The sequence below is a fragment of the Canis lupus genome, chromosome 5 (assembly GCF_003254725.2).
Source record: "Canis lupus dingo isolate Sandy chromosome 5, ASM325472v2, whole genome shotgun sequence".
NCBI classification, from domain to species: Eukaryota; Metazoa; Chordata; class Mammalia; order Carnivora; family Canidae; genus Canis; species Canis lupus.
The window spans coordinates 10,530,558-10,653,985 of record NC_064247.1 but is presented as its reverse complement, the minus strand read 5'-3'; the positions used below and the strand labels follow the sequence as shown (position 1 = coordinate 10,653,985).

Below are 123,428 nucleotides of genomic sequence, written 5' to 3'. Positions count from 1 at the left end.
ACAGCTTAAAGCTTATTTTAATACATTATGATCATTTCAGAAAAAAACAAGTTTTAAGTTTTCTGAGTTTCTAGTTCTCTGAGGCTTCAAAGCAGATAAGTTTCTCTTTGTTTATTTTTAAAATAGATTTTATTTATTTATTCATGAGAGACAGAGAGGGAGAGAGAGAGAGGCAGAGACATAGGCAAGAGGGAGAAATAGGCTCCCTGCGGAGAAACTGATGTGGGACTTGATTCCAGGACTCAGGGATCATGCCTTGAACCCAAAGCAAACACTCAACCACTGAGCCACCCAGGTGTCCCTCTAAATTTCTCTTTAAATAAATAAAATAAACAACGAAGAGAGTGTCCCAGGAGACCCTAACTTTATAACTACTATTAGTTACTTTCAATCTAATATTCTGTGATTGCAATAATAATAATTAACCTTTTCTTATGCCATAGTCCCAGGTGCCATTGTAAACCAAATCTCTGAAGGGGAACACAAAAATCTCATTAAATTTCAGAGTTCATCCCATTGTAATCACCTTAATATAGGCAGGGTAGTGTTATTATCTGAAGAGTGTAAATAAAGGCGGTTATATGTAAAATCAAGTCACAGTATACCTGATAAATGAACAGGGGTGACCTGGGTAAATAAAATTCTCACCAAGGGTGAGAGTTTAGAGAGATGTTTCAGGGAATGCAAAAATGAATTCTTCTTACAATCAGGATGGATCCACAGAAGAAATGGAAATTCACTGAATAGATAGGAAGTCACATTCCCACAACTAGAAAAAGAAAAAAACCCAGCTGAGATTTGGGAAGTCCAGGCCACTTTTGGCAGAGATCCAAAATAGAAGTCAGAGGACCTGCTCTAGATTCAGGTGTGTGACTGATGCATTCACCACCAACCCCCCCCCCCCCCATTCTATCCCTCTTGACAAGAATGTGCTTCAGAATCCATAGGACTTGAAACTCTGAGGAATATCCTCAGGTTGACATACACTGGACGTGTCACATGAAAGATGACAAGATAATATAACACTAAGACTCATTCCTAGTGTAAATAGAGACTTAGCTTTTCCTGTGGAAATACAAAAAGAATGGAGAAAAATCCACAGAGGTAATGAAGAAGGACAATTTCTCATTCAGAGGAAGAAGGATAGAGCACTGAAGCCAAAACTGAACAACCATTTGGTGTGGTTTTGATTAGCTACTCATGGGGAACGGTCTCAGGTGAAAACTGAGATTTTCACACAATTCAAGGCTGAAGCATCACAGAATTGAAAGAATAACAGAGGGAATGCAGCAGGAAAAACAGCCAGCATTCCAGTTTCCTCGCATACTCGAATAGAGAAAATACCAACTGTGCCACAATCAGTATAATGTGAGTATACTTTATTATGCAATTATCCATATTTATATGTTAAACAGTCCGAGTCTCCCTAAATTTGTTTACATGTATAGTTTATGAATTAAAGTGTAATTATGGCTGTCCCTGAAATGACAGTGATGGCAGCTGTCAAGTATGATAGCTTTACTGTAAGTATGTAAATGAAAGTCCTTAATGTACTTTGGTTGCAATTAAATTTTGTCACGTTTTACTGACAGCGGCAAAGATCCCAAATTATCTCTTATCCCCACCCCCACCACATCTTAGTCCTTTTTTGTTCCTCCTTCCCCATCTCAATGCTCTTAACAAACATGTACTGAACACTAAGTATACATACATCATGGTATATAGAGGCCCGAGCTGACGACCTCAATCTGCCACTGTCGTTATCTGCATTTTACAAAGCAGATGGTTAAGACAGGATGCTTAGGAGTCTCATTAAAGATCCAAAGCTATAAGTGGCCAAAGGAGAAAAAAAACATAGGTTCTCTGATTCCAAATCTGCTATGATTTTTCCATTAGTCCACATTTTTCTGACTAAATCTGGAATCTTGAAATGTGCCATTTATTGCTACTTTTCAAGGATCCACAAATGGTAACGAAGAATAATCTTCCCGCAAAATGAAAGCCTTAACTTGGCAAGGTTACAGTTAAATCCTTAGACACAGATTGTCATAATCCAGAACCTTTCCCCCTGGACAGGGTGGGCTCTAGAGAGGTCATCTGGAGAAGACCAACACAAAGCCAGCTTGTTCTCCAGGATCATGAAGTTAAGAGATTCTCCAAAGACAACAATGTTGCATCTCTAGTTCTTCTCAGAGTTTATTTGACCCAAATACAGCAGAATAGAAAGCTTTCGATGCCATTTTTCCCATTCATATGTGACCCAATGACAACCATGGCAAACGGTAACTGTATTTGTCTTCAACTATCTTGGAATCTTGCTGAAAAATGGCACAGTGCTTCTGCAGATCCCATCTTGTCTAACTTTTACAACACCGGGAAGGAATCAAGCTCCTATCAGGACAATCAGAAACTGAATACCCAAGAAGAAAAATGGAGGACTTTAGGGAAGTTGGGAAACAATTGGCTAGACAAATGGAAGCAACACTGGAATAGATGGCAGGCAGCTGCATGAGAATCCACATTCGTCTGCCTTAACACCTGCTAGTCTCTAGTATGGTCAGTAAGGAAGGTGGGAGAGGGGAAAATGAAAGGGAATTTCAAAGCATTTCCACTTGTCCACATATCATGCTATTCTATTTTTATGTTAGAGGTCCTTTGATAACTTTTAAAAAGTTATTTTATTTGTTTGACAGAGAGAGAGAGAGAGAGAGAGAGAGAGCATAAGCAGATGGAGCAGCAGGCAGAGGGAGAGAGAGAAGCAGGCTCCCTGTGGAGCAGGAAGCCCAATGCCGGGCTCAATCCCAGGAGCCTGGGATTATGACCTGAGGTAAAGGCAGCTGCTTAACCAACTGAGCCACCCAGGGGCCCCGAGGTCCTTTGGTAACTTAAAAGCAATTTATTTTTGAAATAAATAAAGATGAATAAAAAAAGAGCAACTATAAGGATCAGAAAAAGTCACAGGAAACTTTTCAAATGGAGGTCCATTCAGAAAAAAAAATGTCTTTAAGGTAAAAAATGGCTTCTGGGAGTTACTTTTCCCTACAGAGATCGTGAGGAAAGTGATCTCTTTACAAAATGAACTTGGTGGGCTCCAAACCTACAGGGATCCTAGCTCAGGTTCACAAATTGGTCATTTGAACTTAAATTAAAGGATTAGTCACAAAATAAAACACCAAAAGAAAGAGCTTCAACTGAATTTTACAGACATACAGATGTTCACCAAAGTTGAGTAGTATTCCAAGAGCAGCATTTCAACTACTATTAAGAACCTGATGTTCAAATTGCTGAAAAGAACATAAGACATAAGAGACCTATTTAAGAGAACATGTAGGAATTCCCAGTTGGGGAATGGGAGGGGAAAGATTTGTTATTCCTTTGGACGCTGACATACACACAACATTGCAAAGGACAATGATCATTTTCTCAAAAGACGTTTTCAAATATATGAAATAGATTATGAAAATTATGAACCATACATCATGCACCTACTTGCTCTGTGACAGAGTAAACATCAAAAACTCTTTACCAGTATAAGCAATAAGAAAAACCTATGCAGCCTCATGAGAGATCAATTATTATTACATCCAAACAATGTGGGTACAACCAGATATCACATTGAGACTCAACACAATCCCAATAACAAATGCAGGTCAAATGCAGGTCAGGTTCCCTTTCATTGGACCCTCTTGGCCAGTCTCAGGTTTCTGCTCTTTTTTTTTTTAAGTTTATTCATTTTTTATTTAAATTTAATTAATTAACATATAATGTATTATTAGTTTCAGAGTAGAAGTCAGTGATTCATCAGTCTTATATAATATCCCGTGCTATTTCAGCAAGAATGCTCCTTAATGCCCATCACCCAGTTACTCCATCTCCCAACCTGCTCCCATCCAGCAACCCTCAGTTTGTTTTATATATTTAAAAATCTCATGTGGTTTGTCTTCCTCTCTGATTTTGTCTTGTTTTATTTTTCCTCTCTTCCCCTATGATCTTCTATTTTGTTTCTTAAATTCCACATATGGTGAGACCATATGCTATTTGTCTTTACCTGACTGACCTACTTCACTTAGCATGATACCCTCTAGTTCCATCCATGTTATTGTAAATGGCAAGATTTAATATTTTTTGATGATGAGTAGTATTCCATTGTGTATATATATATATACATATACATATACATATATGTACATATATACATACATACCTTGTGTTTTTTTTAAAGATTTTATTTATCTATTCATGAGAGATACCAGAGAGAGAGAGGCAGAGACATAGGCAGAGGGAGAAGTAAGCTCCATTCAGGGAGCCCGATGTGGGACTCTATCCTGGGACTCCAGGATCACGCCCTGGGCCGAAGACAGGTGCTAAACTGCTGAGCCACCCAGGGATCCCTTATACCACGTGTTCTTATCCATTAATCTGTCAATGGACATCTGGGCTCTTTCCATATTTGGCTATCATGGACATTGCTGGTATAAAAATTGAGGTGCAGGTGCCCCTTTAGATCACTACATTTGTATCTTTGAGGCAAATACCCATTATGCAATTGTTGGGTCATAGAGTACTCTATTTTCAACTTTTTGAGGAATCTCCATACTGTTTACATTCCCACCAAGAGGGTTCCCCTTTCTTCGTATCCTTGCCAACATCTGTTGTTTCCTGATTTGTTAATTTCAACTATTCTGACTGGTGTGAGGTGGTATCTCATTGTAGTTCTGATTTGTATTGCCCTGATGCCGAGTGGTGTTGAGCATTTTTTCACTTGTCTGTTGGCCATTTGGAGAAATGTCTGTTCATGTCTTCTGTTCACTGGATTGTTTGTTCTTTGGGTGTTGAATTTGATAAGTTCTTTATATATTTTGGATATTAGCCCTTTATCTAATAAGACATTTGCAAATATCTCCTCCCATTATGTTGGTTGTCTTTTGGTTCTGTGGATTGTTCCCTTTGTTGTGCAAAAGCTTTTTATCTTAATGAAATCCCAGTAGTTCATTTTTGCCTTTGTTTCCCTTGCCTTTGAAGACGTGTCTATCATGATATTGAATGGCCAAGGTCACAGATATTGCTGCCTGTGTTCTCCTCTAGGATTTTGATGGATTTCTGTCTCACATTTAGGTCTCTCACTGATTTTTTTAGTCTATTTTTGTATATGGTGTAAGGAAATGGTCCAGTTTCATTCTTCTGCATGTGGCTGTCCAATTTCCCTAACATCATCTGTTGAAGAGACTGTCTTTTTTCCATTGATGTTCTTTCCTGCTTTGTCAAACAATAGTTGACCATAGAGTTGAGGGTCTATTCTTGGGTTCTCTATTCTGTTCCATTGGTCTATGTGTCTGTTTCTGTGGCAGTACCACATTGTCTTGATGATTACAACTTTGTAATAGAGCTTGAAATCTGGAATTGTCATGCCACCAGCTTTGGTTTTCTTTTTCAACATTCCTTTGGCTATTTGGGGTCTTTTCTGGTTCCATATAAGTTTTAGGATTATTTGTTTCAGCTTTGTGAAAAAGTTGACAGCATTTTGATATAATTGTATTGAACGTATGAATTGCTCTGGGTAGCATGCACATATTAACAAGATTTGTTCTTCCAATCCATGAATGTGGAATGTTTTCCCATTTCTTTGTGTCTTCTTCAACTTCTTTCATGAGTGTTCTATAGTTTTCTGAGTACAGATCCTTTACCCTTTTGGTTAGGTTTATTCCTAGGTATCTTAAGGGTTTTGTAAACCCATTTGATCCCATTTGTAAATGGAATCAATTCCTTAATTTCTCTTTCTCTTGTCTCATTGTTAGTGTATAGAAATGCGATTGATATTTGTGCATTGATTTTGTATCCTGCCACTTTGCTGAATTCCTAAATGAGTTCTAGCAATTTTGGGGTGGAGTCTTTTGGGTTTTCCACATAAAGTATCATATCATTTGCAAAGAGTAAGAATTTGACTTCTTTTCTGATTCAGATGTCTTTTATTTTTTTTGTTGTCTGATTGCTGAGGCTAGGACTTCTAGTACTATGTTGAACAGCAGTGGTGAGAGTGGGCATCCCTGTAATATTCCTGACCTTAAGGGAAAAGCTCTCAGTTTTTCCCCATTAAGAATGATATTGACTGTGGGCTTTCCATATATGGTTTTTATGAAATGTTTTGTAAAGATTGTATTTATTTATTCATAAGAGACACAGAGAGAGGCAGAGACATAGGCAGAGGGAGAAGCAGGCTCCCTGTGGGGAGCCTGATGCAAGACTCAATCTCAGGACCCTAGGATCACAACCTGAGCCAAAGGCAGATGCTCAACCACTGAGCTACCCAGGCACCCTGGTTTTACACTGTAAAGTGTTTTAATCAAGAAAGGATGCTGTATATTGTCAAATGCTTTCTCTGTGTCTATTGAGAGGATCATATGGTTCTTGTCCTTCCTTTTATTAATGAAGTGTTTCACATTGATTGTTTTGCGGATGTTGAACCACCCTTGCAGCCCAGGAATTAATTCCACTTGGTCATGGTGAATCATTTTTTTAATGGACCGTTGGATCCTCTTGCTTAGTATTTTGGTGAGAATTTTTTACATCCATGTTCATCAGGGATATTGGTCTGTAATTCTCCCTTTTGTTGGGGTCGAGGTCTTGTTTGGGATCAAGGTAATGTTGACCCCATAAAAAGAGTTTGTAAGTTTTCCTTCCATTTCTATTTTTTTTGAAATAGCTTCAGAAGAATAGGTATTAGTTCTTTAAATGTTTGGTAGAATTCCCCTGGGAAGCCATCTAGCCCTGGGCTTTTATTTGTTGGGAGATTTTTTGTTTACTGCTTCAATTTCCTTGCAGGTTTTCTATTTCTCCCTGTTTCAGTTTTGGTAGTTTACATGTCTCTAAAAATGCATCCATTTCTTCCAGATTGCCTATTTGTAACATATAGTTGCTCATAATATGTTCTTATAATTGTTTGTATTCCTTTGGTGTTGTGACCTTTCCCCTTTCATTCATGATTTAATTTATTTGGCTCCTTTCTCTTTTCTTGGTAATATGTCTGGCCAGGGGCTTATCAATATTATTCTTTCAAAGAACCATCTTCTAGTTTTGTTGATATGTTCTACTATTCTTTCGGTTTTTATTTCATTGATTTCTGCTCTAATCTTGATTATTTCTCTTCTCCTGCTATGTTTAGGGTTTATTTGCTGTTCTGTCTCCAGATCTTTTAGGTGTGTGAGGTTATGTATTTGAGACCTTTCTTGTTTTTTGAGAAAGGCTTACATTGCTATATATTTCTCTCTTAGGACCACCTTTGCTGCATCCCAAAGGTTTTGAATGATTGTGTTTTCATTTTCATTTGTGCCCATGAATTTTTCAAATTCTTTTTTAGCTTCCCAGTTGACCCATTCATTCTTTCATAGGTTGCTCTTTAGCTTCTATGCATTTGAGTTCTTTCCAAATTTCCTCTTTTTTGATTGAGTTTCAGCAAAGCATTATGGTCTAAAAATATGCAGGCAATGATCCCAATCATTTGGTACTAGTTAAGACCTGATTTGTGACCCAGTATGTGATCTATTCTGGAGAATATTCCACATGCCCTTGAGAAGAATGTGTATTCTGTTGCTTTAGGATGGAATGTTCTGAATATATCTGTGAAGTCCATGTGGTCCAGTGTGTCACTCAAAGCCCTTGTTTCCTTGTCGATCTTCTACTTAGATTATCTGTCCATTGTAGTGAGTGAGGTATTAAAGTCCCCCACTATTATTGTATTATTATTGATGTGCTTCTTTAATTTTCTTATTAGTTGGTTTATATAATTGACTGCTCCCATGTTAGAGACATAAATATTTACAATTTTTAGGTCTTCTTATTAGATAAACCCTTTAATTATGATACAGCGTCCTTCCTCATCTCTTATTACAGTCTGGTTTAAAACCTAATCTGTCTGATAGAAGGATTGCCGTGTCTGCTTTCTTTTGATGTCTATTAGCATGATAAATGGTTTTCCACCCCCTCAGTTTAAATCTGGAGGTGTCTTTGGGTCTAAAATGAGTCTCTTGCAGACAGCATATTGATGAGTCTTGCTTTTTTACGCCAATCTGATATCCTGTGTCTTTTGATTTCTGCATTTAGTACACTTATATTCAGAGTAACTATTTTAAGATATTTATTTATTTATTTATTTATTTATTTATTTATTTATTTGAAAGACAGAGACAGAGATAGTGAGAGAAAACACAATCAGGGAGGAGGGGAAGAAGCAGGCTCCCCACTGAGCAGGGGGCCCAATGCAGGGCTCAATACCAGAACCCTAGGATCATGATCTGAGTCAAAGACATAGATGATCTGAGTCAAAGATCACATGTTTACCTGACTGAGTCACCCAGGCACCCCTTGGAGTAACTATTGAAAGATGTGAATTTAATGCTATTATATAACCTGTAAAGTCACTGTTTCTGTATATTTTCTCTGCTCCTTTCTGGTCTATGTTACTTTTGGGCTTTCTCGTCACTTAAAGGCTCCCTTTTAATATTTCTTGTAGGCCTGGATTAGTAATCACAAATTGTTTTAGTTTCTGCTTGTTCTGGAAGCTTTTTATCCCTCCTAATTTGAATGACATCTATTGGATAAAGTATTCTTGGCTGTACATATATATTTTTCATTTAGCACCCAAGGTTTCTGCTCTTTTATGTGGATGATATCTGAAGGGTTGAAATAACTCGGGGAAAAGGAACTCAACTTTTGTTAACATTCCCTTGCACCATTTTGCAAACCAACTGGCTGGATTCTCAGTTAAGTATTCTCTTTTCTCAGGCACAGAACTTAGCTGGGAAAATAGTAGATTGAGAAGAAAGAAAGAAGAGAAGAAGCACTGGCTCAAAGACAAAAACCATTGCAAAGAGCAGAGTTCAGTGGGACCGTGGAGGTAATTTCATTCAATCAAAAATTTTAAAAATGAGAATATTGAGGTTAGAAGAAGTCATGTAATCTATCCAAGGTCCTATGTATAGGAGAGAGAGTAGCAGCATGAAGTCACTCTTGACTCTTCATCCAAAGCTTTTACTACCTCATCTTTAGCACTGACATCGGAGAGTTGAAAACTTACTGAACCTAATTTTCATCTCTATAATTTTTTTTTCAGAGACGTGCTGCCCAGTAGCTATTGCGTGTGATGGATGTGCAAAATCAGTCCAGAGTGACTGAATTTACGCTGACTGCCTTCCCTGTTATCCGGAAGCTTCAGATCTCCCTCTTTGTGGTCCTCCTGTTTACCTACATGCTAACTCTAACAGGAAATACTGTCATCATTTCCTTAATATGGGCTGATAATCGCCTCCAAACCCCAATGTACTTCTTTCTCAGTAATTTGTCATTTTTGGACATTCTATACACTACCTCAGTTACCCCAAAGCTGTTAGCTTGTCTCCTAGAGGACAAGAAAACCATATCTTTTGCTGGCTGCATCACCCAAACATACTTCTTTTTTTTCCTGGGGACAGTGGAGTTTATCCTCCTGGCAGTGATGTCCTTTGACCGCTACGTGGCCATCTGTAACCCTCTGCGCTACACCGTTATCATGAACAGCAGGGTCTGTCTCCTGCTGGTTCTGGGCTGCTGGGTGGGAGCCTTCCTCTCAGTGCTGTGCCCAACTATCGTGGTCTCCAGACTGCCTTACTGTTATAGGGAAATTGGTCATTTCTTCTGTGACATTGCCCCTTTACTGCAGGTGGCCTGCATAGACACTCATTTCATTGAGATGATAAACTTCCTCTTGTCCTCCTTTGTCCTCCTGACCTCACTGGTATTCACCATCGTGTCCTACACCTACATCATCTCTACCATCCTGCACATCCCCTCAGCCCAAGGACGTCAGAAGGCCTTTTCCACTTGTGCTTCTCACATCACGGTTGTGTCCATTGCCTATGGGAGCAACATCTTCATGTATGTGAGGCCCAGCCAGAGCCATTCACTGGAGTTTGACAAGGTGACAGCTGTCCTCACGACAATGGTGACCCCTCTTCTGAACCCTTTCATTTATAGTCTAAGGAATAAAAAGGTAAAGGAAGTTTTGAGAGAAGCAATCCTTAAAATTATGTCCTTATGGCACAAGAGAACTTGAACCTTATTGCACAGGAGAACTTGAAAGTTTGTTTGCTAATAATGACTATTTTTAACCCTCAGACTCCATGTGGAGACCAGCACGCTTGATGACCATAAAGTCAAAAATTTGTGGGAAGATATAAAAAGGCTTCATGCCACATTAGATACAAAGTATTGTAGTCAAGGCTCAGAGGAGGCAATTCAATTATAGAGATAATAATACATTTTAAACCCTATTTTTGGATTATCTCACACACGGAATATCATAAATTAATGAAAATTACTTAACTGAAGTCAGAAAACCTGAAATTTAAGCCTGGGCCTATTGTTTTTTTTATCACATGACACGTGGCCTACCTGAATATTAGTTTTCTCATTGATAAAGTGGGAAATGCAGTTGGCACTTTTCCTTTATAAACTTAGCCAAGATGGTCTAAGAAATACAAACACAGATAACTAAAAGTGTGGTTTTCTAACCAGTTCATCTCAGATGTTTGAGATGATTGCCTTCATTCCCAATAGCTAAATACTGCAGATAATTAGAGGAACCAGGAAGAAGAATATCCCAAATTTGTACAGTATACTTAGATATGTACATGTGTATATCTCACTTCATCATCTTAGCAACCTTGAGAAGCTGATATTATTATCTCCATTTTACAGATGAGAAAACTGAGGTTCCCAGAGGTTAACCATCTTGCCCCAAACTACACTCTAGAAGGTGGCACAAGTTTAGAGAATGCAGACTCCAGTCTCCTTTAGCACCTCACTGTACCAGGAAACATGAAATGGGAATAAACTTGAGAGAGGAAGAGTTAACCCCTGAAGTTATGCACTTTTTCTGAAGCTAGAGCATTTCCTGCCTGTCCTAACACTTTGGCAGAACTGCAGATCAGGGCAGACCAGGTTATAGTCACAATAGACTTGAGAGGCAATTCGTTTGAAAGGAAAATCAATTATCTTGAGGCCATAACTGACCAAGCGTCTAGACTAATCAACTGTGGCAGCCAGCCAATGGGACAATCGTAGGCAGAAAAAATAAGCATTCTAGAATTCCTTTGGTTAGGAGAAAAATCAATCAAGCTAGCTTAAGTAAAATGGGTGTTTATGACAATAATAATCAAGAGCACCACACAGAATCCCAGAAGATAAGGAACAGGAAGACCAGCTAAGGGATGAGAATCAGAAATTGGAAAATCTTGAGGAACCAAGACAAGTTCCCTCTTCCCTTGCTCTCTCTGGGGTCATATGATGTCTGTGTTACTATTTTTCTCCATATATCTTGCAGTAAGCTAAATAATGGCCCCTCCTCAAATATCGAGGTCCTAATCCTTAAAACCTGTGAATGTAAATAAAAAATAAGGTACATATGGCAAAGGGACTTTGCAGATGTGATTAAATTAAAGATCTTGAGAAAGAGAGATTACCCTGGATTATCTAGATGGGTCCTAATTATAATCACATGTGTCATGTGAGAGACAACAGAGGGAGATTTGACCACACAAGAGACAGTAATGTGATAATGGAAGCAGAGAGAGATTTGAAATTGCTATGCTGACGATCTGAAGATAGGGAATGGGGCCATGAGCCAAGGAATGCACTTCTAGAAGCTGGAAAGAGCAAGGAAATGGGTCCTTTCTTATGTAGAGCCTGTGGCACAGCCCACTGACACCTGTTTAGGCACCGTGGAACTATTTTGGATTTCTGGTTTCCAGACTGTGATAGAGTATCTTAGTGTCATTTTAAGACCCCAAATTTATGGTAATTTATTACAGCAGCTGCAGCAAACCATACATATCTTATTTCTGTTTCCCTCTCTGCCAACTATTTTATTCCACTTCTTTGTGCACCCAGGAGATAATGATGTTTCAATCATTTGTAAATACATGCATATAGTCATAGATATATATTCATATATACTAGCATGTATGTGTGTGTATTTATAGAGAATTTATTTAGATATATATCTAATATAAGTAAATATATATATATATATATGGAGAGAGAGAGAGAGAATTTATTTAGATTATATATTTAAAATGATCTGAATTCAAAATCCAAATTCCTGGAAGAAGAATCCGATTGATCCAATTAGAATGAGATGTCTTCTCCTAATTCACTCATTGGTAGGAGGTAAGGTTGGCAAGGAGTTAAATTGCCCTCTATTCAGCCACTGGGCAGGTGCTGTGGAGAAAGCACAGTACTGAGAGAAGAAGAGAAGATAAAAAAAAAAGTCCTACCAAGGTGGTCATTAACCTTCTATTTGTGGATGAAGCAGAGACCGTAACAATTGGTATGGGCTCTATCTTAGGACAGCAGGTAGAGAAAGTGCTGCCCTTAAGAATGGATTCAGAATAGCATAAAAGAAAATAGTCCATCAGAAGATATTGTAGTGATCAAATGTTTAAAGATTGAAAGAAAGTAGGACAATATCACCAGCAATGAAGCAGTCATCTAATGATCTGCTCTCTACTCATTATAAGACACTAAATAAGATTTGGGAAGTAACTATATTGGTTTCCTAATGCTGTCATAGTAAATTTGGCAGCTTAAAACAACACAAATGTATCATCTGACCATTATGTAGGTCACAAGTCTCGCCAGGCCAAATTCAGCATGCTGCGTTCCTTTCTAGGTGCTCTAGGGGAAAATCCACTTCCTACTCATTTGAGTTGTTAACAGAATCCCCTTCCCTGAAGGTCCTGTTTTCTTGCTGGCTATCAACCACGGGCCATTTCCAGTTTTTAGAAGGTGCTTTAGTTCTTGGCTCATGCTCCCCTTCTTCCATTATCAAAGCCGACAATAGGGGGGCAAGTATCTCACAAGTTTCAAATTTCTCCTCCTTCCATCTCCTCTCTGACTTGGCTGACAAAGTTCTCCACTTTTAAGGACTCATTTGATTGGATTGGGGCAACCCTAATACCCAGGATTGTATAATCCACTCAAGGTCCTTTTCCTGAATTACGTTTGCAATGTCCCTTCTGCCAAATAACGTAACATATTCACAGATTCTGGGGATTAGGGCATGGATTGCTCTGCTTCTCTCTCTCTCTCTCTCTCTCTCTCTCTTTTTTAAAGATTTCATTTATTTACTCATGAGAGAGAGAGAGAGAGAGAGAGAGAGAGGCAGAGACATAGGCAGAGGGAGAAGCAGGCTCCATGCAGGGTCCCGGGTCTCCAGGATCACACCCTGGACTGAAGGCAGCGCTAAACCGCTGAGCCACCTCGGCTGCCCTGCTCTGCTTCTTAGCATTATGTTGCCAGTGGTAAGGATCCACAAAAGACAAAATAAAGAACTGAACATGGTATGATTTATTAAAGCCAATACTCAATCTTAAACTCTTTCTAGCTGTCATCACTTAGAATCAGAAGAATTTATAAATCTCAGAATATGAAGAGGTTAGTGAAAAGCAGTGAAATATCTGGGAAATACATATTTTATATCAGCTATGATTGTTTTTATTTATGTTATTGTTAGGTAAAGATGAATATAATTGTCCCTTTGTGCTCTTTTACTGTTTTTTCATGAGTTTCTCTGTTACTCCAAAGCTCCAATCTTGTATGATTACTACAGAAAAGAAAATCCTAAATGAATAAGAGAAATTTTTTTCAAAGATTTTATTTATTTATTCATGAGAGACACAGAGAGAAGGAGGCAGAGACATAGGCAGAGGGAGAAGCAGGCTCCATGCAGGGAGCCTGATGTGGGACTCCATTCCAGGATCCCAGGATCATGACCTGAGCTCAACCACTGAGCAACCCAGGTACCCTGAATAAGATAATTTAGACATAATTTTGGTATCCAACTATACCTGGCCCCAGGTTGGGCCAGACTTGACACTGAAAATTTAAAAAGACTTCATAAACTCTGAAAAACAACATAAATATACTGGTTTACTTTGATGTTGATTATTATTCTTATGACCAACATTGTTATAATACAGAGTAATAATATCAGTTTCTACATTGATTCTAATTAGTTGAGTTACTTGTCCCAAATGTGGTGATAGCTGGGAAATCTCTTACTTTTCAACTATAACTGGGTGTTTTAACTACTCTCTTTCAATATGGGAAGAAGAGTGTTTTAACTATTCTTTTTCAGTATGGGAATATGGGAAGAAGAGGAGGAACAGACCAAAGTAGCCTATAGAAATTTCAAAGCACATCCACTTGCTAGATGAACTATATCCCTCCAACTATGGACAAAGAGCATGACAACCAGAGAGCCACTGTTTTATGTAATGAATTAGTTGATCCTTCCTCTTGGCAGCCAATTCTCACATATTCCTTCCTCCTGACTCAGTTGTAAGAAAGTGTTCAATAGCAACAACTATGAACAGATGTCTCAATTACATCACAAATTCTCAAAAGCTGCAGTGAAATATACCAAAGGATTTATTATCAGTGGTCAAGAGTTTAGCTAAGCTACTCCATGGCACCCATTTGGCCAAGCAGCCTGCTGTGACTGTAAACTGACACTAGTTCCTCCCACAAGCACATGCCCTAGATAGTGTCCTGCCGAGTCACAAACAAATGTTACCTTTCTGACATGACCTCCCCAGCTTTTGTGCTCAACCATCTTCCCCATCCACGAGCATCTTCCCCTTCTGGGTCCCTTAAATAAGGTTCCAGTGTGATTTACCAAAATTTTCTCTTTTGGTTGCAATTAACCAATCTGGTCTTGGCCTAGGAACCCCAACGCACTCCACCCATGGATTCTTTTTTTTTTTTTTTTTTTTTTTTTTTTATGATAGGCACACAGTGAGAGAGAGAGAGAGGCAGAGACACAGGCAGAGGGAGAAGCAGGCTCCATGCACGGGGAGCCTGACGTGGGATTCGAGCCTGGGTCTCCAGGATCGCGCCCTGGGCCAAAGGCAGGCGCCAAACCGCTGCGCCACCCAGGGATCCCCACCCATGGATTCTAATGAAAATATGTGCCCCAGGACCTGCTTCTCTCTGTCTCTCCAAGGGTGCTCCCCATCCCAAGGCATGCCAGGACCTGTGAATAATAAACTCTGTTGTAATTCCTCTTGTGGTCTGCTGAACAACAGCTCACTATCTGGCACCCTCTGCTCCACTTAAGAAATGTTAACTTGATAAATTAATAACAAGGTGGTACAACTACATATGACTACTTACTTCATTTTTGAAATGTACTAAAAAGTAGTTGTGTCTGTATGTGTGGTCCATTTCAGAGGCATGTAGTTCTTCTGTGAACTTTAAAATCTTATTAAAACAATTTTTTTTTCATTATCTAGGACTACTGGCCCACCCCAAGTATATTGTTTAAAGCTAAGGATTCATTCATTAATATGCTTTCTTACCTTCAGCATTTTTCAGAAAATAAGGCAACCTCCCCCTTAAAAAAGGTGATAATGTTGAAAATGATAATGTATAAATTCTTTCTAGCTATAAAATTTTTAGTAATATATTTTCACTCTTAACCTATTTTAATTTTTTTTAAAATAAAGATTTAGAGAGAGAAATCGTTAGAGAGAGCATGAGCAGGGAGAGGGGGAAGAGAGGAGAGAGGGGGAGGATCTGAGGGAGAGGGAGAAGCAGGCTTCTGGCTGAGCAGGGACCCGCACCTGGGGCTTGATCCTAGGACCTTGGCATTATAACTTGAGCAGAAGGCAGATGCTTAGGTGACAGAGCCACCTAGGCATCCCAGGTTTTTAGTGTTCTGAGTAGAGATCTTGAAAAGAATTGACCATCATATAACTGCACAGTCAATGTAAAAGAGAAGAACTTGAAATAACATGTCAAATAGAGAAGTATATACAATCAGTAAATTAAGTATCAAGTTATTATAATACTTTAGTACTTAAATAGTCTCTTCCGTGTGCAGAAATACATGTATATATCCTCCTGATGTAGAACTGAATTCAGAGTTATCCTTTAGGAGAGGATGCAAAAAATGCAGTGTGTCATTTTACTGATTTAGGCAAACATGTCTCCTTCTGTTTAGGCAGCAGACACAAGAGTGATAATGAAAAAAAAAAAACAGTACTTGGGGTGCCTGGGTATCTCAGTCTATTGAACGTCTGATTCTTGATTTTGGCTCAGATCATAATTTCAGGGTCCTGAGATGGAGCCCTGCATGGATCTCCATGCTCAGCAGGAGGTGTACCTGAGAGTCTCTCTCTCTCACTCTTTCTGCACCTCCCCATGCTCATGTCTCTCTCTATCTCTCTCTTTCACTTAAAAACGAAACAAAAGCATAAACCGGTACTTATATTTACAAAACCATTTCATTCATAATATCCAAAAACTTAAAATGACCCAAAAGTCTGTTCACAGGATGCTGGATAAGCAGATATAATATGTTTTTACAATGGGATATTATTCAACATTAAAATGGAAGGAATCACTGATACAATAACCTGGATGAATTTTGAAAAATGTTAAGAAATAACTCCAATGCAAAAGAACTATGTGATTACATTTTGTGAAGTCCACAAACAGGCAAATCTAGAAATCAGAAAATCTCGGGATGCCTGGGTGGCTCAGTGGTTGAGTGCTAGCCTTCTGCTCAGGGCGTTATCTGGGGTCCTGGGATTGAGTCCTGCATCGGGTTCCTGTGGGAAGCCTGCTTCTCTCTCTGCCTGTGTCTGCCCCTCTCTTTCTCTGTCTCTCACGAATAAATAAATAAAATCTCAAAAAAAAAGAAAAAAGATTAAAAAAATAAAATCACTGCAAGAAACAGGAGGAAGGACATGGGGGATCTTTCTGGAATAATTAAAACATTCTATATCTTGTTTGAAATGGTAGTTTACGGTCCTATACTATCATCAAAACTTTTAAATTAACTTTAAAATTATGGTGCCTTTTTATATAAATTAAGCCTCAGTAAATAATTTTCTTATATCACCCACATAAGGAAAACGCAAGCTCAGACAAATTTACAAGCAAATTTACCAAATATCAGAGACTAGATCATTTCAATCTTATAACTCACCAAGAGAATTTTTTAAATGTACAATTCCGTGTTATTAATTTTAAAGGCTACTTTAATTTAGATTCCAATACCAGATTTTATAAGAAAGGAAAAGCACAGCCTAATCTCGCTGGTGAAGCTAGATGAGAAAAATCCTTACAAAAATCCTGGCAAACAAAATATATAAAAGAGGTGGGTGTTTCCCAGGAAGGCAAAAATGGTTTGACATTAAAATATCAAGAATGGTAATTTACCACATTAACACAAACTATTTTTTCATCTTAATAGAAGCAGAAGACAGCTGAATGGTTAATCAACAGTGGTACATCCAGACGATGAAATATTAGTTAAAGCTAAAAAGAAATGAGCTATCATCCCATAAAAAATCATGGAGGAAAATTTAAATGCATAGTATCAAACAAAAGAATTAATTTGAAAAAACTACTTCTCTGTGATTCCAACCCTATGAAATTCTATGGAGTCTGTCTGTAAATAGATCAGTGGTGATGTGACTAGAGGGGAATGAATAGGCGAGGCACCAACCATTTTTAGGGCAGTGAAATGCTCTGTATAATACTGTGATGATGGATACATGTTATTGTACATTTGTCCACACCACCGAATGTACAACACCAAGAGTGAGCCCTAAAGTAAACTGTGGGCTTTGTGTCATGTGACAGCGTGGCTTCGTCAGTGATAACGAATGTACCAGTTTGGTGAGGGATGTTGGTCATGGAGGAGGCCGTGCACGTAGAGGGGCAATGGGCATATGGGAAATCTTTGTATCTTCCTCTCAGCATTGCTCTAAGAAAATAAAATCCTTGAAATAAATAATGGAACTAATATTAAGAAAAAAGTATCTTTCTTTTTAAAAAAAATTATTTAAATTCAATGAATTAATATATAAGGTATTATTGGTTTCAGAGGTCGAAGTCAGTGATTCATCAGGCTTATATAATACCCAGTGCTCATTATTACATCATATGCCCTTCTTAATGTCCATCACCCAGTTACCTCATCCCCCCCACCTGCCTCCCCTCCAACGATCCCTATGTTTGTTTCCTATGATAAAGAGTTTCTTATGGTTTGTCTCTGAGAAAAAGTATCTTCCAAAGAAAAAGAAGTGCTTAAAATATCCTTCTTGTATTAACAGTGAACAGTGTTAATATAGCACAATAGTGTAAAAAGGTTGTTCAATCCAAATTATGATATCTCTGTACAGGAGATATAGGAGGAAGAAAAATGATCAAAGAACTTAACACTCAACTTTCATTTCATAACAGGAATTTAATAGACAATGTGTAAATTTGGTAAACTAAGAAAGAATGTAAGCATTTATTTAAAATATGAAGGTAATATTAGAAGACAAAACAGTGTTTAAAGTAATTCCTTATAAGAAAAAGAGTGAGGACGTAGAGAAGGGAAGGAAGGAGTGACTTCTCTTTTTCTATATAAAAAGGGAACCCTCATACACTGTTGGTGGGAATGTGAACTGGTGCAGCCACTCTGGAAAACTGTGTGGAGGTTCCTCAAACAGTTAGAAATAGACCTGCCCTACGACCCAGCAATTGCACTGTTGGGGATTTACCCCAAAGATACAAATGCAATGAAACGCGGGGACACCTGCACCGCGATGTTTATAGCAGCAATGGCCACGATAGCCAAACTGTGGAAGGAGCCTCGGTGTCCAACGAAGGATGAATGGATAAAGAAGATGTGGTTTATGTATACAATGGAATATTACTCAGCTATTAGAAATGACAAATACCCACCATTTGCTTCAACATGGATGGAACTGGAGGGTATTATGCTGAGTGAAGTAAGCCAGTCGGAGAAGGACAAACATTATATGTTCTCATTCATTTGGGGAATATAAATAATAGTGAAAGGGAATATAAGGGAAGGGGGAAGAAATGTGTGGGAAATATCAGAAAGGGAGACAGAACGTAAAGACTGCTAACTCTGGGAAACGAACTAGGGGTGGTAGAAGGGGAGGAGGGCGGGGGGTGGGAGTGAATGGGTGACGGGCCCTGGGGGTTATTCTGTATGTTAGTAAATTGAACACCAATAAAAAATAAATTAAAAAAAAACTTTTAAAATTCATTCACTTTTAATTATATAATCTGTTTAGTTTAAAAAATGAAAATCAGGGCACCTGGGTGGCTCAGTCAGGTAAGCCAACTCTTGATCAGCTCAGGTCAAAATTTCAGCATGGTGAGATCAGCCCTGGGTGAGGCTCCACACCCAGCATGCAGTCTGCTTGGGATTCTCTCTCTCCTTTTCTCTGTCCCTTTGCCTCTCCCACTTGTGCGTGTGCTCTCTCTCAAATAAATACATAAATCTTAAAAGAAAAAAAGAAAAAGAAAATCCATGTTAAAATGATGGAAGGAAAATGAGACTATTGGAAAGAACAGCTTAACTCCCAACCAGGAAAGCATGGAAGTAAAGATGCCAATGTGCTCAGAAATTCTCAGCTCCCAGTGAGGCAGCACCAGGTACTCAGAGAACCAAGAACAGTTCATCTCAGGGTAGAATGGAAAAGCCATTCAAGTGTCTGAGTTGTTGGCCCTTATCACACTTGCGGTAAGCAGCAGGGACATCTGACTTTTGGCAAAGACAGTGAATGTGAAGACTGATGTGAAGAGTTAAAGCAGTAGCTTTCAAGTACCTAATGATCTGAGGGAGAACAGGAATCCTTGTTGCCAGACAGGAGCTAGGGACTTACCCAGCATGTTCCTCAACCGTGGAAATTACTTTTGTAGCAATATCCATATCATGTACATGTGGACAAGAAGAACACCAGTCCACAGTGACCCACCTGAAAAGACCTCAGGTTGAGTGCCAATTCTCCTGAAGGGTAGAGCACAGAGGAGAGAAAAAGAGAAATTACATCAGTATGATAACGATGATTATCTCTGTAAGAGAATTTTAATTGATTGTACTTTTCCCTTCGTAGTTTCAGACTTATCTTCACATGTTTTTGAGCATGTACTATGTAAAGTGTTCAAAAGTTTCAAAGGGGTCACTGTTGTTTCAAATGAGTCATAGTCCATCTGGCCTTAGGGCGAGATGCAACCTCAGTTGAACTTGGTTTTTGCTTATAACTTGAGAAACAGTTGAGGGCTGTTCCTGAAATGTTATACTTTATGAAAATATTGTTCAACTAGTAGCTCAATGAGTCCTTCCCAAACAATTTCAATATATTGAATCTATCTGCCTATTTCATGAAAAAAAGAAGGAAAATTCTATTCAAGGATAATGATGTATTTAAGCTAGAGTCATAGAAAATCAAGTGTTCATAGCAGGAAGGTATCATAGAAAAAGTGTAACAGAATGTCTGACACAAAAGAGGGATCCAGTACATAATGAATGAGTTAAAAATAAATTAGTATATGTATATATAAGAAAATAAACTATCTTAAGATTATTACCCTAGAAATTGTAATGTAACCAATAATATTTAAGGTGGGCAGCATATTCACAGACAAAACAGCATGCCTGAAGTTGCAAAATTCCTCACAGGTCATATTTCCTGATGGTTCTGAATGTGTTAGAGCAGAACTATGTACAATTACTTCATTAGACTTTACTCCTCTGGATTCTGTCTCATTTTTGTTCTCTGTCTTCTTCCCTTGGTAATTATTCCCACATTTGCTGTTCTCTGGCTTGCCTGAGTCCACAAAGATTAGACTGGAAGAGGCTGAGGAGTTCAAGAATTCACAATGTAGTGTTTGGGTTCCTGTAGTTTCAGAGTTAGAATATGAGATTCAAGCAAGGTAATTAAAATGAGAGCATCAGAAATAAAATCAAATAAATCCTATTGGGAAAATCTTATTGCTGGAAGAAAATGCACAAATACAAATTTATATTTTTTCATGAAAGTACAAGTTCTCAGACTCCCTTAAATATTTATGAGCTGTCTATAAAGTCAGGGTTAAGTAGCTTAATTCTAGACAGAAGTATATTTCTCCATTTATCTTTGGAGATAAAGGCCTATCACAAGTTCAGTTATTAGTCCAACAGCAGTCTATCATAGACAAGTGTTTCGGGAGCAAAGCTACCACATTTTAGGGAACATACAAAGCGTTGCTACTTCTTCCTTCAAGCACTGATCCTCAGGGACTTGATGAGCTTTAATCTCAGCCACAGCTAATAAAAATGCTTAGTGCTTACCATGTGCATGTGTAAGGCAACTTGCTAAAGTTGTTCATGCTTTATCCTATTTCACTATTGGATAACCCTATAGTGATACTATCATCTCCACTTTACAGATGAGCTAACTGAGGAGCTGAAGATTAAATAACTGCCCCAAAGTCACTCAGCTAGTGAGTGGAGTCAAACCATGGGCCTAACTTCAAAAGCCATGCTCCTACTTCCTACACCATCCTGTTCCCTTCTGTGGTAAAAACTGCAGTAAAAGTATTTGTGGTGAGTACCTCCCACAGATACAGATCTAAAATCAAAGAAAACCAATAAGAGGACTTGTGAGAGCATCTTTCTCAAATATTTCATTTTACAAATGAGAAAAATGAGAGTAGGATTTTCAAGATCGAGGTGGTAAGAGAACAGAACCAGAACCTGTCTTATGTTTGCCAATTTAATATTATTTCTTTATGGCATTGAGCTTCCTATTCAGTTCACATTTACTAAACACTAATGAAGAGAGTTCTAGAAATATAATATAGATATAGATAGATAATAAATCTCCTATAATCGAGTAGAGTTAGGAGAAGGAAAATTCAGGAAAACACCAAAGAAAATTTGTATTCAAGTCAAATGTATCTGTTATAAAATCTCACTCTTGGCTTGCCAGTAAATGAAGAGGTTTGCTCTATACCACAGACCACCCCTCCCACATTTTATCCCTTTTATATGGGGCTCCTTAAAAGCAAATTATCTTATTTTTCTAAAGGGTTAAGAATAAGGGATTTGTTTTAGATTTTGGTGGCTGGGGTGTTGAAAGTGGTGAACACAGAGAATAGATGTTTACATGGCAACTATTTAAAGGCAATCATGAGATGCCATCCTATCTAATTTACCACTGTTTCCATTTATTATTTCTTATATATTTTCTCACCAGAACTCCTAACCTACTCCCCAACTTACAGCATTTCTGGGCATCCCAAACACAACACAACACAACAACACAACACAACACAACACAACACAACACAACAGACCACCACAGCACAAACACAACACAACACACACATGCTGGAAAAGAAATGTGGCACTTCACAGTCTTCACCCCATTGGTGAGGGATGGAGTTCTGCCTTAGGGATGTGAGGATGGCTGAACACAAGATTCCTGATATGGGACAGATAGGACTGTCATTTAGTGTGTTAGTCACATATGCCTACAGCCAAGGAAGGAGGATGCCACATGCCATGCGGGACCACATGGGGGATACACTCAGAGGCAGAATGAACAACTGCTTAGTTGGCAGCCAGCCAAAACCCTTTCGGGGTTTTTGTTTGTTTGGTTTCGTTTTGGTTTTGTTTTGTTATTGTTTTTAAATTTTTATTTAAATTCCAGTTGGTTGGGGATCCCTGGGTGGCTCCTGGGTTTAGCAGTTTAGTGGTTTAGCGCCTGCCTTCAGCCCAGGGCATGATCCCAGGGTCCTGGGATTGAGTCCCACATCAGGCTCCCTGCATGGAACTTGCCTCTGTCTCTCTGCCTATGTCTCTGCCTCTCTCTGTGCGTGTCTCTCATGAATAAATAAAATCTTAAAAATAAATAAATAAATTCCAGTTAGTTAACATACATGTACTATTAGTGTCAGGTGAACAATATAGTGATTGACACTTCCATATAACACCCGGTGCTCATCATGACAACTGCACTCCTTGATCCCCATTACCTATGTCACCCCTCTTCCCCACATCCCCGCCCAACCCTCAGTTTGTTCTCTTTAGTTAAGAATCTATTTCTTGGTTTGCCTTTCTCTCTCTCTTTTTTTCCCCTTTGCTCATTTGTTTTGTTTCTTCAATTCCAATACAATATGGAGTTTATCTCTCTCTGACTGACTGATTTCACTTAGCGTAATACTCTCTAAGTGCATCCATGTTTTTACAAATGGCAAGATTTCATTCTCTTTTATGGCTGAGTAATATTTCAGTGTGTGTGTGTGTGTGTGTGTGTGTGTGTGTGTGTGTAAACACATTCATCAGTCTTCTTTACCCACTCATCAGTCAATTGAGGACTGTGTATAATGCAGCTGGTCTGGCTGAGACGGGAACCAAGTAAATGGGGACTTTCCTGATGTGGGGGAGTATATCTGGCAAAAGTAGAAGAACTTAGTTAGGCCTTTGAGGCCCTTGAGGCTTGAAGATATCAAGACTACACATAAAATAGTAGGCATTTTAATATATCTTCCCTGAAATATATTGCCCACAGGCTCTTGTTTTTATGCCAGCTTCCATTTTGGAGGTGTTCATTCCACTGCAAGGAACTATATATTCCTTTTCACTTTCTCTTCTCTTTCTCCTTCCCTTTCTCTCTTCTCTTTGTAGAAATATGTATATTTGTAGAAGATATATATTATGAATATATATTTAAAAACATGTAATATCTATACATACACATTTTTACAAATATCCATATATCAGGCAGAAAGGCTGATAAGAAAAAATGAGGTCATCCATAGGCTGGAGATCCAGGTGAGGCCATGGAGTACATGTTGAAGAAATAAAACTATAGGATTGGGAGATTGTGGTCCACCATTGATACCTTGGTTTGGGGTTTCAGAGTTTGAGTAATTCTATATAACGGCAACATCAAGGTTATAATGGAGCTGATGATTGAACAGGAATGCAAGAGATACTCACTGGAAGTAAGATTAAGAAATTCAAATTTTAGTATATTTTATGAGCTGTTCACATGGATATTAAGGTTTCTTTTTTTGTCTTAAAGATTTTATTTATTCATGAGAGACACAGAGAGAGAGGCAGAGACATAGGTAGAAGGAGAAGCAGGCTCCCTGTGGGGAGCCCGATGTAGGACTTGATCCCAGGACCCCAGGATTACTCCCTGAGCCAAAGGCAGATGCTCAACCCTTGAGCCGCCCAGGCACCTCCTGGATATTAAGGTTTCCTACAATGATAGTAATCTGTAGGATGAAGTGGAAGACCACAAACCTCTAAAAACGTCTTTACTCAATATGTCACCAGTGGTTTTCATGTTTTGAAATTCAATTAAAAAAAAAATTCCTCCCTCATTGTCTTATCTGAATGCTCCATGACAGTTCTTTCTTGAAACTTCCTTGAAACTCAGGTAATAAAAGACAGAAACAAATAAATCTTACAAGATTGTGTAATATAAGCCTTGGAGAAGTTTTATCAAAAACCAGAGGAATGGTGATTTGAAAGTGGAAATTGGGAGCAAAAGAACACTGTCAACAATAGCAACAATAATACTGAGCCTGTTCCTACAGCCCTGTACCACTAGCCCCCTGGTATATGGAAGGGAAGCCACTTGCTTACAGGAACCCCAGGGCTATTAGTACCCTCAAGTGAAAGTCAGATTTATGGTAAGATAAAAAGGTACCATGTGGGGCTCTTGGGTGGCTCAGTGGTTGAGTGTCTGCCTTCAGCTCAGGGAGTGATCCTGGAGTCCCAGGATTGAGTCTTACATTGGGATCCCCACAGGGAGCCTGCTTCTCCTTCTGTCTGTGTGTCTGTCTCTCTCTCTGTGTCTCTCATGAATAAATAAATAAAATCTTAAAAAAAATACAATCTTTAGAAGAACAAGTTTTGGTAACTTGCACTGGGACCTTATTTAAGGGACCCAGAAGGGGAAGATTCTCGTGGATGAGGAAGATGGTTGAGCACAAAAGCTGTTGGGGAGGTCATGTCAGAAAGTTACATTTGTTTGTGACTCTGCAGGACACGATCTAGGGCACTTGTGGGAGGGCCTAGTGTCAGTTTATAGTCACCAGGCTGCTTGGCCAAATGGCTACCATGGAGTAGCTTAGCTAAACTTTTGACCACTGATACTAAATCCTTTGGTATACTTCACTGCAGCTTTTGAGAATTTGTGATGTAATTGAGATGTCTGTTCAGTTGTTGCTACTGAACATTTTCTTACAACTGAGTCAGGAGGAAGGAATATGTGAGAATTGGCTGGCAAGAGGAAGGATCAATGAATTCATTACATAAAACAGTGGCTCTCTGGTTGTCATGCCCTTTGTCCATAGTTGGAGGGAGATAGTTCATCTAGCAAGTGGATGTGCTTTAAAATTTCTATAGGTTATTTTGGTCCATTCCTTTCTTCTTCCCATATTGAAAAAGAGTATTTAAAACACCCAGTTATAGTTGAGTATGGCAAAAGTAAGAGATTTCCCAGCTACCACCACATTTGGGACAAGTATCTAATAAGAATCAATGTAGAAACATTATTATATTATAATAGAATATATTATAATAATGTATTATTATACATTATATAACAGTGTTGATCATAAGAATAATAATCAACATAAAAGTAAAAAGGTATATTTATGTTATTTTTCAGAGTTTATGAAGTTATTATACATTTTCAGTGTCAAGTCTGGCCCAATCTGGGGCCAGATATAGTTGGATACCAAAATTATGTTTAAATTCTCTTACTGGCTCAGGATTTTCGTTTCTGTAGTAGTGATAGCAGATTGGAGCTTTTGAGTAACATGGGAAGTCATGAAAAGCAATAAAACAACACAAAGGGGCAACTATATTAATCTTTATCTAACAATGACCTAAATAAAAACAAACATTGGATATGTTACTGTTCTTCCTTGTTTTGTTATTATTATTATTATTATTATTAGTAGTAGTAGTAGTAGTAATAATAGAGTATTTTTTGTGGTATTTAGTTTTCTAGAATGAAGCCAATCATGTTGCATCATCATAATACCTAGAAGAAGCATTAACTTATAATTATCTGTGGCTGGATTTCTTAGACCATTTAGATTAAGCCTATAATAAGAAAAAGAGAAAGGAAAAGTGTAAAATATTTCCTACTTTGCCAATGAGAAAACAAAAGTTCAGATAGTGTAAATGTCATATGATAAAAAACTAGTATATCCAGGCATAAAATGCATGTTCTGTGTCTTTACTTAAGTATTTTAAATTAATTCATGATATTCTGTGTGTGATATGGTCCATTCATAGATTTAAAATGTATTATTTTCTCTATGCTTGAATTGCTTCCTCTGGATCTTGACTAAAATACTTTATATCTGATGCGGCATGAAGCCTTTTTATATCTTCCCACAAATTTTTTTTTTTTTTCTTCTTCCCACAAATTTTATGGTCTTCAAGCATGCTGTTATTCACATGGAGTCCAGGGTTAAAAATAGCCTTTTTAGGAAAAAAACTTTCAAGTTCTCTTGTGCCATAAGGACATAATTTTGAAGATTGCTTCTCTCAAAACTTCCTTTACCTTTTCATTCCTTAGACTATAAATGAAGGGGTTCAGAAGAGGGGTCACCATTATGGTCATGACAGCTGTCACTTTGTCAAACTCCAGTGAATGGCTCTGGCTGGGCCTCACATACATGAAGATGTTGCTCCCATAGGCAATGGACACAACCGTGATGTGAGAAGCACAGGTGGAAAAGGCCTTCTGACGTCCTTGGGCTGAGGGGATGCGCAGGATGGTAGAGATGATGTAGGTGTAGGACACGATGGTGAATACCAGTGAGGTCAGGAGGACAAAGGAGGACAAGAGGAAGTTTATCATCTCAATGAAATGAGTGTCTATGCAGGCCACCTGCAGTAAAGGGGCAATGTCACAGAAGAAATGACCAATTTCCCTATAACAGTAAGGCAGTCTGGAGACCACGATAATTGGGCACAGCACAGAAAAGAAAGCCCCTATCCAGCAGCCCAGAACCAGCAGGAGACAGACCCTGCTGTTCATGATAACGGTGTAGCGCAGAGGGTTACAGATGGCCACGTAGCGGTCAAAAGACATCACTGCCAGGAGGATAAACTCCACTGTCCCCAGGAAAAAAAAGAAGTATACTTGGGTCATGCAGCCAGCAAAAGATATGGTCTTCTTGTCCTCTAGGAGACAAGCTAACAGCTTTGGGGTAACTGAGGTAGTGTATAGAATGTCCAAAAATGACAAATTACTGAGAAAGAAGTACATTGGGGTTTGGAGGCGATTATCAGCCCATATTAAGGAAATGATGACAGTATTTCCTGTTAGAGTTAGCATGTAGGTAAACAGGAGGACCACAAAGAGGGAGATCTGAAGCTTCCGGATAACAGGGAAGGCAGTCAGCGTAAATTCAGTCACTCTGGTCTGATTTTGCACATCCATCACACGCAATAGCTACTGGGCAGCACGTCTCTGAAAAAAAAATTATAGAGATGAAAATTAGGTTCAGTAAGTTTTCAACTCTCCGATGTCAGTGCTAAAGATGAGGTAGTAAAAGCTTTGGATGAAGAGTCAAGAGTGACTTCATGCTGCTACTCACTCTCCTATACATAGGACCTTGGAGAGATTACGTGACTTCCTCTAACCTCAGTATTCTCATTTTTAAAATTTTTGATTGAATGAAATTACCTCCACGGTCCCACTAAACTCTGCTCTTTGCAATGGTTTTTGTCTTTGAGCCAGTGCTTCTTCTCTTCTTTCTTTCTTCTCAATCTACTATTTTCCCAGCTAAGTTCTGTGCCTGAGAAGAGAGAATACTTAACTGAGAATCCAGCCAGTTGGTTTGCAAAATGGTGCAAGGGAATGTTAACAAAAGTTGAGTTCCTTTCCCCCCAAGTTATTTTGACCCTTCAGGTATTGTCCACATAAAAGAATAGAAACCAAGAAAGTCCAAAGAAAGGGAATCTGACCTGCATTTGTCTCCCCTCACTTTTATTATTGGGATTGTGTGAGTCTCAATGTGATATATGGCTGTACCCACATTGTTCGGATGTACTAATAATCAGTCTCTCATGAGGCTGGATAGGTTGTTCTTATTGCTTATACTGGTAAAAAGTTTTTGATGTCTACTCTGTTATGGAGCAAGTAGGTGTATGATGTTGGATCATAATTTACATAACCTATTTCATACATTTGAAAAACATCTTTTTGGAAAATAATCTTTGTTCCTTGCAATGTTGTGTGTATGGCAACATCCAGAAGAATAACAAATCTTTTCCCTCCCATTCCCTGATTGGGAATTCCTACAGATTCTCTTAAATAGGGCACTTTGCCTTATATTCTTTCAGCAATTTGGACATTTATTGTAAATGGTAGTCCAAGAAAGTGGATGCAGATGGATGGTGTTTGAAATGCTTCTCATGGAATACTGCTCAACTTTGGTGAATATCTACTACATGCCTGATTAATTCAATTGAAGTTCTGTCCTTTGGTATTTTATTTTGTGACTAATCTTTTAGTTTTATGTTAAAATGACTAATTTATGAACAAGAGCTAGGATCCCTACAGGCTTGGAGCCCGCGAGTTTCCTCTTGAAAGTAGGTCATTTACCTAATACTCTCTGAGAAAAGTAATTCATAGCAGCCTTTTTTGCCCTAAAGACTTTAAAAAAAAACTTCTCTGAATGGATTTCCATTTGAAAAGTTTGCTGTGACTTTTACGGTTCCCGTAGTTGCTCATTTTTTTTTTATTCATGATTCATTAATTCCAAAGATAAACTGCTTTTAAGTTATCGAAGGACCTCAAAAGGGTGATCTATTAAAATAGGGCCTTGGTACCAGTAGGTATGCTTCCATCATAAATATGATGATATTCACCCCTCCTCCCACTATCCTATACCCAGGTAATAAACCTCAAGACTAATTACTATAGCATAAAAAGGCATGACCATGTCTGGGTGGATACGTGTTAATGTTACTGAGATCTAACATAAAAATAGAATAGAGCATGATATGTGGACAAGTGGAAATGCTTTGAAATTCCCTTTCATTTTCCCCTCTCCCACCTTCCTTACTGACCATACTAGAGACTAGCAGGTGTTAAAGAGGACGAATGTGGATTCTCATGCAGCTGCCTGCCATCTATTCCAGTGTTGCTTCCATTTGTCTAGCCAATTGTTTCCCAACTTCCCTAAAGTCCTCCATTTTTCTTCTTGGGTATTTAGTTTCTGATTGTCCTGATAGGAGCTTGATTCCTTCCCGGTGTTGTAAAAGTTAGACAAGATGGGATCTGCAGAAGCACTGTGCCATTTTTCAGCAAGATTCCAAGATAGTTGAAGACAAATACAGTTACCGTTTGCCATGGTTGTCATTGGGTCACATATGAATGGGAAAAATGGCATCGAAAGCTTTCTATTCTGCTGTATTTGGGTCAAATAAACTCTGAGAAGAACTAGAGATGCAACATTGTTGTCTTTGGAGAGTCTCTTAACTTCATGATCCTGGAGAGCAAGCTGGCTTTGTGTTGGTCTTCTCCAGATGACCTCTCTAGAGCCCATCCTGTCCAGGGGGAAAGGTTCTGGATTATGACAATCTGTGTCTAAGAATTTAACTGTAACCTTGTCAAGTTAAGGCTTTCATTTTGCGGGAAGATTATTCTTCGTTACCATTTGTGGATCCTTGAAAAGTGGCATTAATGAGACTCCTAAACATCCTGTCCTAACCATCTGCTTTGTAAAATGCAGATAACGGCAGTGGCAGATTGAGGTCCTCAGCTCGGGCCTCTATATACCGTGATGTATGTATACTTAGTGTTTGGTACATGTTTGTTAAGAGCATTGAGATGGGGAAGGAGGAACAAAAAAGGACTAAGATGTGGTGGGGGTGGGGATAAGAGATAATTTGGGATCTTTGCCGCTGTCAGTAAAACGTGACAAAATTTAATTGCAACCAAAGTACATTAAGGACTTTCATTTACATACTTACAGTAAAGCTATCATACTTGACAGCTGCCATCACTGTCATTTCAGGGACATTAATTACACTTTAATTCATAAACTATACATGTAAACAAATTTAGGGAGACTCGGGCTGTTTAACATATAAATATGGATAATTGCATAATAAAGTATACTCACATCATACTGATTGTGGCACAGTTGGTATTTTCTCTATTCGAGTATGCGAGGAAACTGGAATGCTGGCTGTTTTTCCTGCTGCATTCCCTCTGTTATTCTTTCAATTCTGTGATGCTTCAGCCTTGAATTGTGTGTAAATCTCAGTCCTCATCTGAGACGGTTCCCCATGAGTAGCTAATCAAAACCACACCAAATGGTTATTCAGTTTTGGCTTCAGTGCTCCATCCTTCTTCCTCTGAATGAGAAATTGTCCTTCTTCATTACCTCTGTGGATTTTTCTCCATTCTTTTTGTATTTCCACAGGAAAAGCGAAGTCTCTATTTACACTAGGAATGAGTCCTAGTGTTATATTACCTTGTCATCTTTCATGTGACCGTGTATGTCAACCTGAGGATATTCCTCAGAGTTTCAAGTCCTATGGATTCTGGAGCACATTCTTGTTAAGAGGGACAGAATGGGGGGGGGGGGGGTTTGGTGGTGAATGCAGCAGTCACACACCTGTATCTAGCTAGAGCAGGTCCTCTGACTTCTATTTTGGATCTCTGCCAAAAGTGGCCCGGACTTCCCAAATCTCAGCTGGGTTTTTTTCTTTTTTTTAGTTGTGGGAATGTGACTTCTTATCTATTCAGTAAATTTCCATTTCTTCTGTGGATCCATCCTGATTGTCAGAAGATTTCATTTTTGCATTCCTTGAAACATCTGTCTAAACTCTCACCCTTGGTGAGAATTTTATTTACCTGGGTCACCCCTGTTCATTTATCAGGTATACTGTGACTTGATTTTACATATAACCGCCTTTATTTACTCTCTTCAGATAATAACATTACCCTGCCTATATTAAAATGATTACAATGGGATAAACTGAAATTTAATGAGATTTTGTGTTCTTCTTCAGAGATTTGGTTTACAATGGCACCTGGGACTATGGCATAAGAAAAGGTTAATTATTATTATTGCAATCACAGAACATTAGATTGGAAGTAACTAATCACATTATAAAAGTTAGGGTCTCCTGGGACATTCTCTTGGTTGTTTATTTTATTTATTTAAAGAGAAACTTAGAGAGCTGCTTTGAAGCCTCAGGGAACTAGAAACTTGGAAAACTTAAAACATGTTTTTTTCTGAAATAATCATTATGTATTAAAGTAAGCTTTAAGGTGATTTCCAGAGATTATTTACATAGATTTATATGTCTATGTACCTATTTTAAATCCATCTCTTTGATGTACGATGTATGGATAATATACAATTTAATTGTACAGTCGGTTGAGTTTCGACACATGGATCTGTTCACGAAGCCCCCAGCATCACTGTGATGGTTTATAATATTTCCATCATCTTAGAAACTGTCCTGTGCCCTTTTGAAGCAAATGCTCTCCTCTCCTTATCTCAGTCTCTGATAACCACTGAGGTGTTTTCCATCAGGGCAATTTGAATTTTGTAGAATTTTATATAAATGCTGTCTTACTGCATGTAGTATTTTGTGTTTTTTTTTTTTCACTTACTCAGATGCTTTGAAATTAATCCAAGTGTTTCAGGTATCAGTTATTTTTTCCTTTGTATCACTGAGGATTATCTATTATGCAGATTGTGCAGATCACAGTTTGTTTATTCATCAGATGATAGACACTTGAGTTGTTTTCAGTATTTGGCTCTTATGAATACAGTTCCTATGAACAGTTGAGTTCATGTTTTTATGTGAATATTTGTTTTCTTTTCTCTTGGATACATTCCTAGGAGTAGAATTACTATGTTTTATGGTAAGTATACGTTTAACTGTATAAGAAACAGTCATGGTATTTTCCAAATTTATTTTCATTTTTTTTCATCTTATTGTTTTTTGATTTTTTTATGGTTCCCTTACATCTTTCTTCCTCCCTTGTTGTCTTAATTTGTGAATTGATGATTTTCCACAGCAGTATGCTTTGATTCCCTTGTCTTTGTCTTTTGGATATCTACTGTTGGTTTTTGCTTTGCAGTTACCATGAATGAATTGCCCATAAAATCTTTTGTAGTTAGATCAGTCCATTTCATGCTGATAACAACTTAACTTTTATCACATACAAAAACTATCCTTCTATTCCCTGCTCATTCTCCCCACCTACATTTTATGGTTTTGATGTTGTAATGTACAATTGACCCTTGAACAACATGGGAGTTAGGGGCACTGGCCTCTTGCACAGTTAAAAGTTCATGCAAAACTTTTGACTCTCTCAAAACAGAAGTCTTCCCAATAGAGAGTTAATTACCACATATTTTCTTATGTATTATATACTGTAATGTCACAATAAACTAGAGGAAACCAAATGTTATTAAGAAAATCATAAGGGAGAGAAAATATGTTTACAGTACTGTATTTATGGAAAACTGTGTGTAAATGGACCTGTGTAGTTCAAACTTGGGTTGTTTGAGGGTTAACTTTATACTCCTTTTTATTGTATATCCATTAATAAGTTATTGTAGCTATAGGTTTTTTAAAAAAGTTTTTTTTGAAGATTTTATTTATTCATGATAGACACAGAGAGAGAGAGAGAGAGAGAGAGATAGAGAGGCAGAGACAGGCAGAGGGAGAGGCAGGCTCCATGTAGGGAGCCTGATTTGGGACTCCATCCTGGGACTCCAGAATCACGCTCTGGGCCGAACACAGGCGCTTAACCACTGAGCCACCCAGAGATCCCCTTAAAAAAGATTTTATTTATTTATTTGAGAGAGAGAGAGAAAGAGAGAGTGACTGCACAAGTGAGGGTAGAGGCAGAGGGAGGGAATCTCAAGCAGACACTGCACCAATGTGGAGTGAGGCTAGATTGCAAGATGCAAAAATCACAACCTGAGCTAAAACCATGAGTCAGAGGCTTGACCAACTGAGCCACCTGGGTGCCTCACTAAAGTTAGTTTTAATATTTTTTTTCTTTAACTTTTATACTCAAGTTCCAGTGATTAACTGGCCACCATATTTTAGTAACATTGCTTCCGTTTTCCTCCTGAACATGTCAAACTCATTCCCTTCTAAGATCTTTGGCTTTAGGTGTTACCTCATTTTGGAGGTCCTGAATTCTTTTTTCCAGATTTTTCCATGGCTAACTTGTCATTAAAGTTAAATGTTAGTATCTCAGAGGTGTTTTCTCTAACCGTTCAATCTGAAGCATCAGTCACTTTCAATCTGTTCACTCTGGTTCAATTCTCTGTGTAGCATTAATCACCACTTGATATTTTCTAATTTATTTGTGTAAGTCATCTAATTACTAGAATGCAAGCTTATTGAGAATGGACTGTTTCTTGTGTTCCCTGCTGAACCCCCAGTGCCTGGGAGCGTGCCTGGCACATTTAATGCTAAATGAATGTTTATTGATAGGATGATTGAATACATGTTCATTAAATGTAGCTAATTGATGTTCAGAACTAATGATACTGCAACACATTCAAGGAAATATCCACCTTCATGTAGTTCACAGGTGGATGATGAGAAGACTCAAGGACTATTGTGGGATTGATAGAGGGAGGAAAGTTTTATGGGATTGTTGGACAAGAATGGCAATGCAGAGGAGGTAACAACTCTTGAAGGACAAGGAATATATTTTTAGACAGACTAGTGGTAGTAGTGCTGGAGGGAAATATTTATGTCCAAATAAATAGAATTTTATAAAATTCTTTTATAAAAATTTTTATAAAGGACTGAAGGGCATGGAGCATCTGGGGACTTCAAGTTATTTGGTAAGTTAGGCACTTGGGAGGAGGAGCAATTGGTGAGGCTGACACAGGTGAGGGACAGATATGATGGTCTCATATGACATATTGGTTTTTTAAAAGATTTTATTTTTTTATGAGAGAGAGAGAGAGAGACAGAGAGAGAGAATGCACACAAGTAGGGAGAGCAGCAGAGGGAGATGGAGAGGGAGAAGCAGGCTCCCTGCTGAGCAGGGATCCTGAGGCAGGGCTTGATCTTAGGACCCTGGGCTCATGACCTGAGCTAAAGGTAGTGGTTTAACCCACTGAACCACCCACGCACCCTGCATATGGACATATTGTGAGAGGTCATTCAGAATCATTGAGAGAATGCTATTTGATCATCTTTGTATCTTAGAATGTTACTCTGGCAAACATATGGAGGGTTAATCTGATGGAGATAAGGCTAGAGATAGGGACATTGGTTAACCTGCCTTCCCAATAATCCCCTGATGCATAATAAGGCCTTGATTTTTGAAATGTAAGAATGATGAAGAGGAGAAATAGATATGAAGGCTAGGAAGCAGAATAAAGGGCTGACCAGTCCTTATGGGCACTGAGGAAGGAGTCTCTAATTTATTCCACTTTCTGACATGGATGGCCAGATAGCTTTTGGTGGCTTTTAAAATTATTCAGAAATTCTTGGTTAAACACACAATATGTCATATAGCTTCAAATTCTCTCTTGATGTGCTTCTTTTCACACAGAACCAAAATACATCAGATTGGGCTTTATAAATAATCACAAATAACAAATTCTTTCAAAAGTTTATGTCAATCACTACTGTCATTTGAGGAGAGGTGGTACTCTGAATCATGATCTTTCAAGAGGAGTTAGATTATGAGTTTTTAAAATGAATTTCACTTCTTCCCCCCTAAAGCTATGATTTATTTACATTGGGCATGGGACCTAGAGTCCCAGATTAATTACTGTATTCTTTAGTCACTATGATCATTTAGGAATGTTACCACTAACTTGCTACCGGTGGAAGAAGTTTGAAAATAGTAAATGTTGCAATCAACTCACTTTGGCTCAATACATTTCCATCTAGATTAATCTTCAAACTTTCACTAAAGGAAAAATAAATTCCATAGGACATTTAACTATACTAATAAAACAAAAGAAACAACTGGATTTTTAAAAAGGACAAATTTTAGGTATTTATTCCTATGCCTAAAATGGATATCTAATTTAAGAATATGAATTATGAGAGTTTAAAATGGATTGAATAAAGTAATTTCATATTTATACACCAAGAAGGGGGATCACTTCTTAGATACCTGTGCATCAGTATGGAAATAAATTTAACCTCTTCAAAAAAGTGCCCATCCAAATGTTATTAAATTAACATTTTTGCATCCTGAGCACAGAAAATCTAGGAAATGTAGAAAAGTAGAGTGTGTATTTCCTAATGGCAAAAATGGGTGGAGAGGAGTGGGAGGTGCAGGCTTCCAGTTAGAGAATAAATGAGGTAAGAGAATGAAAGGTGGAGCATAGGGAATATGGTCACTGGTAAAGTAATAGTGTTGTATGGTGACAGATGGTAGCTACACTTGTGGTGAACAGAGCATAACCTATAGATTTCTTAAATCACTATGTTGTACACCTGAAACTAATGTAACATTGTGTGTCAACTGTACTTCAATTAAAACAAAAGTCACCTAAAATATCAGATTAACCAGCATTGACCATTTGGAACATTTCCTTTTAGCCTTTAAGAGATTCTAAACTGTTAAATAACTATGAATAAATTAAGAATTTTTGAAAATCCCTTTTCTAGCTATTTACATATTTACCCTTACAGGCTTTCCTTGTAAGCGTTTCACCTCTTATGTGAACATCATTTCCCCTCCTCTCGACTTCCATTGTGTAAGCTGAATAGAATGTAAGTTTTCTTAAAGCAAATACAACCATCCCGGACATTTAAATACTTGACTCAAATCAAGTTACTGCTACTTGAATCCAATCTTTACGAGGATGTCACACTCATGTGCATAAATAGCAAAAACCTATTAACATATAAATAATTTCAACTTAGCTGTTTAGTGTATAGGATTTAAGCTCTTATTTAAAGAACTTCTCCAAGAGATTTGGGGGTGGTTGTCTGACAGCCTGCTCTCTCATAAACTAATGATAGTGATGGAAAGTGGAAAGAAATCATAAAAAGAAAAAGACATTCCAAAAGTGGTAATTGATCTTATAATTGGCAATTTAGGTAAAATTTTGTCTTTCCTTTTTTTTTAATGTTTCAAATTTATTTTTATTTTTTAAATTAATTAATTAATTAATTGATTAATTAATTTAATAATAAATTTATTTTTTATTGGTATTCAATTTGCCAACATACAGAATAACACCCAGTGCTCATCCCGTCAAGTGCTCCCCTCAGTGCCCGTCACCCATTCACCCCCAACCCCCCCTCCTCCCCTTCCACCACCCCTAGTTCTGTTTCCCAGAGTTAGGCGTCTTTATATTCTGTCTCCCTTTCTGATATTTCCTACCCATTTCTTCTCCCTTCCCTTCTATTCCCTTTCACTATTATTTATATTCCCCAAACGAATGAGAACATATAATGTTTGTCCTTCTCCGACTGACTTACTTCACTCAGCATAATACCCTCCAGTTCCATCCACGTTGAAGCAAATGGTGGGTATTTGTCATTTCTAATGGCTGAGGAATATTCCATTGTATACATAAACCACATCTTTATTCATTCATCTTTCGATGGACACCGAGGCTCCTTCCACAGTTTGGCTATTGTGGACATTGCTGCTAGAAACATCGGGGTGCAGGTGTCCCGGCATTTCATTGCATCTGTATCTTTGGGGTAAATCCCCAACAGTGCAATTGCTGGGTCATAGGGCAGGTCTTTTTTTAACTCTTTGAGGAACCTCCACACAGTATTCCAGAGTGGCTGCACCAGTTCACATTCCCACCAACAGTGTAAGAGGGTTCCCTTTTCTCCACATCCTCTCCAACATTTGTGGTTTCCTGCCTTGTTAATTTTCCCCATTCTCACTGGTGTGAGGTGGTATCTCATTGTGGTTTTGATTTGTATTTCCCTGATGGCAAGTGATGCAGAGCATTTTCTCATGTGCGTGTTCGCCATGTCTATGTCTTCCTCTGTGAGATTTCTGTTCATGTCTTTTGCCCATTTAATGATTGGATTGTTTGTTTCTTTGGTGTTGAGTTTAATAAGTTCTTTATTGTGAAAATGTCAATGTTACCCAGGGCAATTTACACGTTTAATGCAATCCCTATCAAAATACCATGGACTTTCTTCAGAGAGTTAGAACAAATTATTTTAAGATTTGTGTGGAATCAGAAAAGACCCCGAATAGCCAGGGGAATTTTAAAAAAGAAAACCATATCTGGGGGCATCACAATGCCAGATTTCAGGTTGTACTACAAAGCTGTGGTCATCAAGACAGTGTGGTACTGGCACAAAAACAGACACATAGATCAGTGGAACAGAATAGAGAACCCAGAAGTGGACCCTGAACTTTATGGTCAACTAATATTCAATAAAGGAGGAAAGACTATCCACTGGAAGAAAGACAGTCTCTTCAATAAATGGTGCTGGGAAAATTGGACATCCACATGCAGAAGAATGAAACTAGACCACTCTCTTTCACCATACACAAAGATAAATTCAAAATGGATGAAAGATCTAAGTGTGAGACAAGATTCCATCATAATCCTAGAGGAGAACACAGGCAACACCCTTTTTGAACTCGGCCACAGTAATTTCTTGCAAGATACATCCACGAAGGCAAAAGAAACAAAAGCAAAAATGAACTATTGGGACTTGATCAAGATAAGAAGCTTTTGCACAGCAAAGGATGCAGTCAACAAAACTAAAAGACAACCTACAGAATAGGAGAAGATATTTGCAAATGACGTATCAGATAAAGGGCTAGTTTCCAAGATCTATGTTTCAAATTTTTATTTAAATCCTAGTTAACATACAGTGTAATATTAGTTTCAGGAGTGGAATGTAATGATTCATCACTTATATACAGCACCCCGTGCTCATCACAAGTGCCCTTCTTAATCCTCATCACCCATTTAATTCCCCCCACCATGCCCACCTTCCCTCCTGAGACCCTGTTTGTTCTCTATAGTTAAGAGTCTGTCTTATGGTTTGCCTCCTTCTCTCTTTTTTTCCTTTTCCCTATGTTCATCTGTTTTGTTTCTGAAATTCCACATATGAGTGATATCACGTTTTTCTCTGACTGACTTAATTTCGCTCAGCATAATACACTAACTCCATCCATGTCTTTGCAAATGACAAGATTTCATTCTTTTTTATAGCTGAATACTATTCAATTTCATCTATACCTCCTCTTCTTTATCCAGTCATCTGTTGATGGGCACCTGGGCTCTTTCCATAGTTTGGCTATTGTGGACATTGCTACTATAAACATCAGGGTTCATGTGCCCTTTCAAATCTGTATTTTTGTATCTTTTGGGTAAACCCCTAGTTGTGCAATTGCTGGGTCATAGTGTAGTTTTATTTTTAACTTTTTAAGGAACTGCTATGCTGTTTTCCAGAGCAGCTGTACCAGTTTGCATTCCCACCAGCAGTGTTACAAGGGTTCCCCTTTCTTGGCATCCTCACCAACATCTCTTGTTTCCTGTGTTGTTATTTTTGATCACTCAACCGATTTCTGTACATTGATTTTGTATCCTGCAGCTTCATTGAATTTGTGTACCAGTTCTAGCAATTTTTTGGTCAGGGTCTTTTGGGTTTTATACATCGAGTAGCATGTTGTCTGCAAGTAGTGAAGGTCTGACTTCTTCCTTATTAATTTGGATGTCTTTTATTCTTTTTGTTGTCTGATTGCTGAGGCTAGGACTTCCAGTACTATGTTAAATAACAGTGGGGAGAGTGGACATCCCTGCTTTGTTCCTGACTATAGAGGAAAAGGTCTCAGTTTTTCCCCATTGAGGATGATATTTGCTGGGGGCCTTTCATATATGACCTTTATGATGTTGAGGTATACTCCCTTTATTCCTACTTTGTTGAGGGTTTTTTTTTTTTTTATCAAGAATGGATACTATACTTTGTCAAATGTTTCTTTTTTCTGCGTCTATAGAGAGGACCATATGGTTCTTATCCTTTCTTTTGTTAATATGGTGTATGGATCACACTGATTAATTTGCAAATATTGAACTACTCCTACAACCAAGGAATGAGTCCCACTTGATGGTGGCGAATGACTCTTTTAATGTACTGTTGGATTCAATTGGCTAGTATCCTGTTGAGAATTTTTGCATCCATGTTCATCAAGGATATTCGCCTGTAATTCTTTTTTTAGTGGGGTCTTTGTCTGGTTTTGGAGTCAAGGTAATGCTGGCTTTGTAGAATGAGTTTGAAGTTTTCCTTACATTTCTATTTTTTTGGAACAGTTTAAGAAGAATAAGTATCAACTCTTCTTTAAATGTTGGTAGAATTCCTCTGGGAAGCCATCTCGCCCTGGGCTTTTGTTTGTTGGGGGATTTTTGATTTACTGATTCAATTTCTTTGGTGTTTGTTCAGATTTTCTATTTCTTCCTGTTTCAGTTTTGGTAGTTTACATGTTTCTAGGAATTTATCTATTTTTTCCAGATTGTCCAATTTGTTGGCATATAATTTTTCATAATATTCTCTTATAATTATATTTCTGTAGTGTTGGTTGTAATCTCTCCTCTTTTATTCATGATTTTATTTATTTGGGTCCTTTCTCTTTTCTTTTTGTTAAGTCTGGCTAGGGGTTTTTCAATTTTATTAATCCTTTCAAAGAACAAGTTCCTAGTTTCATTGATCTGTTTCTACTGTCTTCTGTTTGTTTGTTTCTATAACATTTGTTTCTGCTCTAATCTTTATTTCCCTTCTGATGGCTTCAAGTTTTATTTGCTGTGCTTTTCTAGCTCATTTAGGTGTAAGGTTAGGTTGCATATTTGAGATTTTTCTTGCTTTTAAAGTGGGCCTGTATTGCTATATACTTCCCTCTTATAGCTACTTTTCCCACATACCAAAGGTTTTCGACTGTCTTGTTTTCATTTTCATTTGGTTCCATGTATCTTTAAATTTCTTCTTTAATTTCCTGGTTAACCTATTCATTCTTTAGTGGACTGTGTTTTAACCTCCATGTATCTGTGGTCTTTCCAAATTTTTTCTTGTGGTTGACCTCAAGTTTCTTAGCATTGTGGTTGGAAAATATACATGATGTAATCTCAATCTTTTTATATTTGTTAAGGCCTGATTCGTGACCCAGTATGTGATCTACTCTGGAGAATGTCCCATGTGCAATCGAGAAGAATGTATATTCTGCTGCTTTAGTATGAAATGTACTGAATATATCAGTTAAGTCTAGTGTGTCATTCAAAGCCATTGTCTCCTTGTTGGTTTTCTGCTTAGATGATCTGTCCATTGATGTAAGTGGGGTATTAAAAATCTGCTACTGTTATTGTATTATTATCAATGAATTCCTTTATGTTTGTTATTATATATTTGGTGACTCCCAAGTTGGAGGCATAAATGTTTATAATAATTAGATCTTCTTGTTGGATAGACACTTTATTATGATATAGTGCCCTTCTTCATCTCTTGTTACAGTCTTTGGTTTAAGATCTAGTATTTCTGAGATAAGTATGGCTACTCTGGCTTTCTTTTGACATCCATTAGCATGATAGATGATTTTCCATCCCCTCACTTTCAACCTCAGGTGTCTTTAGGTCTCTTGAGGTGACATATAGATGGGTCTTGTTTTTTATGCATTCTGATACCATTTGTCTTTCAACTGGAGCATTTAGTCCATTTACATTCAGAGTGATGACTGATAGATGTGAATTTAGTGCCATTGTCTTACCTGTAAAGTTGTTATTTCTGGAGATTTTCTCTGATCCCTTCTAGTCTTTGTTGCTTTTGATCTTTCTTTCCCACTTAAGAGTCTCTTTTAATATTTCTTGCAGGGCTGGTTGAGTGGTCACAAACTCCTTTAGTTTTTGTTTGTCTGGGAAACTTTATCTCTCCATCTCTTCTGAATGGTAGTGTTACTGGATAACATATTCTTGGCTGCATATTTTTCCCACTCAACACATTGAATATATCATTCCAGTCCTTTCTGGCCTGGCAAGTAGAGTGGATAGATCTGCTGCTTACTCTATTTGTCTTTCCTTATAAGTTAGGGATTTCTTTTCCCTTGCTGCTTTTAGGATTGTTTCCTTAGCTCTGTATTTTGCAAATTTTACTATAATATACCTTGGTGTTGGCTTGCTTTTGTTGATTTTGATGGGAGCTTTCTGTGTCTCCTGGATTTGGATGTCTATTTCCTTTGCCGGTTTAGGGAAGTTTTCAGCTATAATTTCTCAAATCAACCTTCTGCCTCTTTTCCCCTCTCTTTTTCTTCTTGGACTCCTACGATACAAATGTTATTACAGTTTATGGGGTGGCTGAGTTCCCTAAGTCTACATTCTTGGTCCAATATTTTTCTCTCCTTCTTTTTAGCTTAACTATTTTCCAAAATTTTATCTTCTATCTCACTGATTCATTCCTCTACTTCTTCCATCCTGTGGTCATTACCTCCAGGTTGTTTTGCATCTCAGTTATAGCATTTTTTCATTTTGGCCTGACTAGATTTTAGGGCTTTTATCTCTGTAGTAAGGGACACCCTGGTGTCTTCCATGCTTTCCTCAAGCCCAATTAGTATCCTTATGATTGTTGTTTTAAATTCTGATCCAGAATTCTGACAGTGTCAGAATTTAAAACATATTACTTATATCAGTTTTGATTAGATCTCTGGCCATGACCCTCTCTTTCTTTTGGGATGAATTCCTCCATCTTGGCATTTTGTCTAGGTCTCTGTCTTCCGTGTGAGGTCTGATCCTATTTTCACTAGAGCTGAAGCTTTTCAACAGTCTATGGTGAGTAGGTTTGGTGTGTGCATAGGTGGGGTGGGAGGATGTTGTGCTGGTCCTCTGGTGTAGGGACCCACTGCCACTCTGACTCTCAAGCACACTTGCGCTAGTACAGAACACCTGCACAATACAGTCAGTGGGGGCTTGGCATAAGTGGCTCAAGTCTCCATTGTGGACACTATGTTGCTCACTGAAGGTAGTCCATGATGATAGGTGGAGGGAGAAAAATGATGTCAGCCTCTCTGTCCTCCCCAGAGAGGGACATCCACACCTATGCTGTCCTGGAAGCTCTCACAGAAGAGAGAACAATCTTCCCTCTTATATCCCAAATGCCCCACAGATTGTCACATTCGCCCTGTCTGTGTCTAGGCTATCTGCCCATCTGGCAGCTCAGTGCACCTGTATTTTACCTTAGGCATCCAGGCTAAGCTTCAAAAGTCCAAATTTTAGGGACCCGGCATGGCACAGACCGATGCTGGTCCTCTTAGAAAGGGTCTTGCAGATTTGTCCCATAAAGGCAGTTACATCAATGTGTAGAAGCTTGGATTTTAGAGTAAAGTGCAGCAAAAAGCTGGTGTCCAGGTTAGCTGCCCTCAGCAGGTGTCTCTGCTTCTATGTAATTAACAGGGCAGTTCAATAGCACCCTCTGGCTCTTTTGTCCCCCGAGAGATAATGTCACCTCTCCCAAATGAACTGCAAGAAGAGGAATTGTCTCTTCCAGTGGGACCCAGGGAATCCTAAGACAACACTGCCCTCCTTCTCCACAGGAGCACTGCTACACCTGCCAGGCTCCACACTGGCCATGGTGAGGACTTCTCCCCTCTGTAGCACTCCCCCCAAAGTACATCTCTGTCCCTCCTACCTTCTACCATGCTGTCTCTTCTCTCCCTCTAGTTGTACAGTTTGTTCTCTGTATCCTCAGATCAATTTCTTGAGTGTTCAGAATGATTTGATATTGTTCTAGCTGTGTTCGAGGGATGAAGCAAGATCCGCTTCTTACTCTGCCATCTTAACTCCTCTTGTAACAATATTTTCAACTATTACAAAATTGTATGAGAAAATCTAGTAAAAGAGAGCAATTTTAGTAAATTGGATTCATAAATTAATCCAAGCAGATTTCTTTGGATGTAGGGTCTGAAACTGTGAGCAAAAGACAGTAGGATTTTAAAAGTGGGCAGTTCCAAAGGAAAAAAATCAAATTCAAAATAGGATTTGAGGAAGATATAATCAAAGGAAGGCTCTTCTGATTGCGAAGTGTTACATGAACAGATCTACCTGCAATTCTTTATGGGGTCATTCCTTATGCATCCTGGCTGGGTTACAAGTGTTCCCATAACTGATGCCCTCATAGGCCTCTGGCACTAAACTCATAGACAAATATTAGTTGTGCTCACTTACATTTAGATGTTTTGCATGAACAATATCTGAATGGAGTTCTTTAACCCAGGGATTTAGTAACATAGGTATTATTGATAACTGAGAGAACAAGACCAAGAACCCACACTATGGAGAGAGTGGATTGTTTCACTAAGACAGTACCTAGTATAGGATTTAGTCTTTCTTTGGGAACTTTTGGGGAGGGTCTATGGCAGTAGGGGGTTATACTGGATTGAGTGCTCTCAGAAGGGTGGGGACAGTGTCAGATAAAGCTGAAATTAGTAAAGAGGTAACAGCCATTCAATTTGGCAAAGTAGGGGAATGTTTGGTGTTTTGTGTTGAATGGCGACCTTGTGTGAAAGGAATGCTGTGTGAAACTGTTTATGTCCAGTGGGAGGAAAACATGACTTATGTACAAGCATCACATCAGTTTGTAATAATACCAAGAAATATCTGTGAACATAAGATCAGTTCTGGATGTCAGGGACTCCCTTCTTTGGACTGAATCCTACTTCATTTCTTCGGATCGTAGTTAGTTGTTGAACACCTCATTCCCCTTTGAGGTAAGTCAGGCTTTCTTATCCTTTAAGGCAGCAAGATCTGAATTTCCATGATTACTTTCCTCTGTAGTCTTGCTTCCTAACAGCCCTTTCTCCCCTATCCCTTCCTGGCTACACTGAGCATACTGCCCAGTTGCCCATTCTCACTGAAAGACTCATCAGAATATTAAAGTTTGAAGAACAGCGCTATGCACATTGCTATGAAAAATGATGATAACATTAAAAGAGAATTCTATCTTTTAGACATATTCCTTGTAAGAAGACCATATTATGCTGATAAATTCAGCACATTTCTACTTATCAACACAATGAATCTGAGGTCAGATTCACATTAATCAAAAATAGAACAGTAATTAATTTACAGAGACACTACTTTATGGCTAGACAACTTTTGCTTTGACCAGAGTATTTTTTCCAAAAAGCAAGCTATATGGGAAAGAAAAAATAGATATAAAGGTGCTTGGTGAATCTAGAGTCAGAACAAGGAAAATTAGTAACCCAAATAAAATATGTAATGGACTCAGGAAAAGATAAAGATAACCTGAGGCTGCCAATTCCACAACAGGCACATACCTGACTTGTGTGCAGGATAGACCTTCTTCCTAGAAGTAGAATTTGATTGATCTTTTAATTTGTTAGTATGTTAAACTCCCCCCGCACCACCACCATATTGACTGGTAGAATTAAAACTCTTGCCTCTTAATCTAGTCAAAATCATCAAAGGAGGAGCATCTCAGGGCTGGTAAAAACATCTCACTTTGTACTTATGCATTCTTTATGTGTGATGACAATATTACTTTTATAAAATGACCTCTTTTATAGCCACAAGGGCCATTGAAATTTGTGCCTAAACAAATACTGGATATTAGCTCTCATGACTCAATCCTATGTTACTATGTGCAAAATATTTCCAGGACTGAGGGGACATGGGATTCTTTTATTCTTTTCTGGTTTTTCATGCTTCACTATTGATGATGTGTTTGGTTTTCCATGCTTCATCTCGCCAATGGATTCTGAGAGCTCAGTCCACTATGGTGTCACTCTTCATACAGCTCCAGGTATCATGTAGAGAAGGCATAGCTCAGATTCCCTGAAATTGCTTACTGTCAAGTGCCCTTGGAATATGGTAGAACTATCCTGCTAATTGACTCTCTCAAGATTTCCTTTACTTTTTCATTCCTTAAGCTGTAAATGAAGGGGTTCAGAAGAGGGGTTACCATTGTGGTAAGGACAGCTGTCACCTTGTCAAACTCCAGTGAATGACTCTGGCTGGGCCTCATGTACATGAAAATGTTGCTCCCATAGGCAATGGACACAACCGTGATGTGAGAAGCACAGGTGGAAAAGGCCTTCTGACGTCCTTGAGCTGAGGGGATGCGCAGGATGGTAGAGATGATGTAGGTGTAGGACACGATGGTAAATACCAGTGAGGTCAGGAGGACAAAGGAAGACAAGAGGAAGTTTATCATCTCAATGAAATGAGTGTCTATGCAGGCCACCTGCAGTAAAGGGGCAATGTCACAGAAGAAATGACTAATTTCTTTAGTGCAGTAAGGCAGTCTGGAGACCACAATAGTTGGGCACAGCACTGAGAGGAAGGCTCCCACCCAGCAGCCCAGAACCAGCAGGAGACAAACCCTGCTGTTCATAATGATGGTGTAGCGCAGAGGGTTACAGATGGCCACGTAGCGGTCAAAGGACATCACTGCCAGGAGGATAAACTCCACTGTCCCCAGAAAGAAGTAGAAATAAATTTGAGTGATGCACCCAGCAAAGGATATCGTTTTCTTCTTTTCTAAGAGACAAGCTAGCAACTTTGGGGCAATAGTGGTTGTGAACAAAATGTCCAAAAATGACAGATTACTAAGGAAGAAATACATTGGTGTTTGGAGACGATTATCAGTCCATATTAAGGAAATGATGACAATGTTTCCTGTTATGGTAAGTATATAAACCATCAGGAGAATGACAAACAGCAAGATTTGAAGCTCTTGAATGACAGGAAAGGAGACCAACGTAAATTCAGTCAAAGTACTCTGGTTTCTCATAGCCATGTCTACTGGAGGGGTGAAGAAAAATAGAATAGTATAAGATGTCTTTCAAATTTTGCTAGAGAGAACATTCAAGAGGGCGAGGATCTAGTCCTGTCTCTGACTGTATTATATAGCTTCAGGCAAATCAAATTATCTTGCTTGGCCTCTGTTCCCATCCTTATAGTTGATGGGTTGGAAAAATATTTCTGTGGTTCCTTTAAACTTCAACTTTTTGATTTCTATTACATGAATATATTTCTTCTCTTTATTTCCTTCCTTTAATCCAAATCCAAATCCAGGTTAGCTGATAACCTCATATCAGACTTTGATGAGGAAAGACAAGTCATCAGACAAAAATTCAATTTTTCCTCCTGTATTGAGGCTGACCAGACTATTAGGATCTGAAGGATTCTCTTAAACTGCAATAAGAATTGGATGGGACACAGTCCCTGAGAGGTGTCTGGATCCATTTTCTAAATAACAAAGAACAAACAGGAGCTGAACTTAGAGTAGAGGGGACTGAAGCCAGGCAGTCAGGTGTCAAAGCTTCAGGGGCTGGTGTAGGAGCATAAAGACCTGGTAGCCAAGATTAGGGTGGCTAGGACTTACACCAGCCATGACAGAGAATAAGTGAGGGAAACAGAGAGAACCAAAGGAGCAGGGAACCAAAGCAGAAGATTTGACTTGTACCAACAAGCATCAGTGAGAAGCAGGGTGACCCTGTGATCATACTGTTATGGAGACCTTGCTATGAAACTTCCAGTGCTGGAACATCAGTGAAGCTAGAAAGCAAATTCTGAGACCATCTCTCAACCACATCTTGGAGAGAAGTGTCCCTCGGTGAGGAATGCCAAGCAATGGGAAGAGAAGCAAATCCCTTCCAGAAGAAAAATTCCCCAAATTAGGCCCCCGAGAACTCCCAGACATTAAGAAGAAGCAAAGAACTTTTGGACAAAGATTTCCAAACAGGCTGACAATTGCACTACCATAAATTGAGAGTATAAAAAAGAAATAAAGAATAAGATATTTTGCACAAGGACAACAGAGTTTGGAACCATCAGATATATTATATAGTACATTTATATATGGAATATTTCAAGAAATAAAGGTTGTAATTTTAAAAGTGAGAATGCCACAAAAAATATCAGTGCTTTTTAAAACTACCAAGTTTACTTCTAAAAAGACCCAATGGGGGCAGCCGGGGTGGCTCAGTGGTTTAGAGCCGCCTTGAGCCCAGGGCGTGATCCTGGAGACCCAGGATCGAGTCCCGCATCGGGCTCTCTGCATGGAGCCTGCTTCTCCTTCTGCCTGTGTCTCTGCCTCTCTGTGTGTGTGTCTCTCATGAATAAATAAATAAAATCTTTAAAAAAATAAATAAATAAAAAGACCCAATGGAATGTACAGAATTTTAAAAAAAGAAAAAGAGTATGGTTGAAGTAATAACTCAATTGTTTCAAGTAAGGTGAGATGGGATGAACAATGGATTAGATATAATTTAAAATACCATGTTGGGAGTGCCTGGGTGGTGTAGTCAGTGAAATGTCCAATTCTTGGTTCAGGTCATGACCTCAGGGTTCTAGGATTGAACCCTGTGTTGGACTCCATGCTCAGCATAGAATCTGCCTGGGATTCTCTCTCCCCTCTCCCTCTGCCCCTCCCACCCCACACTTTCTCTCTGTCTCTCAAATAAATAAATAAATAAATAAATAAATCTTTTAAAAAAGATTTTTTTTTCAGGTGTACCATATGGTACTAAAGTAATATTGTGTGCCAACTACACTCAAAAACAAAACAAAAATACCCTCCTGGTAATTTATCTCATCTGATCCGGAAAAACAAAACCCCAAAAACCCAACTAGATTAGCAAATAGGAAGATGTATCAAAGGAATTTCTCTTTAATGAAAGAAAGAGAGGTATACTTGCAAAATATGAGTGTTCGAAGGAATGGAATTTTGCTTAAAATATAAAACAAAACAAAATGGTGGAATGGGAACATTTATGTGTATAGTCTGTTGTGTCCTGCAGGAGGGAGCACAGAAAGCGAAGGTGGACAGCATTTACAGAGAAACAGAGTCAGAGCACCAAAGAGAGGATGTGGAGAACAAGAAAGGGCAGGTCACTTACGTGGGAAAACAGAGTGACTGTCGGCTTCTCTACAGCAACTGTGAAACTAAAAATTAGTTAAATAATATCTTAAAGTGTGGCAGAAAATAAACTGCCAACTCACAATGAGAAATCCAGTAAGGCTATCTTCTGTTGTAAAATAAGTATATTTCAGGTAAAAACTTCAGAAATCTGCTACCAAGGGATGAATTACAAAGTAACTTCTAAATATAATTCAAGCATAAGGAAAATAATGGAGATGATTTAAGGTATAAAGAGGAATGAGAAATAAATAAAATGGTAAACACATATAGAAGTCTAAATAGAAATTCTCCATGAAAAGTAATAATAGTGTTGAATTTGTGGAGTTAAGCTAGAATTGGTATAAGGATGATAACAGGATAAAAGTGTGGAGAGGACAATTGGAGCTAAGGCCTTCATTTGAGAGGGGATGAATCATTGTTTTCTTTTAGGTTTTAAGTTAAATAAGCCTCTTAAATTTTCTAGAGTACTCACTGAAAGAATGAAAATACAGTAGATAATTTCCAAATCCGTAGAAAGGAAAAAATGGCATAAGGAAGTCAAAACTCCACTACAACAAAGATGCAGATAAATACCAATGGTTAAAGCAATCCATTAATTAAAAAATTGGGACAAAGGAAAAGATAAAGTAAGTTGTAGAAACCAGTTCCAATTTATTAATTATCACAATAAAGGAAAACTGAACTAAATTCTTTAAAGACAGACATTGTAATATTATATTAAAAAAACAATTCATAAAAAAAAATTCATGTTGTATTCTATTTATAAGAGACATACATAAAAGATAAATAGAAAAATTGAAAATGAAAGGATTTTTAGAAAAGATTTGTTAGGGTCACCTGAGTGGCTCAGTCAGTTGAGCGCCTGACTCTTGGTTTAGGTTCAGGTGGTGATCTCAAGGTCCTGGGATCAAGCCCCAAAGCAACTTTGTGCTCAGCAAGGCGTCTGCTTGAGATTCTTTCCCTTGGTCCCTCCCTACCCTGTAAAATAAATAAATAAATCCTAAAAAAAAAGATTTGTCAAACATACACTAATCCCAAAGAAAGTTAATGTGTCCATGCAAGTGTCCCTTCCTTTTTGAAAGTTCCCATTTTGCCACTTCATTTTCAAGGCCAACATACTATTGGTATCTGTTTTTGCTATCTTATAGAAATCCAGAAACCCCATGAGAATCTTTGTGTGTGTTTTGTACTTGTAGAGCCATTGAAGAGGCAGCACCCATGCGGAGCAGAAAGTGGCGTCACCAAGCTTTTTCCCAGGGAGCTACACTCAGCATCTCAGCATTGAACTCTGCTTTGAACTGTCTGCCAGTATCTGTTCTTTACCTCCATTTATTTTGTGCATCTATTAGCAAGAGATGTCCTAAAGGTATGGAGAAGAGAAGTTATTTTTGGCATCCAGGAATGCTTAAAGAATTTTCCATATATATTAATGGTAATTTTTTTTTCACTTTATCCCATCTTGGTTTACCAAAGTTTTCATAGCAATGCTATACTTTTAGATAGTGGGGAACTTATATTAATAACTGGCAAAATAGGGCAGCCTGGGTGGCCCCGTGGTTTAGCTCAGCCTTTGGCCCAGGGCATGATCCTGGAGACCCAGGATTGGGTCCCCATCAGGCTCCCTGCATGGAGCCTGCTTCTTTCTCTACCTCTCTCTCTCTCTCTCTCTCTCTCTGTCTCTCATGAATAAATAAATAAATAAAATCTTAAAAAAAAAACAATAACTGGCAAAATAGGCAGTAAGGCAAAATTAGGGATTGACAGGGCCACTCTTTGATTTTAAAAGTTTCAATTCATCATGAACTTATTACAGTTCTAAATATATCTTTACCTAATAAAGAACTTCAACACCTATAAGGAAAAGAAAAATCATAGAATCATAGGAGCAAAGTATCATTGTAGGGGAAGATTTCAACAAATACACTGATTAATATTTTAAATCCTAAAATATTTGTGTGTATGGAACAAGATCAACAAGTCACTGTTTGTATGAACAATTCATTAAATATGCAAATAATTTGATATGATTTCTCTTGCTAGTTACTAAGGCACAGCTCTTACAAAGTTTATCCAAGGTTTCTGTGCATGTGTCCATATTCCTTGTCGCCAAATAAACTTGTTCCCTGCTAAGTGGACCACAGATGAAAGAGGTAACCGAACTTAAGCTGCGTAAAATCTGCAAATAATTAAATATTTTCTCTCTTACCAATCTCTTTTAAAATCCAGGTCTTAGTCTCCTTACTAAGATTTATATCTCCCTTCATTTCCATTGGTCAACTCCTATAAATACAAATTACTCTGGAATCCTTTCATAAGCCCTAACTCTGAAATTGTGGATGAGTCTTTAAAAAAAACCAAATAATTTCTCACTTCAAGTTTTATGAGTAAGTGGAGCCATATAGTATAGTGGTAAGTATGTTTGCAGTTGGAAAGCTGTAGTAGGAGTTCCACTGCTGTGATTCCTAGATGTGACTTTAATTTTCTCACTGGAAATACCATAAATATCTTCTGCTTAGGATGATAGTAAGGATTGGAATGACACAAGATTCTTATCAGCAAACAACTAACAGTACCTGACACAGTACCTGTTGGCTAAGAAAGCAAACAACATAAACAGGAGTAGGAGCAGTGGATGGAAGGGAAGGAGGCACCTATAAGGATAAAACAAGAAAAAAATACTGTCAATTCCATCTCCATGAATAATAAAAATGTAAAAATATTAATATTCAGTGGAGATGTGGTAACACAGATCTCTATGGAACCTGGACTTCCATCCACAACAAAATCTGTGTGAGGATCCTAAAACGATTTGACCTTGTAAACCACACTGCTTTCTGCATGTGCGTGGTTTAGCATATGCTGTTCTCATAGCAATAAAATGGAAGCTATTGGGACGCCTGGGTGGCTCAGTGGTTGAGTGTCTGCCTTTGACCCAGGGCGTGATCCTGGAGTCCTGGGATCGAGTCCCACATCAGGCTCCCAGAGGGAGCCTGCTTCTCCCTCTGCCTGTGTTTCTGCCTCTCTGTGTCTCTCATGAATAAATAGATAAAATCTAAAAAAAAAAAAAAAAAAAAAAAAAAAAAGGAAGCTATTCTTATACCCTGCAGACAACTCAAAACTGATACTATAAGCATGTATTTTTGTATTTAAATATAAAAAGAAATATAATTTTTCACAATTGTATTTGTTTGATTCCTTGAATGATGAAATGGTGTATTTTTTTCCCCTTCTGATTTGGATTTCTTGGAAGACTCATTACTGGTTGTCCAGGAGTCATTGTACAAACTTACTGCTTCTTCTTTTTTTTTTTTTTTTAAAGTGCTCTTTAACAGCAATTTTTTAAAAAATTTATTTATGATAGTCACACAGAGAGAGAGAGAGGCAGAGACATAGGCAGAGGGAGAAGCAGGCTCCATGCACCAGGAGCCCGACTTGGGATTCAATCCCGGGTCTCCAGGATTGCGCCCTGGGCCAAAGGCAAGCGCCAAACCGCTGCGCCACCCAGGGATCCCTTACTGCTTCTTCTTCAGCAGAAGTCAAACCATCTATGTTTAGAATCTTTCAGTTGTGGGAAATTCACTACTAATTCTTTTATCTTATTCCATATTTGGTTATTTCTGACCCTTTGAAAGTTCCTTATTTGCTCAAGGTATTACCTTTTTTTCCCCTAGTAGTTATTTCTACCAATTGTCCCAGTACTGGCCTGAAGCTTTTTCAAGTCACAATTCTCATCTTCTCAAAAGGTCTTGATGTCTACATTTAGGCTTCAAGTCATAGTTGTGATATGAGCTAGCATACTTTGAGTTTTTGGTATTATGTGCCAGACATTCTGTTAACATATTAAAAATTTAGATGGCTAAAAAATAAAAAAAAATAAAAAAAATTTAGATGGCATCAGAAGAGAATGTGTATCATCCATATCTTATATGCAATATTTTCTTGCCAATTTTTAGATTTGCAGCTTTGTTTCCATACAACCTTTTTGTTTTGAGCTGTTTCTGATAGGCAAATATTAAATCATCCTTATGATTGATTCTGAGTTTGTCATATTCTCCTGTCAGTTGTTTTAATTTATTCGAGGCTCTGCTATTCCTATGAATAAATTCAATGACCTTCTGAAGTAGGAAGTAGGTATTGTTGTGATCTACATTTTGCACACACAAAAACCCCCTGAAATTTGTAGAGGTTGAATCACTTACCCAAAGTCCCATAGATAGTGTGTGGCAGAGCCAGATTCAAGTACATTTCTGTTTGACTCCAAAGACTACATTCTTTAGAGATAAGCATTATATAGATTCCTATCTCCACTTTTGTAGAGAAGAGAGACAAGGTCATAGAAGCTCCAGTTATGGTCCAAATGAGTGACAAGATACACAAAGCTAAATCGACTCAGTTTTCTAGTTTAGCCAGAACAGAAATGTTACTGTCACCTTGTTTTCCAAGTCTGGAAATGCTGGTTTTGCTAATTTGAGTAATTGAATAGCCAGAGCATTTTAGATTCAGAATAATCTCAGGATTGGAAGGGATATTTAGGATCATGTAGTTCTATCGAGGTCTAAAAATCAGTAACCTTCCCAATATTTCTCTACCCTGAGAGACTTATTATAGATGGCCTGTTGTATCTGTACAGCTTTGTCACAATATCCATCAAGCTGATTACCACTTGTTTTCTGTATTTATTCTGAAAACTCTGAATCCTTTATAGATAAATGGAACTTTGAATCTCTACCTTTTTTTTTCCTGTATGTGGGATGTGATGTGTCCTTTCCTCTATGAAAATAGGCCATGAATAAACAGTAATATTTGAAGCTCTTGCTCGCTCTCAAGGTTTTAATTGAGAATAGCTCTTGGGAATATGAGGTGAGAGAGGTTAATTACTATTTTGTAATCAAAGAATTTTAGCCCTGAAAAAACAATCACAAAGTTTAGTTAGAGATGCCAAATAGACACATTCAGGACTCCAGGGGAATTATCACAGGTGTTTTGTTTTATTCAGTTAATAAAAGCTTGGTGGCCTGCCTTAGAACTTTAGGGAAATTGAAACCTAGGAAACTTTTGATGTTCCCCAATAATTGACAAAATGATGTCAGTTTTCCTTTCCCAGGGATGCTGGCAATAATAATCCTGTCACTGCTCTGAAAATGATAAACTTTCCTTTTTTTCCCCTCTGTTAAAATGAAGAAAAATTCTCCTATTTTTGCCAAAACCTACAAAAGGTGAATTTCTCTTCATTTATTATATTAGACTATACTTGGTCCTCCTATTGGCCTAAAAATCCTTAGGTTGGTGAATTGGAGTGATGATTAAGTGCCAATAAGTGAATACAGACATTTTCTAAATTGACTGAATGTAATCTCCAAAAGATACGGGGTTGAGACCCTTCCAAAAGAGAAGATATGTAATGGAGAAGTGTCCAACTGGCATTACTCTCTGACAGTGTCCTTTCATGTGTGTTCTTTGCATTGTGGCTTTTGTCTATTGTGTTTCATTCTATATCACAATATCACTTAGTTTCTGGGACCCATTGGTTCATCCAATCAAAGCCTTGAAACTTTGACATTTCTATTAAAAGTCAGAAACTGTTGGATTAGGTTAAAAAAAATCAAACTATATCTGGATACTGGAGACAAATCTAAATCAGAAGCAGAAATAGCTGAAAAAAATAAAAGGATAGAAAAAAGATATATATGGCAAATATTAACCAACTTTGGTTGATTACATTATCATTCCCAATTCTTATGCACTTTTCTTTTTTTCAAAATTTTTTTTTTACTGAAATATAGTTTACACACAAGGTTACATTAGTTTCAGGTATACAACATAGTGATTCAACAAATCTATATGTTGTGCTATACTTACTGCAAGTGTAGCTACCATCTGTCACCATACAATGCTATTAAGTTAACCACAATGCAATAAAATAAAACTGAGATTTCAGTTTTATTGCGTTGTGGTTAACGACTTGTCTGCTACTTGAATTTATTGACTTTTCGTCCTTAAAATTATATCTTTTTTAAAGATTATATTTATTTATTTGAAAGAGAGCGAGATTGTGAGTTCAGGAGCTGGAGGTGGGTGCAGAGGGAAAGGGAGAAGCAGACTTCCTGCTGAGCAGGGAGCCTGACACAGGGCTGGATCCCAGGACCCTGGGATCATGACCTGAGCTGAAGGCAGACACTTAACCAACTGAGCCATTCAAGTGCCCCTAAATCTATTTTATACATCGTGGATGGAAACAAAGAGGGATTCTCTGGAGAGTACAAATGTTAATAAATATATATTAATTACATTTTAGATATTACAAATTTATGCTATGTATATACTAATATATAAAATTATGTATATAATTTTATCCTACCTCAAATGACTTTTATTTTTATTTTTTATTTTTTTTTTTAAATTTTTTATTATTTATTTATGATAGTCATACAGAGAGAGAGAGAGAGAGGCAGAGACACAGGCAGAGGGAGAAGCAGGCTCCATGCACCGGGAGCCTGACGTGGGACTCGATCTCGGGTCTCCAGGATCCCGCCCTGGGCCAAAGGCAGGCGCCAAACCGCTGCGCCACCCAGGGATCCCCTCAAATGACTTTTAAAGAGTCAGGGTATAAACATGTATACATGCATATGATGATTATAAAAACATAAATAAATCTTACTAAAGAACATATTCATTATAAAGATACTTTTCTTTTTAAGAGTTTCATGAGTGCATTTTTTACTTCCTTATTCCTCAGACTGTATATCAAGGGATTCAACATGGGAATCACAGTGGTATAAAATACCGAGGACACTTTCTCCTGGATGAGTGACCTGCTGGAAGCAGGTTTGAGATACATGGACATGAGAGTCCCATAAAATATTAGAACAGCTGTCAAGTGGGAGCTGCAGGTGCTGAAGGCTTTGGACCTGCCCTGCATAGAGTGGATGTGGAGGATTTTGGAGAGGATGAAACCATAAGAAATGATGATCGTCAGGCTGGTGGCTACCATGTTAAATCCGCCAATGACAAAAATCAAAAGCTCATCAATATAAGTGCTTGAACAAGAGAGTTGAATAAGTGGAATGATGTCACAGAAATAATGTTTAATGATGTTTGGGCCACAGAAAGTCAGCCTTAATATACAACCTCCATGGATCATAGCATCAATCAAGCCTACTGAGAAGCCAGCAGCTACCAGCAGAGAACAAGCCCGAGGAGACATGATGACATGGTACAGCAGGGGGCTGCAGATGGCGACATAGCGATCATAGGCCATGGCAGCTAACATGTAGCACTCAGAAATGACAAAAATGCAAAAAAAAAAAAGCTGAGTCATGCAACCAGAATAGGAGATGGCTTTATCGTTGCATAAAAAGTCTGCCAACATTCTGGGGGTAATAACAGAAGAATAGCATACATCTAAAAAAGACAAACTACTGAGGAAATGGTACATGGGGGTGTGAAGTTGAGAACTCAACCCAATTATTGAGATCATTCCGAGATTTCCCGCCACTGTAACTGCATAAATCCCTGAGAAGAGGCAGAAAAGAGGCAGCTGAAGCTCAGGTTGGTCGGTTAGTCCTGAAAGAAGAAACCCAGTCACTGCAGATTGATTTCTTAGGCCCATTCTCTTCTGAGAAATCTGTAGAGATAAGAGGAAAAGAGCCAAATCAGGCAGTCAGAATCCTAGCCTGTCTCCGATTCCCTGTAGCCCAGGTACTTCTGGCATGAAAATGTGCAACTAAGGTTATCTTATCACCTTGGCACCACGCTTGTGCCTCCATTGATGTGCAGGGATTTTGAACCCCACACCCCCCAAGGCAGAACTTTGATAACATAGTAAGTAAGCATCTATTTAACTGTAGGTTTTAGGAACTAGAAATGAACTTTAGCAGGCTCTCCGGCGTGTCAAATTCTTTTAGCCAAGTATGAAATGCTTAACTCTAGAGCCAGAAAGAAGCCTAAAGACACAGGAGAGGCTTTCTAAAGCAAATCAGCCAAAGTTAAATAGGTTTCTTAACTAAAAAAAAAATAATAATAATTAAAAAAAAATAAATTAATTAATTTTCTTAACTGCAAGATATTTAGGAATCTTCAAGAGAGCTAGGTAACACAATATTTTCCAAATTCATTTGATTGTAGAGTCTCCCACCTGCTTTTTAACGAAACATATTTTAGCACTAGTGTGCCTTGGAACCTTTTAAGAAACTGTGTTTTCATTTGCATGTTCGTTCTATTTTTAATCTAATCACAAGCGATTTCTAGGTAGGAAGTTTATTCTTCATACACTTCGGTAAAGTTGAATAACGGTAGAACAGCAAACCTCCTAAAATAACTTTTGCCTTCCAACTCTTGGGTGATCCTGTGGGCTAAGCCTACCCCTCTCACCAAGGCCTCTGAGCATGATTGAATGCTCTATAGTCAGCACTGCTGTTTTTGGCAATGCAAACAACCCGGATATTTGTGCTTCCACTGGAGGCTCCCATGTACTGTGTCCTATCTTTCACTCACACTTCTCTCACGAGGGGACAAAGATGGCACACGACCTGGAGTTACCTGCTTGGGGGCCAACCCAGCCCTTATCTCTGAAAAACTTTAAATTTTTCTTTCAGTGTTGGGCTGTCATAGAGGACTGTCTAGACTCATGTTCACCCAGAGTTTATACAGAGCCCTGCTCAGACACCCGGTTTAGCATTTTCTCAACCTGCCCAGCCTAGGACCTATCTTTCTGCCTGGCTCTTCAAGGAGCCGTTCATGTCCTCCTACTTTCAATCTATTACTGTCACATTAGGACGAAGCACACTTCCTTTGGCCACTTGCATTCTCAAGGATGCAGGTGCCTCCTCCCGATTTCCCAAATCAGTTGAAAACAAAGAAGCTTCATAACACTGAACGGCTGTTCTCCGAAGAATTCTAGAAATGCATGACTTTTGCATTTGCTCTTCTTCTCCCATCCCGAGGGGTAACATAGGGGAACCACGTGCAAAAGAGAGATTGTCCAATTGCACTTAGTCTGATGCTGAATTATTCCAGGATCTTCCTTTCCCTTTATCCCTTACCAATCAGCATACACAAGAATAGTCTGGTCACAGAGACCACAGAGAGAGACAGATACCAAAGGATATTCAAGAAGATACATATACTCAGTTTTGGCCTTAAATCTCTTCTCATGTGTATCTTCAGACTGTCCTGAACAACACAAGCACACTGAGCAGTCTGGCTACGTTTCTAATTGTCCCACATTTCCTCTAATTCCTACTGGAATCAAATTCACATGTCTTCTGTCCTGCCTCTATTCCTTATTCCGTTCCAGGGCCCTGAACCCTTCTGCCTTCTACTGCAGTTAGTTATGATTTTCTCTCCTGTATTTCCTGCTTTTCACACATTTCAGTGCTTTAGGTCCTTGCTACTCATTGTGCAGTCCACAGACCCAGCACCAGCATTATTTGGAAATTTGTAAGATCTGCAAATTTATGTACCATCTCAAAACCTAACCCATACCAATTAAGTCAGGATCTACATTTTGGCAAGATTCCCATAGGATCTGTGTGTATATTAAAGTGTGAGAAGCACTGTTTTAGATTATTGTCTCCTGGAGCTGAAATCATCATTCTTCATTCTTGTTATCTTCCTCTGAACCTCTTTGTTTGCTTCTTCTCTGCACCAGAAAGTGTTCTGGGAAAGATGGGAAGCCCATCTTTGGAAACAGCTTCTCAAGAATAACTTTCTTGGATGGAAGATAAAACTGTATTTTGCATTTCAGTATTTTGCCACCTATGTAGACTCAGAGACTTCAGACAGTGAAAGCTGCAGGTCTGATAGCTTATTTCAACAAATTGTATTATGCCTTTGTGTTGGCAGGAAAGAAATGTTATAAAGTCATACCTTAATCCACGTAGACATGAACAATGCTAACAGAGTGTACATGTTAGCATTGTTAACAATGTGAGCTCGCAATGCTAACATTGCCAAAAAAAAAAAATGTATTTACTTTATCTAATCGTCTACCAAATAGTAAGTTTCAGCTTTTAGGAGTTAAAACTTTTTAGGTTGTATATGGCCACTTTCCAAAATGATCTACTATACTGACTCAGACCTGATTCAGATCTCAAATACTTTCAGGAACTCAAAAGTAATTTAATAGCTTACAACGTGTTTTTAAACATTTGAATGCCCCACACAGTGCTATTAAAACTATCACAATCAAAAGTATTTTACAGCTTGGGCAGCAATGCCAGGTCAGCATTGCCCAATAGGAATACATGCAGTCATATGGGTAATTGGAAATTTCAGAAGTCCCCTTTTTAAAAAAAAAGTGAAAACGAAGAGTTGGAAGTCAGTTTTACTACTTCAGTTTATTTAACTTGATATATGTAAAATTTTCTCATTTCAACATGTAATGATATAAAAATTCCTTCTTTAAGGATCTATGTATTATGTTATAAAAATTCTAATGAACTATTTTATCTTATTTTTTGGTACAGACCTTTGAAGTTCTTAATGTGTTTTATACTTACAGCACTTCTAAAATCACACTAGCCACATTTGAAATGCTCAGTAGCCACATGTGGCTAGAGGCTACAGTATTGGGCATCACAGATCCAGAATTTTTTTTCTAAGTCTGACTTGTCAAATTTCCGTGACCCCTTTTTAACTAAGGAAATCATTAGCTCAGAGCTGGCAAAAAGAGCACTGAGCTATGAGTCATAAGATTTAGTTCAACCACTGCCCTGAGACTTACGGTGTAATATTTGACTCATAAATTCTCTTACGGGTTCATATTTTAATCTGTAAAAAATAAGTAATACTTTTAAAATTGTGCAAATTAAATAAGACATAAGGGTAAATACATTCTGTGCACTGTTAGGAGTATATATTTATAAAACTCATATTTTAGATGCTGGTGATTTCACAGATTAATTCACAGATTAGAAACAAGTCTTCTTAGATGAGGTAGGTGAGGAGGCAATGCACAGCTGAATACAAGATGAATGCCCATGTCTTCTGCCCTTTGTTCCTGGGCTCAGTGGCATGCAAACATCAGAACCTCTAGAGCTCCTGAAGATAATCAGCAGTCAATGTTAGAACATGTTTTAGTACCTATGCAATATGAACATTATAACTGTGAAACTCACTTTCCTCCTCTGAAGCCTTGTGCTGAGTGCCTCTTCTTTTTCCTATCCTTTTACATTAGGGATAGAGATGGGATAATTATACCTTTTTCTCCTTAAGTGTGTAAACAGCCACAGCAAACAAAGAGCAAGTTTAAATGAATTTGTGACTTCTAATCTCAGTTCAAGTATTATATGTCTGGAAAGATAAAGTAATCCTCTTGGGTTTCTTACCTCCTGAGGTTTAGCATATTTGTCTATTTGTAAGAACTGTCTCTGCACTGGCCTATCATCCTCTTTTCACATAAGTAAACTTAGCCATTTGATGTGGTCTAGAGTAATGCAATTAGTATGGCCCAACATTAGGAATTATTTAGAATATAATGCTAAAGAAATGGAATAGATTTTTTAAAAAGGTTATTATTTTCTCACAGAAATTCTTTTAATAGAAATATATACAGAAGTAGACTTTTAGTTTATATATATATATATATATATATATATATATATATATAAAAATATATGTGTGTGTGTGTGTCATATATAAAAGATTTATTTATCTGAGAAAGAGTGCTTATAAGTGGGGGAAGGGGTGCAGAGAGAGACTCTTTCAAGCCGAGCCCAATGTGTGGCTCTATTTCATGACCCATGAGATCACGACCCAAGTCAAAACCAAGAGTTGGATGCTTAACCAGCTGAACCACTCAGGTGCCCCTGGAACTGTATTTTAGGCATAACACTTCAAGTGTTGTAAAGATACCTGTTAACAGCCCATGAATCATGCATATTGTGAATGTTTAGTAAAATAAATCTCAGATAATCCTATTATGATGTGCTGTGTGTGGAGAGAGAGAGAGAAAGAGAGAGAGAGAGAGAGAGAGAGAGAGAGAGAGAGAGAGACTGCCTCACCATGAAAGTAGTTTATTTTTGGAAAAAAACTATTTGTTGAGCACCTGGCTGGTTGATGCAACTCTTGATCTTAGAGTTGTAAGTTTGAGCCCCATGTTGAGTGTAGAGATTACTTAAAAATAAAATCTTAAAAAAAAAGCTATTTGTAACTTGTTATACAAATATGTGGAGATGCCTGATTGCAAAATGCGCATGAATAAACATAACCCAAAGGCAAAGAGAAATGTTCAGATTATCTGCTATTCTTCTTTGTAATGTGGATAAGTCAAAGCTGACTCAGGAAAAGCAGTGTCTTTATAGTTAAAGCAGGAGTCCCTTCCAATGTGGAATGTGATCATCTAGGTGATTAACTGTGTGTTCTACTTTTTCACTGTTGAATCAAAGCTGAGCTGAGGCCTTATATATAACCAACCGTTATTTGACTTAGAGTAATCATTCCTGATTCATCAACATCTTTCTCTGATGAGCCCAGCAAATCATTGATCCTCATTTCCATACACGTAATTATATTATTTATTTTCCATCATTGGCATGTGGAATCAACTGGAATGATGCTACTGGGTACAGGTTACCCTAGGAGAGCATTGTCTTTAATTCTTAGGCAAAGGATACAGGATTTGGGGTATTGGGATCAAGTAAAATAACTAATGTGATAACCAATTTAGATGCTCCTTTGGAGATAAAATTGTAGATTTAGCTGACTGTGTACCCAATTACTCTCCCTTGCCTCCTCTGGGGAAGTTTCTATAATGAAATAAAACATGGAGATCAAGAAGCCACACAGAAATGTAAGTGTAAAGACAGAGAATGATTTGGATGCATTTCTATTATTCCTTTTCTCACTCTCCTATGGTTAAACACTAATATTCAGGGCGTTGTCACAACCCAGAGAAATGAGAAAATTATAAAGTCAGATGAGCTAGAATAAAGCCAGGACACTAGAGGTTGTTTTGTTACTTTTTGGTTTTGTTGTATGATTTTTTGTTTTGCTTTTTAAACCCTTCTAAGCTAGAGTTCTTTTTAAAATGATTTTAAAAAGCATTTTATTTTATTTTTTTTAGAGGGAGAGTGCATGAGGTGGGTAGCAGAGGGGGAGAGAGGAGCAGAGGGAGAATGAGAAAGAGAATCCCAAGCAGGCTCCATGCCCAGTCAAAGCCCTATGTGGGGCTTCAACTCACAACCCTGAGGATATAACCTGAGGCAAAATCAGGAGTTGGTAGCTTAACTGACTAAGCCACTCAGGTGCCTTAAAGCTAGAGCCTTCTGAGGCATTTAGTTAGGGCACTTAGGTTCGGGCAGAACCACAGGACCCACTCACAGCCTTATACACTCTTGCTATCATTATCATTAGCACTAGAAATACCCTAATTGGGAGAGTTCCTGCCCCACCACTACCCAACAGTGGGAGCAGCCTCCACCAGGCATTGCTATTCCAGCTCTAACAGAGTTAAGGTCAGGGGGTGAAGACGTATTTTAACACTTTGCACGTTGTACTTTGCCAGGTGTTGATCCAAGAAATGCTAATGGTGCAGCAAGGTCTCACAGAGAGCTGTACTAAAATTAGATTTTTGGGTTTTGCTCCCTCCGATATCATAAAAGGAGATGGCCCAGAGTCAAATTTCACCGACAGCTCCATACTTCAGATTTTATACCTCTCTGAGGGTGGATAGAGCTTATTTTACTGGGTCAAACTCATCAAATAAAGTTTGTGCTTTTTCTCCATTTGAATTCTTCAAGAATTCTTGGTCTTGATATAAATACAAACTTGAAGATGGCCCCCATTATATCATCTTATGCGTCCAGATGTGTCTGCACTGCCCATTGCCCACAGACATTTGATGCAAGTACACACACACACACACACACACACGAAGTGAAGAAAAGGTGAATGGACTTGATATTTGTTGATTACCTATCCAGACATTTGGTAAACATTATCCCATTTGCTAGCAGTAAGTAGTCAATGAACTCCATATTATCCTTGAGACTACAAAGCTCAGCATGATTGTGAAATTTGCTCAAGGCCACACAGCTGGTAAGTGGCAGATCCACAAAGAAGCAAATCCACAAAGCCTTATCCCAGAGCCCATGTCTAGAAGGTGGCTGCTTATATTTGGATTTAGATAAAGAGAACTTTTAGTGTCTCCTAGAGGATTTAGCCACATCATTGTACTCGAAAAGCAAACCGGAAAAAATAAGAAAGAAAAGCAAACCGATGTGGAGCAAAGATTTCCCTCAGTAATAAAGCTGGCACACGTGGCTAGAAAAATATCTGCTAATCTTTTTTCTCAATGACCTCTTTAAAAAATACACCAGACTCATTATCTGCATAAATATTCAGGCAATTCATGAAAAAGAAGCCCCAGAAGTAAAGCCCCTCTCATTTTAGGATTCCTGGACAGGTAGGTTTCTTGTACTCCATCTCAAAGACTGATCTTTGTGGAAAGGGGCCAGAAGGATAAGGAACACATCTGAAGACCGGGTACCGCAACATTCCCAGGCAGTCAGTGCTATGACTACAAGAAATTCTTAAATGTTAGTCTGTTGAAGAATCTTTCTGGAACTTGGCAAAATGGGTCCGCTCCCCAACCCCTACACTTCTGATTCCATAGATCTGGGGTTGAAAAAAATAATCTTTGATTTCAATAAGCATTCCAGAGGGGCACAGAATCAAGAGATCCTGGGCTTTTTCTCCATTTGAAAATGTCAAAACGTCATCACCCACTTCTGTACTTCAGAGGATCCTGTCCTGGAAGCCCAGGCCCAACCCAAACTCAGGAGGACATCCCAGTGAAGAAGAGAATAGGGCAGCTGAGCAACAGGAAAAAAATCATCTGAGTGGAAGTTTAGACACAGACCATAAACACGTGCTGTGTAGATAATATCTGCTCATAAACACCACAATCACTACCATCAGGGCCAACAGGTAGAAGGGGAAATCCCACTTTTATACATGTGCTCCAGGGTTTCATATGGATTCTCTATGTCTTTCCCTTTAGGAAGATGTCAGGAATTGCTGTTTCAGCACAGGGAATAGCATACAGTGTTGCCTTGAATACATGTTCCTAGGACAGGCATCAGACAAGCCAGGTCCTCAGGATATGAGGCCCGTTAGCATATGGTCTCTCAATTCCAAACTGCAGTATTTCTGGTGGAGTTCGGGGAAGTAGCCACCTTTCCCTTTAAAGTGAAGGAAAACTCTTTATCCAGCTGAGAGTCCCAGAACAGTATAAAGAATTGCCCATTAATTCTTGGTCCTGGGAGACTGAGGCTCACAATGCTCTTGTTCTCGAAATTCTTGTTTGGATCATGGAGATGCCTAATCAAGCTAATAAGTGACATAGACACTGATTTAGATACATAGTTATTCCATTTTCCCTTATAGTCTCTGGGGTTCATTTTGTTTAGGAAAAGTTTTAATTGCCCCAGATGGGACTATGTTCAATTATTTACAAGTGAATACTGTAATCATGAATGCTACAATATTATACTTTCTACTTTCTAGGATACCTTCATGTGAGAGAACATTTGTGCACAGGTACACAGTCCCCAAAGGATGCCAATTTTTTAAATTATAACTGGACGTTACATTATTATCTGTCTTATGAGTGACATGATTCATGATTTGTGCCATATGTTTCTTTTGTGGACGCTTCTAATTTGATGGCTAATATGCATGGAGTGGATATTCAGAGAAAGAGAAAACTCACGTGGGCTCATTTTGAAGATATTTTAAGATCCATTCCTGTTATTGACTAGCTGCTATGTGGCCTTTGTGCAAGTTATCTAAGTAAGAGTTCTTATTGATAAGACAGACATAATTCTAATATGTTCTATCTGAATTTTAACTTTTTTTGAAGGTCGAATAATATACACAAAATTGTTTTATAAAATATAAAGAGATTATACTAATATATCTATTGAGTATTTTGGGAGGAATAATGAGGGCAAGGAATAAGGAGGGCACCACTGTGCCAAAGGCAATCAGGTGCATGATCCCTTAACTCCTCTGATTCCACCCATTTTTCAAGATGGGTGCCAGTATAATCCATGAAAACAAACTATGACAGGAGAATGTTATCACATACTTTTGTATATCAACACAATGGACTACTGTGCATTCATTTAAATTATCATTTTACAGAGTTTCTAAGTGCTCATGCTATTAGCTGCATATAGTACATTTTGTTTGCAACCATTTAGAACCATGTTGAACATGTGTCACTTAACCAGAAACTAGAAGGTAACAAGCATAAGGAAATTAGTTGCTGTAGTAAGATAATAACATTTACGGATTTTTTTTCCCTACATATTCTTTCACATGTTGCTCTCTTTTCTTTTTTGATTTCAATTTTTCCTTTCTTTTTAGTAATAATTCAAAATACTTTGTTTCTCACAATTTAGATGTCTTTGCCTTTCAAAAAATATTTATTTATTTGAGAGAGGAGGGAGGGGTCGAGGGAGAGAGAGAGAGACAGGATCCTAAAGCAGATTGCCCATTGAGAGCAGAGCTTCACACCAGGCTGGATCTCAAGGACCCTAAGATTGTGACCTGAGCAGAAATCAAGAGTTGGCCTCTCACCTGACTGAGCCACTTAGATGCCCCTCTTTGCATTTTTTTTTTAAACAAACTTCTTTTCTAAAGTTTCTAAGTTATCAGAGACTAAAAAGTTTTGCTTTACCAAGATCTATGTTTTTAACTTGCTCTTGCAGTTAGAGAAGTAGAAGGGAATCGCACTTGATTGTCATACACATCCGTGGTTAGAGAGGATTCTTTCCCCATTGGGTCCTCTGATACATTTCATCTGCAGCAACAGTCTGCCAAAGAAAGACCAGTTTCTCATCCCTCAAGAGAACCAAATGATGGCAAAAAAATCACAGTGGAGGGGTTGAGATGGAGGAGAGAAGACAGTGGATGAACTGTGGAAGACAGAATTTGTATTAACAACTGAGGGGAGAAAACATCTAATAGGTAAAACGTAAAAATGCACTGGTGATTATATAAATAGAAATCATGTATCTGGGGGTAGAGATGAAGAACATAAACAGCTAAGTCCTCCTTTTCCAATACGTTTCTAATACCATAGGTCAGATCTTGGAGGTACTGCTTCCTTACTCACATGTCCCCCTCCCAGGACACTTCAGGGTGGAGAAAGGTGGAAGCTAGGATATGTCTAATCAATGTCAGGGCATCATGAATTTCAGTGGAAATTCATCTCCCTGACAAATCTTGAATACTGTGTGACAGGTACTATTCCAAACACTGAGGATTCTATTAGTGACAAAAAAAAATATGTCTTATAGGAACTTATGGTCTAGGAAAAATACACATATATACAAAATATTTTAACATTATGTGACAAATAATTCCAAAAGTATTCACAGGGTGGAGCAGAAGTATAGAAAGGAGACATTAATTGTTATGTATAATATGTATTCAAAGGCTTATTTCTATTAAAAAAATGAGACCCGAATGTGAATGATTGAATGAATGATAAGATTCCCTTCCAATACCAACACCACAAAGATATTGTCCAGTCTAGTGAGAAAGAAGGTACTTACCTACTCTTTGGTCAGATTTCAGCCATGCAAATCCTAATTACTGAATGAAGACACAGATCTTCTCATTTCCTTTCTCTACAGTTTTCATATCCCACACAGAGATTTACTATCCCAAACATGAAGGTTACTGCTTGAGACATGGAGCAAGAACAAATAAAATCATCTCATTTAAACTTAAAGTTCAAAAGAAGAAAGTTAATTTCCCACTAAAAAAAAATGGCCAGTTACTGAGGGTCGCTGGAAGAGATGGAGGTGGGGGGATGGGGTAACTGGGTGATAGACATTAAAGAGGGCACATGATGGAATGGCCACTGGGTGTTATATAAGACTGATGAATCACTGACCTCTACCTCTGAAACCAATAATACATTATATTTAGTTAATTGAATTTAACATAAAATAGGGACGCTTGGGTGGCTCAGTGGTTGAGTGTCTGCCTTTGGCTCAGGTCCTAGTCCCAGGGTCCTAGGATTGAGTGTCACTTTGGGCTCCCTGCGAGGAGCCTGCTTCTCCCTCTGCCTGTGTCTCTGCCTTTTTTTCTGTGTCTCTCATGAATAAATAAATAAAATCTTAAAAAATAATAATATAAAAGATTAAATTAAAGAAAAAATGGTCAGGATACAGTGACCTTTCAAATAAATAAATAAATAAATAAATAAATAAATGGCCCATTAGGGGCAGAATGGGAAGTAGAGTGCAGGTCTTTTTTTCCTGCTTTATAGCATCCTTTGCTATAAGGATGTGCTTTGATTCACACAGACTATTCAAGAGGTTCCTCTTTCATTCTTCTCCATAATTTACATATTACAAAGAACTAATTCCATAGTGATGTAACAGAAAACTTGGTAGAATTTCTTTTAAAAAATATTTTAGGGATCCCTGGGTGGCGCAGCAGTTTAGCGCCTGCCTTTAGCCCAGGGCCCGATCCTGGAGACCCGGGATCGAATCCCACATCGGGCTCCCAGTGCATGGAGCCTGCCTCTCCCTCTGCCTGTGTCTCTGCCTCTCTCTCTCTCTCTCTCTGTGACTATCATAAATAAATAAAAATTTAAAATATATATATTTTATTTATTTATTCATAAGAGACAGACAGAGAGAGGCAAAGACACAGGCAGAGGGAGAAGCAGGCTCCATGCAGGGAGCCTGATTCAGGACTCGATCCCAGGACCCCGGGGTCATGCCCTGAGGTGAAGGCAGATGCTCAACCACTGAGCCCCCCAGGCGTCCCCCTGGTAGAATTTCTAAAGTTTTCTCTCTGAAGAGAACAAAGGGAAGATATGCATGGAAATGTTTTACATTTTTCATTATTATTCATAGATGTATCTTAGAGGCTATTATATTCTCAAAGGCCCTATAACTGCTTGAGCATTCAGAAACTGCTTAAGTAATACAGGTAGTGACAAATCACCTTTGTTCCATAATTCTTCACTTTGAGAATGTTTCACACACTACATTGCTCAACATTTCTGTACTTTCTTCAATTTCTTGATGACAAATAAGTTTGACCATTTATATATATATATAAATATATATATTTAGTGACCGTTTGGATAGTCTCTTTGTGACGTGTCTGTTTCATATGTTTAACACATTTTCCTACTGGAAAACTTTTCTTTCTCATATTTATTTATAGCAGTTCCTTATGTACGCTGGATATTAGTCCCATGTCAGGGATGTGTATTTTCAAATGTCTTCTTTTATCCAGCAATAGGCTTTCTCTTTGATATGAATATAACTAAGGCTCTCTAGTGGAATGAGAGTATAAATGCTTCTGGAGGTCATGAAGGGAACTTCTTTAGTATAATAGCCCACAAATGCGGGAACAGAATTCTGCTGTGGTTTCTTGTCAGAAGGAAATAACAAAATAGCAGTCTAACAAAAAGTGAAATTACAAGGGTGGTGAGAAAAAGCCATATCACTCAAGTTTGAGTACTTAGATCCCTCTGAGCAGAAACTGAAAGAGGTATAGACAGGTCAAAAAGGAAAGACCACCACAAATGAGGCAAAATTCTGAGTCCAGGTCTCTGATTGTCACACGAAGTGGGGATTATAAATTCAATTTTGCAAATCTTTGCCTTCAGTCATCTCCTCACCAATTCTGAGAAGCCTGGTTTGAGGTCTAGAGTAGGTTACATAGGGTCCAATGGACCTGGGGTCTTTCTTTTTTTTTTTTTTTTTTTTTTGACCTGGGGTCTTTCAATGGATACACTTTTATATGTGTGCTTCAAGTTTGGTAATACTTGCCTTTAATAACATTTTTTTTTGCAGCTTATTGTAACTTATTATAGCAATGGTAAAGCATATTGCCTTGTGATACTGGAATTTCTACATCAGTAGTCAATCCTCTTGGAGGAACATGAATGACAGTGGTTAGAGCTCCCCATTGGAAGGGAAGAAGCTCCTTTCTGCATAGGCAATCCTGAGAAGAGGTCTGATGGAGGAAAAGTGATATGAAAATGTGAGAAACATAGCCAACAGTTAACCCTTCTTTTGTCACATCCCTGTCTAGGGATATGCACACCCATGTTTCAATGGTCATCCCCAGGCTGGTAACCCCTAATCTGTCTTCAAGTTCCAGAACTAAATTCTATCTATTTTATGTGCCATAGATTCCTTAAACTGAACCCAAACCAGTTTTTACTTACTAGCTTCTTCCTCACCAGACTTGTGCTTCCACACACATTTTACACCTTACTTAACGGCATCATTGACTACTGTTGTCCCTAGCTGGGCACATGATTTCTTCTTTGATTTGTATCTCACAAATCCATCACATCTCACAAGTTTCTCTAATCTGGCTACATCTTTATATCTTTGTGTCATTACCTATTAAAGTTTAAAAGAGATATAAACATTTCAGCCCAGAATCTGACTCATAAGGATCTATTACATTGATATAAAAGCATCAATATGTAAGAATACAATAATATAAATTATCATGGATGCCAGTAACCCTCTTGGTCTTTCTGCTACACTGGTCCCCAAAGGTCAAAGGTCAACCCATAGTTGATTCCATGGCAGTTGGCAGCCCTAAAAGCAAGCTGGCCCTGATATAGGAGTGGGCAGGGATAGGAGCTTATTCCCATGCTCACCAGAAGTGATGGAACTGAGGCTTGCAGTTTCGAGAGAAAGGAATTGTCCTGGACACAGAACGGAGATACCAGCCCAGGGACAGCCTGCATTGCATGGCAAACTGATGACTCCAGAAATCTGCTCCAGATCCAGAGCTCCTGTGGTGGTTGGCTAATGTTTCTTTTGTTGCAACTACATCTCAGTTCAAATTCTGCTCAAATCTACTTCCCACAAACACTGGCAGGTGTGACTGCTAGGTATACTCCCCAATAAACTGTCTACACACAATTCTTTGCCTTAAGAGTTGCTGTCCCAGGGAGACTAAATTAATGCTATGGTAATTGCTTACATATCATTTGTCATGCCAAGAACTCTTCTTAAGTGCTTTACATCTCTAAACTCCTATAATCTACAAACTTCTTATGTAGTAGGACAAATTATTATCTGTAAGATCACAAAGCTGTTTGGTGGTAGAGCTAGGATTTAGAGCTAGGATCGTGAGTCCATTTTCTTTTCTTTTTTTGAGAGAAAGAATGTGAGTGGAGGGGCAGAGGGAAAGGGAGAGAGAGAATTTCAAGTAGACTCACCTCTGAGCATGGAGACTGATAAGAAGCTTGATCTCACAACCCTGAGATCATGATGTGAGTTGAAATCAAGAGTTTGCTGCTCATCCAACTAAGCCACTCAGGTGACCCTTGAGTCCATTTTCTTAACTACAAAGTGCCCCTTGTAAAATTAAGTATATTGAGCATTGTTTTTAAGAAAATTTAAATAAATTTAAAAATATACCAAGATATGTACAGAGGTCTAGAAGAAAGATGGCATAGCATGTTTGAGGCAATGAAAGAAAGCCAGTTTGTAGACTGCAATAAGGTCAAATAGGCAAAGAGAGGCCATTAGGTATAACTTATATCTTAGTTCAGTAAAAAGCTTTTTTTAGGGAGGATTTTAATATAAGTCTTTTGACTCTGAGCTTACTGCATACCATGGTTTTCTACACAAGAAATCAGTAAATGTTTTCTCTGTCACGTTACAGATTAAATAGTCAAGAAATAATAGTCTGTGCCTTATAAATGATATTAGACTGCAATGCTTCAGTGTTCCAAGCCACTTCTTGTGGCTTTGAGGCACTGGTCTATTTCCCAGAGGCCCACCTAACTAGACTTCTTTAGGCTCTCCAAATGAGGACACAAGTTTCTCCAAAACATCCTAAGTTTTGAGTGGTCATTCCCTTTTGTGTTGCTAGCTGGCTGATTACTCCTTCAATGATCTTGAATTCCTTCTGCTCTTCACTGATCCCTGGCTCTAAAATTGGGCCTCTTCAGTCAGGCATGTTTAACTTCTTTCAAGGCCTCTAGTTATCACCATATCTGGCAGCTCTGTCTAATATGTGATATTATATCTTGCTCTATAAAGGACAACTCACTCAGGACCTGTAGTCCCCTTGGTCTTTCCACTGTACTAGTCACCAGGGTCAAGGGTCAAGCCAATAGATGATTCCATGGCAGTTGGCTACCTGACAGCAGCCTGGCCCAGATACAGGAGTAGTGGGGAGTGGGATTTATCTTCTCTGTTTTATAGGCTACATCAGCTCCACCACTTCCAGTGCCTCAGCAATTACTAAGAGTTTAGACTTTGTTCTTCCCTTGTGAAGAAGTAATCAAATAAGAGAAGAGAGATGTGAGATATTGGTGGTGGTCTCAGCTTGAAATCCCCACTCGCAATGGCAAAAGTATCACTCAGAGGTATCCAGGCCACCAACATGTTCTTCTCCTCATGGGCCTTAATCTTCTTGACGCTAGGAATCCTCAGAGAAGAATGGGTTGAACTGACATTGGAAACAAAGAAAAATACAATAAGCCACAGTCCTTGGATATGTTGCACTACTCTTTGGCCAGAAGGTCAGAACCATCCTAGAAAGAGATGGGTGGAATGGGAGGGTTCATCTTTCCTTGACTTCCATTGGTCACATCAGCTTACTCATTGTTCTCTGGGGCAAATTCCTCAGGGTGCACTGTGCCCAGTTCCATAATCAACAGTTAAGACCAACTCCAAAATCTCACCATTTCGCATATTTTTGGGAAAAGTTTAGAAGTTCACAGACTTAATTGCTGGACATTTGAGAAGTGTTGGCAGTAGCAGCAGGGTGGGTCAGCACATCTAGGACATGAAGGCATAAAATAAAGGTAACTGGCGACAAGGAAACTATCTTGTATTGCCACTAGAGGAGGACAGGATGAATTATATTTAACAAGAAATCTGTTCTGACAAAAGAATAGAAGGAAAAGAAGCTTATAGAGACAGCAAGATAGAGAGCAGTTTCCTCTGGTTCTCTCATTCAGTTTAAGGATCCCTGCCTTTTAATTCTTTCCCCTTGTCCCTCTTTTTTATTTAATCAAATCTTTTTACCCCATTCCAATTTTTACCTAGAAATTTGTGGTCCTCAGGTGGAAAAGAGCCTAGAAGAAATGTCTGTCCTTCTCTCAACACAGCTTCTGCTTTCCAACAGATGGCCTGGAAGTGGTCAGGATCATGATGATTTTGTGTCTCAGCCTTTCCTTTGTCCATAACTTGTTCCTGGGTTTGGAATTTACCTATTTCATTCCTCAAACTAAATATGTCTTCTTCATCACTGTCTTCCTCAGTTTCTTCACAGGTAACTTCCTGGTTCCCCTAACACAGGCTTGGGGACAGACTTGGTTTATGGGTCCAGACTGTAGTCTTCCTAGCTCTTTGACTCAGATATGCAGCTTCTGAATTGGATCTACCACTGAATGGGATTGGTTTTTGGACAAGGTGCAGGTGTACAGGGTGGAAGCTTGGAAGTCAGGCATATTTGGGGTTGAGACTTGAATAGAAGAGCCAAAGTTTCTCAGAAGGGACTTTTTTTCCCCTCCTTTTATGAAAGGTATCCTTTTGCTCTGTGCACTCATACTGTATCAGCTAAAGCTAAAGCAAGGTCAATCCGTGTACTACTCTACTTACAAGATCACCTGGATCATTTTCACTGCCTACTTAAGTGTTTCCTTCTTTATGGCCTCTGGTGAGTATATTCAGGGCCTCCGGTGGGTAATAAGAACCAGTCCATACCTGATAGAGAGGAGAGTCAAAAAGGATGGGCAAGGGGCATGGGGAAAAGGTGCCAACCTTGTGTTTTAAATGGCTAAAGTTCAAGTGGACTCACTCTTTGGGGACAGTCCCTCCAAGGGTAGAGGTGGAGATTAGAGCTGTGTGGAATGTTCAATAAGTTTGCTCCTAGGGCAGCTCTAATTTCTGCTGTTTCTACTGTCTTTCACACTTTTCTCCCTTCAGGGCAGAGATAATCATCAAAGTCAGGATGAAGGAGAGTGGCTGATATGGAATGTTTACTGATGTGGAGAGGGACAGGGTACCTTGGGTGTCCAGTGTGGTGCCAAGGCACTTTGAGGTCAGAGACAAGCAATTTTTGATGTTAAATGGCCATGTGCCAACACTGGAGACCTTTCTTTTCTTCAAAAGTCTTTAAAATGTCATTTGGAAAACACATACAAATTCAGAAGCATGTCTCCTTTCAACATGAGTCCTCGGTGCTGTTGACATGTACAGCATTTAAGCTCTTCTGCATACACTTCCCATCTCTTCTACTAACCACCCCGCTCACCCCGCCCCATGACTTGGGGCAGTTCAAAGGCGACCCACTGGGCTTTGGGTTGGAGTCTTTCCGCTGACACAGAGGGAAATGTTTCTGTAACTTTCCATTGTTTCTTCATCACTCTCACTGGCTTCTCTTTTTCCCCAGGAATTCTCTCTCTCCTAGAGTGTAAAAAGTCCACCAGTGCTTGTGCCTGCGGGACCCTCATCCATACACCTGAAAGAGAAAGTGAGGACATAGAGGAATCTGAGAGTTCTGTAAAAATTGTTTCCTTACCAGAAAATGCAGCAGCGCCTCGTAGTATTGTTCATACAAGGGAAGGTTCTCCAAACAGACCACAACTCCAAACTCGTCGTGTAACCTGGGCTCTATGATTTGACAATTGATCTTTCAGCATATGCTTATCTTAATGGAAACAGCTTTGCATGTTATGTGCTGTGTGTCTCTCTACAACTGTATTGTCTTTGTTTGGCATTATTTAATGACTATGCCTGGGTCAGGGTGTATAAGAAAATCCAGAAGGTGGCTTTTAAAAAAAAAAAAAAAACAGTTTCTTCTATTTGTTCACACGATTTAATAACATTTGTTATTCATATAATAATAAATATTATCCTATAACTAATACTTGCCGTATTATTAACTCTATACATCACAAAGATCTAAATAATGTAAAATATCTTTTGTACTTTATTTTATTGTGAAACATTTCAAACATTCAGAAAGAGTACAAAAAATATGACAAACACCTGCACATACATCACTCAACTTTACAAAATTTTAACATTATGCCCTATTTGCTTTAGATGTTTTCAAGTTAAATTTATAGATAAAAGTGATATTCAACTGAAAAAGTTCCCTAATCCCATTTCCCTCCCTTGCGCTTATTCACAAAATGATTTTAATGATGCATTGTTGATCATTTTATACTCATGTTATTTTTACCACTGTACACATCTTTAAAAATTATATAGATTAGCTTTCCAAGCGTGCAGAGATTATTAAAAGTCAGACCGTACAGATCATTTTTTGCAACTTGCTTTGTCTTCACTCAACTGTATGTAAAGGTTTTGTGATTCATTAAGTTTTTTTTTTTTTTTTTTTTTTTTGTGATTCATTAAGTTTTGTTTTACTTCATTAAAACTACCGTTAAGCTTTCTATTGTAGAGATACAATGTAAAATACTCATTCTCCAGTTGCAGAAAGTCTAGGTTTTTATTATTATTATTATTATTCTGTTACAATAGTGCTGCTATGAGCCTTCTTATACACACCTGTCCATGAGCTGGAGTTTCTCTAGGGTATTTATCTAGGACCAGAATAGCTGAATCAATAAGTGTCTTCATTTTCAACTTACCTAAATGTTGACAGGATGATGTCAAACATGGATGTTAAAATTTATACTTCAGCCAGCAGTGTATGAGATGAGAGTTCTAGTCTCTTTATGCTTTCCCAACACTTATGTAATTAGTCTTTTTTTTGTCTCTATTTGAACTATCATGGAGTTTTCTCACCTTCTCATTTCATTATTGAGCTTTTGGATTTCCTCTTCAGTGAATTAGTGATCATTTTTTAAATGAATTGCCTATTTCTTACTGATTTGTAGTTCTTATATATTGGAAACTAATATTAACTTATTGTGCCTTGGCTTTTAATTTTGTTTACAATGTCTTTTTTGTTTTACAGAGGCATTCAAATGAAATATATCAACTTTTCCCTTTTAGTGGGTGCTTTATGGCATCTTATTTAAGAAATCCTTCTTTACTCTTTACTCTTGCTGGGAATAATATTTGTGAATGATATAGGGCATAGATCCAGTTTTATCTACTTTCCACATGGATAACTATTTATTTGGAACATTTTTATGGCTTAATTTCTTGTCTTACTGATTTGTTACACCAGTATATTCATACATCAGATATATACAGAAGGGAGTCTGTTTCTGATCTCTACAGCATGTTCCATTGGTCTATTTTTATATCCCTGCATGGTACAACAATCTTAATCACAATTGGAAAAGAAAGTGTTGATATTTAATATGTCCAAGTCCTTGTTCTTGTTCAAAATAATAAAAAAAAATTATCTCGATTTGTTCTTGGCCTTTTGGTCTCCAAATAAATAGGATTAGCTTGTATAGTTCCACAAAAATCCTACTTATGATTTGATTCAGAATTATATTAATTTATTAGCTAATTTGGGAAGAATTAACAATGCTAATAATATTTATCCATCTAATCCAAAAATATGGTAATATTTATGTAGGGCTTCTTTCATGTCCTTCAACAATGTTCCGTGATTTTTTTTTTCCACAGAGATCTTTTATAGGTAACTAGCAGTTTTGTGCTTTTGTGAGTTGAAATATTTTATAATATTTTCTAGTTGCCTCTTATTGGTGTAAAGTTGCTGATTTTGTATCTAGAAACCTAACTAAATCCTTATTTTAATTCTTATAATTTATCTATATACACTTTCATGTTATCCTTGGAGGAAAACACAGTGGCTGTGGAAAAGATGTTTATTTCCTTCCAATACTTATATCACTTATTTCTTTTTTATTGTGTTGTCTCATTCTTTGGCACAGACTTCCAAGATAAGGTTGAATGGGAAGAAGATTATAAGCATCCTTTCTGTATTCTTTATCTTAATCAAAATGCCTCTCTAATCCTAATAGTTGTTATTATATGCACTGAGAATTTGGCATATTTGCCTCATCAAATTAAAGGACTTCTTATATATCTAATTTGCAGAGTGACTTTACCAAAAGTAAATTTATTGAAATTTTATGCATCTATTGAAATATCAGTTGAATTTTTTTTATTCCAAAAATAGGATGTACTTTTATGTAAATTATAATTTTTGGAAAATTTTGTTTTATGTATTTTATTGTGAAATATTTCAAACATACAGAACAAAGTAGAAAACAATGTAACAACCACCTTTGTCTTATTGCCTGGACTTATAAAACCTTAACGTTATGCCCCATTTGTTTTGGATTGTTTTAAATTTTTTTTTTTTTTGGATTGTTTTAAATTAAATTTGCAGACTCCTCTGATATTCCCGTATAAATTTTCCCAAACTAGTTTTCTTCTCCTGTTTCTCATTACTAAACGCTTTGCATGCCTGGGAAATCCCTTTTTAGTCATGTTACATTTGTTTTAATAAACTGCTGAAATAAATTTTCTAATTAAGAATTCTTGAATCTGTCTTTATTTTTTATTTATTTATTTATTTATTTTGGTTGAATCTGTCTTTATAAGGAAAATTTGGCTATAATTTCTCTTTTTGTGCTCTCCTTGCCCAGTTTGTTTTATTTTTATGTGTTATCTTGTTACTTTTGCTTTGTTTTATTTCGGAGGATAGTTTGAATAACCGTTTTTGAAGTATAACACGCATACACAAAAGATCACAAATGAGAAGTGTGTATATAGCTCTTTAAATGTTCACAAAGAGAACAGGCCTGTGTAATGAGCACTCAAATAAAGAAACAATATTAACAGCACTCTAAAATCTCCCTGATGCCATTTGAATACAATATTTCACATTATCATAAATTTTTATTATAAATATATTTTAAACTTCACAAAATAACCATCACAGAAGAAAACACAGGAGAAAGTCTTTATAACTTTGGAGACAGTCATGATTTCTTAGTTATGACACCAAAAGTATAGGAAACAACAGAAAAAATAACTGACTTCATCAAAATTAAAAACTTTTATAGTCAAAGAACACGATCATGGATACTGTGTGTAAGCTACTATTTTAAGTGCTGGAATATTATGACTAAGTAGATATACAAGGTCTCTACTTTTGGTGGGTAGGGAGTGGCAGGTAATAACAGAAATAATTAAAAGAACAAACATGATAATTCCAGGTATAGACACATGCTTAGAAAAGGCAAAGGGACTAATAACTTAAAGAGAATTAAATGACATAAGACTTTGCCAACACAACTTGTAGATCAAGTCATGAAGCAACATTTCAAAAAAGGGTGAAAAAAGAGCTAAAATGATGACTTTATAACCAGCCAAGCATTCCTTCAAAAATCAAGGCTATTGAAAACAGTTTTAAGCATGTGACATGCTCAAGGAATTCTACATAAACTCTTTTTGGGAAATATACTACAATATGAACTTCCATCTTGGAACAACATTTAAAAAACAAAAGAAGCGGTCTTTACACAATAAATAATAGATATTTAAACAGTTTATATAATAATAAATACACAAATAATATTTAAATATTAACATTTAAATGCAAGGCTACCTACTTACATATAAATGTACATGCTTGTGAACGTGCATATGAATATGGAAATGAGTGCTTATTTATATGTAGCTACAGCTTCTCAAGAAGTAATGCAAAAATAAGATAAAGTCGGGATAGCCCCGGTGGCGCAGCGGTTTAGCGCCGCCTGCAGCCCAGGACGTGATCCTGGAGACCTGGGATCGAGTCCCACGTCAGGCTCTCTGCAAGGGGCCTGCTTCTCCCTCTGCCTGTGTCTCTGCCTCTCTCTCTGTGTGTGTCTCTATGCATAAAAAAAAAAAAAAAAAAAAAAGATAAAGTCTACAAAAACAAATAATGCATGGGAAGTCTGGGCAAAGAACAGAAAAGATACTAATATCAACTTGAAAGCTTGGAAGAATTTTGAAAAGACAAAAAAAATATTTATCTTCGGGCAGCTCGGTGGCTCAGCAATTTAGCGCTGCCTTCAGCCCAAAACATGATTCTGGAGACCGCGGATCGAGTCCCTCATCAGGCTCCTGCATGGAGCCTGCTTTTCCCTCTGCCTGTGTCTCTGCCTCTCTCTCTATGTCTCTCATGAATAAATAAATAAAATCTTAAAAAAAAATGTATCTTCAATAATAAGTTATATTTTCAGGAAATTCTACCAAATATGACGTAAAAATGGATTATATCTATTGGTGGCAAGAATGTGGTGTGATTGGATCTCACATAACTGAATTGGAATAAATTTTCTGGAAATTAATATTCAACAGGCATTCTGTAAACTAAGTATCTCCGAGGGATATGTTCTAAGGTGTCAACAAATTGAGAATTTTGTGTAGTATATAATTTCCCACATGAATATATGTACAAGTATTATCAAATATATAAATGATCTTTTTTTAAAAAAGATTGTATTTATTTGAGAGACAGAGCAAGAGAGTGTGACGAGTGTACAGGAGCGGGGGCAGAGGAAGAAAGAGAAGCAGACTCTCCACTGAGCAGGGAACCCAATATGGGGCTGGATCCCAGGACTCTGGGATCATGAGCTTAGCAGAAGGCAGACACTTAACAGAGTGAGCCACCCAGGGGGCCGCTGTAAGTGATCTTTTAAATCTTCAACAAGAATAATTGTGCAAAAAGCAGTTAGCAGAGGATAATAAAGTCAGGTTGAAGTACAGGTCCAAGGTGGTTTTCCCAACTCTTACTTTCTCAGTGAACTTTTCATTAGTTTACTTTTTTGCATTTAAATCTTTGATCTGGGGATCAGATCAAATCCGATCAGATCAGATCTGACTCAGCAGTTGAGTGTCTGCCTTAGGTCAGGGCGTGATCCCAGGGTCCTGGGATCAAGTCCTGCATTGAGCTCCCTGCAGGGGGCCTGCTTCTCCCTCTGCCGATGTCTCTACCTCTCTGTCTGTATCTCTCATGAATAAAATAAATAATTTAAATCTTTGATCCATATAGTACTGCGGCATGGCTGTAAAACAGGATGCAAGATGAAGATGGGAAAAGGAAATTTTGGAGATGAATATTTACAAATTTGATCTTTGAATTGTGGGGCTGGGATACGATATAGAAACATCTCCAAACTAGAGGGACAGCAGTTAATTTATCCTACAGGGATGGTTTACTTGAGTCATTGCCCTTCTCAAGCTCTGGTCCTTTATGTGGTCCCCAGTGACATTTGGCTTGGGAGAGCACCTGGCAGGTTTGCCTACCCCATGCCTGGTATTTACCTCCTGCTCTTGTCAATAATCCCTTTGCACTAAAACTAGCAACTTCCATTCCCCAAAGCCCTGTCAGAGGCCTGAAGGAATCTTTTGTAGTCTTAAATATTTTGACCTGAATTTATATATCGATGATTACTATAGGGATATCCTAAATGGAAAGCTCCAGGTAAGTGCATCATGGCTATGCTCATGTATTTCTCAGGTTTTTCTTCAATCATTTGGAAATGGTTAATCCTGAAATTATCCATTGGAGAAACATGGCACCGAGATTAGTTCATGACTCTGCCACTTGCTAACATTGAGAACTCAGCAAATTATTTCACCTCTCGGGGTCTCTAATTTGAATGACTTGGTGTTAAAATCTAAGACCATTTTTCCTGCTGTGGTCTCTCCACTTTCAGAATGAGGAATAAGATTTAAAATTAGACTAAGTGGTTCCTATTTATTTATTTTAAAACACAACTTTTTTGCTTTTTTTTTTTTTTAATTCATGAGTGACACACAGAGAGAGGCAGAGACACAGGCAGAGGGAGAAGCAGGCTCCATGCAGGGAGCCTGACGTGGGACTCGATTCCTGGTCTCTAGGATCAGGCCCTGGGCTGAAGGCAGACGCTAAAACCGCTGAGCCACCTGGGCTGCCCAAGTGGTTCCTTTTTAAAAAGCAACACATGTTCACTTAAATAGCCTCTGTGATTCTCTTAGCCAGAGAGAATTCACAAACCTTAAATCATTCCTTAAATTGGATGCTGGAATGGCACAGCTGGACAGTAATAGGGCCTACATTTGATTTTCTCACTCCCCTGTTCATAAACTTGAAAAAAGGAACTCTTTAACCTGACATTTACCTGAAGGTGACGTCACAGTCAGCCTTCTATCTACTTTTCCGATATTATCTCTTACCACTATTTCTAGTTCAAGCTAGACATTTTCACTTTACCCAGACATTCCCTTCACTGTCTTTTCTCCACATATTTTCTTCATCTGTCTCTTAGCTCTGAAATGTGTCATTTCTCTTCCACCCTATTTCTGACAGTTAAAAATCCTTTCCAAATTTCATGATACAGCTACCATTTATTTATATGTAAGATAGGGCTACCTAGTACCCTTCCGGCCGTTGAGCTAAAAGGTTTCTATACATGATCTCATTTCATACTTAACCCAAAACTCTACAGGTTAAGTGTCATTATGCTCATTTTACAACATAGAAAACTGCAAGGTAGGCATCGTTGCCCACATTATACAGAATAGATTTAGAACAAGTAGGAGTTGCCTGGGTGCTCACAGTTAATGGGTGCCAAAGCCAGGGTCTGTGCAGAGGTGCTAGGTACCTGCCATCTCCTTTGTCAAAGTTTGTTGGTATAGTGTTAGCAAATGTGAAAGTTACTGAGCACCTGTTTGGTGCCTGCAAGTACAGATCCTCAAATGAATGAAACATACTCCTTTTTTTTTTTTTTTTAAGATTATAAAAAAAATTCTTTTTTTAATCAAGGCTTTTAAACATGGAACAGATTCCTTGAATAAAATGAAAAGTCTCCAATATATTGAAACATAAACCACCATACATACAACACCTGGCAGGAAAAAAAAAACCCTGCCAGTTTACACAATCCCTGTGACAGCCATGGCCTATCGTCAGATGCTTCCTCTATGTACCAAGTGATGAAACATACTCCTGCCCTTAGCGTTCCTCGGTCTTCCAAACAGAAGGAATATTTTCCTCCCAATATTTCCTCCCAATATAATCTTTTAGGACATTTATCACATTTTAAATTTATTCTAAATTTTTAATTTATTTTTAAGTAAACTCTATGCCACACATAGGACTGGAACTCACAACCTCGAGATCAAGAGTCTCATACTCTACCCACTGAGCCAGCCAAGCACCCCAAATTTATTCTTAATTTACAAAGTGATTATTTCCTTGTCTTTTCATCTGAAATAATATACACAACATATACATGATAATAAATAACATTTTAATAAATAACTAATGCACTATGTTTTAGTTGCTGATACTCTGCTTCAAATGAAAAATTCTGAGAGTAAATCATCACTGAATTGGATGGAAGAGAAAACTCATACTTGTATGTACAGAATTATACCTAACAATGTGTGTTGAAGACCGACTATGCCAGTTAAAAATCTGAAATCTACATTTACATTTTTAGTTATAAGATCTATTGCAGTGAAGATCCCATAAAATATGAGGAAGGTTTCATATGTGATGATGAACTGGAGTAAAATCTTCCCCATCTTGGCTCATCTGTAGCAGTACGTCTGCTTAAAATTAGTTTGGAAAAAAAATCATATCTTCTTTAGGATATTAATCATACCTTATTTAAATATGATATTTTTATATCATACTTAGAATGCCTCACTGAGGCAAATTTGGCATATTTTTATCATTTTCATTTTACTGACAAACTAAAGTTGAGAGACGTTAACTTTGCCAAGATCACATACATATATTAGTGCAAAACTAGAATTAGAATCTAGACTCTCTGATACGGTTTCCATAAGAGTACAGGCTTTTGTCAGGTTGTTCATAGGATCTTGGATTCAAACTAGTGTATTCTCTATTGGTCCAAACAGAACATCTTGTCTAATTCTTTAAGGTTTTGTGGCTAGTCTTACAAAATATTTCATATCAGGAATGAGATTTTTTGAAGGTATTACTTATATCACAATTTCCTAAATAGCTGTTGACTGTGTGGGAGATATTGATAGAGAATTCAAAAGTGGCACCAAATCATTGTAACACAATTAACCTTGAAGGTTATTGCTTGATTTTCATTAATGTCATTAATGAAAGTTATTTAAAGGTCAAATGGAGCTTTTCTTTCTTTCTTTCTTTGTAAGTACTGTTCACCAGAACTTTCTGTGATGATAGAAATATTCTAATCTGTATTCTTCAATATGTTAGCCCCTAGCCACATGGAGCTATTGAGAGTGCTAGAAATGTGGCTGGTAAAATTTAAAAACTGATCTTTCAATTTAAATTAATTTAATTTGGACAGCCTGGGTGTCTTAGCAGTTTAGTGCTGCCTTCAGGCCAGATCCTGGGTGTGAGACCCAGGATCGAGTCCCACGTCAGGCTCCCTGCATGGAGTCTGCTTCTCCCTCTGCCTGTGTCTCTGCCTCTCTTTCTCTCTCTCTCTGTCTCTCATGAATAAATAAATAAAATCTTTAAAGAAAAAAATTAATTAATTTAATTTTAAGTTGTCACATGTGGCCAAGGGCTACTGTATTGGGCAGCACAAATTTAGATTATTCTCATTGGAGCTGAAGTGTTTCAGAAAGGTGGGAATTCGAGTAAACAATAAAAGGCTTTCCAGCTATTTTTTTTCTAGGTTTTCTGTCTATCCTGCATTTTTCTGGTGTTTTGTTTTATCCTTTTATTATAATATTTCTTTTAATTTTTTTTCAGGCATCATTGAAGTACACTTACAAAAAAAAAAAAAAACATGTAATAGAGAGCACAGTTTTGTATAAAGTAGGCACTCAGGTTGTTGGATGTGGAGTTATCTTTAGACTCAGGCCACAAGGACTCTTGCCCAGGACCACTTACCCTCAGAGGGGCAAAGCAGCAGAGGTATCAAGGTGAAGTGCCCAGGGGTCCAGTTTACCCTTCCCTACCATGCTTTCCATACTTAGGACTTTGTTTAAATGGTCCTAATCCCACTTCCAGTTTTTTTGAGGATGGCATTCCCAAGGATGGGCTGTGACAGGAGTAAACATCTCCCTATGCCTGAGAGATTGTCTGGGGGTGACTACTGTATTACTGGTGGTGGGGCAGGTGCACACACACACACATGATGAGGGCCTCTCCCGTGTGGGATGGAGCCATTCTGAAGACAAAGCAAGCAGGCTGGAGTTGTCTTTTCTCGTCCTGTCACATTTCAGAGCAGAATTCCTATGTGACCAAGACTTCCAAATTCAGACCTGGCTTTCTGGACCTTACAAAGGTATATTCAACAAGTGAGCAAGAATATATTTCATTTAACAGTTTACTAGCTTTAGATGTAACTTTAAATAACTGGACATTGATCTCAGGTCTCCATTTGTACTCTCGCTATGGGAGGGGGTGGGGGCAAACGACCCCACAGGCACTTCACCTTTGCCCCTCTAATGCCTTGCCCCTGTGAAGGTAAGTGGTCCTGGGCAAGAGTATTTTTAGCCTGGATCTAAAGGTAATGCTGCATCTAACAAATAGTTTCTACTTTATACAAGATGGTGCTCTCTATTATTTAACCCTACTATCTAAACAGGTACTGTGATGTCAGGGGTCACCTGAAGAGAATACCCCCAAAATGCTTCCTGGTGGCCAGTCACCAGTCATTCTACCTTCCCCTCTTTTCTTCCCTCCTTCCTTCAATCTCTCCCACCCTCCCTTTCTTCCTTCCTTTTCTTCTTCCTTTAACAAATATACGTTGATTTTCTATTAGGTATCAAGCCCCATTAATATTCTAGGTTAGGAAGATCCATAAGGCACAGTCTCTGTCTTTATGGTCTTATAGGCTCATAGGAGAGGCAGGTGCTTGGATAATGATTTCATACAGAATGAAGCTATACAGAGATATTATGTGGTAATGGTTCATGCACCAGTTTGAATTAGTAGCCATTGCAGTTATGAATTATGTAGGCAATTGGAGAGGGGATATGGGGCATATAAAATACACTGCCTGTACTTGACCTTTACTCTGATCTGACTCCATTTAGGCTAAGTTTATAGGGCTGAATATTTAGCCAAGAAAGGCTGTGCTTCCTGGGGTCAAAGAGTCATGCATGAAGACTCTAGAATTTGGGGTGCCTGGGTGGCTCAGTCAGTTAAGCCTCTGCCCTTGGCTCAGATCATGATCTTAGGGTCCTGGGATCGAGCCCTGCATCAGACTCCCTGCTCAGCTGGGAGTCTGCTTCTCCCTCTACCTTTGCCTGTCCCCTTACCACCATCCCCCCCCCCCGCTTGTGCTCTCTCTGTCAAATAAATAAATTTTTAAAATCTTAAAAAAAAAAAAAAAGAAACTGAAATTTACTTGGCAGATATGTTGGGCAAAACCTTTCCATGATATGCTCCTTAGGGAGAGAGGAAAAGTTAGACTGGACACCTGAGATTAAAAAAAAAAAAAAAAAAAGGCAGTAAATCAGAGGTGATCGGAAATGAAGATTGGTCCTAGAGTAAGATATCTGCTGAAGCCATGAACAGAGGAATTTCATTTGGGCATATGCAGAGACTGGTAGGAAGCAAAGCAAGCAGAACAAAAGATAAAATATTTTATACTAGGTGGGGCTCGATCTCACAACCCTGAGTCCATGACCAGAGCCGAAATAAAGGGTCAGAAGCTCAACTGACTGAGCCACCCAGTATCTCCAGCACATTCCTTTCATAGATGAATTTCAAAGTATCCTGTTAAATTCCTTAAAAATTTCTGGTGACATTTTGGCTAAAATTACTTAATATTATAAATTTGAAGGGGAAATGTTAAAAATTTAAAATATATTGTAGCTTCTTATCCTTCAAACATGGCATACGTTTAAGGTTAGTCAATAAATAAATCAGTCAGATTTTAGATTTTTTTTATATGGGTCATACATATGTCTCATAAAGCTTAATTTAGGTAGTTTTGTAGCATTTGGGCTTATTGGAAATGAGAGTATAATCTATTTTTCTTTTTTTTCTCCAGAACTGTTTCAGGTAGACAAAAAATGTCATTGTCTTTAGAATTTAACTTTCTACTATGATATTCAGAATTTATTATTTTTTTTATTTTTAAAGATTTTATTTATTTATTCATGAGAGACACAGAGAGAGAGGCAGAGACACAGGAAGAGGGAGAAGCAGGCTCCACGCAGGGAGCCCGACGTGGGACTCGATCCCAGGTCTCCAGGATCACAGCCTGGGCCAAAGGCAGGCGCAGAACCACTGAGCCACCTGGGCTGCCCTGATACTCTGAATTTAAACCTATGTTGTGTTTAGGTTAATTTATAGTTACCTCTTTGTTGGCTATATGAGTTTTTTCTGAGTGTGGGAATAGAATTACATTAGCATTATCGAAAGAATAAGGAGGGTCATCGTTTTTGTGGTTACTAACAGTTAATAGAACTTTTATTCATTCAGCAATGATGGATTGAGCTTCTGGTTTATCATGTGCCTGAAATTGTTTTAAGTTCTGGACATATAGTAGCATGTGGGATAATCTGTATCTTGATGGTTTGGTAGATCCTCTCTACAAAAGATTTTGCCTTTCAGGAAGAATCTTTGACTAACCTTACAATTTATTTTATTATTATTTACACAGTCATGTTTCCCCTTTAAATAAATTGGTTAGTTTATTTATATTTTTTAATTCATTTCACTAGATTTTAAAATTTATTTGTATAATTTCACATAGACATAATTTGGCAGTTCTTACTGCTGTGTATGTATAAGTAGTGTTTTCTTTTTGGACTTGTTCAAACTTTCCATAGTTTTGTCTCTAGCTTATTATTTTATTCAAAGAAAGCTTTTGATTTTATTATTATGCCTATAGTTTTCTTTCAGGGTGGTGCTGGAGTAGGAGGGATATCCTTCCTTTTTGATTCTCAATATTTTTCCTTTTTATAGTGTCTTCTGTTAGATTTTTAATTCATATGTTTTCTTATTTTTAATATTCAAATATAGAAAATTATGGTTATAATTTTTCTTCTTACTACTTTGTCAACCATCTACAAATTTTTTATAGTACTCTCATTATTATTTTCTAAATATATTTAGTTTACATTTGAATTCTTAAATGAAAGATTTAATGAAAAGATATAGTATAGGGGCCCCTGGATGGCTCAGTCTGTTAAGCATCTACCTTTGGCTCAGGTCATAATCTCAGGGTCCTGGGATCCAGCCTATCATTGGGCTTCCTGCTCAGTGGCAAGCCTGCTTCTCCCTCTCTGTCTTCCTCTGTGATCTCTTTTCTTGCTCTCTCAAATAAATAAATAAAATCTTAAAAAATTAAAATATTAATTATTATTAATATTAAAAATACATATACATATAATTTACAAGATATCTTATTTTATTTTTATTTATTTATGACAGTCTCTCACACACACACACACACACAGAGGCAGAGACATAGGCAGAGGGAGAAGCAGGCTCCATGCACCGGGAGCCCGACATGGGATTCGATCCAGGGTCTCCAGGATCGCGCCCTGGGCCAAAGGCAGGCGCTAAACCACTGCGCCACCCAGGGATCCCAATTTACAAGATATTTTAAAATTTCTTAGGGGATTATTTGTTTTGCCTACTTTTCCACTAATTTCTTTCTTTCTTTTTTTTTTTTTTTTAAAGATTTATTTATTTATTTATGATAGACACAGAGGAGAGAGAGAGAGAGAGAGAGGCAGAGGGAGAAGCAGGCTCCATGCCGGGAGCCCGATGCGGGACTCGATCCCGAGACTCCAGGATTGCGCCCTGGGCCAAAGGCAGGCGCCAAACCGCTGAGCCACCCAGGGATCCCCTTTCCACTAATTTCTAATAATATAGCATAAATTCTGTCATTAAGAATTTATTGATTTCTTGAATTTTTTTCTATGATGTAATATTTAGACAATTTGGGGGAAAACACATAGGTATTTGAAAAGAATGTCACTTTCTCTCTTGGGGAGTACACTGCTTTATAAATTTATTAGTTTAAGCTGATTAGGTGTGTCATTCAAATTCTCTGTAGCATTATATATATTTTGCTTACATAATTTGGCAGTTTCTCACATCTGGACTATTTACTTTTTTTTTTTTGTAATTATAACATGTTTTTCTTTGATATTTTGAAACTATATTGCTAGATGAATAAATCCCAAAGTGGTTTTTTTTAAAGTATATTTTTAAAGCATTTTTCTTATAATGGTTTTTTAAAATTTGTAATTTTTTTTAGGATTTTCTCCAAGAACAATTATGTGAACGGGGACAATTTGACTTCTTTCCTTCCAGTCTTTTTTATTCACAAGAGACACAGAGAGAGAGAGAGAGACAGAGACAGAGACAGAGACACAGGCAGAGGGAGAAGCAGGCTCCATGCAGGGAGCCCGACGTGGGACTTGACCCTGGAACCCCAGGATCATACCCTGGGCCAAAGTTGGCGCTAAACCACTGAGTCACCAGGGCTGCCCCCTTCCACTCTTTATGTCTTTCATTTGTTTTATACTGGTAAGTGGGGCCAACTTTCCTTTGTTCTTGACCTAGATGAAAGTAGTCAAGATTTCAGCATAGATTGTTTGTAAGAATCTTTTATGAGGTTGAAAATATGTCTGTTTCTAATAGTTATGAACAGATGTCAAAGTTTGCCAAATGCTTTTTTCCATATCAGTTGAAATGATCATATCATTTTTTCTTTTATCCTATTAATATGATAATTTACAGTGTCTGCTTTGTAAATGTTAAACCATCCTTACTTTTCTGAAATAGACCCTACTTTGTTATGACATCCTATCATGTATGTGATATAAATGTCACATATATTAAGAAAACATATCAACATAACTTCACTGTTGATGTCACTATAAAAGTGTTTTTCAGCTTTTCTCCATTTGAAATTATTTCTTTCTCACTTTCATACCTTGATAGTGACTCACTGTGTATAATTTACACTTAAGGAGTTTACCTCCTTGAGGATAAAGAATCTACCTAAATTATTTAGAATTCTTCTCTCAGGCAGGTGTGTTTATTCTTCCTCATTTATTTATTCAATCATATATTTATAGCATGGATATTTATCTTATGCCTTAGATTATAATCCAATGCTACTTTATTTTGTTGCAGGAATTGTTTCAGCTTTGGCCACCGAGAGCTTGTTTATTTTACTCCTGTGTCCTTTTCACATATCTCATCGATTTTTTTTTTTCTCTCATCGATTTTTTTGAGTGCTTCCATACTTTCTTTTACTAGTGTTCCAGGCTCCTCTTGCATTTTCCTCCTCTAGTCCCAGAATCCACTATTTCTCTAAGAAGTCCTGGTTCATTTTAATAGTGACTGCAATAGAAACCAAGATGTGAGTGCTATGCGTGCTTTCGTAATGGGATGTCATCCCTTTCAGGTATTTTATGCTGACAGACCAAGGATATATATATATGTGTTTACTTACCCGTGTATATGTGTGTGTGTGTGTGTGTATAAATATTTTGATATGTAACCATCTTAATCTTTATTAGATAAGCATGAGTTACACTGATGCCTGATGCCTCCAACTCTAGTCCATTATAACATGGATCATTCTAGGCTTTTTTTTTTCTTGCCTATCTGTAAGTTTATACTCCAACAGTGAGAAACTTGGCTCTTTGCATTGTCATTCATTTGCTTAGTTGTTCAGCTCCTATATACATGTATAGTGCTACCAGAATTGTCATCCTTATCTCCATGGAAAACTACTCTTATCACCTAGAGTACAATGCTCTTTAGCCCTACTGACTGTACCTATTTCCAAAATCACTTAGATCAGTACTTTTTCCTCTCACCCTCCTCAGTGAGATTGTTTCATACATTTGCAATACAATTAGATTGTCTTGTAACATTGTGCTTTTCACCCTGGGATCCCATGACCTCCTAAAATTTTTTAAAAAAATATTCGCATACATTAAGGTTCATTTTTTATAATCTAAAGGTTTATGGGTTTTAACAAATGCAGAGTATTCTGTATCCACTAACACATATCAAACAGTGGATTCACTGTCCTAAATGCCCCCCTGTACTTCACCTATTCAACATCCTCTCCCCACAAGCATGGCAACTACTGAGCGTTTTACCATCTCTATCTATAGTTTTACCTTTTCCAGATTATTATATAATTGGAATCACAATCTCTGGCTTTTTCAGACCAGATTTTTTCACTTAGTAACATGCACTTCGGATTCATCCTTTCTTTTTTTTGGGTGGTTTGACAGCTCCTTTCCTCTTATCAATGAATAATAATATTTCATTATACAGATGCAACTTGGTTTGTTTATCTATTCATTCCTTGAAGGAGAGCTCCTTTGCTTCCAGATTTTGGTGATTTTGAATACAGCCGCTATAGATATTTATGTGTGTACATAAATTTTCTAATCAGTTGGATAAATACCAAAGAGTTCAACCCTTGAATTGTATGGCAAGACAATGTTTAGCTTTGGAAGAAAATGCCAAACTACCTTCCTAAGTAGCTGTGTCCTTTTGCATTCCTACCAGCGACAAATGGGGCTTCCTGTTGTTCTGCATCATAAACAGCATTTGATATTATCAACTTAAAAAATATTAGTGATTTTAGTAGATGTGTGTAGGTGTATTTTTTGGTTATTGTTTTAATTTTTAATTTCCTAATGACAAATCATGGTTAGCATCTTTTAATATGCTTTTATGCAACCTGTATATCTTCTTTGGTGAGACAGCTGTTCAGATCTTTTGCCCATTTCATTGGATTGTTTACTTTCCTATTGTTGACTATATGAGCTCTGTGTATATTTTGGGTTCGAATCTTTTACCATATACATGTTTTGCAAATATTTTATTCCAGCTAGAGCTTGTCTTCTGATTTTCTTCACAGTGTCTTTTGTAGAGCAGAAGTCTTTAATTTTAAGAAAGTCTAATTTATAATTTTTTTCTTTTATGGATTATATTTTTGCTGTTGCATGTAAAAACTGATCACCAAACTCAAAATTAAGTAAATTTCCTTTTTTTGAGGGTAGAAATATTACAGCGTGAATTTTACATTTAGGCCTATGTCTCATTTTGAGTTAATTTTCATGAAAGGTATGAAATCTGTGTACAATTTCATTGTGCATATGGATATACAATTGTTCCAGCATCATTTATTGCAAAGACAACCTTTTCCCCACTGAGTTTCCTTTGCTTCTTTGACAAATATCAGTTGTCTATTTTTTTCTGGACAATCATAATCTATTGACCTATATTTCTATTTTTCTCTATATTTAATATCATGCTGCCTTGATTATGGTAACTTTTTTTTTTAATTTTTATTTATTTATGATAGTCACACAGAGAGAGAGAGAGAGGCAGAGACATAGGCAGAAGGAGAAGCAGGCTCCATGCACCGGGAGCCCGACGTGGGATTCGATCCCGGGTCTCCAGGATCGATCGCGCCCTGGGCCAAAGGCAGGCGCCAAACCGCTGCGCCACCCAGGGATCCCAGATTATGGTAACTTTATAGTAAGTATCGAGATCAGTTAGTGTCAGTCATGCAACATTGTTTTTCTTCAATATTCTGTTGGTTGTTCTAAGCTTTTTGCTTTTCACATAAATTTTAGGATCAGCTTGTTGATATCTATAAAATAGCTTGCCAGGATGTTGGTTGAGATTGTATTGCATCTATAGGTCAGAGTGCTGTGGCGCCACTGTGGAAATGGTCAAGAAAGAATTCCTGAGACCTTTTCAATGCAAAAGGGTGTTTTTATTAAAGCACAAGGACAGGACCAGGGGGCAGAAACAGCTGCACTGTGATTGTGAGTAGTGATTGATTATATATTTTTATGTTGCGGGTGGTGGTAGTGGTAGTAGAGATAAGGAAGTTTTTATTTTATTATTTATTTATTTATTTATTTATTTATTTATTTATTTAGATAAGAAAGTTTTTACGTCTGCCTGTCGTCTGTCTGCCTGTCGCCGAAACACAACGTGTCAGCTAGATAAGAAAGTTTTTAAAGGGATTTTCTTTTCTTTTTTTAAAAAAAGCTTTTATTTATTTATTCATGAGAGACACAGAGAGAGGTAGAGACATAGGCAGAGGGAGAAGCAGGCTCCCTGCAGGGAGCCTTATGCGGAACTTGATCCCAGGCCCCCACCCCACCCCCATTGTGACCTGAGCCAAAGGCCGACACTCAACCACTGAGCCACCTGGGTGCCCTCTAAAGGGATTTTCACATGCTAAAAAAGGATTTACAGGATCCTGGAGATTTGGCTATTGTCAAACTAAGGTTGCTTTGTCCCTCTAGCAAGGTATTACCATTAAGGCAGCAATGAGTTTCTGGAGGAATATCACACTCTGCATATCTCGGGAATTTATCAGTGGGATGCAGGGTTTGAGGAAATTCAATGTTATCTACATTTCTTTTGCCTTTGTCCTTCTCATCAAGAGTATTCCCAATTCTTCTCTCTTGGTTTGGATTGTATTTTTAACCCCTTCTCCCCATCCTATGTTAAAGTTCTAACCCTTAATGTCTCAGATGTGACTGTATTTTAACACAGCTCCTTTACAGAGGAAATTAACCTGAAATGAGATCTTTAGGATTGACCTTATTGCAATGACTGGTGTCTTTACAAAAGGGAAAATCTGAAGCACACACATGCAGAAAATGGAGTGTGAAGATGAAGGCAGGGATGTAGGTGATGGTTCTACAAGCTAAGGTACACCAAAGATTGGCAGCAATCCACCAGAAGTGAGGTGAGAAGCAAGAAACAAATTCTTCCTCACGTCTTTCAGAATGAACCAATCCTGCCAATACCTTGATCTTGAAACTTCATCCTCCAGAACTGAGACAATACATTTTTGCTGTTTAAGACACTTAATTTGGGGTGCTTTGTTAAGGCAGCCCTAGCGAGTGAACACAATCCCATCTCTTATGACATTGATACCATTCCTTTTACTGACTCCTAACTTTAGTTATCCATCACCCAATGCATTATTAGTTTTCCCTTAAGAATAAGAAACATTTTAAAAAGTTATTTTATCTTCATTTATTCTTTCTCTAACACTCTTCCTTTTTTTTTTTTTTTTTTTTTATGTCTATGCAAGTTTCCGATCAACATCATTTTCATTCTCCCTAAAGAACTTCTTTTTAACATTTCTTGTCAGGCAGGTCTGCTAATGATGAATTCTTTCAGCTGGAATTTGCTGGAGGAACGTCTGTATTTCTTTAATGCTTAACGGATAATTTTGCTGGATTTAGAATTCTAGGCTCGTGCTCTTTTTGTCTCTTTCAATACTTGTTTAGATGTATCAATCAGCCTACTTATTTCCTGCTTTCTTGGTTTCTGACAAGGCTTGCACTCTAATTCTTAATTTTTGTTCCTGTCTTGTTGAGAAATTTTTCCTTCTGACTGCTTTCAAGATTTTTCTCCTTGTCTTTGGTTTTCTGTTGTTGACTATGATGTACCTGATGTGGGAAACAAAGGCAAAAGAAAAATTAAATTTCCTTACAACCTATAGTCAATTATAAGTCAATTATAAGTCCTTGAAACAGGCAGAGTGACCTTCCTCTAGGGACTCAACTGCTTGATGTTCATACTTTGCTAAGGGCAAAAGACAATCTTAGCCCAACCCCCAGGATCTTGTGAGTCTGTCTACTTTAACATATAAAAATTCCTTTGGAAACTTCCTTTATCTCTACCCTCTCAAGATACATGTTGGCAATCATTCCCCAAGCATATGACCCACTGATATGCATATGAAAGTTTTCATACTAAAATTTGATGAGACAGTAATAAATGACCTCTTCCCAACAACAGCTAGTCCCCTTATGGTCCTGGACACCTTGCTTCCAAAATTTTTTAGAGACTTATGCTCTCCCTAACCCCCTCCCAACTTGAAAGTATATAATGGGCCACTCCTCATGACCCTGGTGCAGCTCTTTCTGCCCTCCGGTCCATCCCCGTGCTTTAGTAAAACCACCTTTTTGCACCAGAGACATTTCAAGAATTCTTTCTGGGCCATTGGCTTCAAACCCTAATATCTTTCCTACATCATACGTAGGTATAGTTTTAAACATTTTTGGTATTCTGTTTGGTGTGCTGTGACCTCCCTGGATCTTTGGCTTCGTATATATCATGATTTTTAGAATATTCTCACCCATTTTTATTTCGGGGACTTCTTATACTTCATTTTGTTGCTCCTTGTGGTATTTTAATTGTGTGTATATTGCACCATTTAGAACTATATCCCAAAGTTTTTGGATGCTCTGTTCTGTTTATCTCTGCCATTTCAATCGTTTGCATTTCTGCTTGCATTTCAGCTGACCTATCTTTAAGCTTGCTTGTATTTTCCTTGGCTGTGTCCCTCCTACTGATGAGCCCATCACAGCCTTTCTTTATTTCTGTTACAGTGTTTTGGACTTCCAGCATTTCACTTTCATAATTTTATAAAATTTCCATCGCTCTCCTTACATAACCAACATGTTCTCGCAGGTAGCTCACTCTCTCTGTTGGGGCCTGTAACATATTAATCATAGCTGTTTCAACTTCTTTACTCAGTTATTCTACTATCTGTGTGACAGGGGAGTCTAGTGCTTACTATGTCTCTTCAGACTGTGCTTTTGCTTGATTTTACATCCTTGTGACTTTTTTGTTGAAAACCAAGCATAGAATATAGGAATAATAATAATAATAATAATAGGAACTGAGGTAAAGAAATCTTAATATGAGAATTTATGTGAATCTGGCTAGTGGTTGCAGGAGTCAGGATTTCAAGTTACCCTGTGGTCTCCCACATTGCCTTTAGGCATCCTTAAGTACTTGTTCTTAGAGAGTCTGTACCTTGTGGCTGCGTTAGCTGTAACCCACTGTTATCACACTGATGTCATTTTGGAACGCAGGTGAGATTTGGTGGGATAAGGTCCGGGGTCCATGACCAAGAAAGACTTCTTGAGATGTCTTTGGCACAAAGAGATGGTTTTATTAAAGCACAGAGACAGGACCTGTGGGCAGAAGGGTTGCTGTGCTAGTGTTGTGGGGGTGACTGATTATATATTTGGAGGAGGTAACAAAAACAGAGGTTTCAGAAGGATTTTCATATGTTAAAGAAGACTCACAGGAGACCAGCCTTGCCATTGTCAAATTAAGGTTGTTTTGTCCTCTAGCAAGGCATTAACATTAAGACAGTTGGGAGCTTCCTGGAGGAATGCCACCTCACTATCCCATCCAGGAATTGGGGTGGGGGTGAAGGTTGCAGGTGTCAGCCTGTGCTTTGTCTTCAGCTTGCCTTCTGCTCCCTCATCAACACTGGAGCCCGGTTGACAGTGGAGGTGAGGTCCCGGAGGGAGGGAAGCATTCTATAATCTTGTGATTAAACTTTAGTCTTTAGTGGGCTTGTGTCCTACACTCACACCCTTAGGTTGACACTGAAGCGAGAGAGCTAGGTTCTTGTTTCATGGAGTTGAAGAATGAATCTTGTAGACAAATGAGAGTAAAGTGATGGAAGATTATTAAGCCAGGATACAAGAAAAGCTCTCAGAAGTGAGAAGGGTCCCGACAGCATTGCCTACAGGAGCTCCACTGGCAGTCTTTTATTTAGAACTGACCAGGGAGCTTGTGGCCTTATCATTCTTGTGATAATCTTGGTTTGAGTAATGACTAGGTGATAACATCTTTAATGGCCTACTTCTTTTTGGAGTCTGGTTATCCTTTGTTGGTCACAGGGGACTGTCATAAAAAAAGACACCTTCTTCCTCCCACACACACCTAGGCCAAGGTGGTCTGGTGTGTTCCCTCATCTCTGGTTTCCTTCACCTCCTCATTTTGGGAATTTCTGTGAGCTTGACCACATAGCCCCTATCTATCTCTCCCTACCTAGCCCTGCCTGTCACTTACTCAACACAGCAAGGCTATAGGGTGCTAAAGTGGGAGAAATGTCCTTTTCCCAAGTGGGAGATGGCTCTAGTAATATCTACTATCCTAGAGAATAGGTATTTTTAAAAAAGATTTTATTTATTTATTTGACAGAGAGAGAGAGAGAGAACAAGCAGGGGGAGCAGCAGAGGGAGAGGGAGAAGCAGACTCCCCGCTGAGCAGGGAGCTGGACCTGGGGCTCCATCCCAGGACCCTAGGATCATGACTGGAGCCAAAGGCAGACGCTTTGAGCAATTGTGCCACCTAGGCACCCCAAGAATAAGAATTTTTTATGGAAAATCACCTAGGCCAGTTCCACACTGCTAGTGCCAGGAGAGTATCTCTTTTCACTCTTCACTGTGGAGATAGAGCCCTTGAAAGTGTGAGGTTTCCCTAGGAATGCAGCTCCCAGGAGTCTTGGGCTACCATACTAGTCTACACTCAGATTCCAGCAATTTGTCAAAATTGCTATTTAAGGGCTCTTGCCAGTGTTTGACTCCAGCAGTCCTGCGTCAGGTAGGCAAGTCTTTGCTATGATTCTCCCTTGCTTCCCTTGTGTCTCCAGGTTTTGAGGGAGTGTTTTGCCTTGTGACCTTCTGTTCTCTAATGGCTCCGAGAAGAGTCATCGCCTTTCATTTTGCTTGGCTTTTTCTTGCTTCAAGGGTAAGAATATTGATTTCCAAGTTCTTCATATGTTTTAGGTACAACCGGAAATCCCAACTTTGTGTATTTGAGACATTTGATTAACATGAGGATGAGATAAAATGATGATAAAATCCATAAAAATAAGATAAGATAAAATCATTACAATTAAGATAAAATAAAAAGATCTCATTAAAATAAGATAAAATGGAGATTAATAAAGAAAATCAGGGAAGCATGGGGTGAACCTGGCAAGTTTGAGTAACTTGAAGTAGCTCGGTATGCTAGATCATAGTGTGTGTGTGGGGGTGCTACATACAAAATGACAAAACGGGGGGAGGGTGGGCAGGTGTCAGGGTGAAGGTCCTATGCAGAGTATGACACATTAGATCACTTGTGTCTTATTTTTTAAGATCCTTAGTGTTTAATGTAGTGCTTAGTAAATAGAAGATGCTTAATAAAAGCATATTGAATGAAGAAAGAACTAAGGAAGGAAAATATAATTGAAAAGTCATACTTAAAATTAAGTGTGGAATGATACTTCACATTTCTCTTAAACAGTATGAAGAGATTAATTATAGAATTCTTACAAATAGCCAGCTTTCTCAGTATCTTTGAAAAATACTTAACTCTATAAAAACATCCTTTCTATTTTTAAGGTTTTCAAAGGTTGAGGCAGGTTTTGCATTTAACTAGTGATTTTTTTTACCTTCAGTTAATATTTATGGCCTTCTCTTGCTGCTTCTCATATGAATAAGAAATTAGTCTTTGGATGATATCCCCCAAATTAGCAGTGACATGCAAACTTCTCAGAGGGGGGGTTTCAATATTTTAGTTGCCATTCCCTGTATTTCCCCGGGGACTGTAGTTTCTTTGGGTTTCTTGCAGCCACTGGATACGAAGCTCCTTGTACCACATGTTTTCTTATCTGGCTTTAGAGAAATAGTAGTTCACAACCCTTATTATGTCCAAATATTTGGCCAGTGGGATTTTTTTGTGTTTTCTTAATAAAGGTCACCTATAGTTATAAAATATTAGACTACAGGAGACCTTGCAGGCATTTTGGCTAGTGTACATCCTAGATGAGGGAAATGAGTATGAGTCTTAGAGAATTTTCAAAGATTGTCCCTGTTTGTGCAGCTAGCTGGCTACTGGGAGAAGTGAGAGTCACTCCCAGGGTAGAAGTTTTGTTTTGTTTTTTTTTTCTCTGCATATCAGTTCTCCACTTTTGAGGACTATTTTTGATTTTCATGAATTATAAATAGTATCAGTGTTACTCTGAGTTTTATATTCTTGGTCTTTGATTGCACCAGTATATGATGTCCAAGTACTTGGTTTCCTATAGAACTACTTAAAACATTTGTCTTATACTAAATGAGATGGGGAGAATTTCCCAGACAGGGTAGGGGAAATTATTGCAGAGAAGCTGATGGATCCCATGATGAATATGTCCGCTTTCCTCAGCAGGTTCACTTACCAGGTCATATCAAGCAGATGAATCCAACAAATCATACCCAGGTGACAGGCTTTGTCCTCCTGGGGCTCTCTCAGGTATGGGAGCTCCGGTTCTTCTTCTTCATTGTCTTCTCAGCTGTGTATCTTATGACTGTAATGGGAAATCTCCTTATTGTGGCCATAGTGACCTCTGACCCACGCCTCCACACAACCATGTATTTTCTCTTAGGCAATCTTTCTTTCCTAGACTTTTGCTACTCTACCATCACGGCACCCAGGATGCTGGTTGACTTGCTCTCAGGCAACCCCATCATTTCCTTTGGTAGCTGCCTGACTCAGCTCTTTTTCTTCCATTTCATTGGAGGCATCAAGATCTTCCTGCTGACTGTGATGGCGTTTGACCGCTATATTGCCATCTCCCAGCCCTTGCGCTACAGGATTATTATGAATAGAACAGTCTGTGGGCTCCTCGTGGTAGCCTCCTGGGTGGGGGGCTTCATCCACTCCATTGTACAGGTTGGACTGACTATCCAGCTGCCATTCTGTGGGCCTGACAGGCTGGACAACTTTTACTGTGATGTGCCTCAGCTGATCAAATTGGCCTGCACAGATACCTTTGTCTTAGAGCTTCTGATGGTGTCTAACAATGGCCTGGTGACCCTGATGTGTTTTCTGGTGCTCCTGGGATCCTACACGGCACTGCTGGTCATGCTCCGAGGCCACTCCAGGGAGGGCCGCAGCAAAGCCCTATCCACTTGTGCTTCTCATATTGCCGTAGTGACCTTAATCTTTGTGCCTTGTGTCTACATCTATGCAAGGCCATTTCGCACCTTCCCTATGGACAAGGTGGTCTCTGTGCTGTACACAATGGTCACTCCCATGCTGAATCCTGCCATCTATACCCTGAGAAACAAGGAAGCGATCATGGCCATGAAGAAGCTGTGGAGAAGGCAAAAAGACCTTCTGGGTCCCCTGGAGCACTGACCTCCCTGCCACCCAAATTAGCAGGGGCAGAGCCTGAGAATCTGAGAGCTGCTTCAGTGTAGCAGCCTGATTGAGAAGACCTACAAAGTAGCCCAAACTACTTGTCTATTCTAATACTTGCTCTACTACTTGCTTCTCTATTGTTCTTAGCCTCAGTCAAGTTCTGGTGACCTGAACTTTTAACACAGAAAATGAAATGAGCAGGGGATTCCTGGGTGGCTCAGTGGTTTAGCGCCTGCCTTCAGCCCAGGGCATGATCCTGGAGACCCAGGATCGAGTCCCACATCTGGCTCCCTGCATGGAGCCTGCTTCTCCCTCTGCCTGTGTCTCTGCCTCTCCCTCTTTCCATGTATCTCTTATGAATGAATAAATAAAATATTAAAAAAAATAAAAAGAAAATGAAATGAGTATCCTAGAACTTCTCCCAAGTGTCTCTTAGAGAAAAGGTCTTAGGTGCTATGCAGAAATGGTTTTTGGCTTAGGTGGCCCTTGCCTATGTGATGATGTTGGCCCTACTAAGAAAGTTCCAGCTGCAGTATGCATGGAGATGGTACAGCTGGTGTTTCTTTTCTGATATTTCTTCTTGGACACAAAATATATATGAGGAGCTCAAAACAACTATAAACTTTCTGGAGATAAGAGTGATCTGGAGGTTAATCTAAATGTGGGACACTAAGTTCTGATTTTGAAAGGCTGATTGAATTTAATGTCAACAAAGAGAAATGGACTTGTTTTGGGAAAATTACTTCCTTCTTGTAATTTCTTAAGGCACTCACCATCATCATGATCTTTTTTTTTTTTTTTTAAGATTTTATTTATTTATTCATGAGAGACACAGAGAAAGAGACAGAAACAGGCAGAGGGAGAAGCAGGCTCCCTGTTGGGAGCCTGATACAGAATTTGATCCTAGGACCTAAGGGGCATGTCCTGAGCCAAAGGCAGACACTCAACCACTGAGCCACCCTGGCATCCCACCATCATCATAATCTAAATAATAATTTGTTAAGAGCTTACCATATACCAGGCATGGTCCCAAGTCATTTACATTTACTATTTATTTTAATTCTCTCAACATTCTTACAAGGTAGGTATCATCTTCATTTTAATGATGAATCAGTGGCAACTGAGAGACATTAAATTATTTAAGTCTTTAGAGCTTGTTTCTGGAATCCAACCCAGATCTGTTTAACTTTAGAAGGCAAATTTTTGGTCATATCTAAAATTCCTTGAAGCTATTAAGGGTAACTCTGTTTTTGTGAGTTTGTGCAAGTTAAACTGGCATTATGGGTAGAGATAATACATTCTAACTTGGTCTTGGTCTAGTGTAATCGAGGGAGTGAAATGGACTGAATTTTGGAATGTGGGGAGATGGAGTAAAAAGATAATTTGTTGACAACTGAACCCAATGGAAAAGGCATAATTGTTTTTTTTTTTTAAGATTTTATTTATTTATTTATGAGAGACATATAGAGAGAGAGAGAGAGAGAGAGAGAGAGGCAGAGACAGGGAGCCCGATCCAGGACTCAATCCCAGGACTCGATCCCAGGATCCAGGAGCACACCCTGGGCTGAAGGCAGGCATTAAACCACTGAGCCATCCAGGGATCCCCCCAGAATTGGGTTTAATGTGGAAAAATAGATTACTTGCTGGCCCCTAAACAAGGAGTGGTACAACTGCCACAAATACCTGAAGTGGTAACATCAGTACCCCTAGAAGCTCTACTGCAATTTAAGAGGGAATGGAGAGATGCTCATGGTCTTTTCTTACATCGTCTCTCTAATACTCCCTCACAGTTTAACTCTCTGATCCACATTCCTGCGTCTCCTACCACCAAGTCAACCATTTGGCTTCTTATTTTTATCATAGGACCTGCACCTTTTTTTATCTTCACTCTCATACCTAAGAATCTATTTTAAAATAAAAACAAAGCAATGTTTTGTTTATTTATGTTAAATGTTATTTAATCAATCGGTGATCCCTACCATGGATGTGGGATGGAAAGAGGATGATATTTAACAAATGTATTTGCAATCTTAGCGTTAAGTCATTACTCATCACTTATATCTTAGTAAGTAAGTTAGTATAAGTGATGTTCCTTTCCATAATAGTAGCCGGTTGAGAGGGAATGTGTAGTATACAGGGCTTAGAGCATGGGTCAAACTGGAAAGAGGAAAGGCTTAGGTTTAGGGAAAAGGGAGCTGGAAGGTTTTGGAAGAGCAGATAGGACAGCATAGAGGAAACATGTAAGTTATTTGAAAAGAGTATATTTTAGTGGGAAGATAATTTTGGAATCAGAAGAATTAAGTCGGAGTTCTCTTTCCATGTGGTTTGGTTTAGTAGCAAGAGTGTAATTCTCTAGCCACTATACTTTGGACTTGTAGAAGGGTAGCATGTTTATTTATACAAGTCATAGTGCAAATACACTGAAGAGGACATATATGTGCAAATAATATGCAGCTTCTTTATTTTTCAATAACCAAAATGATTTTCCTTCTAATTGCCATATTGCTGGATAGGAAGAGAAAAGAGCTCAAGTTTAGGCAGATCTAGTACACTTACTTTTTTTTTTTTTTTAAGATTTTTATTTATTTATTCATGAGAGACACACAGAGAGAGGCAGAGACACAGGCAGAGGGAGAAGCAGGCTCCATGCAGGGAGCCTGATGTGGGACTCGATCCCAGGACCCTGGGATCATGTCCTGAGTCAAAGGCAGATGCTCAACCACTAAGCCACCCAGATACCCCTAGTACACTTACTTCTATGCAGAAAAATGCACATAGTCCCCTTATGTAGGTCGTCATTCCCTTCAGAAAATACCACAGTCTCCCTTAGGAGTCTGCTGTTTCCCTCTTGACCCTTTACTAGCCTGGCTCTTTCCTAGGCTGTAAGATCTATGTAGGTAGGTAGAGGGTTCGTCTTATCAAGCTTGTTTCCAAACTACATATTGTCCATTTTTCTCAGCCTCCACTGCCAATTGTAAAGTCATAACTAGCACATCTGTCCCCTAGGCCATGCAGTAGCTTCCTACTTGATCCTTTAAAATCCACTCTTCTTTCTAACCAGTTGTCCCCACAACAGCTGATTGATTTTTAAAAATACAATTAGATCATTTCCTCACTTAAAACCCTTCAAAATCTTTACATTGCCTTTACAAAGGAAGAAAGATCCACATAAAGCTTATAGATAAGGTCCTGTCTGAACCGACCTCAGCCCACCTCTCCACTTCGAGGCCTCTTGTACATTTGTTTCTCCCAGTCCATCTTGTCTTACTCTGGGACCTGGCAAATGCTACTTGCTCTTTCTGGAATGCTCCTCCTCTACTTTTTGCCTGGATAACTGCTCCTCAGTCCGAGGCCTCAATTTAAAGCTCATTTCTCCAGAGGTATGTTCCTGAGTCTTTAATCTAAATTATTTTTCCTTATTAGCTCCTCTAACAAAACTCAACTCTTTTCTCAAAAACATTTATCACAAATTGCAGCTACATACTAAGATGTGTATTTAGGTTTTCTTGTTTGTTTTTTTGTTGGTTTGTTTTTTTGGGGCACCAATCCCAACTATACTATAAGTAGGATATTGTAAAAGTGAGGGCTATGTCTACTTTGTTTACTACTAGACTAGTAGATTCACAAGCAACAAAAAAGCAGCCTCGGGTGTAGAATTGAGGAGGCATTCACTCCCAGGTTTGTGCATAGCCCTACCCTGCTCTTGCATGACCAACAGCATAACCAAGAGGGTGTACGTCTCTTTATTTTTTTTTATTTTATTTTTATTTTTTATTTTTTTGGTGTACGTCTCTTTAAAATTTGTGCCCCACACATCTCCATTGGCCCAAGACATTACCCTAGTCTCATCCCTGCCTGGCTCAGTGCCTTAAACATACTAGGTATTTAATAATATTTCTTAAAGGAATGATTGAATAATTGTCCTTGTATTTAGACTTGGGAATTTGGGATATCCAAATAATTTGATGGTCACAGCATTCTTCCTTTATGCGATCCCTATTGGAGCTGCAAGTCACATAAAGAGCAATAGCAATTGAAAATCCAAGAACCATTTATTACCACAGCCAAAATTTAATTTTCTGTATACAGGTTCTGGTTTTTTTTTTTTTTTTACAGGTTCTGGTTAATCTTGTTTGTAATACTCAGTCTAGGTGGAAGGCTGCAGAAAGCTTCTTACTCCTTCCCCTGTAAGCTCCTTATCTGAATCTCCATGTTTTAGCATCTGCTGGTTGGCTTCATGATATAGGATCCTGAAGCTGTAATAAGTGTGCTGAACACAGGTGAGGAAGAAGAGTAGCGGTCTCCCTGCATAAAGGCCACATCCTTACCTGCCCCAAAGTAAATGTGTCCTAACCAGAATTTTGAAACTTGACCAATTGGATCAGCCTTCTCTAGGAGGGATCGAGAAGGGGAGGCATCAGGAAGATAGGGGGAAGGAAAATGAAGGCTTGCTCCCTATTTTATATTGTATATTTATGAAGACTTTTTTTAGATTTTATTTGTTTTAGAGAGAGAGAGCACATGTGCATGTATGCAGGAGGGGCAGAAGAAAGAGAGAGAATTCTGAGCAGACTCCTTGCACAGCCTGACTTGGGGCTCAATCCCACCATCCCAAGATCATGACCTAAGCTGAAATCAAGAGTCAGATGCCTAACTGAGCCACTGGGGTGCTCCATATGAAGACTATTTTTTAATTGTCTGACAAAAGTGCAGGGTGTTGCTTGAGTGATTTGAACTTCAAACCCAGTCTTAAAAATTGCATGAATTGGGACATCTGTGTGGCTCAGTGGTTTAACACCTGCATTCAGCCCAGGGTGTGATCCTGGAGACCCAAGATCGAGTCCCACATCGGGCTCCCTGCATGAAGCCTGCTTCTCCCTCTGTCTGTGTCTCTGCTCCTCTCTCTGTGTGTCTCTCATGAATAAATACACAAAATCTTAAAAATATTTGCATAAATTTTTAATCTCCTAATCTAATATATATATATTTTACTTGTGATCCTCATAGTCTCTCATTGCCATGATTCAGTGCCACCTCAGGGCATCTCTCAGGGCCTGCTTCACCTTATCATTGCGGAGACTGAAGATGAATGGGTTCAGGAGGGGTGTGATGATACAGCTCAGGACTGAGGCACCTTTGTTGAGCAGTGAGGACTGAGCCTCCGACACACGGATGTAGAGAAAAATGGAGCTGCCATAGACGATGACCACCACAGTAAGATGTGAGACACAAGTGGAGAATGCCTTCTTCCGCTCGGCAGCTGTGGGGGCCCTGAAAACTGTGGCAAGAATGCAGGCATAGGAAACCAAGGTCACCGCCAGTGACCCCAGTAACACTGTCGTGGAGAGCACAAATGCCACCAGCTCCAGTAGGCGGGTGTCTCCACAAGAGAGCCTCAGCAAAGGCCAGCTGTCACAGAAAAAGTGGTCAATACCACGGGGGCCACAGAAAGGTAGGCTGGCCATGAGGATGGTGGGACAGAGCACCCAGAGGAATCCAGCTAGCCAGGAGGCCAGAACTAATTGGGAACAGACACGACCGCTCATCAGAGTCTCATAGTGGAGGGGGCGGCAGATTGCCAAGTAACGATCCAGAGACATGACAGCTAAGAGGAAGAAGTCGGTGGTGCCAAGGAGGAAGTAGAGGTAGGATTGGAGGATGCAACTGGCAAATGAGATGGAGTGATCCCCTGTGAGAATGATGACAAGCATTTTTGGAACCACAACAGACACAAGCAACAGCTCCAGAAAGGACAGGTTCCTCAGGAAGAAGTACATCTGTGTGTGTAGGCGTCTGCTCACCCAGCTGAGCCCAATAATGAGTAGGTTGCCTGAGGCCGTTACAATGTAGGTCACCATCAACCCCAGGAACAGCAGAGACTGTAGGATGTGGCTTCTGGGGAAACCCAAAAGGACAAACTCTGTCACCTGAGTCCAGTTTTCCAGACTCATCTCCAGTGACCTGGAGGAGAAATGAAACAGAATTTTGTAACTGGTTCCATAGCCATAAATTATCATTTAATGGATCAACAGAATAATAAGCACCTGGTGCTTCCTTACATCCTGAGATTATATTCATCTTTCTGCTTAGGAGTGACTTACAAAAAAGAGAAATAAGATATGATAGCAAGCTGTATATCAGCAATAACATGGATGATATTATGATATTGAACATTAATTATGTATTAGGAAATTTGGATGCAGTATCTCCTCTCACAGTGGCTCTTAAAGATAAATATAACTATTCTCTCTTCTAGGTAAAGAAAGGATGACTGAAGAAGTTCAAGGAACTTTTCAATGATCAAATAGGGAGCAGGTGGTAGAGGCAGGATTTCAAACCAGATTTCTGGGGCTCCCATGCACATACTTCTTTCTGTTTCACTTAGGCTGGGTATCACATGAGTGGGGTCCAGAAGAGTGGAGGGGTCAGAGAAGACTTTACAGAATAAATGAACTATGAGCAAAATCATATTGGGATCAAGAACTCTCAGTGCTTGTGGTCCTTCTATGTCCTGGCTTAACACAAGATAACAATAAAAATCACGGCTTTCAGTGTCTTTAGAGATTTTATTTTTCTTAATCAGCCAGAGTTTCACAGGTGATGAAACTGTGGAGAGTCCAAGTCCTTTCTGGTTTGTTGTTTTTACCAACTCTTCCTTCTCTGGGTTATGGGAAATCCCTCTTCCAGGTGACTAGCTTCCTCTCATCCTCAGCTCTCCCAACGTGTTTGTGGCATAAGGTGAAGAGGGGGAAGGAAGCTTACCCAAGGAGATAGGTTGTAGCAATTTGCCTCTTCAACTATTACCTTCATTTGGAGATATGTTCATCTTGTCTTTAGAACTTTCGAACTTATGAAATTTATCCATAAGTTTTGCACAGTTCAGTTTCACTAGACATCTTGGTTCTAGGATCCTTTTGTCACATCCAGCACCAAATATGCAGAATTTCATAGATTTTGCCTGTCAATTTCATTGTCTGAAAATGTTGGAAAACATTCTAAGACAGAAAGAATGCAAATTACCATCAAGTTGTTTAATTGACGAAGAATGAAGTGTTGAGAGCTTTTGCAAAGTTTAATCCAGGAACATCTATTACTCCAGACTTCCAGCATTAAAGATGGGGAACATAAATATTTTCTCAAGTCTGTCTGGAGAAGTCTTAAGAAAAATTATCAGCAGAGGCAGAGAATCTTGGTTCCAAGGCTGAAAGAAAGACCTTCAGGGCAAGTTCTGGTTATGTCAGTAAGAAGTAAATCCTGGGATTAAGTAGCTAGCTAATAGTAAAGCTTTATACCTCCAAAGTCAATTAAATACCTCAATAAAACTCAGAAAAGGATGTTAGAGTATTTAGGGATGACATAATCATTTCAGATAAGGAAAATATGTTAACTATGGCTTTTCCCAAAGTATTGGGTAAATATTGTGTTTAAAAATAGCTTATAAAGCCTAGCTGGCAAATTTTTAATATTAGCTTTTATCTACTATTATAAAACACATATACTAAAGTCTATTATACAGCATTCCATTGGCAGTTAACCTACTCGCTACTTGCAAGTTTCTGAGTAATTTCCAGTTGGCTGGCTGTCGTTCTTATTATTCCACATAATAAAAATATAATCCCTATATATATGTGTTTAAAATTTTGTCATTTGGGGGATGCTGGGTGACTCAGTCAGTTGTGTCTGACTTTGGCTCAGGTCGTGTTCCCAGGGTCTTGGTATCCAGCCCCATTTCAGGCTCTGCACTTAGCTGGGAGTCTGCTTCTCCCTCTCTCTCTCCCCCTCCCCACCACTCATGCTCTCTGTCTGTCTCAAATAAATAAATAAAATCTTAAATTTTTTTTTCTCATTTTGAACCTCCAAATAATGTTGTTGGTTAGTTAGCCTAATGTCTAAGAAGTCTTGCATAAACTCATAGTTAGAAGTTGTTAACATTATTGGAAATGATTTCTTGTTCCCATCTACTTCACACTAAAAATAGTGTTTGGCAAGGTGAGAGCCAATGGAGGGAATTAGAGCTATGAAGGACACACATGTACACACATTTTCAATTCTATCTGCACTATAACTTAATCTACACAATTAGGTAGCTACTGTTGTCCACTTTATAACTGAGCAAATTGGAGCACATCAGGTTAAAAAAACTTCAGAGGTAGAGCTAAGATGAACATTTAAGATGATCCAACCCTGATGTCAGACCATGGCACTACTAAATATAACTATTTTTACTTGAAATTTGAACCTGCCAGAGGGAAAAAGGACATTGATTTGAAGTGCTGCAATATAATAATGCCTCATAATAATAACAGCATTTACTGAGTAGCTGTAATATATTAGGAAAGGAATTTTTCATTCATTTCATTGTTCAATGTTTCAGCAACCAGGCAAGCTAAGCATTACTTCCATTCTACAGGCAAAGGAATTATGTAGAAAGTAAGGACCCGTATCTAGCGAGTAGAAAAGTTAGGGACTGGAATTTTAGGAAGTTTGACTTTAGAGACTGCACTTGTAACTGCTCAGCCATAATATCTTAGGCGGGAGAGAGTTCGTGACTATAAATTTGATTTGACGTCAACTTCCAATTGTCTCCTTGCTTCATTTGTGGGTTAATGATAAGAATTGTGCATATGGAAATTAGTTATTGTAGTTTAAAGCTTTGGTCCTAAAAAAATAAAACTATCCCTCAGAATGTGTGCTAGACTGAGCCTTATCTCGGAGGCTTTCAGCTTCTACAGAGAAGTGAGATTGGGTGTTCTGGCCCCAATCACTACTCTCCATCCCCAGAAGGACTCCCTTACCTGAGTATATCCTAGAAACTTGTCCTCCTTGTCTTTCAAGTTCTATTACAGGGTATGCTGGATCTATATCATGTAGAAAGCAGAGCATTCTGCTTGGGTTGCTTATAGATCTAGAATCACATACAGGTACTTAGCTACTTTCCCATTCCCAATAAGGACTCCTTCATGGCATTACACATTTATTATATGGCTTATTATTCTAAATCTGGTTGGAATCATCAAAACTCTCCCATCTCCCTTCTGAAATATAGGACCCTCCTGCCAGAATTTACCATAAACTTAGGCTATGAGACCTTTTCTTTCTTTTTTTTTTTCTCTTTGTCTTTAGAGAGAGAAAGCATGTGAGCTGGAGGGGGTGGGTAGGGGCAGAGAGAGAGGGGCAGAGAGAATCTTAAGCAGGATCCACACTCAGTGTGGAGCCCAAATTGAGGCTGTATCTTATGAGCCTGAGATCATGATGTGAGCTGAAATCAAGAGTTAAATGCTTGAACCACCCTGGTGTCCCTGAGATCCTTTCTCAATCCTTTCACCCACATGGACCATTTGGTCTTGCAAATTTCCCATTTCCAGGATGTATGTCCACGTCTCTGTTTAGTCCTCCGGCAATCCATTCAGAGCTCCTCTCCTGTTTCCCTTAGCCAAATCCTTCTCATTTCCACTGGCAACACATTTGCATAGCTAGTTTCTCTTTTTTTCCTCTTTAGGTATACTCCTGGTATCTTGAGGTTTGAATACATTTTATACTTTATTAGTCAAGGGAGAATCTAGGTTTATTGAATTATTTCCTCTGAGCATGGAAAACTTGCGCCAGAATCATCTAGTTTGTTGATTAAAAATACTGATTTCTAGGCTCTACCTGTAAAAATGCAATCATCCTCTGGGGATAGGGCCGAGGAATACAGATTTTTAACAATTTATCTGGGTTATTCTTATTTACCTTAGAGTTTGAGAAATGCTGGATTTAGAGAGAAAGAAGAGAGTTGGGCTTTTTGAGCAAGGTTAGGAAAAAGGGCTGAGATATTAAGAGGAGACTAAATGCTGGATTTAGAGAGAAAGAAGAGAGTTGGGCTTTTTGAGCAAGGTTAGGAAAAAGGGCTGAGATATTAAGAGGAGACTAAGTAGTAGGTATGGAATAGAAGAGCCCAGAAATGACAGGCATAGTTTTCTAAACTAAAACCATCACCAATGTGGTGGAAAGCTAACTTTACAGATGACCCAGAGAAGCCATAAATCCAGGCTATTAATTCTTACAACACTTCAGATGGCTAACCCATGCCCCAGTGTGCCCACAAATATGAGGGGATTATTCCTTTCAGGCCTGGGCTAACCAAGTACCCCATGCGAGTACCCCCATACATATGAGACTAGATACAACCTTGAACACTTTGTGCCAGGTATTTTATCAGGTACTGGAGATAAAAGTTGAATTGCTACGGAGCCATAGTGTAGTAAGGGTTAGATATATTGATTGCAAATTGTAAATTGCATTAGAATTCATTTAAGGCTGTGATAAAAGTAAAATCAAAGTCATGTAGGGGCGGAGAAAAGAAAGGAACAAATTTTGTGTATGGAGCAGCATGGAATACTTAAAAGGTTAATAACATTTAACCAAACACTTAAGGAGGAATTGTAGATCCAGAAAGGATATGAGTCTTCCAGGTTTAAAGTAACCCAAAATACCAACTTTTGAGTTTTTCAATAGGAAAATGAGATTATAAAGATTATTCATTTTTTTTTATTATCAAACTACGGTTTAAAATACACTTATAATTATTATGTAAGTATATTTCTTCTTAAAAATAGCAAGACCAGGGCATACTATTTCTTGGATGAAGAATGACTCAAACCTGATGGACTTAAAGGCTCTAGGAACATAAACTGGCTCTTGAGACAGATGAAATTTAATTGGATCCTTCCCATCTCTGCTAGTAGGCCTTTATATACTTATTACACAGTATTCTTGCTTTTAGGTAATTATCAAATAATCATTAATGTGTTAATTTAAAAAGAAATGTGACTATTTTGGGTTACTTCTTTTTTTAAAAAAAGATTTTATTTATTTATTCATGAGAGACACACAGAAGAGAGGCAAAGACATAGGCAGAGGGAGAAGCAGGCTCCCTGTGGGGAGCCCATCTTGGAACTTGATCCCAGGACCCCAGGATCATGCCTTGAGTTGAAGACAGATGCTCAACCACTGACCCATCCAGGTGTCCTCAGTTACTTCTTGATAGAAATAATTTAGTTCTCAAAGGTTTGAAGTTAGAATGACTAACACAGTAACTGTTGAATGAAAAATTTCCCGGAAATTATGCTATGTTGGGCAGGGTACTTTGTCTTGTGCTATCCTACATACGATAGGTTACCCATTACTTCTCTACATGCAAAACTTGATCTTTACATGAGACTTCAGTAAGAATAAGGACAAAGTTTTCCAAAAGCTGGAGGTATGGTGTTTGAGGCCTTAATAAAAGAGAAAGTTGTTAGTCTAATTAACTCGTTATTCAAAACACAAATATCAAAGCTTCCCATAGTACCTTACTTTATTGGCTATGTGTGTAGAACTCAACAGCCAAAAGTAGCAATGGAGAGTTCTCATTCCTCTCTTCCTTCAGAGAAACAAATTGTTTTACTGTGTGCAATGAAATATGCCATATTTGTAGTACTCTAAAACTATAAGCCTTAACTTCTGTATACACAAGACTTAATTCTAACAAGCTCCTTTCTAAGTCAGAGTAAGAATAAATTCTGAGCATACAAAGTTGCCTGAGAGAAGAGGCTGATATAAATTGGCTTGTACCTGTTCTAGTACTGCACTTCTTAGGCTTCTTCTCCTGGCCAATTTGAAGAATGTAAAGTCAGAGGATCTATAGGGCTCCTCCTGTTCATGGTCATTGAAACACACAGAAGGCTTCTTGTATTGACACCTGTTTGCTCCCAGTGATACTAAGCAAAACTCCACTGTGGTGTTGAAAGAAAAGTTCCTTTAACTTTGCATGATTAATTCTTGCCATAACTGATCAATTAAAATTTACTTTAACTTGCTTTAAACTTGCTTTGAAACCCCAAAAGGGAACAACTTTGACCCAACTTGTTAAAAATAAACAATGTAATTAGTCCTTTGAGGCTACGGGAAGTAAGTTGTTTGAGTTTTGTCATAGAGTGGCTGCATACTTCTTTAAAAAGAAAAATAAAGCTATTTCTTGAGTACAGGGTAGAAGAAAATTTGCCACTATATTCAAACTTCAGGAAATACTTTTGAACTTGGTAGTGACTCAGTGAGGTCTTGGCTATCTTAATAATGTAATGAAATTATAAAAATTAAATATCTATATATTATCAGCACTAATAACAAAATAAAACTATTTTTAATAAATACTAGATATTGACTCACATACTAGTTGTGACACAATTTGTGGCATGAACTTGAATATGTTATTAAATTCTCTGAGTGTCCGTTTCCTCACCTGGAAAATGAGTTGCACAGGACTTTCAAGGGAATGGGTTGTATATAATTTGCACTAAGATAATCAATAAAGATTAGAAAAATCACTTAAATTTTTTTTAAAGATTTCAGTTATTTTATTTACGAGAGACAGAGAGAGAGAGAGAGAGAGAGAGAGAGGCAGAGACCCAGGCAGAGGGAGAAGCAGGCTCCAAGCAGGGAGCCTGACGTGGGACTCGATCCCAGGTCTCCAGAATTATGCCCTGGGTTGAAGGCGGCGCTAAACTGCTGAGCCCCTGGGCCTGCCCAAATCACTTGAATTTTTATCTCATTATCCAGCAGAATAAAAATTCTCTTCTCATTTATATAATTTCTATAAGCTCAGAGTATCCATTTTTCTCTGCTTACTCTACCCCCATCCCCTGAATGAATGTTGAACTTCAAGTCCCTTAAAATGACTGTGAACTGTCATCAAGAGCCTGCCTCTTTTTAGATGTTGTTCTACTGAAAAATTTTGCATACTCTGGAGCACGAAGTGAATTGTGAATACTATTGGTTTAGCAGAGATATGATAAAATCAAAAGAACATATTTAAAAATTCTATGATGGTTGTCCAACCTTGGTTGGAATTAGGAAATATAGTCATGTCAGACTGTGCATTGGGATTTTTTTTTAAGATTTTATTTATTTATTCATGAGAAATGCACAGAGAAAGAGGCAGAGACACAGGCAGAGGGAGAAGCAGGCTCCATGCAGGGAGCCCGATGTGGGACTTTATCCCGGGTCTCCAGGATCATGCCCTGGGCCGAAGGCAGGCGCTAAACTGCTGAGCCACCCAGGGATCCCCTCGGGATTTTTATTTGTAGCTAATTGTGGTTTTTTTTTTTTCCTCTCTTCTTGAAAATGGGAAGATATTCTATGATACTCTTAGGGATTCACAGGCTAAATAAAATATAGTTTAAAATATACAATGGATAAAAGATAATTTGGCACTGATCATAGTTGTCTGTCTAGAGAAGAGGGATAGAGCACAAGCAGGGGGAGGGACAGAGAGAGAGAGAAGTAGACTTCCCACTGACCAGGAAGCCTGAAGCAGGGCTGGATCCCAGGATCTCAAGATCATGACCAGAGGCAAAAGCAGACACTTAACTGACGGAGGCACCAGGTGCCCCTATAAAGCCATCTAGTTTTGTTATGGGAAAGTGAGGAGCCAGGCTTGCTTTGATTTTCAAGAATCAGAGGAAGTGTGCTTGAGTGTTGAATGCTATGGTGGTTACTGTGGGTGAGCTGTTCCCACCTTCATTCTAATCTCCTCAGTGGGTTGGATCTGGACCTGCAGAGAACTAGGAGTCCATCCTGGAATCCCAGTCTAGGATCCATTTCCTAAGCACAGCTGATGATTTTGTAAGCACTTAATTCCCTTTAATCCTCTTTGCTTAAAAATCCTTGAATAGTTTGTTTCCTTCACTGAAACTTAACTGTTAGAAATTCTAGTTAGAGTGGGACTTCTATAAAGCTTGGCAGATAATCACCTTCCTCCAAGGGTGTTTTGTGCCCTACTTGACCCCAAAGCCAAGTGTCATAAGAACAGGCCAAGAAACAAGAAATGAATCCAAGTGGGTTGTTCAATAACACACCTGGTGATATCTATGTTCATTCTGAGAAAAAAAGGTCCTTATGATAATATTTCATCTTAGAATAAAGATGGAATATTATTCTGAGGGGAGATTACATAACTGCTATCTTTTCCCCAAAAATGGGCATGTCCTCTTCTCTTTTCTTTTTTTTCTCCCTTATACCTGCTTACTCTGGTGAATCAATGCAAATGATTAGGGAAAATTGAAATGTCTATTGGCTGAGTTAGCTCAGAAACTACTCCATAATAACATTAAATTATATGAGAAATTGCCCAAGTTGAAAATATGTGTGAAGTATGTGAAGGTTGTCTTTGATACTTTCCAAATCCTTTTCTGGAATCTGATCGTCTTCCTCCTCAACAAAATCTTTTATTGGCTATTTGAATACTCTTGTAGGGGTACTTTTTGTCCTTTGCCATACAAATTCACCCTCACTTGTTATCTTAGTAAAGCGTATGCGAGAAAGATATATATATATATATGTACACAAGAGCAGTGGATTACTGACTGCGCTATTTCAATTCCAGAGTTACTAGCATAAAAAAAAATTCAGAGATTAGCCTAAAAGAGTACCAGATTGGTGAAGTTTCAGGCAGCTTCAAAAATGAATGAAAGAACATCCTACACTGTGGGGATATCTGTGTGGTGACTGGGTTGTGCCTCAAAACCAACAACTCAAATGATAAATATTTTAACTTATTAATAAAATTTTAATTTAATTACAAGTAGAAACTGAGAGAGACTTAATTTGAATTCAGGGAGAATATGTCATCTAGAGATGAATTGTACTTTTATATTTTGAGGAAAACAGGAAGGTAATACATAGAATAATAATTTAATAACAATAATATTAGGAATATTGATATTAATTGTTAACCTATTATTATTAATATAATAGTAATAACATCATTATTATGCCAGTGCATATTTATCTAAGTTTCAGTAAGTATACTAAATTATTTATATTCATTAACATACTCCAATCTCCCAACAGCTCAATACAGTAATAATGACATTTGAGGAGTCCTTTCTTTGTAAACCAACTACTTGTGCCAGCAGAATCTTCTTTAATCCTCAACACTGCTATGAGGCAGGAACTACTTTGTCTCTATTTTATAGATTAGGAAATTGAGTTGTAGAGAAATCTGCTTGCCTAAGGTCAGCCAGCTAACAAGACGACAGAAGATTTAAATATGGTCATTTGCCCCAGGATCCAGGCTCCTACCCACTTTATTACACATGTGTGATTATTTCACAAATACCAGACGAATATAATCTGATGGCAGCATCCGTCACTGATATTTATGGAGCACCCAGTTTGTGCCAGACCCTGTTTCCTACCACTTCAGAAATATTTATTCTTTCCTCTCACATTTCCATGGAGGAAAGGACTTCCTTTCTTCTCCACATTCTGGAAATCTTGGATTTTTCCCGTTTTACCTGATTTCCTAACAGAAGAGGAGCCTTTCATCTGGAGTCTAAAATTCTTTGGGCCATACCTTTACCAGTAGGTGGAGCTATCATGCTTCAAAAGCAAGAAGGCAACTCCATCCTTTTCTTTGGACCAGTTCATTTATTAATAGAAAAATGACTCTTTTTGGCATCATCTCGTCACCCTTACTCCTGCAAAGTAAATAGACTGATACATAGAATCGCTTTTCTGCTGGTGAGGAATGTCCACAATTTTCCTTTTGTTGATTTAGGGCCAGAGAGAATAAGTAGGAAGCCTCATTTGGCTTTAAGATTAAAGATTTTTCCAATCTAATATTTACTAGAGAGTTCTGCTTTCTACAGATAATGACCCCCTTGCCATTGCTACAGCTGGTTTGTATCTTATTTGACCAGAGGCCTTTGTGCATATTCTTTACTGATTAGAACTTAGAGAAGAAGAATTAATCTTAAGATGAACTAACAACTTCTAAAAAAATTGCTTAAGATTTTTAGTCAGCCTTTAAAAAAAGAAAATTCTGCATTTGGGACAACCTAGGTGGACTTGGAGGACAGTATGCTAAGTGAAATAGGGCAGACATAAAAAGACCAATACTGCATGATTTCACTTATATATGTAATCTAAACATGTCAAACTCATGAAAGCCTAGAGTAGAATGATAGTTGTCAAGGGCTGGGGAGTGAGCAAAAGGAGATACTCTCTAAAGGGAAAAATGTTACAGTTCTGCAAGATGCATAAGTTATGGAAATTTGATGTACAACATTGTAACTATAATTAATAATACTTTAATATATCCTTGAAATTTGGTAACAGTTGATTGTAAGTGTTCTCATCACAGAGAATTCATAATTATGTGAGGTAATGAATATGTTAAATAGCTTGAATGTGATGATCATTTTACAATGTATGCATATATCAAAACATCAGGCCCCGGGTTAAAATACATGATTTCTTGCATCTTTAGAAAATATAGCATCACATAAAGCTTTAATTACCACTGACTTTGACAAGTTAGAATATATTGAACTTGAGTTACTTAAAAAGGAGTGAGGTGGGGTACCTGGGGGGGGCTCAGTGGTTGAGCATCTGCATTTGGCTCATGTCCTGATTCCCGGGGTCCTGGGATCATGTCCCACAGCCTGCTTCTCCCTCTGCCTGTTTCTGCCTCTCTCTGTGTCTTCATGAATATATAAATAAAATCTTAAAAAAATAAAAAGGAGTCAGGTATGAGCAAGAAGTGCTGATGTATGTCAGAGAAAACAAGACCATTTAATGTTATAACTGAATTAGGCTAAGGTGACCATTATGTAGAATGGGAGAAAGGAAGGGAGGGAATGAGGGTTTTGCAATGTAAGGATAAGCCAGAACCTCCCTATCTTCATTCCACATTTGCCCATATTTATGCGGTTTATATTAAAGATGAAAGAATGACTTTCAGCTGTAGCTTAGAGCCTTAGCATAAGATCCTTCTTGCAATGTGATTTGATATGTTTAGAGGGAGTATTTCTAGTTATTGTATCAGCTAAGTAAGAGTTTGTAACTTTTCATAGAGAACACCTTTTCTGGGGTCGCCTGGGTGGTTGGCTTGGTCAGTTAAGCACCTGACTCTTGATTTCATCTCAGGTCATGATCTCAGGGTCATGAGCTCTAGTCCCACATTGTGCTCTGTCTCTCCAAAAAAAAACAAAAAACAAACAAAAAAAACAAATCAGAAAAAGAAAACACATTTTATGGACCCTCCCAGGTACTCATCACTGTTGTAGCCTAAGGAATGTCTATCCAGTTGGGACACTATTCAAATTTGGCCTGAGGCATTCTTAGCTGCCTAGTAATTTTGAGGGGTCTGAGAAAAATAATTGGGATTCATTTCAGTAATGGTTTGGTTTAAAATTTTCTTAAATATAAAATCCACAATTGGAAGATTTCTCAAATTCTTTTCTTGCCCTTCTGCTCTTTTTTTCTCTTTCTTTTCTCTCCCTGAGTTTACCTAATCCCATGGCTTTAGCCTCAAAGGAAACGATGCCCAAATCTCTTTCGCATGTACTGACCTTCCTCCTTATATTTATTTAGCCTTCATTGGACATTTTCCTAATGCGTACTTCTGCTTGGATGTCCTGCAACAATCTCACCATGTTCAACACTGAATGTATACTTCTCATAAATATTTCCAATCTTTTTGAGTTCCTTCTGTTTGTAGTAACAGCATAAGTTAGCAAAACACCTAAGCTGGTGTCCTTTGGATTTTTTTTTTTTGTCTATTTCTTTCTATCTTCTTTGTTAGAAGAACTGCTGACTCTTCCTTTGCAATGTCTCTTGAATATATTTGTTTCTTGGAATTACTCACAGCAGCACTATTATTTCAGGGCATTTAAAAATTATCCACAGTCAGTGGATGTTGTGATTGCCTCCCAAAGCTTGACCCTGCCTTCACTCCATCTTATACCAGTCCATCTTGCTGGTGTGCACCATGTTAATATTCCTGAGTCCGCATTTTGATTATTTCAATCCTGTGCCAAAAAAGCAATAAAAACCCTGAACAGTTCCCATTGGCCTCCCATGGTGAGCTGACCTGGAGTTGGGCATTTTAGTGCTTCCTAAACTAGATCCAAATCTGTCTTTTGATCTGAGTCTGTGCTGCAGTCCCTGGAGGGAGACTTTGGGCCCTCTGAGTGCCTGTGGAAGTCCTCAATGTGACACTAAGAGGAGGAAAATGATATTCTTTCTCTGAGTTCAGTAACTTTGATCTGAAGTGCTCCTCCATGACCACCAGGAGTTCAGCAGTGGCCTTCACATACTTCACTGGTATTTTTTTTTGTTCCACACTCAGGGTGTGAAGAAAAACATTGACATTACGCAAGGCTTTGCCTATAGAACAAGACCTCTGTTGCATTTAGTAACTAGTATAGTTCCCAGGAAAGATGGAAAAAGGATTCTCATTCATTTATCTAATTAAAAAAATATCTAGTCAGTACTGACTGTATATGTGTCAAATTACGAAGCTGCTACAGAAATAGTGCTGAAGAAAACAGACATAATCCGTGTCCCTTTAGAACTTAAATTCAAATGTACGTGAGTGTATTAATGTGTGTGTATGTGTTGTAGGAAGACACAGTGAACAAACAATGTATAGTATTTCGTATGGCAGTGGGTGCTATGGATGCAGGAAAGATCATCTGCTTTTCTGTTTGGGGATGTTGCCTTATTTGACAACACACCAAAAGGTGTTATAATGGTATTTTCCAATATGTCACTGTTACTATAATGAACTAGGCTATAAATGCAGAGTAGGTAATTTATTTTTGCTATAAAGCCTGATCTCTGGGGAAAACACTGGGAGAACAGGTCTTCCAGTTTTTAATCAGGTCCCTAGTATTTCCTAACTCATGAAAACCCCTGGGATCATATTAGCATGGGGGCTCTTTTGGCACCAGAAGATGATATTTACTACCTACCCCCTAGTCTGGAGAAAAACACTTTTGGCAAAGCCACTATCAGAAATCATGTTCTGCAAGTCGTGGCTCCTCAGAGGTCTGTGCTCTGGTTCCCTTGGTCCAAAACTCACTCAAAACAAAAACTGTAATGAAGAATATCTGTTCTTGGCTGCTCCCCTCTAAAATTCATCACAGCCACTTGTGCCTCTTTGAGAAGGGAGAAAAATGAGCAAGGCCCAGTATTGAAGTCCCAGGGCAGAAGGGTGAGTATTGAATTTTATCTGTCCTGTTCTTCTTCCTCCCAACCCTGAGGAAGCTGAAGATCTGGAGTGGCATTATTATCTCCTCTCTGCTGAGACAGCCATTGGTCATCAAATGGGGCTGGTAGACTGTCAAAGCAGAAGTGGAGCAGAAATAATGTCGTCTTGATTGGCCACAGGATAACTCAGTCTTACCCCTACAGCACTAGCCTGTTAGTGTTTTTGATATACATCTTTAAACAGTCGCTCAGCCTTTATACAGTGGAGACGACCAAGGCACACAGCAGGGTGGGTTTGAGTTCATTCTTTCATTCTGGGTCTCAGTCTCATTATGGAGGAATTAGGGAGAGACAGCCGGGTACTCATTTTAATGTCACCGTTTGTCCTGTTCTCACAGATACGCCCTCGGGAAGAATGGCCATAGGAAATGACTCTTCAGTGACCGAGTTTATCCTGCTGGGTTTAACACAACAGCCAGAACTCCAGCTGCCTCTCTTCTTCATTTTCTTAGGATTCTATGTGGTCACCATGGTGGGGAACATGGGCTTGATTTTTCTGATTGGTCTGAACCCTCACCTGCACACTCCCATGTACTACTTTCTCTTCAACCTTTCCTTCATTGATTTCTGCTACTCGTCTGTCATAATCCCTAGAATGCTGATGAGTTTTGTAAAGGAGAACATCATCTCTTATGCAGAGTGCATGACACAGCTCTGTTTCTTCTCTTTCTTTGTTATCGATGAGTGCTATGTTTTGACATCAATGGCTTATGACCGGTATGTGGCCATCTGTAAGCCCCTGCTCTACAAGGTCACCATGTCCCATCAGGTCTGCCTCATGCTGATGGTGGGAACATATGTGATGGGGTTTGTGGGTGCCATTGCCCACACCGGTTGTATGCTGAGACTCAGCTTCTGTGATGGCAACATCGTCAATCATTACATGTGTGACATACCTCCTCTTCTCCAGCTCTCTTGCACAAGCACGTATATCAATGAGGTTATGGTTTTCATTGTGGTGGGCATCAATGTAATAGTGCCCAGTCTCACTATCTCCATTTCTTACACCTTGATCCTCTCCAACATATTCCATATCCGTTCTACAGAGGGCAGGTCCAAAGCCTTCAGTACCTGTAGCTCTCACATAGTTACTGTTTCTCTCTTCTTTGGAGCATCGGCATTCATGTACCTTAAGCCCTCTCCTGCTGGGTCTCTGGATCGAGATAAAGTATCCACAGTTTTTTATACCATCGTGGGGCCAATGATGAATCCTTTTATTTACAGTCTAAGGAACAAAGATGTTAAAATTGCACTGAGTAAGACTTTGAAGAAAAGGGTGTTCTCATAAATGGAAACTGTCTTAGTTCCAGATTCCAAATCCTAGCAAGGGCATACAGTGTATGAAGCTATGGAGGGAACAGTAAGAAGTCAAAGTAGAAATGCAAATGATTCAAATAATAGGGTAAATTAATTATTTATAAATCACTGCACACAAACAATATAAAGAAGAGGGATCAGTCCTTTATCTTTTCATAGAAGGTAAAAAGGAGTTCACTTGTCATTCTTCTGCTTATTTTCAGAAGTCATTAAGTTTTAAGTATAAAGGGTTGTACGTTGGTAAATCCAGAAATGGTAAATTCTGAGATTTTTGGCTGAGGCATGCTTGGAATTCCTGTGAAGCTTTGTCATGGATATATAGACTTTGGTGGACTTGAGATTTGGTTTTTATTCATTCATTTAATAAACCTTCATTGGGGGTGAAAAAAAAGGCTGTGGGGGAGTGAGAGTTGTCTATTAGACTGCTGTAGGACATTTTGTTTAGGGAGATTCTTTTGTTTCCCCAAAGAAGATAAAAATAGAAAGATTCCCTTTTCCCTCTGGTCTCTGGTCTCAAGGGAGTGTGGTAAAGGGAGATTTCCTTCTGATCCTAGATCCTAAGGACAAGAAATTAAGGTAACTTTTTAGAGCTATCAGGAATAAAAGGAACACTGGGTTTTGCCTCTTGGGATTTCAGGGCAGGAAATATAGATAATGGGAGAGGCTGTATTAGTAGAAGAATTTTTGTCCTTTTCGCAAATAGTCCTAAAAATCTTAAATCCTTTTAGCAATCAGCATTTTCCCTTTATTATTTCCACTGTCCCTTTTGTCTCAGAAGTTTAATGGCACAAACAATACAGTAATTTCATCAACAAATAGATTCTGAGCACCTATCCTAGACAAGCTCTGTTGTTAAACATCGTGGATATAGTGGTAAGTAAGACATGCAATGTCTGTGCTCTCACAGGGCAGATAGAGTTGTTTTCTCAGTCTTGAGTTTTGAGATTTCTTGATATATTCTGAATGCAAAGTATATCAGACATGTGGTTTAAATATTTTCTCCTAACTTATCTTGTCTTTTCATTCTCTTTTTTTTTAAAAAGATTTTGTTTATTTATTCATGAGAGACATGAGAGAGGGGCAGAGACATTGGCAGAGGGAGAAGCAGGCTCCCTGTGGGGAACCTGATGTGAGACTAGATTCCAGGACCCCGGGATCTTGACCTGAGCTGAAAGCAGGTGCTCAACCACTGAGTCACCCAGGTGTTCCTCTTTTCATTCTCTTAATATTATCTTTCAAAAAGCAGAAAATCTTAATTTTGATGAATTCTAATGTCTCAATTTTTATTATGGCTTGAACGTTTGGGGTCATATTTAACAGGTCTTTTGCTTATCCTAGAGTTCCAAGGATTTCTCTGTTATGTTTACTTCTCTAAGTAGTATGGCATTTAAGTCCATGATCTGTTTTGAATTACTTTTTCTATATGGTGTGGGCTGTTGATCGGAGTAAATGTTTTTGCATATGGATATCTAATTATCCCAGCATCCTTAGTTGAAAAATAGTTCAGACTCAAGTCAACAAAGATATTTGGATCCAGAGGTAGTAGTGGAGAAGGGGAAATGTGTGGCTCTGGCGCTGCTAGGTACTGATGAATGCCTTTGTGCTTCTGAGTGCATTAAATAAAAGTTTGGGAAGGGAATTACTGGGCGAATGGAAAGTCTATGTTTAACTTTTTATGAAACTGCTCAATTGTTTTCAAAAGAGACTCTACTATTATTATATTCCCACTAGCAATATTTGACAATTTTTTCCATATTTTTTGCCAACACTTGGTAATGTCTGTCTTCTTAATCATAGCCGTCCAGGTGGTGCAGTAGTATTTCATTTTTTAAAAAATATTATTTATTTATTCATGAGAGACAGAGAGAGAGAGAGAGAGAGAGGGAGAGAGAGAGAGGCAGAGCCACAGGCAGAGGGAGAAGAAGGCTCCATGCTGGCAACCTGTCGCAGTACTGGATCCTGAGTCTTCGGGATCACACCCAGGGCTGAAGGCGGCGCTAAACTGCTCAGCCACCCGGGCTGCCCTCATTTTGGTTTTAATTTGCACATCCTTAATGAATAACACTGAGCATTTTTTCATATGCTTATTAGCCAATTGTATACCTTCTTTGAAATATCAGTTTAAATATTGTGTCTATTTTCTTTTTTCTAATTGAAATGTAGGTGATATAGAGTTTTATATTAATTTTAGGTGTACAATGTAATGAATTGATAATTCTATGTATGATGAAATGATCATCATGGTAAATATAGGTACCATCTGGAACCATACAATGTTGTTAACAATATTATTGACTATATCCCCTATGCTATTCTTTTCATGTCTGTGAGTTTTTCTGATTAGGTTATTTCTCTATTCAATATTAAACTGTAAGACACAGTTAAGAAAATGAAAAGTCAAATCATAAACCAAGGATGTATATATTTGATAATTGACTTGTGTTAAGAAAATATAAACAACTCTTATTAGTTCTATGGTTTATTATTTTTCATTCTTTTACTTTCAACCTACTTTCATTGTTATATTTGAAGCAAGTTTCTTTTAGGTAGCATGTAGTTGAGTTTTTAAATGAACCTTGAAAATCTCTGCTTTTTAATTGGCCTCTCCATGTAATTTGTTTAGACTATTACTGATCTCTTGATGTCTGAGGGCTGACTCTAATATTGCGTTATTTTCTCTTTGTTTCCACTGTTTCTTGTTTCTCCGCTTTTCTTGCCTTCCTATCAATTATTTGACCTCTCTCAGAATTCAACTTTGATTTATACTTAGTGATTGGAGGAAATATCTCTGTCTATATACTCTAGATAGCACAGTATACTATGTTACATATAGTACATATATGTAACTTATATGGTCTAGTGGTATTGACATTTTATGACCTGGAATAAAGTGTAGAAAACTTGCTTCTATTTACTTCCCTTTACTCTTTTCCATTAAAAAAAAAAAAAAAAACTGTCTTTAGGGCAGCCCTGGTGGTGCAGCGGTTTAGCGCTCCCTGCAGCCTGGGGTGTGATCCTGGGAGCCCGGATCGAGTCCCTCTGCCTGTGTCTCTGCCTCTTTCTCTCCCTCTGAATAAATAAATAAATAAATAAATAAATAAATAAATAAATAAATCTTTAAAAAAAATTGTCTTTAGTATTTTTTTCTACATAGAGTGTCACGTCAGATGGTGTAATTACTTTAGCTTCAAATGTCAAAAAATTGTTCTAAAAAATCATGAAGATAGTCTTATTTATCTCTATTTTTCCATAGTCAATAGTTCTTCCTTCCTGGAGTTTCAGGCTTCATCCTGAGATCATTCCTTTCTGTTTCATATACTTTTGAACCATTCTGAAAGGGTCAGTATCTTGACAAATTATGTTACATTTCCTTCATCTGCATAGGTATTTATTTCCCCTTTATTCCTGAAGGATATTGTTAGTGGATATAGAATTCAATATTGATGTTGAGTTTGAGAAATTCTTTATAGATTTTGGATACTAACCTTTTATTAGGTCATTTGCAAATATCTTCTCCCATTCCAAAAGTTGTCTTTAGGCTATGTTGGTTGTTTCCTTCACTGTGCAGAAGCTTTTTATCTTGATGAAGTCCCAATAGCTCATTTTTGCTTGTTTTCCCTGCCTCAGGATATATATCTAGTAAGAAGTTGCTCTGGCTGAGATCAAGAAGTTGCTGCCTGTGTTATCCTCTAGGATTTTGATAATTTCCTGCCTCACATTTAGGTCTTTCATCCATTTTGAATTTGTTTTTGTGTGTGGTATAAGAAAGTGGTCCAATTTCATTCTTTTGCATATTGCTGTGCAGTTTTCCCAACATTGTTTGTTGAAGAGACTGTCTTTTTTTCATTGAATATTCTTTTATAAAACTCAACTTATAAAACTTATAAAGCTCAACACTTGGGGTGCCTGGGTGGCTCAATCAGTTAACCATTTCCAACACTTGATTTTGGCTCAGGTCAGAATCTCAGGGTCCTGAGATCTAGCCTGGCCTTGGGGTCTGAGCTGGGTGTGGAGCCTGCTTGGGATTTTCTTTCTCCCTCTGCACCTACCTCTGCTCAAACGTACACGCTATCTCTCTCTCTCAAAACAAAAACAAAAACTCAACACCAAAAAACAATCCAGTTTAAAAATGGGCAGAAGACATGAATAAACATTTCTCTAAAGAGGACATACAGATGACTAACAGACACATTAAAGACGCTCAACATCATTTATCATCTGGGAAATGTAAGTCAAAACTAGAGTGAAATATTACCTCATGCCAGTCAGAATAGCTAAAATTAACAACACAGGAAACAACGGATGTTGACAAGGATGTGGAGGAAGGGGAACCCTCTTGCACTGTTGGTTGGAAATGCAAATGGGTACAGACAGTCTGGAAAAGAGTATGGAGGTTCCTCAAAAAGATAAAAATAGACTACCCTACAATACAGCAATTGCACTAATAGGTATTTACCTAAAAGATACAAAAACACTGATTTAAAGGGATATACACACACCCTGATATTTATAGCAGCATTATCAACAATAGCCAAATTATGGAAAGAGCTTAAATGCCCATCAACTGATGAATGAATAAAGAATATGTAATTAATATATATATATAGTGAAATATTACTCTCTATATATTCACTATATATAGTGAAATATAGTGAAATATTACTCAGCCATAAAAAGAATAAATTCTTGCCATTTGCAGTGATGTGGGTAAGCTAGAGTATACTATGTGAAACAAAATAAATCAGAGAAAGACAAAAGCCATATGATCTCACTCATATGTGGAACTCATTGTAGATACAAAACAATGAACATAGTGGGGAAAAAAAAGAGAGGCAAATCAGAAAACAGACTCTAAACTATAGAGAATAAACTGAGAGTTTCTGGAGGGGAGATGAATGGTGGAATAGGTGAAATGGGTGATGGGGAGTAAGAAGGGCACTTGTAATGAGCACTTAGTGTTGTATGTAAGTGTTGAATCACTAAATTCTGCACCCAAAAATAATATTACACTGTATGCTAACTGGAATTTAAATAGAAACTTGAAAAAAAAAGAATTCAAAATTGGTAGTTCCTTTATGCTGAAACCCCATTCTTCTTCATTATTTCGGTTGGCTGTCATCTTAATCATTATATCTCTGTAGGTTATTTGTCACTTCTCTCTACCTTCATGGAAGATTTTGTTTTGTTTTCAGTTTTTAAAAATTTGACTATGATGAGCCATGACATGGATTTCTTTGGATTTATTCTGTCTAAGGTTTGCACAGCTCTTGAACTTCTGTTGATTTTGAGAAAATTTTAGCCACTATGTCTGTTAATTTTTGTTTATTTGTTTCAAGTTTTTATTTAAATTCTAGTTAGTTAACATATAGTGTAAAATTGGTTTCAGGAGTAGAATTTAGTGATTCACCACTTACATATAACACCTAGTGCCCATCACAACAAGTGCCCTCCGTAATCTCCATCACCCATTAATCCATCGCCCCCTACTTCTTCTCCAGCAACCCCTAGTTTGTTCTCTCTAGTTAAGAGTATGTTTTATGGTTTGCCTCTCTCTTTTCACCCTATGTTCATTTGTTTTGATTCTTAAATTGCCCATATGAGTGAAATCACATGCTATTTGTCTTTCTCTGAATTATTTCACTTAGCATAATACATTCTAGCTCCAACCATGTCATTGCAAATGGCAAGATACTCTTTTTGATTGCTGAGTAATATTCCATTCTATATGTAAACATTGAGGTGCATGTGCCCTTTCAAATTAATATTCTTGTACCCTTTGGGTAAGCCACTATGTCTTTGAATATCGTTTTCTGTGTTACTCTCCACTTCTTTTCGTTCCGTGACTCCAAAGACAACAATATTTGTTATTGTTCCATAGGTCCCTGAGGCTCTGCTTACTTTTGTCTAGTCTATTTTTTTTCTGTTATTCACATCATATAATCTCTCTTGATTCACATTTGAGTCCACTGTTTCTTTCCTCTGTTGCTTTAATCTACTCTGAAGTCCATTCTGTGAGTTTTTTATTTCATTTATTGTTAATTTTAGTAAAATTTCTCATCTTTTTAAAATAAAATATAATTTGTTTTTAAAGAAGCAATTCAGATATATCAAGTTCAAAACATTAGTGACACTAGCTGACATTTATTAGGTTAAGATATATATTTTTTAAGATTTTATTTATTTATTTATTCGAGAGAGAGAGAGAGAGAGAGACAGAGACAGAGACAGAGATACAGGCAGAGGAAGAAGCAGGTTCCATACAGGGAGCCTGATGTGGGACTTGATCCCGGGTCTCCAGGATCACACCCCAGGCTGAAGGCAGTGCTATACCACTGAGCCACCCGGGCTGCCCTAGGTTAACATATTTAATCAACTCTTTTATTTTTTAATTTTTTAAAAGTTTATTTATGTATTTTAGAGAGAGAGAAGGCAT

At 38.2% G+C, this 123,428-nt stretch overlaps 8 protein-coding genes across 16 annotated transcripts; 4 read left to right on the top strand and 4 right to left on the bottom strand.

The window, feature by feature from the left end:
• Positions 1–8,777: 8,777 nt before the first annotated feature.
• Positions 8,778–10,626, top strand: LOC112671520 (olfactory receptor 6M1-like). The gene is made up of 2 exons (XM_025465789.3): positions 8,778–8,890; positions 9,107–10,626. Exon 2 carries the CDS (start codon positions 9,137–9,139, stop codon positions 10,082–10,084), a length of 948 nt encoding a protein of 315 aa, XP_025321574.3. The 5' UTR covers positions 8,778–8,890; positions 9,107–9,136; the 3' UTR covers positions 10,085–10,626.
• A 14,845-nt stretch (positions 10,627–25,471) lies between these two features.
• LOC125752055 (olfactory receptor 6M1-like) lies at positions 25,472–65,431 on the bottom strand. Of its 4 annotated transcripts, none has more exons than XM_035716617.2 (4): positions 65,305–65,431; positions 42,485–42,684; positions 27,552–27,663; positions 25,472–27,335 (listed from the first exon to the last, which is right to left on the bottom strand). In XM_035716617.2, the coding sequence occupies exon 4, from the start codon at positions 27,303–27,305 to the stop codon at positions 26,358–26,360; it is 948 nt and encodes a 315-aa protein (XP_035572510.1). In that variant the 5' UTR covers positions 27,306–27,335; positions 27,552–27,663; positions 42,485–42,684; positions 65,305–65,431; the 3' UTR covers positions 25,472–26,357. The 4 variants fall into 4 exon arrangements, with proteins under 4 accessions (XP_035572510.1, XP_035572511.1, XP_048965783.1 ...); XM_035716618.2 differs by lacking the exon at positions 65,305–65,431 and adding an exon at positions 48,578–49,407; XM_049109826.1 differs by lacking the exon at positions 42,485–42,684 and having other exon boundaries at positions 65,305–65,427.
• LOC112671147 (olfactory receptor 6M1-like) lies at positions 44,233–45,689 on the bottom strand. Its single transcript, XM_025465143.3, has one exon. It carries the CDS (start codon positions 45,611–45,613, stop codon positions 44,666–44,668), a length of 948 nt encoding a protein of 315 aa, XP_025320928.3. The 5' UTR covers positions 45,614–45,689; the 3' UTR covers positions 44,233–44,665.
• LOC112671145 (olfactory receptor 8D4) lies at positions 52,476–65,435 on the bottom strand. 4 transcript variants are annotated; one of them, XM_035716620.2, is made up of 4 exons: positions 65,305–65,431; positions 64,425–64,662; positions 55,797–55,874; positions 52,476–55,364 (listed from the first exon to the last, which is right to left on the bottom strand). In XM_035716620.2, exon 4 carries the CDS (start codon positions 55,347–55,349, stop codon positions 54,414–54,416), a length of 936 nt encoding a protein of 311 aa, XP_035572513.1. In that variant the 5' UTR covers positions 55,350–55,364; positions 55,797–55,874; positions 64,425–64,662; positions 65,305–65,431; the 3' UTR covers positions 52,476–54,413. The 4 variants fall into 4 exon arrangements, with proteins under 4 accessions (XP_035572513.1, XP_035572512.1, XP_035572515.1 ...); XM_035716619.2 differs by lacking the exon at positions 55,797–55,874; XM_035716622.2 differs by lacking the exon at positions 55,797–55,874 and having other exon boundaries at positions 64,425–64,560; positions 65,305–65,430.
• Positions 65,436–68,319: 2,884 nt separating this feature from the next.
• Positions 68,320–72,629, top strand: TMEM225 (transmembrane protein 225). 3 transcript variants are annotated; one of them, XM_025465144.3, is made up of 4 exons: positions 68,320–68,620; positions 70,886–71,032; positions 71,285–71,419; positions 72,155–72,629. In XM_025465144.3, the coding sequence occupies exons 1-4, from the start codon at positions 68,389–68,391 to the stop codon at positions 72,379–72,381; spliced, it is 741 nt and encodes a 246-aa protein (XP_025320929.3). In that variant the 5' UTR covers positions 68,320–68,388; the 3' UTR covers positions 72,382–72,629. The 3 variants fall into 3 exon arrangements, with proteins under 3 accessions (XP_025320929.3, XP_025320930.3, XP_025320931.3); XM_025465145.3 differs by lacking the exon at positions 68,320–68,620 and adding an exon at positions 69,868–70,277; XM_025465146.3 differs by lacking the exon at positions 68,320–68,620 and adding an exon at positions 70,115–70,277 and having other exon boundaries at positions 70,869–71,032.
• Positions 72,630–95,653: 23,024 nt separating this feature from the next.
• Positions 95,654–96,598, top strand: LOC112671519 (olfactory receptor 4D5). Its single transcript, XM_025465788.1, has one exon. The coding sequence runs from the start codon at positions 95,654–95,656 to the stop codon at positions 96,596–96,598; it is 945 nt and encodes a 314-aa protein (XP_025321573.1).
• A 5,027-nt stretch (positions 96,599–101,625) lies between these two features.
• On the bottom strand, positions 101,626–102,552 carry LOC112671013 (olfactory receptor 6T1). Its single transcript, XM_025464824.3, has one exon. It carries the CDS (start codon positions 102,550–102,552, stop codon positions 101,626–101,628), a length of 927 nt encoding a protein of 308 aa, XP_025320609.1.
• Positions 102,553–116,033: 13,481 nt separating this feature from the next.
• LOC125755043 (olfactory receptor 8B3-like) lies at positions 116,034–116,966 on the top strand. The gene has a single exon (XM_049109718.1). It carries the CDS (start codon positions 116,034–116,036, stop codon positions 116,964–116,966), a length of 933 nt encoding a protein of 310 aa, XP_048965675.1.
• The last annotated feature ends 6,462 nt before the right edge of the window (positions 116,967–123,428 follow it).

Coding starts and splice junctions, on each gene's coding strand:
- LOC112671520 (XM_025465789.3), top strand. CDS start 9,137: ATGGATGTGCAAAATCAGTCCAGAGTGACTGAATTTACGCTGACTGCC.
- LOC125755043 (XM_049109718.1), top strand. CDS start 116,034: ATGGCCATAGGAAATGACTCTTCAGTGACCGAGTTTATCCTGCTGGGT.
- LOC112671013 (XM_025464824.3), bottom strand. CDS start 102,552: ATGAGTCTGGAAAACTGGACTCAGGTGACAGAGTTTGTCCTTTTGGGT.
- TMEM225 (XM_025465144.3), top strand. CDS start 68,389: ATGCTCACCAGAAGTGATGGAACTGAGGCTTGCAGTTTCGAGAGAAAG. Junction 68,621..70,885: donor CTTCCCACAAACACTGGCAG/GTGTGACTGCTA, acceptor GCTTTCCAACAG/ATGGCCTGGAAGTGGTCAGG. Junction 71,420..72,154: donor TTCCTTCTTTATGGCCTCTG/GTGAGTATATTC, acceptor CTTTTTCCCCAG/GAATTCTCTCTCTCCTAGAG.
- LOC112671519 (XM_025465788.1), top strand. CDS start 95,654: ATGAATCCAACAAATCATACCCAGGTGACAGGCTTTGTCCTCCTGGGG.
- LOC125752055 (XM_035716617.2), bottom strand. CDS start 27,305: ATGGATGTGCAAAATCAGACCAGAGTGACTGAATTTACGCTGACTGCC.
- LOC112671147 (XM_025465143.3), bottom strand. CDS start 45,613: ATGGCTATGAGAAACCAGAGTACTTTGACTGAATTTACGTTGGTCTCC.
- LOC112671145 (XM_035716623.2), bottom strand. CDS start 55,349: ATGGGCCTAAGAAATCAATCTGCAGTGACTGGGTTTCTTCTTTCAGGA.